This window comes from Heteronotia binoei, chromosome 14 (genome assembly GCF_032191835.1).
Source record: "Heteronotia binoei isolate CCM8104 ecotype False Entrance Well chromosome 14, APGP_CSIRO_Hbin_v1, whole genome shotgun sequence".
NCBI classification, from domain to species: domain Eukaryota; kingdom Metazoa; phylum Chordata; class Lepidosauria; order Squamata; family Gekkonidae; genus Heteronotia; species Heteronotia binoei.
This window is the reverse complement of record NC_083236.1, coordinates 46043977-46187305: the sequence shown is the minus strand read 5'-3', so window position 1 is coordinate 46187305 and position 143329 is coordinate 46043977. Positions and strand designations below refer to the sequence as shown.

The following is a 143329-nucleotide window of genomic DNA, read 5'->3' as shown; positions in this document are numbered from 1 at the left end:
TAGTGGGCACCAGAGAACATAAGAACGTAAGAGAAGCCATATTGGATCAGTCCAATGGCCCATCCAGTCCAACACTCTGTGTCACACAGTGGCCAAAGGGAGATTATCTGCATAAACCTAACTCCTAGAGGAGGGGAATCCAGCAGGAGAAATAGAAAAGGAAAGGAAGGTGTGATTTATGGAATAATGACTGGGCGATAAACTGGATCTGGGATTAGGCCAATAGTGTTGTCAATTCCAAGCTAGGAAATTCCTGGGAAGTTGGAAGGGTGCAACCTGGGGAAGGACCTCAGTGGGGCATAATGCCATGGAGTCTACCCTCCGAAGAAGCTACTTCCTTTGGGGGAAACTCGTCTCTCTCATCTGGAGAGCAGTTGTAATGTTGGGAGGTCTACAGGCCCTCCTGGAGGCTGGCATTCCTAATTAAGCAAAGGCTTGGGAGAGCTGTGTATCCTGAATGGTGACAGGCAGGGCTTTTTTTTGTAGGAAAAGCCCACCAGGAACTTATTTGCATATTTGACCAGACCCCCTGAGACCAAGCCAGCCAGAACTTCATTCCTGCTTAAAAAAAAACAAAGCAAACAAAACTTATGGTTACGGGTGAAATGGCTGGTGAAAGCATTGCTCCTCTTTAGCTCAGAAAAAAATGGGTTTATAAACCATCAAAGCTTCCACTGATGAATAATCAACACAATTACAGGGCTTCGCTGTAGTAGTAATAGTCGTAGAAGTAGTAGTAGAAGAAGAGGAGGAGGAGGAGGAGATTGGCCCCTTGCTTCACTACCCAAGGAGTCTCAGATCGGTTTACAATCTCTTTTCCTTCCCCTCCCCACAACAGACACCCTGTGAGGTAGGTTGGGCTGAAAGAGCTCTGACAGAAACTGCTGTTAAGAGGAACTCTGTGAGAACTTGTGACTGACTCAAGGTCACATCAGGTGCATGTGGAAAGTGGAGAATCAAACCTGGTTCTCCCAGATAAGTCCACACACTTAACCACTACACCAAACTGCACACAGGCAGAAGAACACTTTTGTGTCACAGTTCCTCATGCAGTGGAGTATTTTGACAGTGAAAATCCAAGTTGGTTTGGCTGGCTAAATATCTGGTCAGGCCAGACAGGAAGCGGTGAGGGAAACTCTCATGCAAATGACTTCCACATGGTGCTCTGCCCAGGCAGCTATTTTGCACCAAAGTTACACAAATTGGATCTATGAAGGAAGCGTCAAAAGCCTGGACATATCAAGCACTAACGTCTTTGTCTTTGGAGAATGAAGGAATTTTGCATTGGAAATAAAAGGGAAGGAAATCCTCAACTGGATGCATGTTGCAAAACCTATGCAAATGCTGGATGTGCTTTTGACAACAATATTTTCTTCAAGCCACAAGTTCTCTCAAGGCTGTTCCGCTCAAGAGCTGTTCTGGGAGAGCTCTCTCAGCCCCACCTACCTCACAGGGTGTCTTTTGTGGGGAGGGGAAGGGAAAGGAGATTATAAACTACTCTGAGACTCCTTTGGCTAGCGAAGGGTGGGGTATAACTCCAATCTCTTCTCTTCTAAATGGTTTGTCCTATGTGCTCTCTTTCAACAGAAGAATGCCAGAGGGGGTGTCATTTGGTAGTCCATTTGAAACAAATGGACAGAAACAGAAGCAAGATGTCTTTTTGGAACCAGTTAACACAGCAAGCTTTTGAGTTCAACAGGACTCTTCTCAAGGAAGTATGCTAAACCAAACCCAAACAAGTAAAATCGGGAAAGGATAAGAGAGAAAAAAGATGTAGCTGGGGATGATGAAACAGCCCCAATCTGTGTTTCGTTATTGGTTTAACAGTAGAAAAGTGAGACAAGCTTGTCATAGTTACTCTTTCATTCCATCTTAAGAGCCAGTGTGGTGTGGAATGTTGGATCTAGACAAGGGAGACCAGAGTTCAAATTCCTATTTAGGGCAGTCTCTGTCTCTTTGCCTTATTGGGGGGTGGGGAGGTCAGGTTGAGAATGCTGGCCTGAACTCTTTGGAGGAAGGGTAGCGTTACAATATTATAAATAAGACCACTGCAGACTGGAACATTGTCTTGTCCAGCAGTACCTTTTCCTCTTTCTTCCCCTTTCCCTTTTTGAACTTAAATGTTTTTTAAATTGCTTTTCAAAATGTAGCAAACTAATAATATAAAAAGGTAAGTCCCCTGTGCAAGTGCTGATCGTTTCCGACTCTGGGGTGATACCTCTTTCCTTTTTTGTTAGCTTGTTTGTGCCTAACATCTAGGAATCCTGATGTTGACAGCCCAGGCTATCCTGAGCCTGTCCAGTCTCAGAAGCTAAGCAGAGTTAGCCATAGTCAATATTTGGAAGGAAAGCTCCCAAGGAATACCAGGGTCATGATGTAGTGGCAGGCAACTGCAATCCATGTCTGAACATCTTCTTGCCTTGAAAACTCCATGGAGTTGCCATAAGTCAGCTGTTGACTTGATGGTTAAAAAAAAAAATCTAGCCAGAGGAAGAGCTCTATATGTTGCTCTATATTTTAAGAACATAAGAGAAGCCATGTTGGATCGGGCCAATGGCCCATTCAGTCCAACACTCTGTGTCACACAGTGACCATTCATATATTGGATTTATATCCTGCCCTATACTTTGAATCTCAGAGTAGCCTACAATTTCCTTTACCTTCCTCCCCCACAACAGACACCCTATGAGGTGGGTGGGGCTGAGAGGGCTCTCCCAGAAGCTGCCCTTTCAAGGACAACTCCTGCCAGAGCTATGGCTGACCCAAGGCCATTCCAGCAGCTGCAAGTGAAGGAGTGGGGAATCAAACCCGGTTCTCCCAGGTAAGAGTCCATGCACTTCATCACTACACCAAACTGGGCCTGTAAGCTCTTGGAAGACTGGCTACATCAGGAGTGTGTGGCCTAATATGCAAAGGAGCTTCTGCTACAAAAAAAAAAAGCCCTGAGTATAATACATTATACTGTTGTTGCTCTTTGCACCATTTGGATAGGGGTTCAGGTTCACCAAAGGAGTGTCTCTTTTGAAGCACGAAATCACACTGGAAGGTTCGAGCTCGTCCTTCACTCTTGGCTTGGCTGATGTCGCTGAATCCATTATGCAGTAACAGGATATTGTGCCTTTGGCACTGGAGAAGCTCTTAGCATGAGTACAGCGCTAAAAAAGCAAATGGCATTTTTCTTTTCATTTGGAAAGGCGAGGATGATAATGATATAATGAAGAACACACAGGAACAATCACAAACTGTTTACCGCTCACGTACTCACACAGACGGCACTGCAAAAAAGGAAAAAGGAGAGGAAGTTCAAAGCACCCAAGCTTCTAAAACCTTTATAGGGCAAATACAAGCCAAACAGATGTGAACATTAGAATGCACCAATGGCTGGTGAAAAATATGTGGTATACTTTATTTGCATGAGTAATAAACAAAAAACACAGTCAAGCAGAAGCACAATTATGGTGCATAGGAGCCGAGCGGTATTTAAAAAACTTTAATGGTAATGTACAAAACAGCAATAAGTCATGAACAAAGACGTTGTGATGCACAAAAAACACAAGAGATGTTGATTGTAGTGTACCAAATATACAGCAGTGCCAAAATGCCGAATAATGTCCCATTTTGAAATCTTCTTCCAACTGTGACCTCGTGTTTTGTAGCTTGCAGTCAAATTGAGAATATCCTGTGTGCAACTTCACCAGAGCTCGTCTAAGCTAAAGCAGGCATGGTTGTTTTCAAGTTCAAAGCGAGGAGAAATGACAAAAGGACTTCTACAGAGAATTGCAATCTGATTGGCCTGGATTAGTCAGGTTAATTAGGCTAGGCCATGGTCCGTACTTTGATGGGAAACCACCAGAGAAGACTGAGGCTCCTAGGCAGAGCAGAAGAAGGCAATGGCAAATCACTTCTGTTCCTCTCTTGCCTTGAACATCCTGGGGTTGGAATCGTCATGAGCTGGTTGTGGCTCAGCTCTGCATTATGGTTGCCAACCTCCAGAGGGGCCCTGGAGCTCTCCCAGAATTTCAACTGATTGCCATATGGAGATCAGTTTCCTTGTAGAAAACGGTAGATTCAGAAGGCAGAATGTATGGCATTGTAGCCCCACTGAACTCCCTTTCTTCCCCAAATGCCATCATCCCCAGGCCAGTCTTATAGGGTTGCCAGCCTCCAGGTGGGGCCTGGAGATCTCTCGCTTCTACAACTGATCTCCATCTGGCAGAGATCAGCTCCTCTAGAGAAAATGGCTGCTTTGGAAGGGTGGACTCTATGGCATTGTACCATGCTGAGGCCCCTCCCCTCCCCAAACCCCACCCTCTCCTGTATCCATTCCCAAAGTCTCTAGTTATTTCCCAAACACAGACCTGGCAACCCTAAATCTCCAAGAATTTCCTCAGCCAGAACTGGCAACCCTACTCCATCTTCTTCTACCTTTGGGCTAGCCCTTCTTATGGCAGTGATGTGTTCTTTCCCAGTGCCCCACAGTTTTTAGTTTCTTTTTGGCCACACTTCCTCCTGTTACAGGAAGTTGCCCATCTGAGAAGCTGTTCTCCAGCCATCATAAACATAATTTGTTTTCACGTCGAAGCTTTTCGTGCCAAAAACTGCTGGGCACCAACTTTGTTGAGCTCCGTCGCCTGGAAGCTGCCTGGCTCAGCGCATCACACATTCCGCCAGCAGTGAGTTCATTCCAGCTGGGCTCCCAAGTGCGCCAGGTGATGTGAGCCAAAGCAAGCCTGCGTTTGCGTCCCCCAAACTGACGTTGCATTTTGACTTTCTCTTTTACAAGGGAAAGGTTCTTGAATCGTTCAGGGCAGAGGCATGAACACCCATACGCAACAGTGATGTGCATGGACCCGCACGCTCGGAGACACCAAAAGCAACTACGGTGATGTCTCCGGATGCGCTACAGCAGAGTGTATTAACCACACCACATCCCACAAAAGACTTCATTCATGAATGAACTGGCTAGTACAGAGACTGCTGGCAAAGTGACCGGGCCCAGCTGTTTCCATCACTCATGCTGAGATGATGGTGAGAAAGAGGAACTGCTGGCAGCAAAAGAGCTTCCTGCAGTGAGAAAACTGATCAGCAAGGAACCTCTGGGTTCAGCTTCAGTCCCTGGCACCTCCAATCCAAGGAGCAGGCGATCTTCCCTTCCTGAGACCCTCACCCTGGAGAGGTGATAGACAGGACTGTCAAGTCACAGCCAACTTATGACGACCATGTAGGGTTTTCAAGGAAAGGGATGTTCAGAGGTGGTTTGCCATTGCCTGCCTCTGTGTAGCAACCCTGGACTTCCTTGGTGGTCACCCATCTAAGTGCTAATCAGGACTGCCTGCGATTAGCTTCCAGGATCTGACAAGATCGGGCTAGCCTGGGTCAAGGTGAGACCCTAGAGAGCTGTATCCAGGCAGAGCAGACCATATTGAGCGCCCTGGATTCATAATCTGGTTCAGCAAATGGGCACTACATATGCTAACTCAGGGGTGGGCAAACTTGCTTAATATAAGAGTCACACAGAATAAATGTCAGGTGTTTGAGTTTGAGAGCTGCAAGACAAGGAAGGAAGGAAGGAAGGAAGGAAGGAAGGAAGGAAGGAAGGAAGGAAGGAAGGAAGGAAGGAAGGAAGGAAGGAAGGAAGGAAGGAAGGAAGGAAGGAAGGAAGGAAGGAAAATAGATGGGGAGGGAGGAGGGAGAGGTGGAAAGACAGCAACTTTATATGTATTATCCAAGCCACCAGCTGGTTTGCAGAAGTGACATAAAGCGACAAATGCCTTTTCTAAGCTGGCCGACCGGGCAGTGGATGCCTTGAGAGCTATACAATATGTGTGAAAGAGCCACTTGTCTCTCGAGCCACAGTTTGGCCACCCCTGTGCTAACTTAACAGTTTTTTTTCTGCTATCTACTTGGAAGCAACTTGAGGGCACTTCACACACACACAGAGAGCAGTGCAGTGTGTGGCGGGAAATAAACCCAGCCAAAGGGGCTTCCCGCAAAGAGAAGATGAGCCAGCAACAGCAAGTGAATCCCGGAATGCTCAGAAAGAGGATATTCTCTTGGGAGAAATGGAGCTTTTGTTGTTCTGGAGCAGAAGACATGACGGCCCCTTTTCTGGCCAGGGCCTCTGTACTGATGGAGCATTTCTCTGCAGGGTCCTTACTCTAAAAGCTCCCTGCCCTCGGGAACAGCTGCAAGTCTTGTGCAATGGTTGCCAAGTGTTCATAACAAAGCTCAAAGAAGAGATGTTCCTGGAAGATTGACCTAACTGGGGCTTTTGGCAAAGATCCACAACATGTGTGACCTCCAGAACCCCCGACATGCTGGAAAAGGGCTTGTTTCTCTTCTTTTCTCCCAGATTTGGTTGTAGTTTGCCAGGGTTAGATATCACAAACAGGAAGGCCAACTCACCTGATCTCTGACCGCAGTAAAGGCATGAATGTGGAGTTCTTGTTGCTACAGTACAGAGTTGGATGAGGGAGAGATTTCCCATGTAGAAAATCTGTGAGTGAGACAATGGAAAAAGTGTATGGATTTAGTAGTTATTTACTGAAGTTATCTACCACTTTGGAACAGCTGTTTTGAAAAAAAAAAATTACAACATGAAGCATCCCACCTAATAGCACAACCTTATAAAAGAGCTGTGAGTGTGACCAGAACCGTATAGCAATTTTCAAGCCCTGGATTACTGTCAATTGTCTAGAGACAGCTCTAATACCAAGCTGGATAATTTGGTACAACTGATTTGTTTTAATTCAGGACTAAAGTAATTGGAGGTATTGCAGGATACAAAGAACTGTGGAATAACGAATACAATGCTGCTGCAATACACTTAATACAATGTTGCCACGTGCTGTGTCGAATACATATTGTCATCCAGATCATGTTGATGCAATACTCAGATCCTAAATGAGACATATTCATGATGTAATGTTGTGGATGGTGTAAATGTTATAAGATACAGAGAGAGTCATAAGGAAGGCAGAACGTTTCATCAGAAGAAGCCTTGCTGTTCCACAAAACCTTATTCAAGAGATGTTTACACCTTTCACCTCCTGGATGCCTTTTGGGAATATTAAAGCAGAGAGCAAGACAGCCAGTGTGATTCATCCTCTTGCAGGAATGGGAATGATAAAAAAAGCCTGTGGCCACAAAGAGGACGTCGCAACAGTGGCTGCGGCACGTGTTAGAGAGTGTGGGCAGAGAAAGTCCTCTCTGCCAAAGAAAAGGAATCTCTGTTTACTGGGAGGCGTGGTCACCAGCCCTGAGCCTCCACCCAACAGAATGGAAATAAAACCCAAGGCAAAACCAGGCTGCTTTTTCTTTTCTCTCTAATTAGGGCTGCCTGCCCTATTAATGAGCAGTCCTCAGTTGGGATGACCTGCCAAATGGCTTTTAAAAACTGATAGGCCTGTCAATGGTTATTAGTTATAATAGCCAAATGAAGCTTCGATTTTCGGAGGCAGTATACCTCCAAATGTCAGCTGTGAGACTGGATTGCAAGCAGTAGAGGTGGGGTGGCCATGATCATTCCTTCCTTATGAAATTCCAGCAGTATCTTGTTGAAAACAGAATACTGGACAAAGGGGACCTCGGTCCATTCTACATAGGAGAATGCCTGAGCTTTGACCCTTTCTCCTCTTTGGGCCCATGTTGGCCTATGTACACCTGTCAAACAATGTTTTTCCAACTGGCGGCAGCTTTCCAATTGAGGACAATCTGGGGGAAAATTGCAGTTGGCTTCCAAGGAGGATAAAATTCCTAACTGGGTTCACTCGGTCCATTGTATCCTTACAGCAACCCTGAGGTCGTAAGAAAGTGACTTAAGCAGAGCATCCTTTGCAGAGTGACTCCAGTGTAAGCCCACTGAAATGAATTGGTTTCGACTGAAGTAAATGCATGGGATTGCATTGCAAGTCATCCAGAAGCTTCACGCCAGATGGGTGATTTGAACGGCTCCTCTTTGAACCTCTCTACAACACAGAGTCATCTTCTCCCCAGATCAGTTCATTTCTCTGTGTGTTAAGTGGCATCAACCTGCTTCCAACTTATTGCAACCCTATGAATTAATAACCTTGCAAATTGAAGGTCATGGGTGGCTTCCTTGATTTAAGTCCACCCAGAGCCAGTTTAGTGTAGTGGTTAAGTGCATGGACTCTTATCTGGGGGAACCAGGTTTGATTCTCCACTGCTCCACTTGCAGGAGTGGTCTTGGGTTAGCCACAGCTCTTGTAGGAGTTGTACTTGAAAGGGCAGCTTCTGGGAGAGCTTTCTCAGTCCCACCCACCTCACAGAGTGTCTGTTGTGGTGGAGGGGAAGGTAAAGGAGATTGTGACCAATACTCCCTCTAAGCTGTGGAGTCTTGTGAGTAAAAAAATCTACTTTGTGAACTACTGGCATTAAAGTTGTGAGCTACCGATTTGGTTATTGCAATAAATTAAGTTTGCTGTAGGGCCATCCTTCCTGAGCTAAGACAAAAATGAGTGAGTTGGAAGCTAAAAAACTGTGAGCGAGTTCACACTAACTCAGCTTAGAGGGAACACTGATTGTGACCGCTCTGAGATTCAGAGCATAGGGCAGGATATTAATCCAATATCTTCTTCATGTTGAGTCTTCCGCTTTTTCTGCTGCCTTCAACTTTCCCTAGCATTATTGTCTTTTCCAGTGACTCTTTTTTTCTCATAATGTGGCCAAAGTATGATGGCACCAAACTAAATGGAAAAAATACCATTAAAGTCCCCAACGTAACTTTTTCTTGGAGTAGATTCAGGTGGGGAGCCATGTTGGTCTGAAGCTGCAGGACAAAGTTTGAGTCCGGCGGCACTTTTAAGACCAACAAAGTTTTATTCTGGGTATAAGCTTTCATGTGCATGCACACTTCTTCAGGTGTCCACGTGCATGAAAGTTTATAGAAGAAAAGTTGGTTTTTACACTCTGATCTTTACTACCCAAAGGAGTCTCACAGCAGCTTACAATCGCCTTCCCTTCTTCTTTCCACAACAAGCACCCTGTGAGGCTGGTGGGGCTGAGAGAGTTCTGAAAGAACTGTGACTGATCCAAGATGACTCAGCTGGCTTCATGTGCAGGAGTGGGAAATCAAACCTCGTTCTCTAGATTAGAGTCCACCGCTCTTAACCACACTACACCAGACTGGGTGTACCCAAAATAAATCTTCGTTGGTTTTAAAGCTGCCACCAGACTCAAACCTTCTTCCTTGGAGTATTTTACAATTTACCTCTCTGAATTTTGTTTGTATATACATTCTAATCATTGCTGGCTTGCAACTGACCTCTTTTTTTGGCAGGTAAAGTTCAGTCCGCATTTTGCAAAACTTATCCTGTTTCTGAACGGCAAAACAGCACTTCTTTGCAATGTGCTTTGATGAGCATCCCAAAGTGGCCTCTTGGTGGTTTGCAAGCCACTCCTGCCCGTTGGTTGCGCAGTGAAGTGAACCGCCTTCTGTCTTGAATGCAACCAGTTCAGCTATAAACTGCAACAACCTTTCTGGTTTACGAACTAGTAACACAACTACCGATTCAGCATCTGGGCAACTCTTGAGCGGTCTAAATCTGCAAGATCATTAATGGCTGAAGTGGGAGGCTGTAATCCTAAATCCATAATTGCTATTCTGTTCTCTTTCATCACTCAGTGGGCTTTATTAATTCATTGGCTTTATCTGTGGTCCTCCTTTCTCTCTGAGATTTCAAGGCAGATAGCAGAATTGGGGGGAATCAATGCAATAAAGAACAGCAATATAAGACATACCACAAACAAGGCAAGGACTGATTTATGAAAATTAGAAAACAGTACAGTAAAAACAAGATATACAACAGGGGTGGCCAAACTGTGGCTCAGGAGCCACATGTGGCACTTTCACACATATTGTGTGGCACTTTAAGCCCCCACCACCCCAATGGCCAGCTTGGAGAAGGCATATTTCTCTTTAAACCATTTCTGCAAGCCAAGCCAGCCAGTGGCTTGGAGAATGCATTTAAGGTTGCTTTCTTTCCACATCTCCCTCCTTCCTCTCTCCCCATCTATTTGCCTTCCTTCCTTCCTTACAGTTCTCAAACATCTGACCTTCATGTCTTGTGGCTCTCAAACACCTGACATTTATTCTCTGTGGCTCTTATGTGAAGCAAGTTTGGCCACCCTTGATATACAACAAGCAGTGTCACAATCCGCAATAGTATTCCCTTGATAAAAATATCCTCTTGAGCAATTCAGTGGAGTGGCCTGTGAGAATCTCCTTCAGCCAAGACACCAGAGAACGTAGCAGTGGTCACAGGCACAGACAGCTTTAAAGGGGGACTAGACAGCTTCAGGGAGGATAGGTCTATCAGCAGGTACTAGTTCTGGTAACTAAAGGGAACCTCCACATTCAGAGGCAGTCAACCTTTGAATTGCAGTACTAGAAGGCAACAACAGGAGAAGGCCTTGTCCTCTATCTCCTGTTCTTGTTGGACCTCCAGAGGAACTTGTTGTGAACCTGTGAGAGACAGGATGCTGGACTAGATGGACTACTGGTCTGATCCAGTTTGGTGTAGTGGTTAAGTGCATGGACTCCTATCTTGGAGAACTGGGTTTGATTCCCCACTCCTCCACTTGCAGCTGCTGGAATGGCCTTGGGTCAGCCATAGCTCTCACAGAGCTGTCCTTCAAAGGGCAGCTTTTGGCAGAGCTCTCTCAGCCCCACCCACCTCATGGGGTGTCTGTTGTGGGAGAGAAAGGTAAAAGAGATTGTGAGCCGCTCTGAGATTCAGAGTGGAGGGCGGGATATAAATCCAACTTCTTCTTCTTAAGAATATAAGAGAAGCCATGTTGGATCAGGCCAATTGCCCATCCAGTCCAACACTGTGTCACACAGTGGCCAAAAAACTCCAAGTGCCATCAGGAGGTCCACTAGTGGGGCCAGGACACTAGAAGCCCTCCCACTGTGCCCCAACTCCAAGAATACAGAGCATTACTGCCCCAGAGAGTTCCAACAATAAACTGTGGCTAATAGCCACTGATGGACCTCTGCTCCATATGTTTATCCAATCCCCTCTTGAAGCTGTCTATGATTCTTCTTTTTCTATACCCCTGGCTTATCTGGGCAAGAGTGTGCTAGACCAGGGTGGCCCTCCAGGGGTCCTGTGTTTCCCCCACCTCCCACAGAGAGAGGCATACACTTGACCTAGATCTCGGCAATGAATTGCATCGGAATGTCCAGCTCCGAGGCCAACAATACCCTTCTTTGTGTTCCCCGCGTCGGAACGACGCGCATTCCCAGTTGAGCATCTGCCGTCAGTCAGAAGGAATCACCCACCGCGCTCCCAGCCCTGAGAGTCCTCCTCCCCGGCTCACCAAGCCCAGCCCCTCTCGGGCCGCCGTCCAATGGGAGTCACCTTTTTCCCCTTGCCTGTGCGTGGGAGACCTGCGGATTGGCGGAGGGGTTGGCAACATGGAAACTGTGCCGCCGCCAGAACAACAAAAGCTCAACCCGGGGAGGCTGGCGCTATAAATATGAACACGAAGGAAGGAGGAGACATTTGTGTTTATCCGAAGGGAGGGAGGGAGGGAGGAGGAGGAGAAGGGAAGGTCTTGGCATGTCGCTAGAGCTCCACGAGGCCGCCTTTCCAAGCTGGACATTCCAGGCCTGCTGGCAGGGCACGTGGGAGCGACGGGGCGATTGCGCCCTGCAAAGGTTGCGAGTTCGAAGGCGGCGCGTGAAATTCGAAGGGAGGGCCGTTCACGTTACCCAGCTGAATGAACCCGTCGAGTTTCTACCGGCTCGAGTATCCCGGTTTGGGAAGCGCTTGCAACCAAACTTTCTATTTCTCTGCTGGTCTGTGGCCAGCACTCGCCACGATGGAGCCTTCACACCGCATTCTCCCCGCCCCGCCCAATCCCGCTGCGCATGTTGAACCATATATATGAACCTGCCTTATACTGAATCAGACCCTCGATCCATCAAAGTCAGTATTGTCTACTCAGACTGGCAGCGGCTTCCCAGTGGGCTCAAGCTGAATTTTTTCACGCCTACTTGCCTGGACCCTTTTTAGTTAAAGATGCCGGGGACTGAACCTGGGACCTCCTCCTGCTTGTCAAGCAGATGCTCTACCACGGAGCCGCGATCCCTTCCCCCAAAGTATCTAGTTTTAAGTAGTATCTAGTGTTCTAGTATCTAGGAGCTGGGAGGGCAAAAACAAAGACAACGGGCCACCTTTAACTCCTGCGCGCCTTTTGTGGACATGTGCGAATACATGTGCTAATGCAGGCAACAATAGAAGCCGGGTCTTTTTGGAAACCCAGCCAAACCTTCTAGACGTGGGAAAAGACAAGCCGTTGCAAACGGACATGTGCAGACTGATGCAATTGCCCATTTACTCTTCAGTAGGGGGAGTCTCGAGCAAGGGCGGCCGGAGTTGTCAACCCCGCGTAACTCGCGCTAAAAATGACTCTCTTCCCGCTCCGGATCTTTCCAAGAATGCTGGAATTCTCTCCCTGCCCCCCTTACCCCAGTTACTTGGGCAGAAGGCCGATCGACGGCTGGGGAGTCCGAGGGCGGGCGGGAAGGAGGGTCGGCCGGCCCCCCGTGCGAAGTTCCCGCCTCGGGCTCTTGGCCTTCGGGAGACGCTCCACCCCCCGCGCTCCGCCTTCCGCCTGGTGCCGCGCCGGCCGGCTCCTCCCCGTCTCGTTCCCGATCCGCGCCTCGGGTGAGCGGCTGGATCGGCTGGCGAGCGGCTGCGTCGGGAGCAGGACGGGGCGGACGAGATCCGAGAGCGTGGGCGGCAGCCATGTAAGTGCGGGCTGGGATGAGGCGGGCAGGGTCACTGGCCTGCGTTGCGCTGCGCCGTTCGCTCTTGGAGACGGCGCGGACCCGTCGCGGCGCGCCTCTGGCTTCTCGGGACCCCCTTCCTGAATGGGTTGGCATGGGAAGACATAGCCTCCCCTTGCTGCTCTCTCGGCTGGGGGAAGTGGCAGGCGGGCCCCGTCCAGCGCTCTCTTTTCGAGGGGAGAAGGACGGGCCGTTCGTTGCTAGTTCTGCGCCGTCTGCTTTCTTTTCCCAAAGTTGGACTGATGCGTATAAGATCCGCCTTCTAGCTCAGCTTGATCCCGGCAGTAAGATGATGCAAGGGACATCCGCCCCCAGAACATTTCTCTTTGACTCCCCTGTGATAGCATTTTCCCTCCCTCCCTCATTTATATCCCATGTTTCTCCCCAGTGGGAACTCAGAGTGTCTTATATTGTTTTCCTCTCCTCCATTTTATCCATACAGCAATCCTGTGAGGTAGGTTAGGTTGAGAGACAAAGAGGTGACCAGCCCAGGGTCACCTAGCAAGCTTCTGTGGCAGTGTGGGGATTCCATTCGAACCTGGTTCTCCTGACCTAGATCTGAAGTCTTAACCACTACACACTGGCTCTCAAGTTGTGACCACCTTAACAAAACTTCACATTACTAGTTCAGGATATTAGTTTTGAGCAGAGGTGGCCAAACTGCAGCTCAGGAGCCACATATGGCTCTTTCACACATATTGTGTGGCTCTTGAAGCCCACCCCACTGGCCAGGTTGGAGAAGCATTTGTCTCTTTAAATCACTTCTCCAAGCCAACCAGCCAGCTGCTTGGAGAATGTATTTAAAGTTAAAGTTGCTTTCTTTCCACCTCTCTCTTCCCCCAGTCTATCTGCCTTCCTTCCTTCCTGTCTTGTGGCTCTCAAACATCTGATGTTTATTCTGTGTGGCTCTTATATTAAGCAAGTTTGGCTACCCCTGGGTTTGACTACTAGAGGATGGCCTCTGTATTTTTCCTGATTAGATATGAATTTTACAGAATTTCATTTTACTGGTGTCCTGTATGCTGGGGCTCCTCTTGGCTGAGCTGGGTGAGCATGCACTTATTCCAAACTTTATGCACACAATGCAGAGTGTGTATCCACTTAGTGCTTTTGAAGAAGTGGAGTCTGGGCTGTGGAAGATTCTACTGGAATAAAATCTGTAATGTGTTGAGCAGGGACTTCTAAGTTGTTTTTGCTGGAGCAGATGACATGATCGGCCCTTCTTGCTGTAAACTTAACTGTTGTAAGATGCTGGAAATTAGTTTATATGGCGCAGACCTGTTCTTATTTACCCCTGCGAGTCACACTATTTGAATGAATTCTGACACCTGGTTATTATTGAGTAAACTTGGGGAGATATTGCCGTCTCATTGTTTTATTAATTATATATTGTTTGTATTCTGAATTTTATGCTTTCCTTGTGACATTGTATTATACTCATGTCTGTAACTTGCTCTGAGTCTGCCTTGGCGGGATGGGCAGATAGAAATTCCATAAAATACAATACAAATGATTAGGCCTTCCCTTATAGTTATTCCTATTCCCTATAAATATAGCTGTTCTTTATTAAACTGTATCCTTCAAGATGGATTTATGGCAGGGTCATGCTCCTTAAATTTTAAAAGGCTTTTAAAAAAAACCTTGTCCATTACCAGCGTTCTCCTTCTCTTTGCATATCCATTGTGTGTATGGAGAGTTGTTGTTACAGTGCTGTAGTTAAGAATCAGGGGAACCTCCATTTGGCTGTCGCCTCTGCTGTGAACTCACCAGGTGGCTTTAAGCAAGGGATGCTATTTCTCCTTCAGCCACACTTTCTGCAACATGGGAATGACTGTACTGCCCCTCCCCCTTTTACAGGACTGTTTTAAGGGTGACAAGATACACATAGTGTTTTGGATGCTGAAAAGCAATTACTAAGTCTTATTTTCAGCAACAGCGGCATAGCTCTTTCCTCTCCCTTTGCCTTCCTATAAAATCAGAAGATTATCACAGCAACTGCAGTTTGCTTCCATGCTTCCACTCACCTCCTGTGAATTGCATGTTCAGAGACTCTACCCTTATTGCTTCATGTGTGGCTGGGCTGAATTTTGGCATAGAAAACAGGTTCTGGACCTGAGCTGGAAACTGACTGATGCTTCTGAAGGATCTTTTTTCTATATGGGAAAACAGACAAGAGGCTCAGAATGCTCAGGGAGGGGGTTTAGGGGATTGTGGCAGGAAATGAAGGTATTTGGAGACCCCAAGACAGTGAGTGAAGATAGCTGGTGCGCCTGAATGGGACAGAGAAGAGGTTAGAGAGTTCAGCAGGCTTGTGAGCCCCTGGTGCGGAGGATTTTCTTCCTTTAATATCCTCTCTCCTGAGCCGTCTGGTGTCATGGGCAGCAGCCACGTTGGTAATACCAGGTAATCTTGGTTTTTCCATTTCATGGCTGAGTAGCCATCCTCTGCAAAGGCCTGATTAGATTTCCAGCTCCTGCAACGAAGGGCTGTCTCTTTGCCAGTTGGCGGTGATTTGCCTGCCGCCTGCCCATGTTGCATTATTTGTGTAATTTGCAGTGTGGGTTTCATAGCCTGAAAGTTTTCCTGAGGTTAGCAGGGTGTAATTTCCAGATGAAAGGGTTCTGCTCTCTCTGACACTGTAAGCTGGTGGGGCTGACTTTGATGCGCAGGACTGTGTTCTTTTTTCTGGGTTCTGTGCGAGAAAGCCGTGGGGGGAGCAAGCAGCTAACTGGAGCCCAACGGGGAACTTCTCCTGTGGCCTGTCTTTTCATTTGCAGTGGAGACACTTGTGTAAGAAGCAGAGAGTGGAGGCGGTGAACAGGAAGCCTGTTTTCAAAGAGAAAAGTGGTTTCCAAGATTTCAGGCCAGTCCGAAGAATGGGTGCAGCCTAGACGAGGCTTGCCATGAGATGAACAAGATGGGAAACGTGTAAGCCAGTCTCGTGATAGGTTGCATTAAAAAAAAATAATTGAGAAGCAGCCTGGGAGGCTGCAGTTGGAAGCAGTGAACTGGGGAGGAGGAGGGGAGAGCAAGAACTATTTAACTCAGGGGTATCGAACTCATTTGTTATGAGGGCTGTCTCTGATAACTGATGGAAGCAAGAGAGAGGAAGAAGGAAGCAGGCTTGCTTGTGGGCCTGATAAGAGCCCTCTGGGGGCCTGATTTGACCCCTGGGCTGCATGTTTGACACTCCAGGTTTAACCCTTCCCTGCCATTTGGACACACCAAACTCCCCTCTCAAATTATGATTGTTGTGGTTGGGAGAAAGGAAGAAAGTGGTGAGAAAAACCACTTGGGCCACATGAAATATAACCAACCACATTTTTATGCCGCTTTCCTTCCAGAGAGCTCAGAGTGGCTGATAATGGTTCTTTCCATTTTATCTACACAGTAACCCTGTAAAGCAGATCAGGCAGCTAGCCCAAAGTCACCCAGTGAATTTGGTGCTGGAGGGGGGATTTGAACATACGTTTCCCCAGTCCCTAATCTCCTGGTCTGACCAAAAGTTCCTTCCATCAGCGGAAAGGGGAAAAGGTTCAGTGCATCCATGTGGTGGTTTGTCTGCTTTTAATTTGCAGCCTTGGAGATGGCTTTCCATTTTTTTAAAAACACTCCCTACAAATGGTTGCTTCTGCAAGGAAGTTATTTTCTCTGTCTTTGTGTCCAAACTGGAACGCTGTCTTGGGAAGTATCTGCACTACATCTCTCCCTTTTTGTCCACTTTCCAAGTTCTCCCTGTCCTTGGAACTCTTGTTCTCAAATTTGATTTAGTACAGTTGTTTCTGAAAACAGTCCAGCCACGTCTGGACAGGAAAGTCTGCATTTTTAAGGCCTTCCCCATATCGGTTCTATTCTCTTTCCTTCAGTCCTTTGTAGCTGCCATTTTCCTCACCAAGCTAGCGGAGGAAGATGATGATGATACTGGATTTATATCCCACCCTTCACTCTGAATCTCAGAGTCTCAGAGCAGCTCACAATCTCCTTTACTTTCCTCCCTCACAACAGACACCCTGTGCGGTAGGTGGGGCTAAGGGAGCTCTCCCAGAAGCTGCCCTTTCAAGGACAACTCCTGCGAGAGCTATGGCTGACCCAAGGCCATTTCAGCAGCTGCAAGTGGAAGAGTGAGAACTCAAACCCGGTTCTCCCAGGTAAGGGTCCGCACACTTAACCACTACACCAAACTGGAGGGTTTTTTGAGGCATTTAAAAATAAAATTGGTAGTTGCTATAGCACATGAGCATTTGCTGATTTTTAAAAAATTGCATGGTGGAGGGGTAAAAGCAGGGCAAAGGGCAGCTGGTTCAGAAAAATGCACATAAGAGCTCACATGAGGCCTTGGCAATGAATGCAGAACAGTGAATCCTAATTGTGTGGATCAGTCACCGCTTTGTGTGTGTACACTGTGTGTACATTACTGGCATTTGTATCCTTGTTACAGTTTTGTCTGTGTTCATATGTATGTGCCAGATTGCTGGTATCTACGTGTTGTCCGTATGCTCTAATCAGGATAAACCTGTCCACAAGAAGGATTGTATTTAATTAGCAGACCAAGGTATCCTTTGGTTCACTTCTGCTTTCTAGAGAGGAAGAAGCCATGATTGGCTAAGGCATTCTGAGAAGGGGCATGGGGTGTGGTGTGGTGTGGTGGGGATTTTCATTTGTAACATTCTCAGGACCAAGCCAAAGAAAGACCCCACTGGGAAACTGTGGAGATAAAAGAGATCAGAAAGTTGAATTCTGTTGGTTTAGGGCTGAATTGAGACAGAGGGTTTTTCCCCGCCGCAGGTGTTGTTAGCACCCTTACCCTGTTGTTTTCAGCTGTGATTGTGAAAGGTTGCCTTGCTTGTTTGGATACTTTTTTGAGCTTTGCATAGAAGTGACGCTCTATCCTCCTTATGTTTCATGCCCTTTGACCTTGATATTTACATACAAATATGCACATACTTTTATTTTTCCAGTGGGGTAACTGCAAGTAAACCCTATTGAATAAAGTAGGACTTACTTCTGAGTAAATGTATGTAGTGTTTCACTACACATCTGTTGCTACAAAGCCAAAAAGGAGTCTTCTGGCAACTTAAAGATCAGCTGCTTTATTTGATGCAAAATCTTTGCACTGGAATGTCCTGAGATGTGCTTCCTCCCTTTAATTGCCTTTGAATGGTTGCTTACAATTTTCCTCTGCTGTATATATAATTCTGCTGACTGAGGTTTCGCTTCATGCATCTGCTGAAGTGGGGTGTAATTGATGATGGCTGATGCTGAGAAGGGGCCTTGAGATTCCAAAATGTTCAGGAATGGGCAGAGGCACAGTGCTCTTCAGCTAGGTGTGAGTACTCCCACATCCTCCTCAGTTTAACCCCATTTATTTATTTATATCAAGCTTTTCTCCCCGGACGGGACTTAAAGTGGCTTAGGACGTTCTCCACTCCTCTATTTTACTTTATTTACTTATTTTTGTAGGTTAATATTCCACCCTTTCCCATAGGCGGGCTCAGGGCAGATCACAACATAACTTAAACAATAATTAAAAAGGGACAGATTAAAAACCAGATATAATCATAGAATCATGGAGTTGGACAGGACCGCCAGGGTCATCTAGTCCAACCCCCTGCACAATGCAGGAAACTCACAAATCCCTCCCCCCAAATTCACAGGATCCTCATTGCTGTCAAATGGCCATCTAGCCTCTGTTTAAAAACCTCCAAAGAAGGAGAGCCCACCTTCCAATACAATTAATATACCAGGAAACAATAAAATAGAATACATCATAGGCAGCAAGGGCACATTATACTTTCTACATTCTAACGACAACAATCCTGTGAGATAGGCCAGGCTGATGGTCCTAAGGTCACCCAGCGAGATTCCATGGCAGAAGTAGGGATTCGAACCTGGGTCTCCCAGGATCCTTGTCTAACACTCCAAGAATTAAACTGTATTATACTTTATTAAATTATAGTTGCACGATGGGAGAGGTATGGTCAGTTTACAGCTGGGAGGAGGGAGGTGTGAGTGGATGTGTACATGTGCCAAAAAGATGTAAAGATCTGCCTGGTCTTTGAGATCTACATCATGGATCCTCACCCAGGATTCCTGCTTTCAAGGGTCAGGTTTGTGGTAGGCAGTGAGGGTGTCTTTTTGGTGGTGGCTCCTCATTTATGGAATCTCCTTCCTAGAAAGTGCCTACAGTATTTTAATTTTGGTTTTCCTAGACCCATATATTCTCCAACACTTTCAGAAGAGATTGAGCCATCAGCTTGGCACAAAGAATACTTGCCTATCTTTCCATCGCACACACACACACACATTAAATACTGATGTAACCTGTCCTCTGTTAACTGTTACAAAACAAAACTAAAAGCAATTCTGATGGGATGTTTGATCAGTCCTTTCCTGCATGCTCAGATTGTGTGTATATGTATACATTGGTTCAGAGCCAGAAAAGCATTCTGTCTCCCACGCTGGTTCAGTTAGAGTGTCTGAACCATCTTGGTGAGTTTACTAAACTTGTCTATTAGTTACAGGTTTTTGTATATAACACAGATTTAGAAAGCAAGCTCGATGTTGTGGTTAAGAGTGGTGAACTCTAATCTGGAGGATTGGGTTTGATTCCCTTACTCTTCCACATGAAGTCAGGTGGGTGACCTTGGGTCATTCACAGTTCTCTCATCCTAAAAAATCTAGCTTGAATGTCAGGCTACCAGACAATCTTTGGATCTCCTGGCTATAGTATACCCACTGCCATATAATAATTATTAATAATTAATTATTATTACAGATTTATAACTTGGATGGGTTGTGTCAGCCCCAGAGGATCTTTGTTTCGTGTTTTGATTGTACTCTGAATATTGGCTTTGTTTTATTTTAATTTATATCAATAAAGGTATTGACTGACTGTCTGTTTAGTGTGTGGGCTTTAACTTGATTGATCATCAGGTTTCTTATGACTCTGCGATATCTCTGTTGAAATATTGAGCAAGTTAACTTATTTTTAAAATCTATATGACACGTTCCCCTCCAACTGGACCCAACTTATTGTGTCATTCTCCTCTCCTCTGTTCTCCCCACAACAACAGCCCTGTGAGGTAGGTTAGGCTGAGAGTGTGACAAGCTCACAGTCAGCCAGTGAGCTTCCACGGCACAAGTCGGGATTCTAACTCAGTTCTCTCAAGTCTTAATCCAAGGGTGGCCAAACTTGCTAGACGTAAGAGCCACATAGAATAAGTGTCAGATGTTTGAGAGCCGCAAGATATGAATGTCAGACATTTGAGAGCCGCAAGAAAGGAGGGAAAGGTGGAAAGAAAGTAATAGATGGGGGAGGGAGGGGTGGAAAGAAAGCAACTTTAAATACATTCTCCCAAGCCCCCAGCTGGTTTGGCTTGGAGAAGTGATTTAAAGGGACAAATGCCTTCTCCAAGCCGACCAACAGAGTAGTAGGGGCTTCAAGAGCCACACAATATGTGTGAAAGAGCCACATGTGGCTCCTGAGCCACAGTTAGGCCACCCCTGTCCTAGTCCAACACTCCAGCCTTAACACTGTGTTGGCTCCCTGTGATAACTTGAAAGGCAACAAGAGATTGTAAGCTGCTCTGAGACTGTTTCAGGGTATAGGGCGGGGTATAAATCCAATATCATCTTCTTTTTCATCTGTTGTCCCCAAACTCTCAGGCTCAGGATAATTTATTTGCCCTTGTAGGTATAACCTGGAGCAAGATCCCTACATGTGTTTAAAATCAGGGCTTAATATTCTGCTGCAGTGGGAGTAATCTTCCTGCTAAGCCCAGGAATCCTTCCAACTTCTCTCCCCGAAAGACAGAGGAACGACATAATTCTAGGTTTCCTATTTTTAAAAGAAGTAACCAGTGTGTGCAGTGAACCAGATTCTTGTTCCTTACTAAATAATGTCTGACAGCCTAATTGTCTCTAAATGGCTGGATTGGTTCAACTCCTGGAGTTTAATGCTTTCCCTGGGGCATGCCCAGCTTTAAAAGGCATGGCTGACCTTAAACTATCCCAGGTGGCTGCCTAGGGCAGTGTATCCTGGGGGTAGGGGGTGGCTGGCAGGCAGGCTCATTCTTGGTGCTGTGGTAGATGGAATGGCTTTTCTGTTCGGGGAGCTGCTCTGTTGCTTGGAAACAGCAGTGAGTGAGTGATGCCTGATGCTATATAGGAAGGTAGGGGGGGGATTGGTAAAGAGGTAAGCAGCTTTTGAATGGCCCAGGTTAACCTGGTCTCATCAGATCTTGGACACTAAGCTGGGTCGGCCCTGGTTGGTATTTGGATGGGAGACCACCAAGGAAGTCCAGGGTTGCTATGTAGAGGCAGGCAAAGGCAAAGGACCTCTGAATGACTCTTTTGACACTCCTTACAGGGTCACTGTAAGTCATCTGCAACTTGATGGCACTTCCTGCCACTGCCAGGAAGGTGACAACTTGGGAGGAATCCATCAGGCCTGTCATGGAGTATGGTGCCTTTTAAATATTTGAACAAGGGTACTGCTATGTCAAGGGGTAAGGCCTGCTCTGTTAAGTGACTCAGAAGCAAACGAAAAATTTTCAGGCAATGAAGTAGCTTTGCCTAAGGAGAATAGATGGGCTCTGCAGGATATGTAAAATTGGATTGTCTAGGAGGTTGTCTTTATAACAGGAAATAAGGTTGCAGTTAATGTCTGAGGTTTTAGGACATTTTTGAGGCTTTGTTCCATATATGCATGGCACTTTTCTTATTGCACTGTTCTCTGATTTTGCAAATCAGCCCTTATTATTTGTCTGTATTTGTGTTGTTTTAGTGCAGGGGTGGCCAAACTGTGGCTCGGGAGCCACATGTGGCTCTTTCACACATATTCTGTGGCTTTCAAATCTCCCACTGCTGCATCAGCCAGCTTGGAGAAGGCATTGCTCTCTTTAAATCACTTTGCCAAGCCAGCCAGCAGCTTGGAGAATGCATTTCAAGTTAAAGTTGCTTTCTTTCCACCTCTCCTTCCCTCCTCCTTTCCCCATCTGTTTTCCTGCCTGCCTGTATCTAATGTTTATTCTGGGTGGCTGTTACGTTAAGCAGATTTGGCCACCCGTTTTAGTGCATTGTCATCTAATTTTGCAATTCCAGTGTTATGCGCTTCTGTTCTTCGTATGCTTTATACTGTTCCTGTTGCATTGTTGTTAATTGTGTAACCCACCTTGAGACTCATCCAGAAAGATGGACAATAAAGGAACTAAATAGAAACTGGGGAGCCCAGCAGGGTTGGGTTAGGGTGTTTCTCTCTCTCTCTTTCTTTCCTTTTCTCTTTGTCATATGCACAACAGATTTGTAAGCAGCACAGTAGTTCAGTGCTATAAGCTGAGTATTTTCCAGTGGCTTCCGAGGCATGTTTTCTGCATGGCGTTTGCAGTTGCACCAACTTTTCCCTCCCAGCTGTGCCTATCTTTGTGAGGAAGACTCAAGGAGTTGGATTTTGTTGTTGTTGTTGTTATCTAGTTCTCTGATGTGATCTCTGCTACCCTCCCATTAAAACTATTTCCGTTAAAACAGTGCTGCAGGCCTACTTCTGGGCTGCGTTTTAAGATGCCATGATAAATTGTGGGTTTTGTTTTTTGTTTTTGTTTTTTTTAAAAAAAGGTAGTTTGAGCAAGTTCCAGCAAAGTTGTGACATCGAACCAGAATTTCACTCTATGGAGTAGAGCTGGTTTTGTTCACAACAGTTTGTATTCATTGTGACTTGTTAAGGCATTTGAGTTCTCAAGCTTGTTGAGTTTGGCCACCCCTTGGCTTTAGATAAAATTCTGGAATTGGAATAGGAATAGGGGGTAAACTGAGGGTGCAGAAGACTCTCATCCAGTAGACTAGTCTAGATATTTTTGTTTTGTGCAAGTCACAGCTTCATACAGATGTCAGGACTCAGGACAAACTGATTACTGTGTTTGCCTACAAAGAAGATGACCCTGAATGTAAGATGACCCCCCACACACAGAAAGGTCATACACAAAGGCTTTAGTACTGTAAAGGTAAAAAAAGGTAGTCCCCTGTGCAAGTACTGAGTTGTTACCGACTCATGGTGTGACGTCACTTTTTACAGGGTGGTTTGCCATTGCCTTCCCCAGTCATCTACACTTTACCTCCAGCAAGCCGGGTACTCATTTTACTGACCTCAGAAGGATGGAAGGCAGAGTCAACCTTGAGCCAGCTACGTGAACTCAGTTTCTACTGGGATTGAACTCAGGTTGTGAGCAGAGCTTGGACTGCAGCACTGTAGCTTACCACTCTGCACCATGGGGCTACAAACCTCTAACTTATGTGGAACCCCTTCTCCATTTTCCTTGACAACATCTGGGGGAAAAACCCTTGTCTAGCATTTCTGTCTAAGGTAATTTTATTATTTATTTGTTAGATTTCATAAATCACTCATCCTGGTTTATGCCAGGCTCTGGGCGATTTACAACATAAATGCTCATACAATAAAATACAGCATAAAACACCATAAAACTTAGTTAAAATCATAAGCACAGATGGCACCCTATAGTTTTTTTTCTGTCTCTATGCTGGACTTCCAGGGCATCCTACTGTGGGGGAAGAAAACTCACAAAGCTTCTGGGGGCAGGGAAGGAGGTGGCACACAGATAACAAACTATTGCTGCCCTCAACTAAAAGCCTTGGTGGAACATCTCTGCCTTAAAGGCCCTGCAGAATGGCATAATGCATGATAAAACCATTAAATCACTTAAAAACTCCCCCTTCCTCCCCCAAAACACCCCTTGTCTGAAGCTCATGGAGAGCTGCATTTGCAATTGCTATCAATCGGAAGAGCTGTTTTTGCTTCTATCCCTGGCAAAAGGCACTGCATCCCAGTGAGACTCACAGCTTTCCTGTCCTTCTGGCAATGCCTGTGTTAAGGTAAGAACCACCTGTCAAGCACAAGCACTTTCCTGGAAGATGGGACAGGTGTCACGCTGGGCAGTAGTGTTCAGAAGAGCCACAGGTGGCATGTCCCACCTGTGGCTCCTGAACCATTGAATATCACTGCCCTGGTCTTCTTTTCAGGTTAACATGTTCTGGGCCCAATCCCAGCTCATTTACTGCGCTTACCATTTCCCTCTCTTTCTCCTCTCCCCTTGTCCTTAAGTTCACAAAGCTTTTGATCATAGTTTCCACATTGGCCTTCAGTAGAAAAGCAAGATTGGAGTCTACGAGCACCTTAAAGCCCAAAAAAATATCCGAAGGCTGGAACTCAGGCTCTCGAAAGTTTATACCCTGGAAAACTTGTTGGTTTTTAAAGTGCTATTGGACTTGGAGCTTATGCAAACACTTTCCTATCAGGAAGCCTTTGGTCTAATTCTTTGAACAAGAGGAGATGGGGAGACTAAAAGGGGCAGGCAGCCTGATTGTTTGGGCCCCAACTGAAGTTAAATGGTGACGTCTGAACTCAGCCAGCAAACTAAGAGCTCACTTGGCAGACCTTTTCTCAGCTGGGCTGTTATGAAGAGAGGTGCTTGAGACGGATGCACTTCAAAGGAGTCTGATGTCTCTGGGAGGACATCTGGTTGACCTGTGCTATCCTATTAGCATTTCTTGGTTAACATGCATACGGTTTCCTTGTTTGTGCAAGGCCACCTTGTCCCTCATCCTAAAGCATTTGCATGTGAGCTCATGAACTCCAGAAGTGACCATGAGAAGAAATCCCTGTGTAGTGATGATGGGAATCAGTGGACCAAGAAAGTACATCTCCAAGGCATACAGGAACTGGGTGAATCACGTTTGCCCAGATCCTTTTGGGGCGTTACCATTCTCAATCAGCCTTAAGCTGTCTGCTTCCGGTATAACATGCTGTGTTAGGCCTACTCATCAGCTGAAATCAAAATGCTAAAAATAAACAGAAGTCATTGCAGTCCTAGGTATGTTGACTCAGAAGCAATACTCCCTCTAAGCTGTGGAGTGTTGTGAACAAAATTTTTACTTCGTGAGCTACTAGCATTAAAGTTGTGAGCAAGCAATTTGGTTACTGCATAAATTAGTTTGCTCTGGGATCATTTTTCCTGAGCTAGGACAAAAATGTGTGAGCTGGAGGCTAAAAAAACTGTGAGCTAGCTCACACTCAACTTGGAGGGAACACTGCTCATAAGTAAGTCCCAGAGAGTTCAGGGGGACTTCTTTCCTAGGAAATGCACTTGGGGATTACAGTTTTTTGTCCTCTGGGAATGCATTTTCAGAGGGAACCTATTTGAATTTCAAGTGCATTGTGACAAAGGATTCTGCACGTTGGTGCAACCTGTTCTGGAATCTGGGAAGTAGGCAGATGCTGTATCATTCCTCTGAGTTGTGTTTATTTCTTCCCCTGGAATTCAGGTTCCTGGTGTGGTGGGGGTGGCGTAGGGTGGCTTTCACGAGCGGCAGCTGTAGCTGGATTTTCTCAAGTGCCTTCTGGTGTCTGGAGATGCAGGCTTCTTGGGGAGAGGCAGTTGCTGCTCTTAGCAAGGAAAGGGGACCGGGCGACCTTGCACACAGCAAAAAGCAAAGAAAGAAAATTCTTTGGAAATCCACTGCAACTGAACCGCTTTCCCCAGAGTGGCCAAGTGTGGGAATATTCATCTGAGCCCTAAGGGAACTGAACCTCTGTTTTCCCTTTGCATATTTAGGAACTTCTGCAAATTCTTTTGCCTTTTTTTGGGTTATTGTTCCATGACATGTCCCAGGGCACATGACTTCCTTCTGTGCTTGCAATTTGGACATCTGCCGTCCAGAAGGAGGAGGAGGATATTAAAAGCTGCTTCCTGTTGCAGGGCTGCTGCTGCCGCAACTGCTTCTGGATTGTACTTTGGCACTTATTTCATTTATCTAATAGTCTGTAAAAAGCACTCTTCCCCCACCCCCGTTCTGGGCTTTAAACATTATTTCTCTCTCTCCTTTCTCATGTCTCAGTGGGTGTGGTCAGAGCAGCAAGACTCAGCCATTCTTTTGTGGCCTGGGCAAAAGCTACCCTGTGCCCTGTGGGTGTGATCACCCTTCCCAGTGGATCTATGGGGATTTGGTGCTTAGTAATGGGAGCACTTCAGGTTAGTAAAGCAAGGGGCTTTTGTGACCTGGCCTTAGCTCTCGCCCACTGCGTGCTTAAGGCTTCCATGGAGATAATAGGATGAGAGTGTGTGTGTGTTATGTGTTCGAAAGTGATGATGGTGTTCTCAGCCTTTTAAATTTTGGGTCTTAACATGATTTTTCCCTGGACCAGGATTGGGGGTGTTGGCAACCCACTTTCTCTCAAAGAGCTGTCTGTATTACAAGACAGAGTTGCATCCAGATAACCAGTGTTCCCTGTAAGCTGAGTTAACGTGAGCTGGCTCACAAATTTTTAGCCTCCAGCTTACACATTTTTGTCATAGCTCAGGAAGGATGACCCCAGAGCGCACTAATTTATGCAGTAGCTCACAACTTTAAGGCCAGTAGCTCACAAAGTAGAATTTTTGCTCCCAAGATTCTGCAGCTTAGAGGGAACATTGCAGATAACCCAAATAATTTGTCCTGTATAAGTTGTGCAGATCCAACTGATTTAGGGTGTAATGTCAGGGCTTTTTTTGTAGAAAAAGTCCAGCAGGAACTCATGTGCATATTAGGCCACACACCTTTATTCCAAGCCAGCCGGAGGGAACTGCGTTCCTGTTCAAAAAAAGCCCTGGATAACGTTAAAGATTATAGGAGGGTCCGTGGCTCAGTAGTGTGTCTGGTTTGCATGCTGAATGTGGTTTAATCTCCAGCATCAGGGGGTCGATGATATGCGGCTTCTATCGGAGACTCTGGAGAGCAAAGTAAATGATACTGGCCTTGATGGAACAATTGCCTGGCTCTGTGGAAGGCAGTGTCTTCATAAAAGGGTTGTAGCTCAGTGACAGAGTCTTTGCATGCAGAAGGTCTAAAGTTCAGTACCAGGTATCTCCAATTAAAACACCACATGTGGCTTTTTCACACATACTGTGTGGCACCATCTCATTGGCCAACTTGAAGAAGGCATTTCTCTCTTTAAGTCACTTCTCCAAGCCAGTCAGCAGCTTGGAGAATGTTTTAGAAGTTAAACTTGCTTTCTTTCCACCTCTGTCTCCCTCCTCCCCATCTTCCTTCTTCCCTCCCTTTCTGATGTTCATGCCTTGCAGCTCTTAAACATCTGATGTTTGTTTGTACATTAAGCAAGTTTGGCCACCCCTGCCTTAGAGCCTGGAGAACAGCTGCCAGTCAGAGTAGACAATACTGGCTTTAGTAGATCAGTGGCATGACTCAGATGGCAGCTTCATGTACTCCACATCAGCAGTTTATGGGGAAGAAACAAGGAGAGTGCTGATGCCCTACCTATTGATCACAATTGATTCTTCAGCGCTTCTCCTACTATAGCAAAGACCTGTGAGGCATTTGCCACATGTTTTACCACATTTTTCTTGGCAGCCTTAGGACTAGGTACCTGTTCTTTTCGAATTTGGAAAGCTGCTGTTGTTGTGATGCCGAATTCTGTACTCAGAATACCAAAGTGTTCTTTGGCATTTGTAGAACATGCAATGTTATGTCCTGTCATTCTTTGTAGATTTGAATCCCCACCCTACCATGGAAACTCACTATATGCCTGCCGCTCTTCAACCTGTAAATAAACAGTGACCACAAATCAACCACAGGTTTCCTCTGGAGCAAGGGAAATCTTTCCTACAGAGGCTATAAATTAGTTGCTGCTGCTGGCATTATTCTTGGGCAAGAAACAATTTGCACTTTCTGTTTTTGCTGATGAGGGAAGAGAGAGAGAGCTGGAGACGCCTCCCAGTCTGCCTGTTGAGTTCACAGCTGCAAAAAAAGCAGGCCTCCGGGTTCCTGTATTAGTTCACTTTGAGGTCAGGTGACGGAGAAATGGGTTGGGCCGCTAGACCTAATGGTGGCCTGGGTGTAGCTGTCCCTTGCCTTAGTTTGGCACCACATTTCTGATTTAGTTGGTACCTACCAGCGCCTCTCAGAAACTGGGAGAGGTCTGGGCCACTTCCATTTTTTTGAGGCCCCAACAGCGGTGGGAGGGAGCAGAGAGCTTCTAGGGCTCAACATGGCTCTCATGCTGGCATCGTTTGCCACCGTTGAAACCCAACCATGATGTTGCCAGAGGAGGATATTAATTCATAGTGTGCATTACGGCATGGCCCAGTAAAAAGACACAAGTTTAAATTCGTATGTTGAATGTCTTCTTTCAATCTTTTCAGCATACTTCTGTGGCTGTATGTATAACCCAGGGGCGGCCAAACTTGCTTAATAGACTCATAGAATAAGTATCAGATGTTTGAGAGCTGCATGACAGGAAGGGAGGTAAGAAAGGTGAAAAGAAAGCAAACAGATGGGGGGAGAGGGAGGTGGAAAGAAAGCAACTTTAACTTTAAATGCATTCTCCAAGCCACTGAATGGCTTAGCTTGGAGAAGTGATTTAAAGAGACAAGTGCCTTCTCCAAGCCAGCTAACAGGAGAGTGGGGGCTTCAAGAGCCACATAATGTGTGTGATTGAGCCACGTGTGGCTCCTAAGCCACAGTTTGGCCACCCCTGGTAGAAACTCATTTGATGATAATGTCAAAAGTCTGACTTCAGGTCCTCCATGAATCCGAGCCAAATGTTCCTCTTGGCCTCTCCTGTGATATGCACCATTACCTGATGTTTTTCCCTTACCTGAGGTCAGCCTCATGGAAGCAGTGGGCTTAACTTGCTTCCAGAAAGGACACAAAGACTCTGGCGTTGAGATCATCCCATTGATGCCATCTGCCTTTCTTCTTTTGCTGAGCCTCTTCTCTGTAAATATTGTGCAAGCAGGCACATTGTGGCTTCGCTTGTATCTTGCATGCACATATCTCCCCACCCCCCACCCCCAATCAGATTGAGGGAGGAGGAATAGAAGCACTGTAGAGAAGGGATTGAGGCACCCACAGCAACGCTTTTGCTCCTTGTACCCGTGGGCGTGTCCGCTGTGTGTTGATCGTTGTGGAATTTTGTATTGCGGCCCTTTGGAATGCTGGGAGAATCTCATCCATTGCAAACCCCTGCATAACTCCCTAAGCGTTTGTCTGGGTGGGAGGTATTCCCTGCACGACGGATGGAGATGGGGGGGCAATGTTGGAGGATCCGAGTAGGCGTGGGGCTAAGATTATTTTTGGCCAAGGCAGCAGGGAACTTGTTTGGACATCGTAGCCCCTGAAATACTTTTCTCAAGGCCAGAGACAGCTGTTGGGGGAGAAAGAGGAATTTAAAAAAGAGGCAGAATGGAAACAGTGGCAGAGGAAACAGGGACCCTGCAGTTCTGGAATGAAAGCCCTTGGATATTCCCCCCCCTTCATTTTTAAACCATCCAGTTACATTCGGACATTTTATTTGTCTAAAAAGGCAGACAACTGTTGCTAGAGGCAAGGTGGATTGGGAAAGTATCGAATGGCAGGGTTAAGCGTCAGCATGCCCAGGCAAATCTCACAATTGTCTATCTGGTCCACACCAACCTTTCTTGTGGTTAACTTTTTTTTTTTTTTGAGCAGGTGGGTGTCTTGGGGCTTGTAGGAAATGGGTGAGAGAAGAGAGGGATCACGTTTCCATATGGTGCACCCTTATTAAAGAATTCTGTGTCCAGAGTTCCCATATTTGTTTGTGTGGCTGAGGACGTGATCAATTGTGCTGCTTTTAGCCATAGCAAGGGGGAAGCATTCAGGTGCAGATGTTCAAAAATGTGCCTTTTTGACCATGTGGAAGGCAACTCAAAACCCATTCATGGTATAATTTCTGAGAATTAACTTGTTATTGTCTATATGTTTTTACGCCTTTACCTTTTTGCACTCTAACGGCTAGAACAGGGGCGGCCAAATTGCAGTTCAGGATCCACATGTGGCTCTTTCACGCATATAGTGTGGCTCTCGAAGCCCCACCACCCCATTGAGAAGGCATTTGTCTCTTTAAATTGCTTCACCTTGCCAAGCCAGCTGGCAGCTTGGGAAATGGATTTAAAATTGCTTTCTTCCCACCTTTCCATTCTCCATATACCTTCCTTCCTTCCTTCCTTCCTTCCTTCCTTCCTTCCTTCCTTCCTTCCTTCCTTCCTTCCTTCCTTCCTTCCTTCCTTCCTTCCTTCCTTATCTTGTGGCTCTCAAACACCTGATGTTCATGTCTGGCAGGTTTCAGACATCTGACATCTATTCTAGTTTAAAGGTAATCTAGAAGTTTACCTTTCCAAAAAGAAATGAAAGCTGAGGTTGCCCTCTGTAATTGCTCAGGGCAGTGCAATATATTGGAGTTTGAGGCCGTCGTCTCCCAGTTCAGAGGCTAGGACTTAAATAAGGACAAAAGTTCCTTTTGTAGCTTCTACTGATAAAAGGATTGTCAGTATATTCCCTATAAATGTCAGTATATTCCCTATAAATACAACAGGTGTGCTGGAAAGCTTCCTTGTAATGGTGCCCAACAGAATATTTCTTTCTCAGACTCTTGGATTTTCCACTGTCTTAGTCATAAACTTGGCAGGACATTCACTCGTGGTCTGCTGTAGCCTGGCTTAAAGTCCTCTAAGTACCACCATTGCAGTTTGTGCTGGAAAGACATCAGTTTTGGATTGAGCACGCATGCCCCACCCCCGGTGTGCTTCTCACACGTGATGGCTGCTGAGCGTCTCAGCTGTCTTAATCTCCAGGCTTGCTTAATTTGGAAGGCTGGGTTGAGAGAGTTCCAGGAAGTTTGGAATGGGCTGTGCTTGGCTGCCTCGGGCCAACCAGAACAGAGGTGCCTCTGCTGAGTTAATGTTTATCCAGAGAGAATGATGACCGCTGTGGGTTTTGGGCATGTAGAACAATCAAGTTGTTGCACTCATCATATGAACAGGAGCTACTAGTGCTGCGACAGTGGCTAGTGAGGGTGCTCCTATAGCTGAGATCCTAGTCTCCAGTCAGCAGGAGGTTTCTACATAACAGGGTTCTCTTGGAACATGGTGGCTTCTGGGAGCTAGCCTAGTGGTTAGAATGTGTTGGACTAGGAGCTGGGAGATCCAAGTTCGAATTGCTACACCACCATGGAGGTTTGCTGTGCACCCTGAGTCGGCCATGCATTCTCAGCCTACCCTGCCTCGCAGGGTTGTTGTAAGCAGGGCTTTTTTGTAGGAGGAACTCCTTTGCATATTAGGCCACACCCCTTGATGTAGCCAATCTTCCAAGAGATTACAGGGCTCTTAGTACAGGGCCTACTGTAGACTCCAAGAGGATTGGCTACATCAGGAGTGTGTGGCCTAATATGCAAAGGAGTTCCTGCTACAAAAAAAATACTTGGTTGTAAGGATGACAGGGAGAATGCTTCAAGCCACTTTTGGGGTCCCCACTGGGAGGAAAAAGGTAAAGGTAGTCCCCTCTGCGAGCACCAAGTTGCTACCAACTCAAGAGGTGATATCATATCACAACGTTTTCTTGGCAGACTTTTTGTTATGGGGTGGTTTGCCATTGCCTTCCCCAGTTACTCCTAGCAAGCTGGGTACTATATTACCAACCTCGGAAGGATAGAAGGCTGAGTCAGCTTTGAGCCAGCTGCCTGAACCCAGCTTCTGCTGGGTTCGAACTCAGGTCATAAGCAGAGCTTGGACTGCAGTACTGCAGCTTATCACTCTGGGAAGAAAAGTAAGGTATCAGTGAAGGAAATAAAGTTGTTCTCTTCCTTTGTGTTTATCTTCTTGCCAAGTGTCTGTGTGTCTTGTCGATTCTAAGAGACTTTACTTGCTTCTCCATGTCTTTTTTAAAACTTAAGATTCACTGTTGTTTTGCAGCTTGAAAAGATCGGTCAGAAAAGGAAGTCTTTTTGCCCTAGTCCCTTTGGGGCAGGCTCCAGGGCCTGGTGTGGAATCCTGGGAAGTGTCAACTTGCTACACCAAGATTCTAGCCCTCATTGTTATGGAAACATTCCAGCCATGTTTACAAAAGACTTCAGTATTCAATAAGTAGCATTTGCATCCTGTATGGGGTCTCCAGTTACTCTTTTATACCTGTTGCCTGTTGCATAACAATCTAGATCTCTCTTCTTCCTGAGAAATTACTGCTGGGAGGTGTAGTTAACTTTTTGTTGCTCTGCAGCTAAAATATACTTCTGGATTTAAACAAAAAAAGTTGTCAGAAAGCCAGATTTAAAAAAAAAAATCCTCAAATGCCAGGATCTAGGAAAAGAAGCATAAATGAGTTATTTATGTGAACAGTACATATATTATATTGATTTGCAAAAGTAAAAATAGAATTTGTCCTGTTTTAAAATTGTGGGTTCTTTCTGCATGCTGTTTTCTCTTTTTCGGTGCATGGGATGTCTTATAATACATATTGTGGCTCTTGTAAAATGCTGTATAAAACTTCCCGATATAACTTTAGCCAAATGTTATTGCTTTTGCCAGCTATATGAGACTGTACAATTGGGGAATGAACACATTTGCTCTGCTTAGCCCTTTAATTTGCTTTTTAAAACAAAAATAGGTGGCTAGGCTGCTTAAGGTTAAGTTAAATTAACCATTGCCTTGTCTACAGAGGGATTTTATCAGAAGCTGAGTTGGCAGTTTCTAGCAGCTTGCATCCTCTCTCTCTCTCCTTGTTCTTATGTTCTCTGCCCGTGTGAGATTGGAAGAGAACTTTAAAGAACATCCTTTGCATAAAGTTAGGGATAAATGAGGACAAAAACATGCTATTTGGCTTACTCAGCTTCCCCCTTCAGCAAAGTTAGTAGTTTCCTCATGGTCAGGTAGGGAACTGAAATGCAGTTAGTACAGTCCTAAGCAGAATTGCAGACTTCTAAGAATGTTGGACCCAATAAGCATAGAAGGATGTAACTCCGTTTAGGATCGCACTGAGCGTCTCTGTTCCTGAGTCTCCCCGGACTTGAAGGGAGCTGTTAATTGTATGCAGGTTTGGCGATGCCCACAGATAGCAGCTGCTATCGTGTATAATTCAGGAACAGTAGATAGGCCTCCGCCTCCTCTAGCAATCTGTTCAGCAATTGCGTCCAAGGAATTGTCAGGCTGCTCAAGTTCTTTGGTAAACTTTGGTCGTGTTTCTAAGCAAGCAAGTGAACGATGATAATCCTTCTTGGACAGGGTGTGTGTGAGCGTTTGTGTTGTAACAGATTGGTCCTGCTGTCCTTTGTTCTAGATCTGATACTGAAATTGCCCCCCATTTCTATTTGTGCTTTCTCTGCAGCCCTTTTGGCCTGTGGTTCCAAATTGTTCATGTGCAGAAGAGGAGAGGAGAAGCATTTTGGGAGAGAGATGCAAAGTTCCCCTTCCCTCTCTCTTGTGTAAACTAGTAAAGGAGCCAGTGTGCTCATTGGCTGAGAACAGTTTAGTACAAGGTGTATTTAAATAAGCCAGGTGGCAGTCACTTGCAGGTAGCAATTTCTTGGAACCTGCATATGCCAAACTCTTTTTGTATCCGTAGCTGGAGAGTTGCTCCTGTGGGCTTTGATAGCTAGTCTGCACAATAGCAGAAGGAGGCAGGATCAAAGCAGTGGAGAGCAGGATGGATCATACCATTTCAGTCTTCTGTTCCTGGATTTTCCTGTAAAAGGAGAAAACTAGCCAGCTTCAAGAGGGGTTTAGATAAAAATATGGAGCAGAGGTCCATCAGTGGCTATTAGCCACAGTGTGTGTGTGTATATATAAAATTTTTTTGCCACTGTGTGACACAGAGTGTTGGACTGGATGGGCCATTGGCCTGATCTAACATGGCTTCTCTTATGTTCTTAACTAGGATAACTTGGATGGATTAGACCAGGGGTGGTCAAACTTGCTTAAGGTGAGAGCCACATAGAATAAACGTCAGATGTTTGAGAGCCACAAGGCTTGAACGTCAGATGTTGGAAGGAAGGAAAATAATGGGGAGAGAGATGGAAAGAAAGCAACTTTAAATGCATTATCCAGTTGCCAGGTGACTTGACTTGAAGAAGTGATTTAAAGAAAGAAATGCCTCCTCCAAGCCGGCCGATGGGGTGGTGAGGGCCATGAGAGCCACAAAATATGTGTGAAAGAGCCATGTTTGGCTCCCCGAGCCACAGTTTGGCCACCCCTGGACTAGACCCCGTCTCCTCGCCGTGCTACCTATTTTGCTTGAATATTTTGCCTGTAGGATGCACTCTTGTATTGCTTCAAGTTTTTCTCAATTTATTCAGCAGTTTGTGTGGATCAGCATTTCTGTGGGCATCCTTGGGAGTAAAATGAGTTCTGGTGTGATGCAGGGAAAAGCTGACTTTCTGCAACATTATCCCATCCTGGAATATATCCTGCTGGCATTAAGGGTTGGGTTTCCTCACTTGCGACCAGTAATGGGGGTCTGGTAGTGTGTGGGTGGATCTTGCATAGACTAGTGTTGCTAGGAGTCTACCCTGCGATCTCTTTTTGGTCAATACTGATTCCTGTTGGATGATACCCAAAACCCACTCATTTTTGGTTCTTAAAACTTGTGTGTGCTTGGGTTGCCTTCTCTTGGGCTTTGCAGCTTTGTTGTCACTGGTTATGTCTGTGGTGAGACTCTGCCTCAGTTTTGCATATCTCATTGTGGTTCAGTGGCCTACTCCAGCTGCGGTTCTTAAATTTATCAAGCGTATTCCAGCTTTGACCGTCAACAGCTACAAAGGCACAAAGAGAGATAACGCAGGGGCTGACTGTGTTGCAGAGGGAACCACAAATAATGCTTTTGTGGGAATTGCCAGGTCACAGTGACTCATGGTAAAGCTGGGGATGAGGTCTTGCTTCTTAGCCTTCCTGCCTCTCTTGGCGACTCCAGCGACTTTGCTAGGACAATCCAAGGATTACTCAGACTGGGGGCAGGGATACAGCAGACAGCCTAGCTGCTTTCTGCTCCTCCACCTTGGCTGCTCGGAGAGCATCTGCCAAGGCCTGCAGTTCAGCAGTTTCCGGTGGATGAGAAATGACCAGGCTCAGTGGAAGAAATGCTGGGCTTATTGTCGGAATGCAACAAATTCTGTTGCAGATCCAGACTTGGCAAGCAGAAACTTAAGTCCAGTTCAGTAATAAACTGCCCCTGTTTCTGAGCCGAGTGAGTAGTTGTAGGTTGCCCCTTAAGCTGACCCACGCTTTGCTCTCCCCCTCCCAGTTTTTATTTATTTAGATGTTTACTCCCTGCTTTTTTCTCCAGTGGGGGCTCAAAAACAACTTGTGTTCCCTCTAAGCTGAGTTAGTGTGAACTAGCTAACAGGTTTTTAGCCTCCATTTCACACATTTTTGTCTTAGCTCAGGAAAAATAGCCCCCAAGCAATCTAATTTATGCAGTAGCTCACAATTTTAATGCCAGTAGCTCACAAAAGTAGAATTTTTGCTCGCAAGACTCCACAGCTTAGAGGGAGTATTGCTTCCAACCTTGTTCTCTCCTCCTTCATTTTATCTTCACAACAGTTGTCCTATTTGGTGGAGAAAATGTGAGAAAGCGCAAGGTCACTCAGTGAGCTTCTGTGGCAGAGTGAAGATTCGAACCTGGGTCTCCTAGATCCTTTTCTAACTGCTATACCATGCTGGCTTGTTCAACATAGGCTTTGTACATTTAGCTATGTTGATGCCCATGCTCTTCTGTCTGACTTCGTCTGCCATTCACATCTTCATGGCTTCCCTCTCTCTTTGTCTCCTGTGGGGTACAAATTCCTTGACGCAGTCCAAAATACCAGCAAGTCTATGTGGATCATAGGTGGGTCTGTGGAACGGTATCGCTCAGGCTCTTCGCCTTTCCATGAGCAGTTTGGGAATAGAATCAGAGCATCTGGTTTGGATGATCCATTTTGTTCAGCCCCTTGCACAAAAGGGTGGGGGGGGGGAGGTGGCAGAATCGCCCTCTGTCTGCTCCTTTATCCTTCAACCCCTGCAATCCAGACTACATCCAGGGCAGGTGTGCCATGGAAAGATGCCCACAAAGCAAACACATCTGGACAACTTTAAGGAAAGGAGCCAAACCACACGCTGCTGCAGGAGTCTTAAAAAGAGAGAGGGAAAAGAGGAGCCAAACAAACCTCAGTGCAGGATTTACTAGCCAGGAGGAGGGAAAAAATTCTTCCCTGGCCACAAATGTGGCAATCAATCAGAGTAGGAACCTGGCCCATCCGCAGTGTCTTCTGAGAGGACACTTAGCTATCCTGGCACCGAGTGTACTTTTTGTGCTGCAGTATGTCAGACCTTCTCTGCGGTGTTGACCGATGTGGAGGGATTTGATCCCAGGACAAGGTCATAGAGTTGCCAGAGACCAAAGTAAGGCATGATGATTTTTCCTATCCCACGTTTGACAGTGGCTGGTTGGGAGCTCACGAAACAGTGGGGACCTGCCTTAATGGATCTTTCTCTCCTTCTACAAATTCCCAGTGTGGCAGCCGCCTCCTGTCTCCTTCCCCTGTGGGTGGGAAGGGGTGTGGGAAGGAGGTACTTCCCCCTCAGTTTCCTGTCTCAATCACATGGGCTTCGGCTGGTTTCCATGGCAAAAGCGAGAAGGGGGTGGGTGCTCCGGAGCCAAGCTCCTAAGTCTTCAGTGTTTTCGCTCTGCCCGTGAGAGTGGAACAAAGGAACCGCGACAAGCCAGACACATTTTCTCTCCCCTGCTTGTTCTGCCTGGGAATCTAGACATGTAAGTCCCTGTGGCATCATGTGTATATGACCCATGAAAGTTGGGGAGAGGCAGGCAATGGTGGGCTTGTGGGTACCCCCCCTCCTCATATTAAATGACCAGTATAGATTTAGCTGCCAAACAACCTGATTTGTGATGAAAGCTCTCACTCTGTGTTCTGCCTGCTTACAACAGAGGGGATGAAGGATGGTCTTTAGGTGGGCATTGTTGGGACTAGGTATCTGTAGCCTTTTGGAAGATGTTGAATGGATTGTCTTTGTGAGTCTCCCAGCTGGTACTGGGTGAGGAGCATTGTTATCCTTCAGAGCTGTGGTTTCTAGCAGTAGTTGACCAGCTTTTCCCTCTTCAATAAGAATATGTTTCCTTTCGTTTGCTGTGTTTTGGGCCGGGGTAAAAGGCACAGATTTAAGGGTGTCCATGGGGGAAAAGAATATTGAACATTGTTTAAAGTCTCTGTTCGCACCCATTGAATGTTTTAAAAATAACCAAATCACAGCAGTGTCTGCTTTCAGCTGATAATGTTGGTATGGTTTCTGTTTCTTCAAAAGCATGTCTTCAGGATCACTTAAAAAATAATCAGGTTGGTTGCATACTTTAGTCCCTTGTTTTTATGGGCTGTCATGAGGCATGACACTTTAACTGTTTGCTTTATTTATGCAAACGACCTGGCAGTGGTCTCTAACGCAGCTTACGTGCATAATAAACCAGTAGAGAATAAAATACAAAGCGCAATGGACTAAAACTGCCAGTATAAATCATGTTGCCTTTAAGAAAAGGAAACAAGCCAAAAACAGTCACATAAAAGCTGTGTGGTGTTGGGGAATATAGGATGGTTTTTATCCTGAAGGACTGCAGAGTTGGTGCCAGGCAAAATATGTTTGAGGATGGCATTCCGTAATTAAACTACCACAGTGAGGGAGTCTCTGGTTAGCCACCCATCTGTGAGTAAGGGGGGGCTGCTGTCTGACTGTCAGTCTATTTGAAAGTTCTGCTTTTGACCTGTCAGGTTCTGAGTGGCCTGGGGAAGAGAGTTCCTGAAAAATGAGCAGCACATTTCAGGCAAGTTACCAAAATGGCTAAGGCAAAACCTTCGGTTCCCAAATTCTCACAAGAGCTCCAGTTTGCATGATGTCTTTGGAGCTCTAATGAAACATGTGTGGCTTCCTGCACTTTATTTAACAATTGTCAAGAGATGACTAACAAGGATACTTGCTATGAGACAGGTTAGAAGAACAGAAGAGGGTAGCGGTGGCAGCGGCATGGGGTGAGGGAGTGAAGGACGGAAAAGTGAATGCTTGATCTTTCTGTCTTATTCTGTTTCATTCTAGCTATGATGTAGCCAGCCTTAATTAATGCTTTCTTGCCGTTTGATGGTATAATAGTTATGTTTAAGCATTGCCAGCATCCTAAGCTCTGAGACTCAAGGGATGGGGCCTGATATTAGGGGATGGGATCTGAGGACATCCTGTATATTCACAACAAAAGTTCCAGTCAGGGTTGATTCTGAGACATGTAACTGTTTTCACTGTGATTCCTGGTATAATAGGATACTTCTACCTATCTGAAGAACATGTTTATGGTTAATGTGTGGGTTGAAACTCTTTTAAAACCCGGCTTTGTTGAATATCTGTCTGTGTGTAACACATTCGTAATTCCTAAAATGGAAAAATATGTATATAATATCCTCTGAAGAAACTGGAACCGTGTGCACCTATCCTCTAGACAGATGGCAGACTGAGAAAGGGTCTTCTCAGTTGTGGCACCAAAACTGGAATTTTCACCTCAGAAAATATTCTCTCTCTCTCTCTCTCTGTATGTGTCTGAGAGAGATTTTAAAGTTCATGTCTTTTAAACTGTTCATTACTTTAAGGGCTGAAAAGTGGGCTCAAATATTTTAAATAAATATAAAAATCATAAGCATGTACTGACAAGCTTTAGGTAAGTAGACTAGAGCCCAGTTTCTGCCTGTGCAGTTGCTGGAACATTTCTCAGGCCGTTTTGAGTTGTATGCCAAAGTAACTATCTCATCAGCTGTCAGACAGCTGTCAATCTGCCAATAGCTGGACTTCTATCCCTACCACATGGTCTTTGTTTCTGAGATGAAGGCAAAGTCTTGTTTTTCTGCCAAAAATCTGTTATCAGGAAGGGGAGAAAAGCCTGCCTTTGAGAAGGAGATTTGCTGTGGGGATATTAGAGGAAAAATCCTGTGTCCAAATAACTTGGGACACATTGGATTTACAACCCCCTTTGAGTTTCTACCTTCCTCTTCTTGGTTTGAGGCCTGTAGACTGTGTAAGTCCTTGGCCACTCTGTGCTCAGTCCCTGACTACAGGCAGCTCAGAGCTCACCTTGACAATTCTAATCTGCTGCAGCTGGCAAAATAGACTGAGTTTCCAGCATCTTTCCCAGGCTTGCTGGACTTTGAAAAGGCTGATAGAAACAGATTGCTTGTTTGTATGTGTCAGGCATATTCAGCCATGCCAAAGCTAGAGAACTTTTCTTCAGCTCCAGTCAGATCCCAGGGGTGAGGTGGGGGCTTCTGTTGTAGTCCTGGTGCCTGGTAGGAGCTCCGAAAGTTGGCAGAATCAGTCATCATCTGAAGAAGCTGATAACTGGGCTGTGTGGGTCTGTAGTGAGGGAAGATTTTTGCCTCACTGTTGTGTTAGTATCAGAACAAAATTCAAACCCAGTAGCACCGTTAAGACCAACAAAGTTTTAATGAAGAGGTAACTTTTGTGTTCACAGACACGTTAGAAAATAAATATTGGTTCTTTGCTCTCATCCAATCTTTTCTTCAGGGCTTGAGGTGCTGTTCATTTTCTCCTTCATACCAACCCTGTAAGGTCAGTTAGGCTGAGGAAGTGGGATTGATCCAAAGTCACCCACTGAGCTGCAGGGCCTGAGTGGTGATTTGAACTAGGATCTCCACAGTCTGAGTTGAGTTCTTGAGTCACCACACTGGTTGTTGCTTTCATTCAGTGTTTTGTACACACATTGATGAGGCAGCAATGCATTAAATAATTTCTTCAGAGGTCTGCTGGCCTGTTGAAGCTTATCTTCACCTCAAATACTGGTCGTGTTGCTTTTGAATAGTTTAATAAACCAATTTAAAAGCCTATATCTAAGCTGAACTGATCGCTTTTAAGATAGTTCTAGCACAGCTTTCAGCTTCACTTTTCTTCTTGGCTGTTTTAGATTTGTGAAAGGAATTTAAAAGGATAGGCCCTGCTTTGTTGCTTGACTGGATTCTTCCTTGTCTCTCTGCCTGCCAAGAAGACTGCTGTGGGGGAAACTGGAGGGTTGGTTTGCCTGAACAAATGTCTATTTCCAGCTTATAATTAACCAATTCGGTCCTGAGTCATTGGGGAAGGGGGGAGTCTGTCTCATCCTTGCTGTGAAAGGAGGCCCTGATGGAAGAGTCTAGTCATGGAAAAGAATTCCTCACCTGAATGGTTTTTGGAAAAGGAGAAATTTCTTCTGTAGCAGCTAAGGTGCTTTTGTAGGGATGGTTATGGATTTCTCATGGGTGTGGACCTGAGAGTCCCCATTTGGATTTTGCCTCTCCCTTGTGCATAGTGAAATCTTTATTTTCATGTCATTTGGGGGTTTTTTATGGAAAAATGTACACATTTTTCAGTTTTGTGTGTAAGTAAATGAGCATTGTAGAGCCCCGTGGCACAGAGTGGTAAAGCTGCAGTCTGAACTCTCTGCTCATGACCTAAGTTCGATCCTGGCGGAGGCTGGTTTCAGGTAGCCAGCTCAGGTTGACTCAGCCTTCCATCTTTCCGAGGTCGGTAAAATGAGTACCCAGCTTGCTGGAGGGAAAGTGTAGATGGCTGGGGAAGGCAATGGCAAATCACCTCTTAAAAAGGTTGCCGTGAAAACGCCGTGAAAGCAATGTCACCCCAGAGTCAAAAACGACTGGTGCTTGCACAGGGGACCACCTTTACCTTTAAACGAGCATTGTATGCCACAGGTAACTATATGTATAAATCATTGTATTGGGTTAATACCATATTAGTACTGTATTTAAAAATCGTTAATGAATCCACAAAATCAACAATGAAAAGTGCACAGCCAAAACTGTAGACAAAAATGTTTTATTTATTTTGTATTGTTTATATGCCTGCCTTTCTCCTGAACATCTCTTCTGTTTATTTAGCACTTCTGTGTAACACCATTTGCTCAAACTCCCACTACCACCTGTGGCTAACAAAATAATAGAGCCAACATGGTGTAGTTGTTAGGGTGTTGATCTGGAGACCAAGGTCTGAAGCTCCACTCTGCCATGAGATTTTTTTTTTTTTGTATTTTGGTATTTATATGTGTATGTGTGAGTGTGTGTGCACCTGAAAGTCATGGTGACTTCTGGTGACTGACCTCTACTGGAAGCCTGGAGGATATTCAGAAAAGTGGCTGAATAAATCCTTCCTCTGCTTCCCGACTGCTGGTATTCCAAGGACATCTCCCACCGAAGTATTTGCCAGAGTTGGCACTGCTTAGCTTCTGAGGTCTGACAAAATCATGCTTACCTGGGCTGTTCAGGTCAGACTCTGACATGGGGAACTTGGGGCAGACACACACTCTCAGCCTAACACCTCACAGGATTGTTGTGAGGATAAACTGAGGTGAGGAGAACAAAGTGAGCTGCTTTGGCTCTTGTGGAGAAAGTCAGGAGTATAAATGATGTAAAATAAATAATACTATATCAGCATTGAAACAGAAATAATTTAATATGTTTAGCAGGGAAAAACCTTCAGGCACGCTAAAAAAGGTATTGTCCCACAATGAGTCTGTTGAATTGAAATATAGACAAGTAATGAAGAATAAAAGGGAGGGTTTTTTCTTAAATTTGTCCTTTGTAGAGGAACTTCTGAAAGGAACCAAGGGGAATATGCCCTGTAAACATCACCCTCCCACATACCTTCTGTGTGGGGAAAGATATTCTTACCGCTGTACCTAACAATAAGTGGGCTGTCCCCTGTGCTGATCTAGTTATTGAATGAGCCTAAGACATTTCTATCTAATCTTTCCTATTGAGTTTAAGGCCATGTAAACATACGGCTACAGGCCAAGCAACATAATTGAAAGCAACCTACAAAAACACAGTGCACAATATAACACAACCACAGAGATCAAATTTATTGCCTGCCAAAAGTTGTTATTCACATTTGATTTAAAAGTATATACTGTGTCAAGCAAAGACCTGCTGAAAAAGGGCAGGTTTCTATGCTTTATGAATGGCACCAGTGTTGGGGCTTTCTTGGTTGCCTCCGATAACCTGTTCCACAATACATGGGACAGCGATTAAAGCCCGGAAATGGACAGATATTGAACATGCCACACAAGGAGGAAACGTGAGGAGAAATTGCTGCAAAGAACACATTTGGCATGTGGGTTGATCAGGGAGATTATGAAAAGGGGGAAGACAGAGTCATCTGTAGATTAAGGAGTTCTCAAGAGACTTCCCCTGGTGTGCAAAAAAGGGTGACTTTGAAAATTAGCTGAGAGTGGGGGAATGAACATGAAAACTTTAAACAGTCTGCTGAGAATGAAATAGGCTTCAGGATCACAGAACATTGAGGGCCACTTGGTATCACTTAAACCAAAAAGTGGAGTGGATGGCGGGAGAACTCAGCCTCCTGAGGAAGTTTCCAAAACCCTCCCCCTCTTCCCTTGGCTATTCTTTTCAGACTTTCAGGTTGCAATTACTGCCTTTTTTGACATGGGGTGTGTGTGTGATAATAATAATCAAGTTTACAGTTAGAACTTTTTAAAAAATGCCACTGATCTGTTGTCAGGACATCACAACTTGGTTCTCTCAAATATTTTTCTTACCACACAGGGGAGTTATTTGTAAAATGGTAGCAGGAAGGTCCTGAATTGAATACTAAGGAAAACTTGTGGAGCCAGATATCCATAGATACATGCAGGATTTCAGCATGGAGGCATAGTTAAATTCAAACACACACACATGTCTAGGCTGTACCAATTGAAACTGTAGGTGAGACTTGTATGATGGTATGCTCTTCCATTTTGTAAAAATGTAAGCCACTGGGCTTTTGTGTCACGTTACATAAAAATGTAGCATGTCTAGCTACGCTAGAAAGGACAGAATGTTTCCTGACTTTAAACTGCTATGTGGAGGGCAATCATATGTATGGAGGAACATTCAGTTGTGCAGTTTGATACCTGCCAACCGAAGCATAGGTTTTTACCACCTCTGTGAGAGCCAGGCCTCTGTTGATGAAGAAGAGGATGAACCAAAGGGTGAACAAATTGTCATGGGAGTTGTGGCTAATTTTGGTTGGATGCCAGAGATTCTTTCCTAGGGTTTGTATAATCAGAAGTCAAAATGAATGAGAGCCATTTTTACACAGTGTTGGAGGGGTTGAAAATATAGATTTTGAAGATAATTTGCATAAGTGTGGACAACAGAGCTATAGTACAGAGTTTAGCGGCAAGCATCAAAGGGGTGTTTCCTGCAGTGTTTGGAAATCCAGACAACTGAGTAGATATAGATTAGAGACTATAACCATTGTATGTTTGATAGAGAATGCCATCTGTCCAGTGTCTCAGTTTCTAAAGCCCAGTTTCAAGATTCTGAGAGGGTTTTTTCCCCTCCGTAATAGGAGGTCTGTGTTTTAATTAGATTGCAATCAGTTTCTGAGCCCTTGACACAAACAATGCCGCTGCCGGCTGATTATTTCGAAAAGCCACGTGGAGTCTGCCAAATTGCAGCTTATTAGTTGACTGAGGCCAGTGGCTTGGACAGAAATTGGAGGAGGATATTTCTGACCAGACCTGACCTGGATTGCCCAAGCTAGTCTGATCTCATCAGATCTTGGAAGTTAAGCAGGGTCTGCCCTGGTTAGCAGTTAGATGAGAGACCACCAAGGAAGCTGAAGGTTGCTTGCAGATGCAGGCAATGGCAAACCTGTTCACCTCTTGCTCTGAAAACCCTATAAGGGATCACCATGACAGCACTTTCCCTCACGACTGCATTTCAGACTCAAGCGAGCTGTTTCGGTAGGGGTGTGTGTGTGTGTTGGGAGGAACTTGCCAAAAGAATACATTCAAATTAGGCCAGGTTTGCAGAGTTGCAAACACTCCAGAGCTCCATAGGTCAGAGCAGCTCTTTATTTTTATTTTTGCTCCATGTTTTGCAAGGTGGTTTGCAGTTCATGTTTGGTATGGTGGTTAAGTGCACAGACTCTTACCTGGGAGAACCAGGTTTGATTCCTCACTTCTCCACATACACTTGCTGATGTGACCTTAGCTCAGCCACAAGTTCTCTCAAGGCTGTTCTACTCAAGAGCAGTTCTGGGAGAGCTCTCTCAGCCCCACCTATAGAGTGTCTGTTGTGAGGGGAAGGGAAAGGAGATTGTGAGACTCTGAGACTCCTTTGGCTAGCGAAGGGTGGGGTATGAATCCAATCTCTCCCTCCTCCTCTTTTTCTCCTCCTCCTCCTTCTCCCCCCTCACCAGTAGGTTAAATGATTTTGCCATCATTGTTTTGAGGAGGTGATGAGTCTTTGTTACACATCCCACTTTGGTACAGCAGAGCAAGATATTCATGTTTCATACTGGATCAGACCATTGGCCCATCAAGGTCAATATTAGACTGGCAGCAGCTCTCCAAGGTCCCAGAAAGAGTCCTTTCACATCACCTACTACCTCATCCTTCTTTAACAGAGTGATGCTGGGGAAATGGAATTGATGATGCGTGTAGCGACTATATTAAAGTGTGATGGATTGGTTGCTTGCCGCAGTCATTTTGGGGATCTGTCTCTTGGGCTGCTGGCGGGGTCAGGTTGGCAGCCGCCGGTACTTCCAGCTCCAAGAGCCAGGCGGAAAAAAAGGTGTTTTGCATGGCAGCGCTTGATGGATGAAACCCAGGGTGGGCCAGAAATAGCTGCCCAGCAGTTTTTGACCTCTGAGTTAATTTCAGCACAAAACTAAAAATGTTCTCTTGGGATAACATGTGGAAGTTTCTGTGCTTGCTGCTGCAAAGCTTAAAACAGGCCAGCAGAGATGGGGTGAGCAGCATTATGGATTCCAACCATGAAATTTGCTAAGAGAAGGGAGGGGGGCAGGGAGGATTGAATCTCACATTCTAACCACTGAATGTGGAGCAAAATGGCATGAGGGGACGGGAGACCTCCTCAGGACTCCTTTCTAAGGCTTCGAGGCCAACTGTGTTCAAAGGAACTGAATGTCTGTGACCTTCATTTGATTGAAGCAGACAAGCCTTTAGTAACTGTTGTCATGGCCCCCTCTCCTGTTTTATTCTTTGTGAGGTAAATTATACTGAAAGATAGAGGTTGGCCCAATGAACTTCATCCCTGAACAGGGATTGGAACTTGGGGCTCTTTATCCAACACTACATTCACTAGGCCCAGTAAGATTGGCTGGTATCCCTTTTTGCAGATTGAGATGAGGAGAGGTCTGAGGTTGATGAAAAAACAGCTGGCCAGATGAGTGAGTTAAGTCTTGAACTGGACACATCCCGGAGTAAGGCTTTCAATTGTTTCCAAATTGTCCTGGCCCACCTCCAAAATTAACAACAGAGAACAAACCCCCTCCCCTTTTTCAAATACTTTTCGTCTCAGAACCTCTTCAGTAATCAGCTTCAGAACTGAAGCCAGCTGGATTACGATTTGTGCATCTTGATTTCTGTGTGTGTGTGTGTTCCTTCTGGGGGCAAAAATACTTTGCCCCATTGCTGAGAGAGAAGGTCAAATGACATTACTTTGTTACTGTCTTACCACCAGTAAAAGCTAAGGTGGTTTTTTTTCATTTCATAAGTGTTTGGATGATGATGATGAGTCATCATCCCTAAGGAGTCTCAAAGTGTCTTGCAATTGCCTTCCCTTCCTCTCCCCACAGGAGGCACATTTGTGAGGTAGGTGAACCTGAGAGTGTTCTGGCGTGAGGGGACCTTAGCTCAGCCACAAGACCCAAGGTCACCCAGTTGGCTGCATGTGTCTCAAACGGTTTATAGTTGCCTTTTCCTTTCCTCTCCCCACAATAGTCACCTGGTGAGAGGACTGCTACAAGGTTACCCAGCAGGCTTCATAGGGAGAAAAAGTGGGGAATCAAGTCCAGTTCTCCAGATTACACTCTATTGCTCTTAACCACAGCACCACTCAAACTGGAAAAAGGAATATTTCTTGATCATAGCATGAGAAGACTGTATGCCATGTGCTGTGATGGATGGATTTTAATTTGATTATTTTTCATGTCCCTTTCTGTGTGTTGGTGGTAATTTGGTTTGTGCCGTGCTCTTGTTCCCAACTCCTCTGCCAAGCATGTGTCTTTGGCAATGCTGGTGTTAGTTGATGCTTGGCAGTGTGCAAAGGCCAATGAACTTCCATGATTTGCTGTCTGTCTGCCGGCCCGCCCACAGTGCTATGATGTGAAGGCCAAATAGGGACTTGAAGCTTGCAAAGCAGGGCTTTAATTGCTGGTGGAAGCGATTGAAGCTGGGCATGGGGTGGGGTGGGGGGTTAGGTAGTGATCTGGGTCTCTCTTGTGCTTTGTGACATTAGAGGTGTTGCAAACTGGAGTGTGTGAAATACACAGCATAGGAGGCTTTGTGCATTTCTGTATACCCACATGCAAAAGAAGCATTCAAGATCTGTCAGCAGCCAGTAGCTGGTGCTAAATGGAATCCCCAGTATGTTGCTAAATACCCAGGGCTGGGGCAAAATGGGGAGGGCTATTGCCTTCCTGTCTCTTCCCATGTGCTTTCTAAGGATGCTTGCTTGGCCATGGTGGGAAACTGGATGCTAGACCTGAGGCATCTCTGATCTGCTCCAGCATAGCTCTTCCCGTGTTTCCTGGGCCATCGCTGCTGTAGAAAATTGGGATGACATTTCTTTGATTTGGGGATGCTATTAACTGTAAGCAGGCCTGCATACTGAAAGGTTATCTCTTTCCTCACCCACCTGTTGTTCTAGGGTTTCTATTAAGTCAGAGTTTAGTGGACTTCACTTTCATTGAAAGCAACCAATAAGAGTATGAAACCTCTGCATGGCTTTTTTTTTTGGCGGCGGCGGGGATATTTGTGTGTGTGTGCACAACTGTGTGCCCTGGGAAGTCATGGTGACCTCTGGTGACTAACCCCTACTGGGGCCCTGGAGGATATTCAGGGAGGTGGCTGAATAAAGCCTGCCTCCACCTCCCAACTGCTGGTATTCCAAGGACGTCTCCCATCCAAGTACTTGCCCTGCTTAGCTTTCGAGATCTGACAAGTTTGGGCTTGTCTGGGCTATCCAGGCCAGGGCAAATTTATGCTTGTTTTGAAAGGACCGGAAGCCTCTGTGTCTGCCATCCGCCTTATTTTGGAAAGAAAAAAGTTAGGAGAATTGGAGATCTGGGAGGGAAGGAAAAGATTGGTCTTGAAAACCAATCCATGGTGACCGGTGTTCCCTCTAAGTTGAGTTAGCGTGCGCTAGCACAGTTTTTTAGCCTCCAGATCACACATTTTTGTCTTAGCTCAGGAAAAATGGCCCTAGGGCAAACTGATTTTTTCAGTAGTTCACAACATAGCCAGTAGCTCATGAAGCAGAATTTTTGCTCACAAAACTCCATACCTTAGAGAGGGTATTGATGGTGACATGTTGGGATGGTGGCGTTGCTTCCTCATGGCTTCAGGAAACTGAAGTGTTTGTAGAAGGTAGTAGGAAAATGAGTAAGGTAGGCTCTGTGGTTTTAATTTACTACTACTTTTATGTGGCTGCCATGGTATGGTGGCATCAGCTGCTCATACTTCAGATCAAGGAGAGTTCCCAACACTTTGCAGCACACAAAGAAATGGTGGGTGAGGTTCTGGTGGCAATGTGCGGTGGGAATTCTCTCCCCCTCCCCCCCTTTCTTCTGCTTCTACCTGCCTCTAGCGTCCTGTTCGGATTAAAACTTAATGAGAACAAACGAGCTTGTGCCAAGTGAAGAAATCAAAACCTCAGCTGGCATGCACTGCGAGAAGGTTTGTGGAGCTGGCTTCTCCCATCTTGACCTAATTGAGGTCTAAATATCTGAGAACAAAGGTCATTTCCATTTTAATAGATGAAGTGTTACTGGTGTTTATGGAGTCTCTGTTCTGCTTTATAAATTAATGTTTACAGTTCTGTTGTCAGCTGCTTCAAGGGCTGTGGTAGCTAGAAAGCAGCCTTAAACATGTTCTAATCTAAACACATAAGTTTCTTCTTCTGATTTAACCCCATAGAACAGGTGTCCCCCCAACCCTTTTCAGCCCACGAGAACCTTTGGAAATCTGCCATGGGGTGGAGGACGCAATTACAGAAATGACTGTTGCAGGAGGTGGGGCCGACCACAAAATGTCAGAGAGTGAGGTCATGCGTAACTCTAATAGTAATTTGTCAACATTTCAGGAAGAAGCTCTGTTTAACAGGATGCCTTGTAAATAATTAACATATTATTTAAAAATACTGTCTTGCGTGCACGCAGCTTAACCGAGAGTCCTCATGGTGTAATGGTTAACAGTGGCAGACTCTGATCTAGAGAACCAGGTTTGATTCCTCACTCCTCCACATGCAGCTGTTGGTGTGACCTCAGGTCAGTCACAAGTTCTCTCAAAGCTGTTCTCTCAAGAGCAGTTCTCAAAAGAGCCCCACCTACTTCACAGGGTGTCTGTTGTAGGGAAAGGAAGGGAAGCAGATTGTAAGCCACTCTGAGACTCTGAGTAAGAGTGGGGTAAAAATCCAGTCTTCTCCTCCTCCGTCACACAGTGAGCATCCTTGTGCTGTGGTAGCAACTGATGCCAAAGCAACTTTTAAGAAATCTGTGCTACCCACCAGGTTTCCATTGGCCAATCAAAAGTCCTATTGGGCAGAAGTCCCACCTGGCCATACCTACTTTCTAAAAATAATTGGCAGGTGCCAGGAATGGTGTCAGTGGGCAGGATGGCACCCATGGGTACAGCATTGGGGATCCCTGCCCTAGATATGCCCTAGGCTGATAGTGAATTTGTGATTTGATATGTGAATCCCCATGGTGCAGATTGGTAAAGCTGCTGTACTGCAGTCCAAGCTCTGCTCATGACCTGAATTCAATCCCGTGGGAAGCTGGGTTCATGTAGCGAGCTCAAGGTTGACTCAGCCTTCCATCCTTCCGAGGTCAGTAAAATGAGTACCCAGCTTGCTAGAGGTAATGTGTATATGACTGGAGAAGACAATGGCAAACCACCCCGTAAAAGGTCTGCTGTGAAAACGTCATGATGCGATGTCACCCCAGAGTCAGAAATGACTGGTGCTTTTACAGGGGACTGCCTTTACCTTTATCCCAGGTTAGTTGGTTGTGAAGATGGACATGCTTTCGTCTTCTGCTTGGACCGAAGCCAGAAAGACCAGAAGAAAAGGATCCAGGGTTGGAAAGTTATAGAACCCACAGTATACTTTAAATTCAACGGACAGCTTCTAGAAAAGCAAAGAAGGGTTCCGTTTTTTAAATAAATCATAACTGAAGAGCCTCTTGTTACATAAGGAAAGTGATTTCATGGTTCATTGGCAGCACTTGGGTTTTAAAGTTTTGGGATCTTCAGAGAAAGTCAGTTGAAATGATGGTCACAAAGGCAGTCGAAGAAGTTCTGCCTCTGTTTGCAGTGGCAGATTGTGACATAGCTGTAGGCTGTCTCCTATCAATGCCCCAATGTAGTTAAATGCTGCTTCCAACTCAATGCGGCTGTTTGGATGGGTCTCAGTGCTTTGGTAAAGAGGTCTTGCCCCACAGATATGGTGCAGTAGAAGGTGATGCTGTATCTTCAACATGTTCTAGGGATCCTAATAGGTACGTTCAAACAGGAAAGGGAAGTAAAGGCTCTGTGCCCGTCAAGACTTATCCTTTCTTAGCTGTCTGGTTTGAATAGAATCTCCTCTCAGTGTGAGTCCTTTAGTTGGACTTAATTGTTTTCTAAAAAAGGACTCATGGCTTGTATTTGTTATTAATCATTTCATATTTACAATCACCACACAAGTCAAATATTATATGTCACACTCCCCCCCCCCCCTGCCTTTTCTCTCCCTTTGCTAATTATAAATTTGTTCCCAGATGGGTTTTTTCTTGGGGGAGGGATCTTATCCTTAGTATATTTTTCTGTCATTTAGGGAGGACTAATTTTTTTTAATCTGTTAGCACAGGATTGAGAGTGAATTTAACACCATGCTAGCATTGGAACGAGGAGTTTAGTTTAGGCCATCGATGTTTAGAGTTTCTACAAGCCAAAGAATCATTATTAAAGTGCTTATGCAACTGGGTACTCGACAGAATTTGCAAAAAGCCCACTACTGCCCTTACTGAAAGAAAACGGCATATAAATACTTACAAGAAAAAGGGGAACAGGAAAATAGAGCCTTGCCCACGCTGTTATCTGCCAGAGAGCCTCTGTGCATTGCAGAGAGTTCTTGAACATGGTCTAAAGGTGCCCCTTCAGTTTGCATTAGGTTGACCAGGTGTGTGATTCGCAGCTGTCCTGAAATGAATTGAGCGGAAATGTGCTCTGGTATGTACCCAAAGGTCTCTTATAGCTATGTGCTGTGGGGCTTTTCAAATTGTGCAGCCAGACTCAGAAATGTGCAGTTCCAACGGAACATTCATGCCGTTCGAAAGTTCAGGTTATGTTCGCTGATGTGAAGAGCTATTATGTTTGCTGAAGTAGGAAGTAAAGTGAACAGTCCAGGCTCATCTAGAACCCCCGACCCTGACTTATTTGCTTATTTCTGGAATATAAGCATATTCTGCATGAGTCAATTGACAATCCTGAGGATTTTCATCCACTTCATCGCAGGAGTTGAAATGTCTTGGAATGTGAGTATAAACATCCAAAGCTGATGTGCTTTACAAGGAAAGTACACAGTTGTTGTAATGGCACAGGCTGTGTTCCTGAATTGCAATCACATAGTGCTGCACAGATTTTCCTTAAAAGGGGTAGAGGAGACCCTGATGTGCTCAGGGGAAGACTGGCAGTATTGAGGAAGCTGTCTTGCAGAAAGCTGATTCATTTACACAGTACAAAGTCCATGAGTACTTTTGAAAAGTACAGGACTCTCAGTACAGGGCCTACTGTAAGCTCCAGGAGGATTGGCTACATCAGGGGTGTGTGGCCTAAATATGCAAAGGAGTTCCTGCAACAAAAAAAGCCCTTTCAATCGGATATGTTCCAAGAATTTTTTATGCACAGGACAGATTTGGAATGGGGGTGTGGCACATGCAGAGAATGGGCTTCAGAAATACGCCTGTAGCTATCAGTACAGTGGTGCAGATTGTAGTTTTTGATGGAAAATATCCTCGCATGACCACATGTGGCTGGGGAACGTGTGACTCCCAGAATATGTCTAATTGAAAGCTGTCAGGGTGACCATGAGGACTTTGTGAATTGACATTTGGAGAGACTCCATCCCCTCATATTTTGATTATTTGGGGGCCAAACTTAATGCTACTGTTTGGCTTGCAGTTTTGGACAGAGGTTCTTTCACCCCTTCTGCGCCTGTCAGTTTTTCTCAGCAGATGCCATAAGCAAAAGCCACATAATGTGTGTCTGTCTGTGTTGTTATCAACAGTGTTCCCTCTAAGCTGAGCTAGTGTGAGCTAGCTCACAATTTTTTAGCCTCCAGATCACACATTTTTGTCTCGCCTCAGGAAAAATGGCCCTAGAACAAACTAATTTATGCAGTAGCTCACAACCTTAATGCCAGTAGCTTACAAAGTAGAATTTTTGCTCACCAGCTTAAAAGGAACATTGGTTATCAAGTCTTAGTTGACTAAGGAGAACCCATGCGGTTCCACCTCATGGGGCTTTTAAGGCAAGAGAAAAGAAAAGGTGGTTTGCCCTTGCCTTCTACTAAAGGGATTGAATAAACACACATCACAGAGTCCGAGCTTTGGCGGTCTCCAGAACTCCTTATAAGGCTGGATGTTAAAAACAGTTTTGACACGTTGTGCATGAGGGATGGGGCGGGGAATTCACCTGCCAGGCCATGGCCTTGTCTGTTTCCCATTGAATGTCAGTAGAATGCTTAGCTGACTTCAGTGGACCAAGGTGTGACCAGCTGATATCAGAGAGCATTCTTGGCATACTGGGTGGAAGATAAAAGAAGCAGCTTCCTACTGAAAATACAAGAACCAGTGGATGGTAAGATGTCCCTTGCAAAAATGGTCCCCCCCCCCCCCCAAGGTTATGCTTTCCTCAGCTGGACTGACTTCCAGTTTTAGAGCCAGTGTAGTGTAGTGATTAAGAACAGTGCATTTTCATCTGGAGAACTGGGTTTGATTCTCCCTTCCTCCACATGAAGCCATCTGCAGGACCTTGGGCCAGTTACAGTTCTCTCAGAACTCTCTCAGCCTCACGTACCTCAGGAAGTGTCTTGTGGGGACAGGAAGGGAAAGTGATAGTAAGCCACTTTAAGACTCCTTAAGGTAGTGAAGTGGGATGTAAAAACCAACTCTTCTGTTTTTCTTGTGAAGCCTGGGGACAAAAAACCCTAAAAACTTTTGTTTGGGGGAGTGTTTTGAGGGGACACTAAAGCAAGCCTTGGAAGTCAAACACCTTTCTCTTACTAAGTTTCCCTCACACCCTACACCCCTCTATTTTCTATGGCAGGAAAATATGAGGGTTGAAAACCCAGTGTGTTCTTCATAATGATAGCTCTGCCCTCATAGTACAACCCAAATAAGCTTATGGAGAGTGCGAGCGAATCTCCAGAACACTTTCTTTGGAAACCAAAGTGTTCTAGGCGAGGCCCAAAGGACTGCAAAGGTTAGTCATGTTAGTCTTTTGCTGCAAAGTAGAACAAACAGTCCAGTGGGGCCTTAAAGACTAACAACATTTATTTCAAGATGAGCTTTTTGTGAGTCAGAGTTCACTTCTTCAGGTAACTTCTAAGTCACCAAAGCTAATCTTGAAATAAATGTTATTTAGTCTTTAGTAGGGTTCTACAGTTACAGCTGATCCCCAAATGACAGATGTAAGAATATAAGAGAAGCCATGCTGGATCAGGCGAGTGGTCCATCCAGTCCAACACTCTGTCACACAGTGGCCAAAAAACCAGGTGCCATCAGGAGGTCCATCAGTGGGGTCAGGATACTGGAAGCCCACCCACTCCCCCCCCCCCAAGCTTCAAGAATAGAAGTTCATCACTTGCCCCAGATAGAGAGTTCCATCTGTATTTTGTGGCTAATAGCCACTGATGGACCTCTGCTCCATATGTTTATCCAATCTCCTCTTGAAATCATCTATGCTTGTAGCTTGTGTGTGTGTGTTGCTGTGGAGACAATACCTGCTTTGGAGGGTAGATTCAATGGCATTACATACCTATGAGATCCCTGCCCACCTCACTTTCCCAAGCCCCACTCTCCAAATTTCCAAGTATTTCCCGACACAGAGTTGGCAGCCTTAGTCGTTAAGGTCCCAGTGGCCTTTTTTAAGGTACAAAGAGCTCACCATAAACACATCAGAGTAGATTTAAGCCTAGGAAAGGCTGTAAGTGGTTTCATTCTTCCTACGTTTTTTGGCCTTGTCTCCAGATCTTTCCCGACAGGGGTAGAACTGCAGTTTTTTCCCTACTCCCCCCCCCCCCTTTCAGCTGTTGCTTTATCTTGCAAAACAAAGCCAAATTGCAGCAGCACCTTGCGCACACCGTTGAGCACCAAAAGAAGATGCTTTGAAAAAGCTGTAAAGTGGAGTGGTGGTGGAGGAAAGATGAGTTTACCATGCCAGATTCTTTCATTCTGCCTCCCAATATTTTTTTCTTGTGCCGTTTCTAATTGGCGTTCCCAAATGAAACGAAAGCTTTTAGCATCAAAGAATGCTTCAGGGAGAAACCTTGGAGGATGGGAGGGAAGAGGAAAGAAGTGATGCAAAACAGCTCTCTGAAGTGTCAGTTCTCCAGTTTTAGGGAAAGAGGAGAGAGCTGGATGAGCCCATTAAACTTAGTTACACCTCAGTGCTCGTTGTCTCCGCATGTCTGTCCCTGTGTTCTCCTGAGAGAGATGCTGCTGCCTGCCTCATCCTTCTACAGAGGGATAACATGGGCAGGGTAAACGGATCCTGCGGAGGCACCACCTAAAGTGTTGTGGGGAATAAGTGGTTAATTAGCCGCTCGTCAACCACGGAAGCAGTCAGGCCCCAGACCTGCTCTTAGGATAAATTATTCAAATGCAAGCATACATTTGCATTATTAGTTCTGATTGGAATAGTTCCTCCTCTTTCCTGCCTCCTCCGGGGTTTTGTCCTAGCCAGAAAATGGCAATTTAATAATGAAGAAAATTCATCAGCTTTTTCTTCTTCTTAGTGCTTAATCTTTAAGGAAACCAAATATAAGCACCAGTGGGTAGGTCCAAGTTTTGTTCTGCAGGATCAATCAACATGGTTCAGTTATCCCTTAACTTAAGAGTATCAAATTCATTTGTTACGAGGGCCAAATCTGATATAAATGGGACTTTGTAGGGCTGGGCCATTGTTTCATAAAATGTAATGCCAGGTAGTGGAGATATAAACTTTATAAAGGATACAGACAAACATAAAGAGAGAGAGAGAGAGAGACAGACAGACAGACTTAAAATACAAATATACTTAAAACTCTTGTGGTATTTTAAAATGGAACAGTGGGGGAATAGTGGGATTTGGCAATGCAATTTTAAAAATAAAACATCAAGAACGAGCACATGGATCACAGCAGAAACTAAAAAATATATACTACTGAGCCTAGGAAAACATGAAATGGCTGGGCATTGCAAGTTTCTCCCCCATTCCACCCCCACATCTATTCAGATTGGCAATGGCTCTCCAGTGTAATAACCCCTTTGGTTGTGGGTTCCCAGGTTGGAGTACTCCTTAGGTACCAGTTCTCTGGTCCATTTAGCAGAGACAAACTGGCATAAAGCTTTAACTCTTTATTTGCAAGGAGACAACTCTAGCAAGCAACAGCTTCAGCGGGCCATACAAATGCTGGAAAGTGAAACTACCATTGAAATACACTGCAGTACAGACAGAGTTGCAAGGAAAATGCAGAATGGATTTTCATTAAGCTCTCTGGGCCCAGATGGACTACTCCCAGAGTGGTCTTATCTTGGTGCAGAGACCTTAATGGAAAACCCATTCCGCATTTTCCTTGCGACTCTGTCTGTACTGCAGTGTATTTCAGTGGTAGTTTCACTTTCCAGCATTTGTACAAGAACATGAGGAGGACGGGGAGAAAAGAGCCGCGGGCCTGATTAAAGCTCTGGGCAGGCCAGTTGCATCCCGCGGGCCATAAGTTTGACACCTGCCTTAACTCTTCAAGAGCTGGCATGGGGTAGTAGTTAAAATGGCAGACAGGGATCTGGGAATCCTACCTTCCAATCTGCACTTTGCTATGGAAGCTTGCTGGGAATCCCACCTCAGCCAAACCTGCCTAAGAAGGTAGTAGGTAGGTGTCATGTGGGTTAGGAACAATGAGCCTCAGATCTGGAGTCTTCTGGCTTATTGAGATACCTGCGCCTCGTCTCTTGCTTGGTTCTTGAAGCTTGGTGGTTTTCCCAACTGAGCCTCCCATCCAAACCAGCCCGCCTATCACAGTAGAGTTCCAGCCAGCGATGGATGGTGGTGGCGGAGACTTTCTCGGGGGGGGGGGGGATTGGTGACCCTGATGTAATGACATCACTTTCATGATCTGAAAGTATCATCATTGCAGCGGATGGTGCTGTAGCATTCGCCTCAAACTCTGGGCATTTTAAGCTTTGGGCAAATGGCAGAGTCATGCCAAAAGTGACATCATGCCAGGGATGCCAATTGCACACACACACACACACACCGTGTTGCACCCTGGGCATTTCTTCCCATCAGCAACTTACATTCAGGGAATGGATGCTGGTAAGCTTAGTGGTAGTGGTGCCAACAGGCCTGGAAGAAAACGGCTTGTTCGTTTAAGAGAGGCTTTAAAGGGATGTTATGTGCTTGGTGATATTATATAGTTTCGTGTCATGAACAAGTTGTAGCTGGCCATTTCCACAGTCTTCATTAAAGGCTCAGGACACCCCACCCCCACCCCCAGGCCTGCTGGCAACCATACAAGGTGGGAGTTGTAAGGAAGGAGAGAACAATGTTGCAAGCAATTCCCATAGCAATTGTTAGGGCTTAATGTCTGAATAGCCGTTCTCAGGGCTTTTGGGGGGGGTAGAAAAAGCCCAGCAGGAACTCATTTGCATATCAGGCCACACACCCCTGATGTCATCTGTGAGCTCTTGGAGGATTGGCTACATCAGGGGTGTGTGGCCTAATATGCGAAGGAGCTGCTGCTAGAATTCCACGCCTGAGGCCACACCTCCTGACACCTAGCCAGCCAGAGCTGCATTCCTGCTCAAAAAAAGACCTGGCCATTCTCACTAGTAGGCTCTTAAACATCATATTTGCCCTGCAGCAGGAGAAACACAAAGCCACAGGAGACAAACTGCTGTCTTTCAGGTGCTGGAAATGAGCACTTGGTGTACACAGAACAATTTTTCAGGCTTAGGTTTCTAGAGAAAAGGGAAAATTGCCTTGTGAATCTGTTGTTTACCTAACAAAGGAAAGGCTTTAATTAAAAGCAACACAGCTCTCGTTTCTCCCCCATCCGCCTCCCTAACCGCCCTCTGGATTTCATTGTCACTGGTCAGCTTTTGAACTTGACCTCTGAAAGCTGAACAGGATTGGTTCTGTGCATTGAGATGTGGGTGTGTGGCTCCTTGTGTCACCCCAGCGAAGCTCATTTTCATGAGGTTCAGGGAAGGCAGAAAGAAAGCTCTTCTTCACGCACTGCCTCATTAACTGACAGCATTTGCCTCTCTGAGATACTGCAACAGCCATTGGCTTTAGATAGCTTTTTAGAAAAAGGATTAGACACAGTCACGGCAGATGAGTCTATCAGGAGCTAATAGCTAAACGGAGTCGCCATGCTGAGAGACAGCAAACCTCTGAATATCTGAGGCTGCACACAAAACGGGTATGGCCCTCTGCGTTTTGTTCCCCAGAGGCATTTGGCTCTCTGGGAACAAAATGCCGGTTCCATGTAGATCTTTGTCTGAGCCTGCAAGGCAGTTCTGACATTAATGACATACCTCTCAGTTCAGATCTTGGATAGAGTTGGGAACCTGTTTCATGGAGGGGCCCCTTCCCGGACTTGCTGCTCAAGGGGGAAAGGCCTGTAAGTTTAGGCAGCATGTGGGCAACTCCAGGTATGTGTGCTTCGGGTAGTTGTCAGCCTTCAAGTGAAGCTGGAAGGTCTCCTGGAATTATAGCTGATCTCCAGACTACAGAGATCAGTTCCTTTAGGGCAGGGGTGGCCAAACTTGCTTAATGTAAGAGCCACGTAGAGTGAATGTCAGATGCTTGAGAGCCACAAGACATGAACAAAAATTATACATGTCTTTATTAAAATTTTTAATACTTTCTTTGCACAGAAAGATAAAATATTTATTTATGCGCTTTACAACACGACCATGCTAGAAGGAAACTTTAAAAAAAACAAAAGCTGGGAAGAAGAGTCCCCAAAAGACCAGCATAGGGAAAGGTTCAGGAATTATCTTTGGCACCAGTGAGAGAAGGGAACACATGTATCATATAAGTTGCCGACCACCATTTGCATCATTATGCATCTCTCTTTACCTTGACACCAAGGTTAGTAAATACAGCTCTTACAAGAACTGGTCCCACTGATGGACCTCCTGATGAATTTTTTGTCCACTGTGTGACAGAGTGTTGGACTGGATGGGGCATTGGCCTGATCCAACATGGCTTCTCTTACGCTCTTAAACAGGGGTCATTTTGTAGAAAAATAGGGGGTGGAGCTCATCCAGGGATTGTTATGCAGCTGCACATGCTATTCAATGGACAAGGAGGTGGAACTCTCAGAAGGAGGAGGTGGAACTCTCAGAAAGGTTCAGAAGCTGTGCTCCTGTGAGCTCCTGCTGAATCTGAGGCCTGCTCTTAACTATGAAACTAAGGGGGAACCCTGCACTGCCCTGTTTAATTCTGTCTCTCCTTCCAGTGACTCCCTCAGCTCTTGCACTCTCTTTTCTCTCTCTGAGTGACCTCTGTAATGGAGGAGAAGAGCTTGCAAGCCTGCCTATTTCCCCACTTCACACATGGTGGAAATAGTCCCCTACCTATGGGTCAGCTCTCACAGGCTGACTGAAGTTTCAGTGCTAAGCATGCTTACTTGAGAGTAAGCCTGCATTAAGTTCCTCCTTGACCTCTGCGAGCCACTCATTATGTGTGAAAGAGCCACATGTGGCTCCCGAGCCACAATTTGGCCACCTGTGCTCTAGGAGGGGTGGACTCCAGCATTACATCCATTCTGCACTCCCTTTCCTCCCTAGATTCCACCACCAAATCTCCTGGAATTTCTCATTGTGGAGCTGGCAACCTCAGCTTTGGGGCAGCTTCCTGAGGGGGTTTCCTTTGCTATGTAACCTGTAATATTTTGCTCTGGGTTAACCAGATTTGAGTGCTTAGTTTTGCACAGAGGGCTATATATCCTAGGCATATATCATCTGGCTGGCTGTATTTGCCTATACTAAACTTTGTTTACATCTCTTTATTTACGTAGTACATTTGTATCCTTCAAAGAGCTCAGGATAATGTACTCCCCATCTCCATTTTATCCTCATAATAAGCAAATGACTAGCCCTATGAACTTAAAGGCTGAGAGGAGATTTGAATCAGGGTCCTGGATCCTAGTCTCTAACCACTACACTTAGCTGGCTCTTTTTGTAAGCGCTGTCTGTACTAGACCGTTGTACTATAGTTTGGCGGGCCTGCGAAGACATTTCTGTCGTTTTTTTCTCGCTTGGGGGAATCCTTTTGTGTGTTTTTAATATATGAGCCTATAAATACTTTTGCCAAGGGAAAAAAAAACAAATTCTGACGTGAATCATGTGCTGCAGCATGAGGCGCTAATAAACACCTGCTGTTTGCCTTTTAATTTAACCTAAATATTTGCCCATCTAGACTTACCGTAGTTTTTAACTAACAATGGTTTGTGGGTGCCTCTAGGAATTCTGGGGAAAGATGACACGCCATCCTGTGTTTGCAGGAGTTAGCAATTTTTTGTATACTCCATGCTGCCCTCTGCTGCCATATTTTAGTTCAGCTGCTTTTCCGAAGCTTGTACAGTTAGAATAAGAACTGGGAAGGATACAAAATTCTTATTTCCCCTCTGTTCAATATTTTTAAATTCATAAATATTTTGTCCCCACACAGATTAAGGGCAGGTAACAGCCATAGAGAAACCAAACACGAGTAGTAAAACTATTTAAAGAATTTAAAACATACTAAAAACAAAGGCTATTCAAAATATGCTCTTGGACTCCTTATTGACCAGTGCAAAATTCTTGGCAAAAGAAAAGGCGTATTTCAGAACCTTTCAGACTGAAAGCTGGGAAAGGTCAGACAGCTTCAGAGGTGGCTCCAAAATCAGGCTGATGGGTGTTCCAGTTTACCATTCAGATGATGCCTGCACAGGCGCTGCCATTGTGGTGCTCGCCGTCATTTTTCCTGGTGCCTGCCACGTGTTTTTGTAGAAAGCGGGCAGGGCCATGTAGAGCTTGTGCCCAGTAACGCTACTGATTGACTGCAGTTTACAAGGTATCTTGTTAAACGGAGCCGAAGAGTTGCTATGAAAGTTATGTATAGCCTCACTCCCTGATATCTTGTGGTTGGTTCCACCCCCTTCAGCAGCCATTTTCTTGCACCCACCGCCTTGTGGCAGAATTCCAAATGTGCCCTCATGGTCAAAAAGGTTGAGGATGCCAGGTTTAGCATGTCAGACTAGAACTGAATCAACCAAAGTTCATATTCTCAGTAAAGGCCTAACTACACAATACATTTTCCTCAGGTATGCCCCTCGTTCAGGTTGACAGATGTGTTCTGGATGTCCTTGCCTCAGAAGTGTGTGAAGAGAAATGAGACTTAAGCCTTCCCTCCATTGTTTCCCTAACCTAAAATAGTTCTGATGAAATGTACTTGCCCTGTTGTGGAAATCTACGTGTACCCTCATCAGTACATGTGGGGCCCTTGACAGACAGGCAGGCAGACAGTTTATTGTATATGGCCATTGACTGTTACAATTAAAAGATGAAAGAAAAAATTGAGGAAAATTACATGCCTAATATTATAAAACCACATTCAATTATTAAATTAAGTTATACAAATTCTAAAATGTCTAAAATACCTCCATTTAAAAATGTAGTCATCATTGTAAAATTCCAGTTTCGATAGTTGCAATATTACTGTGTCAATGCATTACATCCAAACCATCTTAACAGAGCAAATAGCAACCCTGAGACCATTTCAGGTCAGGAGAAGGCTTAAGCTCCTTCCAATCCAAATCAGGCACATCTGGGAAGCACAGACTCCCAGAACACATCTGTCAGCCTTTGCTAGGGAAGTTCCAGGAAGAAAAGTATTGTGTGGTTAGGCTCTCATTAAGTGATCTTGGCCCAGTCACACACTCTCAGCCTAGCCTTGTTGTGCTATGAAGATAAAAGATGAGAAAACCACACATTGCCTTCCTGAGCTTTCTCTAGGAAGGGCAGGATATAAATACAAGCAAATAAAGATAGGGCCTTGAAGGATGAAACCAGCATCTGACTGCCCATTCCACCCTCATTAATGGAAGGCATTAGTAGACAGTTGGAATTCTTCCTACCACATTTTCTTTCCAATCTGGAAATTATCTGGGTTTGGTGTGTTCTCCTGCATCCTACCAAAAGACAGGTTTGTCCATACATTAATCATTCAGGAATTTATGTCCTGAACCAGGCTAAGCTTAGCATCCTTCCTGCATAGCTGGAGAACAGGAAATCAAGGTTTTGGCATCCGATCCCATGCAGAGAAGTCTCGTGTGCTCGCAATACCTGTCAGGCAGGTGTGTGTCATCACCTTGCCTGCGGCATCAGACAGTTACAGATTTTGAGATGCTCAAAAGGGCATGATGCTGTCTCGTGATCCGGTGCTGAACTGATATGCAAACGGAGATGAGACGTTAAACGAACTGGCTTGGTAATGTTTTCTGTAACTGATTGGTCTTCATACAGAGAAAGGTCTTTCCCAGTATCTGTCACTGAGATTCAGGTTTGAATCCCCACTCTGCCATGAAGGTTTGCTGGGTGGCCTTTGGCTAGTCACATAGTCTCAACATAACCTGCCCTGCAGGGTTGTTGTGAAGATAAAATGGAAAGTGATGTGAGCTGTTTTGGGTCTTCACTGAGGAGAAAGTCAGGATATAGATAATTCTTTAACAAAAACCTGCAAGGGTCTGGGATTAAACCTGGAACTTTCTGCATGCAGAATGGATGTTCCACCTGTTGGGCTCTACAGCCACTGTTCAGTGAACTGAGGGACCCAGAGCAGAGTCGTGCCTCATATCCATCCTGAATGTTGTGGGCAGGGCGGCAGAACCTCTAAATTCTATTGTGCTCTTTCTCCCCACCCCCACCGGCAAATACTTGCTTCTGGGCTCCATGGCCCACCCACCCCCCTGTGAGAATGTTGCTCAACTCTAAGATTTGACAAACTTTCTAATATTTCCCCCCCACAAAAAATGGGGAAATAAAACATATAAAGGAGACAGATTGAAATCTTCCTCAGGCCACTGTGGCCACATAGGAGAAAGGAATTTAAAAAGTATGATGGGAGTAAGGTTTTATTCTGACAGTGATAATTCAAGAAGCATTTTTGAGGTAGATGCTGAGCTGATATGATTTAGTACACCTTATGGTGATGTCAGAGGTGTGTGGCATATAAAAATTAGTTATGCAAATGAGTAGTGTTAATGAGCTCCAGCACCTCTTTTTCTATAAAATGACCTCTGGTTGTGGGACTAGATGGGACCTAAGGAAAGGAAGTGAGAGGGTTACATAAGGTAAATGCTTCTCGTAAAGGGCTTCTGCATCTCTCTTCTGGGTGTCCAAGTAAAGGCACTGGGATGGGCTCTTGCTGGAGCTAGATTCAAGGGGAACGCCTTTCCTTTTTGCTGAAATCTGATGAATGGAGGTATCCTCGCCCCGGATGCCTTCAGCAGGCAAGGCCCAGGCTGTGCGTGCTGGAAGTCTGGCTGGTAGAGGGAGGTTCCTGATTTCCTTCTCAGCGTTTCCTCCTGCCACAGAAGCAACAAAAGGGCTGGTTTGATTTGAAAAAACGCCTCTTATAGAGAGAGGCCTTGCACTGTGCTTGTTATTCCATCCAGTCCCCACAGGTGGCACCACACCTGGTAGAAATGGTGTTCTCTCTGGCTTCTTCATCAAAGAATTTCCTTTGGATCTGTTTGCATTTGTTCAAATTTAATCGCCTTGCCAGTTTGAGAGCCAGTTTGGTGTCGTGGTTAAGTGCGCAGACTCTAATCTAGTAGAACCAGGTTTGATTCCCCACTCCTCCACTTGCACTTGCTGGAATGGCCTTGGGTTAGCCATAGCTCTGGCAGGGGTTGTCTTTGAAAGAGCAGCTGCTGTGGGAGCACCCTCAGCCCCACCTACCTCACAGGGTGTCTGTTGTGGGGGGAGAAGATGTAGAAGACTGTAAGCCGCTCTGAGACTGATTCAGAGAGAAGGGTGGGGTATAAATCTGCAATCTTCTTCTGGACTGCGGCATGTTTTCTGCATGGCTTTCCATATGGTCTTGGGGAGGGCTGCATCAGTGACTTGCACAGCAAAGATGCATCATTTGCTTTTATCCTTGAAACTTGGAATGGATCTGCTTTGGTTGTTCTTTTCGTCAAAACCCAGACTCTTTTGGTCTGGGTTGTTCATTGAGATGTGAAGCTTTGGAGCCAAAATAAACAGAAGGCTTGTGGCATCACAAACACTAACAGAGTTTTATTCTAGTGTAAACTTTGGTGGACTAGAGCTAGAAATATTACTTTGTTTATCTTTTACATGCCACAAGACTTATGTTTGTTTGTTGCTGCCGCAGTTAATGTCATTAAGTGCCATAAAATAACAACTGGCCATGGCAGACTTTTAAGGCAAGAGATGAACGGAAGGGGTTATCAATGCCTTCCTCTGCTTAGCAACCCTGGTCTTCCTTAGTGATCTTTCAACCAAACACTAACCATGGCTGACCCTGCTTAGCTTTGAAGCTCTGATAAAGGTTCAAGCACAAAGTGTCCATGTACGATTAGCGTCAAACATCAAGAAGTCCACCTCTAGTATGAACCTAAGATCTGTTTTTATATAGAACACCCAGCTGGAACAGCAGAATAGTAAAACAATATAAAACAGAATAGGCAGCTATGCATCTTATCAAACAGATTAACGTCTAAAGATCCATATAGGACTTGAAATGTTTTGATATTTTTATGATTTTGTGTTTTTATGTCTTGATGTATTTTTATATTTCATGTATATACATGAACATGTAAGCCGCCCTGAGCCTGCTTTGGCGGGGAGGGCGGGATATAAATTGAACAAACAAACAAATAAAAGTAAGAAGATGAAGAAGAAGATATTGGATTTATATCCCGCCCTCCACTCCGAAGAGTCTCAGAGCGGCTCACAATCTCCTTTACCTTCCTCCCCCACAACAGACACCCTGTGAGGTGGGTGGGGCTGGAGAGGGCTCTCACAGCAGCTGCCCTTTCAAGGACAACCTCTGCCAGAGCTATGGCTGACCCGAGGCCATTCCAGCAGGTGCAAGTGGAGGAGTGGGGAATCAAACCCTGTTCTCCCAGATAAGAGTCCGCACACTTAACCACTACACCAAACTGGCTCTCCAGTAAAAGTAAGCACTACTGAGGAATTAAGGTTGATGATAAAGTGTGGATATGAAAGTTGGATAACGAAGAAAACTGACGGGAAGAAAGCTGATTCCTTTGAAATATGGTACTAGAGGAAAGTTTTATGGATACCATGGGCCGCCAAGAAGACAAGTAAGTGGGTTCTTGGTCAAATAAACTCAGCCTAGAAGCTAAAATGGCCCAACTGAGGCCATGGTACTTTGTTTGAAACAATTTTATTTAGTAACATATGGTAACAATATCTATTTCTTGCCTCATTAATAATTCCTTTTAATCTATCCCATATATTACTTTCTAACCACTCCTCCCCCCGTTACTTGACCCCCGCCGGTGTTATTTACTTAAAATACTAATATTTAAAGGTACCCTTAACTAATAAAAACAAAAATTAATATCCTTCTTTTTTCTAAGACTTAATCATTATCAAAAATTGTCCAATGTTATTTTATTTTCCACGTTTTTTCTACATATCTTCTGAACTTTTTCCACTCCATCTTAAAAACTTCTAAATCATAGTCTCTTAAAATTCTTGTTAATTTGTCCATTTCACTCCATGTCATAACTTTTACAATCCAGCCCCATTTCTCTGGTATTTTTTCTTGCTTCCACAACTACGCATACATTAAATTCATATCCCAAGATCCTAGAAATTTCTTGTTGAATCATCTGCCAATACTTTTTTGCTCTTTCACAAGTCCACCACATATGGTAGAAAGAACCTTCATGTTTTTTTATTTCCAACATCTATCTGGCATCTTATTGTTCATCTTTGCCAACTTTTTAGGAGTCATATACCATCTATACATCTTTGTGGATGCAGAGAAAGTATTTGATACTTTAAACCAGTTTAAATTATCAAATGCTTTCTCTGCATCCACAAAGAATAATGCAACTTTCTTTTCTGGATGTCTTTCATAATATTCTACAATATTTACAACAGTTCTAATATTGTCTCCTCCTTTATAAAATTTATCAGATGTTGTTTAAGCCGTTCTGCCAATATTCTTGTATATATTTTATAATCAATATTTAATAATGAAATTGGTCTATAATGTTTTACATTCGTGACGTCTCTATCTTCTTTTGGAATCAACGAGATAACAGCTTCCTTCCATGTATTTGGTATTTTCCCTTTTCTTATAATGTTCATCAATTTCTGAAGTTTCGGTATTAATTCCTCTTTGAAGGTTTTAAAAAATTTAGCTGTATATCTATCTGGCCCAGATGCCTTTCCATTTTTCATTGCATTAATCGCTGCTTCAATTTCTATTTTTTCAATTGGATCATTCAAAATTTTTTTCATATTTTCTGTTAAGAGTGCTATTTTAATATTTTGTAAATATGCTTCCATCTTTTCTTTCTTTAACACCCTTAAATAATTTGGCATAGTACTTAAAAATTCTCTTTTTATTCCTTCCTGGTTTACCAACTCTCTTCCATCAACCACAATTTTATTAATAATTTTACTTTATCTCTTTTTTTCAGTTGCCAGGCCAAATACTTTCCAGGTTTATTTGCTCCCTTGAAAGGTTTCTGCTGTAATCTTTCCAGGTTTATTTGCTCCCTTGAAAGATTTCTGCTGTAATCTTTTCAAATTCCATTCCAATTCTTTATTTAACAAATGTCTCATTTGTGTTTGTAATATTGTAATCTCCCTCATAATTTTCTTTTTCCCTGGCCTTTTTCTCAATTCACCTTCTTTTTTCTTTATTCATTTTGAATATCCAGCATCTGTTTTTCTTTTGTTCTCTTGTCTTTATTGTTCAGTGTAATCAATATTCCTCTCATTAGTGCTTTATAAGCATCCCATACCGTCTGAAATTCTGTATCTTCTTTATCGTTTATTTGGAAGAAAGCTTTAGTTTCTTTTTCTAGAGATGTCACTATTTCTTTATTCTGTAGTAAATCTTCGTTTAATCTCCATCTTCTCGACTTTTTAGACAATTTTGTAATCCACATTATTGGGTTATGATCAGCTCCTATTTTAGGTAGGATCTCTATTTTCTTTGTTATAAGGCCTAAATCCTTAGTGCCCCACAACGTGTCGATTCTAGAAAAAGTATTATGTCCTGCTGAAAAAAAGGTATAGTCCCGCACTTCAGGGTTAAATTTTCTCCATATATCTTCCAGGTTTTCTTGCTTAACCAGTTCAAAAAAAGACTTTGGCAATTTCCCTTCCTTTTTATTTTTTCCCCCAGACCTATCCAGTGTATTTTTAATTGTTCCATTAAAATCCCCCATTATCAAAACTTGATCATATGTCACTTCATCAAATTGTTGTATAATGTCTTTGAAAAAAGCATCCTTTGCTCCATTTGGTGCATACAATCCCGATAACAATGGGGGTTTTTTTGCATTTAATATTATTTCTACCGCTACAAATCTTCCATCTTTATCTTTAAACATTAATTTCTGATCCAATTCTTGTTTAATATAAAAAAATCACTCCCCTTTTCTTCTGTTCAGCCAATGAATGAAATTCTAGTCCCAGTTGCTTGTTCCATAAAAATTTGTAATCCTTTTGTTTAATATGTACTTCTTGTAGACAAACTATATTACAATTTTGCTTTTTACTCCAATGAAATGTTGCCTTTCTTTTTTGTGGTGAATTTAGTCCGTTTACATTCCAAGATAATGAGGCCATGGTACTTTGGTCACGTTATGAGAGTCACCGGAAAAGACAATAATGCTAGGAAAAAGAAGGCAGCAGGAAAAGCGGAAGACCTCTCATGAGATGAATTGACTCTGTCAAGGAAGCCACCGGCCTCAGTTTGCAAGACCCGAGCAGGATTGTTAATCTTAGGATGTTTTGGAGGTCAATAATTCATAGGGTTGCCATAAATTGAAAGCAACTTGACAGTACCGCTCTCTCTCTCTCTCTCACGCACGTGCGTGCAGCTGTTCAGGCTGCTACGGAACAGCTGCCCTTCTGGGATTATTACCATGTGAAGTTTTGGAGCTCAGCCAGACCTCACCTGCAGCATCACTGTAAAATTCAAGGCTTAAATTAAATTAAATCAGTTTTGTGATGATGATCTGAACCAGCACATTAGGAGATGGGGTGGGAGACAAGGTTATGTGTCTGTCTCCTGTTTGGGATGACATGGTGCTGTGTTGTATTCTTGGTGAGCATGCTGGAAGTTGTTCTGTATTTCAAGAGAAGTTTCCAAACTAGCAAAGGGGACTGCGGGGGTGGGGGTGGGGACTGTGTTGTGCCAGTGAGTAACTTTGCTGGCTGGAGACAGATGGACCCTGTGCTTCTCTAGAACTGAACCCTTGCCTTAAACGACACACAAGTAGGAGCCAGATGAAGCCAGCTGGGTGACCTTGGGCCAGTCACAGTTATTTCAAGAGCAGTTCTCAAAGAGTTCTCTCAGCCCCACCTGCCTCACAGGGTGTCTGTTGTGGGGAGAGGAAGGGAAGGAGACTGTAAGCTGTTTGGAGACTCCGAGTGAAGGGTGGGGTAGAAATCCAATCTTTTCTTCTTAAGTAGGCTTCTGCATTGAGGCATAAAGGAAGGCAGCTTGCCCGGGGAAGGGACTTTTCCCTTTACAGGAAATAGAAGCTTCTGGAGAATAAAGCTGGTGGCTTGCCAGATGGGGTTCTACATTTCTGGGTCATCTTCTGTTTGGTGTAGTGGTTAAATGCACAGATTGTTATCTGGGAGAACCAGGTTTGATTCCCCACTCTTGCACCTGCTGGAATGGCCTTGGGTCAGCCATGGCTCTTGCAGAGTTCATCCTTGAAAAGGGCAGCTTCTGTGAGAGCTCTCTCAACCCCACCTACCTCACAGGGTATCTATTGTGGGGGAAGAAGATAAAGGAGATTGTGAGCCGCTCTGAGATTCCTTTGGGACTGAGATGCAGAGTGAAGGGCGGGATATAAATCCAATATCGTCTTCTTGTTATGGGTGTGAGCGTGCAGGTCTTTGGCATTGCCATCTCTCAGTGGAAAAAAAGTAATTCTTTTTTTAAAAAAACCCTACCAATGTCCTTTCCCTCACACCTAAAAAAAATACATCTCCAGAAGGGCCATAGCTGTATCCTGCCTTCATCTTTAAACTCAGTCTTAGCAAATCTATCTGTGTCACGTCATAGAGGTAGTCCACCTAATTTATTTAGAGATTTATACACTGCTTTGCTCCCTGATTTAGGGGGGGGGGCCCTGAGTAGTTTACAACATCAGCCTTGCCTCATCCATTTTATCCTTGAAACAACAACTCTGTGAGGTAGGTGAAGAAGAAGAAGAAATTGGATTTATATCCCGCCCTCCACTCCAAATTTTAGAGTCTCAGAGCGGTCACAATCTCCTTCTTCTTCCTCCCCACAACAGACACCCTGTGAGGTGGGTGGGGCTGAGAGGGCTCTCATAGCAGCTGCCCTTTCAAGGACAATCTCTGCCAGAGCTATGGCTGACCCAAGGCCATTCCAGCAGGTGCAAGTGGAGGAGTGGGGAATCACACCCGGTTCTCCCAGATAAAAGCCTGCACACTTAACCACTACATCAAACTGGCTGAGAAAGAATGACTGACCCTTTTCTTTGGCATATGTTTAACCAGTACAGTAGAACCACTGCTCAGCAGTTCATTTTCTGAATTGCATGTTCTGGGGCTCAAGCTACAGATCTCAAGAAGAGAAAGCAGCTCAAAAGAGTTTCTTGTAGCCCCTTGGACAGACTTTGTCTCCCCCTCCCCTCCCCACACGCTTCTTTCCAAGGCAGGGCTTCCTCCTCTTCCTCCTTGTGCCTGTGTGGCTTTGACTCACTCTGAAAACAGCAGGAACTGTGTGGTGATGTCAGGCTTCAGGCAGGGAAGAGTGGGAGGAGACACGGCGCTCTGCTTGGCTGGCTTGAAACTCTCCCTGTACTAGGGCTGAAAGGTGCAGCGGCCAACCGGCATTCCAGACTTGCGCTTCAGACCAGGGGATGCTCTGAGCTCAGCTTCAGGATGAAAAGGAAACGCAAAGGTAAAGCTGGTTCCTGGGAACTTCTCTTCTGCCAGTGTTAACAGGGGCTCTGAGAATGTAGGGGCCAGAGTTTTTTGACCCTGTAGACCTGATTGGCTTTGTTTTCACCCTGTCCTGAAATCAGGGGAGGGGGACAATGGATACAGAGCAGTCTTTCTGCTCATGAGAGCCAGTGTGGTGTAGTGGTTAGACTGTTGGACTAGAATGGAGATGCCCAGGTTTTCAGATCCTCGCTTTGCCATGTGAATTTGCCACTCGCACATTGTCTGCCTAACCTACCTTACAGGGTCGTGAGGATGAAGAGGGGAATAGTTTAAAATACTTTGGGTCACCATTGCGGAGAAAGGCAGCATATAAATTTAATTTAAAAAAAAAAGAACCTGAAGCATGGAGAGGTAATACTGCACCCTTGTAAGGTGATTGTAAGAATTGCTAAGATCCTGTACATAAAAAGGTTTTGAGCATTCTGATTTCTGAAGTGCTCTCAGAATGCCAGGAATTGTAATTTGGGAGGCAAATGAGCTTTTCGTGGTGTTCGGCACGAGAGTAAGGAACTCACACGGTGAGAGAAGGGTTTCTCGTATGTGTCCTAAGCTGCTTATATCACAGTGGCTAGTTAGTTTTGAAGACACTAAGAGAGGTTCAAGTTAGGGTCTTGGAGGGGTTCTAGGCAATGTTCCCTCTAAGCTGCAGAGTCTTGTGAGCAAAAATTCTACTTTGTGAGCTACTGGCATTAAAGTTGTGAGCTACTGACATTGAAATTGTGAGCTCCTGCATAAATTAGTGTGCTCTGGGGTCATCCTTCCTGAGCTAAGACAAAAATGTGTGAGCTGGAGGCTAAAAATATGTGAGCTTGCTCACACTAACTCAGCTTAGAGAGAACACTGATTCCATGCAGTCCTTGTTCATTCATTTGTCCCTCTGGATTTGAGCGCATGGTGAGAGGTTTTTAACTGCGCTAAAAAGTTGTGCCTTCTTATGAACTGCTCTTCTTCTGCCCTGGCACTTCCTAAGGAACTAATTGACAGTTGCAAAGCATTACAGACGTTGGCTGTGTTATAATCATTTGTCTTGACCTTGCTCTTCTGTGCTTTTTATGTGGTTGTTTACAATAATGCCCGTGTCTCTCTTGCCATTCCTTCTCTATTTTTGTATGATTTTATTAGATTCATTTAAAAAAGACAACACAAGGCTGTGTTGCAAAAACTGCTGCAGAGAATGAGAACTCTCCTGTGCATTGGAATGCCTCTGATGACCACTCCTGTGCCATTGTCTTCCCTCCCATCCCATTTCTTGCCCTGTGTCCTTGTGCAGCATCTAGTTAAGCTGCTTTTAAAGTATCGTGGGGGTGCCGGTGAGACTCGTCGGGCCCCATTCCTGTTGCTGTCAAGAGCTGGGCGGGACAGTTGGGTGTTTTGCTGGCGGTGTTTGCAACTAGGCACGTGGTAGGCAGGAGGTGTGACTGTCCAGAGATATGCTAACTGGGGAGGATGCAGGGAAGTGCAATGACAATAGACTAAATGGGAGTCTGCAGTTTCACGCAAATAAGATTCTCACTGGGTTGTCTCAGTGGCTGCTGCATGTTAACGGAGGCAAGGCAATAGAGCTGATCAGGATGCCAGTGAGGCTAAGCCTGTTGCCTTGTTCTCATGTTACAGGGAATGCACGTACATCCTGCATTTATATTTTTAAGAGAGAACCAATCCACATTCACTGTACCAGGGACCAGTACCTGGATAAACTCAGGGTTTCTGTTGATCACTGGGCTATGCATGCGGTGAGCATACAATGAGAATTACTCAGTGCACATCTTAAGAGGAATGTTTGCAGATTGTGCATATGTTTACTGTAACTTGTGCAACGTAAATCCTGAGTTTATCTGCCTTGTCTATTGAATAGTAGGTGCAGCTGCATAACTATCCTCAGATTAGGAGAGCGGGCAGCCAGCCAGCCACCCACCAGGGGCTTTGCCACACCCCCAGCAGCTCTCATTAACCCCTGGAGAAGTCCACGCCACCCTTCTTAGGTGACTTTGGGTGGGAGGTGGCTTGTTGGCCTTTTGACTTGCAGTGGGGGGGCTGGCCCAGGAAAGCAAGGCCTGCTTGGGCTGGCTGGATCTCTAGCCAGCCCAAGCAGGCCTCGCTCACCCAGGGCCCTCTTTTCTTGCACCGGGTTGCTTTTGGCTGGGGGAGGGGCAGCATATGCTAATGAGTTATGCTATTGAGCTCTGCTACTTTTTTTTTACAAAACGACCCCTGTATATGTGCATTCATTGTAACATGTGAACAGGGCTACAGGCAACAGGTTTAGCCTCACTGGCATTCTATTAAGCTGTATTGCCTTCCCTTGTTACTATGCAGCAGCCACTGTTTGCAACAAATGGTGTCTGGCTTATGACCAGTAGGATTTTTAAAAAATCATTAGCTGTCTTCAAGGATGTGAGTTCTATACAAGCATAGACACTGATGTTAATGTAGAAAATTCTGCTGTGAATTTCAGCTCATCATTTGTGCCGGTATTACAGAAACCAAGCTTCTAGTCCTTAAGAAATCTGAGCAGTAATTCCTGGCTGCATTACATATACTGGGGAAAGGGAAGGGGGAACCAGTATCCTTGACTCTCCCGATCACTGCAAAACAAACTGTGAAGTTGGAGAATAACTTTAGATGAGGTTCTAGTAGCAAGTCTACAGAAACCCATTTGAGTGGCATTACTTAGTAGTTGGAGGCATGTGATCAGCTTTGTGACTGTAAGGGATTGCACATACTTCTGCAGCTCTAAACCCTGTTGGAACCTGTGTGTTTCCAAGAGTGTTGAAGTGTTGGTTTCTGTGTTACCAAAATGGGAGAGCTGTCTTCTGCCCTCTTTCACTTCTCCATCCCAAGAGCAATGTCTCCTGGTCTTCATTTTAAGAAATCTCCAAATTGTAGACATTGGGATTTTCCAAAATGACCTAAATTAAGGAGGTAAAGCACACAGCTATATGGATTAATTTATATTTTATATCTTGCTCTAAACATTTTCCAAAGCATGGGAAAACAGCATAGAGTTTTCCTGTGTACTCCTGGATTGGAACATAGAATCATAGAATCACAGAGTTGAAAGGGGCCAAACAGGCCATTTAGTCCAACCCCCTGCTCAGTGCAGATCAGCCTAGAGCAGGGGTGGCCAAACTGCGGCTCAAGAGCCACATGTGGCTTTTTCACCCATATTGTGTGGCTCTTGAAGCTCCCATCACCCTGTTGGCTGGCTTGGAGAAGGCACATGTCTCTTTAAATCACTTCGCCAAGCCAAGCCAGCTGGCAGCTTGGACAATGCATTTAAAGTTATAGTTGCTTTCTTTCCACCTCTCCATTCCCTCTCTGTTTGCCTTCCTTCCTTCCTTCCTTCCTTCCTTCCTTCCTTGTGGCTCTCGAACATCTGATGTTCCTGTCTTGTGGCTCTTGAACATCTGATACTTATTTTATGCAGCTCTTATGTTAAGCAAGTTTGGCCACCCCTAGCCTGGAGCAAAGTTGGGCAAACTTGCTTAACCTAAAGGCCACATAGAATAAACATCAGATGTTTGAGAGCCACAAGAAAGGGAGGGAGGGAGGGAGGTGGAAAGAAAGTTAATAGATGGGGGAGAGGAGAAGTGGAAAGAAAGCAACTTTAAATGTAAATGCATTCTCCAAACTGACTGATGAGGTGTTGAGGGCTTTTGAGAGCCACAGAATATATGTGAAAGAGCCACAGTTTGGCCACACCTGGCCTAGAGCATCCCTGACAAGTATTTGTCCAGCTGCTGCTTAAAGACTGGCAGTGAGAGGGAATTCACTACCTCCCTCCGTAGCTAATTCCACTGTTGAACAACTCTGTAAAAAAGTTTTTCCTAATATCTAGCCGATACCTTCCTGCCCATTCTTGCAAGTCCTATTCCTCTGCTGCCAACAGGAACATGTGTTTTCCCATCGTGGCCCAGCTGTTAATAATCTGTATGCAAGTAACAGTGAAGCAAATCAACATGTTAATTTTTTAACAATTGAAATCAACAGCAGAAGAGAGAATATTTAAGAATATGTATGTAGGCTAGATAGAGTGTGAGCTTTGTTAATGTTTGAACAATAACATCTTTGGCAGTCTCAGTGGATGCTTTAAACAAAATTTACACCCCTCTCTGATGCATCTTTTTCTCGCTCCTTCTCCCCTCCCTCCCCCACTTTTTGAAATACCGCAAATAAAAGCCTTGTGAAGAGTTCTGAGGAACTTGGAAGCACATTTTCATATTTTTGTCATCTTTTGGCTGAATGTAATAAAAAGTTATTACACTATTCTTGTGCATTCAGGTTTCTTCTGTGGACCAACGTAGCTGCTGACGATGTTTGTTTCTTGTGAGAAGTACTGCATTGTCTAGCAGGGGCAATGCAAGAGAATGCCTACAGTGATCTGTGCATGCAGGGGTGGCGCTAGGGTTTTTGCTGCTTCAGGCTGCTGCTCCAACTGCCCCCCCATGGGGAGGTCTTTAAAAGGGGGGGTGTTGCAGCATGGTCTCTTTCCTCCTTCAGGGAAGGAGGGGGTGTGGGGTCTTGTAGGGGAGGCAGCCCATGAGCGAGGCTGAGCCACCTCTTTTCTCCGCCTGAGTCTCGAGTGGGGGAAAGAGGTGGCGCAGGCCAGCTAGCGTGTAGGTAAGGGGTGCCCAGCGGTGCCCCTTAGGCCATGCAGCGCCCTAGGCAGCCGCCACATGACCTACTCCCACTTGTCAGCCCTGTGTGCATGTCTCATCCAGCTGCAAATTTCTGGGGTGCGTTTTTGTTTTGGGGTTTTTTTTGCTTCAGATCTGTATATGCAAATCTGATTGCGTAAAGTTTTATTGAACTGGGCTACATCGCTCACGTTTCTAGAAATCACTGGATTCAGATTGTCTTTGTGCAGAGTTCTGCTCTTTTTTTTTTTTTGTACGTTGGTTTGTTTAGGAGCCTACCTGTATCCCTTTTTAGTTTGTTTACCTGCCACCTGCTGTTCTCAAATAGCACCATCTCTCGCCCTCCTTCTGCCAGATGTTTATGCTGAACTTTAATGTGCATCTGCCTCCAGCGGTCTCTTTGTACCTTTCTCGGTTTGGCTTACTGCCTGCTTTTGGTGGTGAGGAGGGCTCCAGCAGGGTCAACAAAACCAGCAAGGTGGGAAAGTTGCCTTTTGCTCTCTAGTAGTCTCTCGCCTGCCTCCTGGGTGCTCTTCCTAGCATGCTTTTCTCTCTGCACTGCTCTCTGCCTGGTTTTGAAGTCGATCACTTTAAAGTTTCCTCCCACGGTTTTTCCATTTTAAATTGCTACTTACTGATAATGAGAGCCCAGAAATAAACACAGGCGGATGCGAGCGCATCTGGGCAGGCCTTGGCAGGGACTCACGCAAAGGCCAGCTGGCTTTCCTGCAGGGGCACCTCGTGCTGCCTCCCAGCCCCGCCTGGAAGAAAGCCCGGCCAGCTTCCCTGCTGCAGAATTGTGGGTTTGTTCCTTGCCAGTCACCACATGTGCGAAATTCTTTGCAAAAGTGGAGACGACAAGGCCCCAGCTCCCCATGTTGGCTGTATTATAGAGGTAAGGGAAAGCGGTTGCACACAGCAGTTGAACGCAGTTAATGTTTAGGTTTCTCCTGCTGCTAGGGTGGCTTCTGGGAACCCTGCATTAATGCCTGCATCTCAACAATCTGGGTAAAACTAGCTGATTGCCTTTCTGGAAGTGAGGAAGAGAACAGCAAACTGGGGAGGGCGGGAACAAAGTTAAAGTCCAGTGGCATTTTTAAGACCAACAGAGTTTTAATCAAGGTCGTATGAGCTTTTGTGTGCACACACGCTTCCTCAGATATGGTGCAATGGAAGAAAATCGTTCAAATTTATAGACAAAGGCTGAACAGCAGTTCCAGCTGGCTTTGTGTCAGGGGTGTGTGTCCTAATATGCAAATGAATTCCTGCTAGGCTTTTTCTACAAAAAGCCCTGTGACATCAGGGGGTGTTGCCTAATATGCACACGAGTTTCTACTAAAAAAGCCCTGATGATGATAATATCTTAAGATATATGGAGATGAAAAAGGAATAACAAGTTAAGTTTGTAGGGTCAACAGTTGTAGGGTTTAATTAATGGGGAACAAAAGTGAAGCAATAAACATGTCAAAATAGAAGATAAATGTGTAAGAGAATTGTTTCTGATTGTGGGAAGTTAACTGAGACTCTGTTGCGATGCCCCGTTCATCTCCTCTTAAGCATAAAGATAACAAACAGCATTTGTGCAGTGTTAAATAGGGAAATATATTTCATTTTTCATTGCATTACATTACAGTCGCTATTCATTGTTCAGAATTCTATACCAATATATTGTTTTTAAGAGGTGTTACGTCAGAAAAATACATTCCTGTGTATTGTTTTGCTTCAGGCCAACATGGCTACCCACTCGGCTCTAGGAAGGGAAGGAATGGGTTGTAGGGCGCTGTCAATTTGCAGCTACCTTATAGTGTTCCCATAGTGTTTTCAAAGCATAAGAACATAAGAGTAGCCATGTTGCATCAGGCCAATGGCCCATCCAGTCCAACACTCTGTGTCACGCAGTAGCCAGAAAAACCAGGTGCCATTAGGAGGTCCATCAGTGGGGCCAGGACACTAGAAGCCCTCCCACTGTGGCCCCCCTCAAGCACCAAGAATACAGAGTATCACTGCTCCAGACAGAGAGCTTTAACAATACACTGTGGCTAATAGCCACTGATGGACCTCTGCTCCGTATAACAAAGCAATAGACAAGTGCACCTTTAAGACCAACTAAGTTTTAAAACTTAGTTAGTCTTAAAGGTGCACTTGTCTGCTGCTTTGTTCTATTGCTTCAGACCAACACGGCTGCCTATTGGGATCTCTCTGCTCCATATGTTTATCCAATCCCCTCTTGAAGCTGTCTATACATGGAAGAGATGAATGGAGGTGGTTTGTCATTGTCTGCTTCTGCATAGCGACTCTGGACTTACTTGGTGGTCTCCCATCCGAGTACAAACCGGGGCTGATCCTGCTTATAGCTTCTGAATCTGATGAGATCATGCCAGCCTGGCCCATCCAGGTTGGAGCAGGTGGGGTTACAGCAACTCAGAGATATTTCTTACCCCAAAAGCTCAAGGTGCAGTAATTCTCCACATGGTAAATTGCCAAGCACCTGTCCAGGTGTGCTTTCGACTGTGGCTGCAGTTACATGTTGTTGGGTATTGCGCTACCATAATGCTATAGTCACCACGCACAACTGGCTTGTCTTGTAGTCACAGTATAATCCAGTTGCTAATAACATAGTGTGATGATAGCAGGTTATCCAACAAAGTATGGCTGCAGTATGTGTTGGCATTACTGAAAGAACAAATAGCAGAGTCCTTAACTTGCTGTTATAACCCAGGGTTTGTTCACAGGACACCTACTGTGGTGTTGCTGCTTGTTAAAGAAATGTTTTTGATTGTATTGGGTGGCCTTTTGCATCCTGTGGCTCATGGTTGTTTTGTAAGTATGTATTCTTGTTAGGGCATGTGGCTGATAGAATTCTGAAAAGTTTTCTTGCTTTATTTACCAGCTGGTAAAGTTAAGTAGAGGAAGCATATCATGATGCTTACAGTGGAATAAAGAAGCGACTTAGATGTTAACCCCAGCTCGGTGTAGTTTGCAGTTCCGTGCAATTATGGCTCAGGTGCGATATTTAGTGTTCAGATAATCAGAGCTCCTAATTTCGTTAAAGTTACTCTAGTCCAGGGGTGTTGAACTCATTTGTTATGAAGGCTGGATCTGACTTAAATGAGACCTTGTTGGGCCAGGCCGCATGTGTACCTATTTAAGATTAGGTTGCAGCGATATAAACTTTTTTAAGGACACAGACAAACATGACTAAAGATCTTTTAAAAAAAAAACTTAAAACAAAACATGCTTTAAAAAACATTAGTGCTTGTTGGTCTGAAAGGTGCTTTCTTTGTATTTCTCCCATGGGATCCAGGGAACTGGGCAAAGGAAGCTCTGGCTCTTTCCCTCCCTCCCCAGGGGACCAAGAGGGGAAGGAGCCTCAGCCAATTGAAGGAAGAGAGACTTGGCTCAGTAGCATGTTTGACACCCCTGTTCTAGTCCTTATGGTTACAAAACTAATAGTTTGAAAAGTGTGTGGGCAGTGTCTGTGAATTTCAGGGACCTGGATGGTGGGTAGAAATGGCCATAGATTGACAGCTGCTGCGTAGGATGTCTAGTGAAGAAGCTTGCAAAGTATAAACAAGAATAATAGGATTTACAATTTAGAGATGTTCTGTTTGTGCTTGAAGGAACTGGCAGTTTGTGGACGCTGCCCTAAGATCATATGACTTTAGTTTGTTCTGGAACAAGTTTTAGAGACTGCTATGCAAAAAAGTTTTTGTTGCCATTTAATATTAAAGTTGATTTAAGCCATTCCTTATTCTATTAGTCTCTCTGTGGACCCAGAAATATATTATGTGAATGTTTTGATATAGTACAGATGGTGACATGGTGTGATGGCTGTGGGTGTGAGCAGGACTTTTTGGGTAGAAAAAGCCCAGCAGGAACTCATTTGAATATTAGGCCACACACCCTGACACCAAGCCAGCCAGACCTGCATTCCTGTGCCTTCCTACTCAAAAAAAGCCCTGGGTGTGAGCTATGAGCCAGTAAGTCCCCAGTTTTAAACCTCACCTTAGCTGTGAACTCCCTAAAGGCTCCTTAACAACCATTTGTCTTGCACCCTATCTGAGGATCACATTGCCAGGCCCATTTTACAGACTTCTTGTGAGGAAGACTGAGCTGTTGGCTGCATTCAGACATAACAAACCATACTGGCTTCTCATGATGAGAATAAACCTTGAAGTTCCTTGGAATCACACATTCCCCCTTCTCTTCATGCAGGACTTGGGAACAGAAGACTTCCTGCTTCACAACAAACCACAGCCTGTTGTCGCAACCCAAATTGCAAACTGTGGTTTGTTTTCTACAAACCAGGATTCCAAAACTGCTTTCCAAGAACGGAGGGATACTTGCAAGCCTGAAAGCTTCCAAAGCTTGTTCTTGAAACATCAGACCTTGCTTGAATTCAGTGGAGGATTTCTCCAGTTAGAAGGGGATGGGATTTCTACAGATCCCCCCTCCTGCTGTGGGTTTCCAGTTCCCACTTCATGCTGTTCCTGCAGGTTCCACACTAACCAAGAGCAAAATTTGGGGGGCCTTTAGAACAGCAGTGAAGGGGGAAGCGCCCCTTGTGTGTCCATAGAAACCTTCTCTTGGATCTAAGCCTATTGTTCCCCATTGTGTCTGAAAGCAGCCAGTGTTTGTCAAAATGTATTTATTTCTGCCTTGTGGAGCTCACTATGTTCCCCAGTGAATTCCCAGAAGGTCTCCTATCCAGGCACTACCCGGACTCTGACCAAAGGCTTACCCTTTGTTGAGGTAATTGTGTCATGTGTCCTCCACCCATGTTCTTAGGATCCTCCATGATGCTCATGGGACATTCTAAAGCAGGGGTGTCAAACATGCAGCCCAGGGGTCAAATCAGGCCCCCAGAGGGCTTCTATCAGGCCTCCAAGCAACTGGCTCTTGTCTGCTTCCTTCTACCTCTCTCTTGCTTCCTTCTGCATCTCAGCTTGCTTTACAAGGCTTACTCAATCACACAGGAGCTACAGAGCAAAACCTCATTTTTTTCTCTCCATTGGTTGAGTCTCCTCCCCCTCCTGGTCCCCTGGGGAGGGAGGGAAAGAGCCAGAACTTCCTTAGCCCAGTTCCCTGGATCCCATGGGAGAAATACAAAGAAATCACCTTTAAGAGCAACAAGTGCTAATATTTTAAGCATGTTTTATTTTAAGGGGTTTTTTAGTTATGTTTGTCTGTGTCCTTAAAAAAGTTTATATCTCTGCTACCTAATCTTAAATAGGTACACACATGGCCCGGCCCGACAAGGTCTCATTTATGTCAGATCCATCCCTCATAAGAAATGAATTCGACACCGCTGTGTTACGAAATGTAAGGAGAGGGAATGACATTAGCACATCTTTATCTTGCTTCTCCTCCACATTTCTGAGGGTGCAGTATGTGATTTGTTCCTTCCACATTTTATCCTCTCAACAATCTGGAGACATTGTCTCCAGATTTTTGATGCAATAGTTCAAAGAGGTGTCAGTTATCAGAGACTGTTAAATAAACAAAACAAGAGTGCTAATCTTTTAAGCAAAGTACTTTAAGCTGAGAGAGAGTGAGTGGATCAAGGTCACCCAGCAAGCTTCCTATGGCAGAGGGAGGAGTTGAACAGGGACCCTTCCAGGTCCTAGTGTGCCTCATGATCACAGGGCTTTTTTGTAGCAGGAACTCCTTTGCATATTAGGCCACACACCCCTGATGTAGCCAATCCTCCTGGAGCTTACAGTAGGCTCTATACTAAGACCCCCTGTAAGCTCCAGGAAGATTGGCTACATCAGGGGTGTGTGGCCTAATATGCAAAGGAGTTCCTGCTACAAAAAAGGCCCTGATGAACTATAATGGCCAGAGAAGTGGGAGAGATGGATAACTTTGGTAGGTACCTTTTTTGCTCCCCGTTCTACAGCTGTTTCTAACAAAAGTCATATGGGCAGCATCCTCCAACTTGGGGGATGTTGGGTGAGCCAGCAGTGCATTTTGTCTGTACCAGCGACACCAAGTATCTTATGGTCTTTTATGTCTTGCTTCTGCCATCAGTGGTTTTACAGATGGGCATGGTAGCAAACAGAGAGCGACTTGCTGATGGTGGGGGTACCATTTGATGAACTTGTGGCTGAGGTCAGCGGTCTCTGAATTGAACACTCTGGGTCACCATATAGAAATAGAGGCTGGAAATCCCCAGTGCCTGGGGAGCAGCCAACAAAGTAGCTGGAAGAAGGTGGCGCGATTTTTGCACGGCGTGGCAGGAAGAGCCTTTCCCAGGCGACTTCAGAGCACACCCTTCTCAAAGACGCTGGAAGCAAACAGCAACCACTTCCTCCAATTGTTGCCGCTTTTCCTTTCTGGGTTGTCCCTTTGCATGTGTGCCTGTTTGACCTGTAAAGTGCTTGTCAAGGATATCTTTGAAACGGAGGCTTTCTGTTCTTTGTAAAAACCACTCTTCTTCCTCTTACTAAATGAAGAATTGCCAACTCAGCCTATTTCATTGCTTTTTGTAAAATAATCAGTGATGTCCTCATTCAAGTCCAGGGTGATATCATATCAAAGAAGCCAGGCTTTTCTTTTTTGAGGGGAGGGGTTGTATTTTGTATGTGTGTGTGTCTGTCTGCACCTGGAAGTCATGGTGATCACTGTTGACTGACCCCTACTAGGGGCTTGGAGGATATTCAGAGAGGTAGCTGAATAAAGCCTGCCCCTGCCTCCGGGCTCTGATATTCCAAGGAGGTCTCCCATCCAAGTACTTGCCAGAGTCGACCTTGCTTAGTTTCTGAGATCCAGGTCAAGGCAAGCCACGCTTTTCTTGTTGGGAATAAATCGTGGCAGTGAAGCATGTATCTCACTCAACCACCCTTCTCCCAAAATTGGATGTTATTTTGCTTCAAACTGGAGAGCCAGTTTGGTGTAGTGGTTAAGTGTGCGGACTCTTATCTGGGAGAACCAGGTTTGATTCCCCACTCCTCCACTTGCACCTGCTGGCATGGCCTTGGGTCAGCCATAGCTCTGGCAGAGGTTGTCCTTGAAAGGGCAGCTGCTGTGAGAGCCCTCTCCAGCCCCACCCACCTCACAGGGTGTCTGTTGTGGGGGAGGAAGATAAAGGAGATTGTGAGCCGCTCTGAGACTCTTCGGAGTGGAGGGCGGGATATAAATCCAATATCTTCTTCTTCTTCTTCTTCTTCTTCTTCTTCTTCTTCTTCTTCTTCTTCTTCTTCTTCTTCTTCTTCTTCTTCTTCTTCTTCTTCTTCTTCTTCTTCTTCTTCTTCTTCTTCTTCTTCTTCTTCTTCTTCTTCTTCTTCTTCTTCTCTCCCCTATAGAGGAGAGTGCCACAGCAGGCATAGATATCCAGTGGCCTTGGAGAAATCTCTGGTAGCGTGTGATAGGCGGTAGATTCCGCTGGGCAAATCCTGTCCGGCTCTTAGTATAATTGGAGCATGTGGGCAGGCAGGGAAAGACCAATACAAACTAGAGTTAATGAGGGGAACAGAGAATCTTTCCTCCAGGCTTTGTGGTAACTGCCTCCTGTTGCTTGAATGCGTTGCTGTGGCATCTCTAAGAATTAGTGGTTACTGAACCCTGCATATTCCTAGAGGAGCATATTCTTAGCGGCTCGTTGCCATGACAGCCAGCCTCAATATGTGGCTCTTGACTGGCTGTGAGGTAGCCAGAGTTCCCAGAATTTAAATCTGAGCCATTTCCAGGAGCCAAACAGCATGTGATATTCCATTATTTCGATGCCTGATGGATTCTTTGGACTCTAAAAATCTGCCATGAGGGGTACATGAGGATTAGAACTATGATTCTGGGGGAGAGGGCTTTTAACACCCTTTCCATTTAATTTCAGTTAAAACAAATGGCGATCCAAGCTAGCTGGTCCAAGCTATGACTGGGGAGATAACTGTTCAGCTCCTGTCTCCCTCCCCTACAGACACAGGTGAACCATTTTTGATCTGGGAAACATGATGGAGTTAGCTGTGTACATCTGCAGTAGAAGACCAAGATTTGAGTTGAGTAGCACCTTAAAGACCCATGAGATTTCCTAGGTATAAACTTTCAAGATTCATCATAGGAAGGAGAGTTAACCACCTGTTACCTAGCATTATGGATTCTAAAATGTTTGTTTGCCCCCCCCCCCTCACCTCATTACCCTCATAGGAGGTGCTGCGGCTCTGTGGTAAAGCACCTGTTTGGCACACAGAAAGGTCCCAGGTTCAATCCCGGGCGTCTCCTGTTAATCAAGTAGCAGGTGACATGACAGATCTCTTTCTGGGATCTTGGAGAGATGCTACTCATCTTGAGTACACAGTACTGACCTGATGGCCCAATAGTCTGTTATATATAAGGCAGCTTCATATGTTCATGGTGGCTGCTTCTTACATTCTAGGAATTCCTGGCAGAGAACTGCTGAATAGGATAGTTTGGCTGAGGAATATAAGTTTAAACAGGATTAATCACAGTCCCTTTCCACACTGCTCTTGTTCTGTGAGGGGGCAGGGTTTCTAACTCAATGTTCAGTGCTTTTAAGAAAAACACAGATCTCCAGATTCCTTTGGGGGACTTTGGATGTTTTAAAGTGGTGCAAGCTGGGTTCAGGTAGCCGGCTCAAGGTTTCATCCTTCCGAGGTCAGTAAAATGAGTACCCAGCTTGGGTCCAATCTGCTTTTTGTGTGTGACTTTGCCAGCCCTTTCTCCCCCAAAGCATTCATTTTTAAGGCCTCCTGTTTCTGCCTCTTGCAGCCCATTGAAGTTGTGGTACATTTTCTCAACTCCGTCTCTCCAGACACTGGCTGCTGCCTTCTCCATTTGCTTGTATGTTCACAGCCCCCCAAGAGGCTTCTAAGGGAAGTCCAGGGTGTGGGTGGGTGAAGGCATGCTTTGGGGCTTTCAGGCCAGTTTCTCATGGATTTGCTTAGGCTATGTTGTCATAGAAAGCTTGACTCACCAAAAACAGAAAATCCTGGGTGGCAGACTTGAATTACATCAAGATTTTTGACTCATCTCTTGATTTATCATCAAAAACTAACAAAAACTCCTCAATACTTTGGGAGCTACAGGACTATTCTAGAGTTTGGAGAATGGGCAGGTTGTTTTTGGAATGGGGCTTGATGCTTTTTGGGAGCCTTTTGGGATCTCTCCTGTTCTTGCTCTAACTTGGGCTTGACTGTCGCATGCACACAGCTTTAATGAGAAGGTACAGTCTTGTGGAATGGACTGTACCATTTCAGAGTATTGGTTTTGGAGGGGGGGTCACAAACATATTGAGAGAGCGATAACCTCTCTCTGATTTGTTAGACTTTTCCTTTTACTTCCAGGAACTTAATTTGCAAACAGCCGATACCTCTGCATATAATATGTATTATCTGTTTGCTGTGTTTATCATCTTGCTCTCACTTCACTGTTTTCTACTTACGTAATAATCATTTCCAGCATTGTTTAAGATTTCTGTAATCCTCATTCTTTTGCATTGCTTGTTAGGTGTCTCATCTGACTGATTGCCTTACATGTGTAATCTGCGATGAGTGTCACCGAGGAAGGCAGACTATAAATAATGCATATAAACAAAGAGAGCAGCCTTGCTACTCCAGTTTATTTGCATGGGTAGAAGTCTCCAATGCCTCAGCATTGGTAGCTCCATTTTCTAGAACTGCCCCCTTTCTTTAGACAAAAAGCAATGGGGAGAGGGGATGTGATATCTGCTTGTCCCTGCATGCCTGTCTCTATCTCTTCTCGTTCCGTAGGGCTGCCCTTTTTCTGCCTTGCCAAAGAGTTTTTACAGGCAAGCTAAGTATCAATGAATAAACATATTTTGCTGGTTTGTCTGCATTTATGATGAGTGAGGCTTGTTTGTTCCACCTTTCCAGTTTTGTTTGCACCTCCAAGGGACAGTTTTGTGTTGTGCTTTAATTGTGTTGTGCTTTAATTGTGCTTTAATAGGCTAGCGCTGACTTAATTAAAATGCTTTATAATAATAATAATAAAATTTTATTTATACCCCACCCTCCCCACCGGGGCAGGCTCAGGGCGGCTTACAGGGTGTGGCAAAAGCCATGTTGAACAATAAAACAATTATACATTTCTATACCATTTAAAATTTACCATTAAGTTTTACATAATATAAAAAGTCTAAAATCAATCTAAAATAATCTCACATTATTGCTATATCAGTTATATTGATGTTAGTGATGGCATGGTGTTTATTTCAGGTTCCATCTTGGAAGGCTAGCCGGAAGAGGGCGGTTTTGCACGCCCTACGGAATTGGCTAATGTCCCGTAGGGCCCACACCTCTTCCGGCAGCTGGTTCCACCATTGGGGTGCTTTTATTAGAGAAGGCCTGTTCTCTAGTTATTTTTTAGTTTGGCCTCCTTTGGCCCAGGTACTTCCAGAAGGTTTTGTGAGCTGGATCGCAGTGCTCTCTGGGGAACATATGGAGAGAGGCGGTCCCTAAGGTAAACAGGTCCTCGGCCATATAGGGCTTTAAAGGTAATAACCAGCACCTTGTAACGAACTCGGTAAACAACTGGCAGCCAATGCAGCTCCCACAGCCCAGCCCGCACATGTTCCCACTGAGGTAGGCCCAATAGCAGTCTGGCTGCTGCATTCTGCACTAGCTGCAGTTTCCGGGTTCGGCACAGGGGCAGCCCCATGTAGAGGGCATTACAGTAATCTAGCCTTGAGGTGACCGTTGCATGGATCACTGTTGCCAGGTCATTGCGCTCCAGGAAGGGAGCCAACTGCCTCACCCGCCTAAGGTGGAAAAAGGCGGATTTGGCAGTGGCTGCTATCTGGGCCTCCATTGTCAAGGAAGACTCCAGTAGCACTCCCAAGCTTCTGACCCTGCGCACTGGTATCAGTGATGCACCGTCAAAAGCTGGAAGGGAGATCCCTCCCTCCGTACCACCGCGCCCTAGACAAAGGACCTCTGTCTTCGCTGGGTTCAGTTTCAGCCCACTCGACCTGATCCAATCTGCCACGGCTTGCAGCGCCCGGTCCAGATTTATAGGAACATCGGCACCCCGGCCGTCCATCAATAGATAGAGCTGGATGTCATCCGCGTACTGGTGACAACCCAGCCCATATCTCGGGGCAATCTGGGCAAGGGGGCGCATGTAGATGTTAAATAACATCGGGGAGACAACTGCTCCCTGAGGCACCCCACAATTAAGTAGGTGCCTCTGGGACAGCTCCCCCTCAATTGCCACCCTTTGTCCCCGACCCTCCAGGAAAGAGGAAAGCCATTGCAAGGCTAGCCCCTGAATCCCTGCGTCGGCGAGGCAGCGGGCCAGCAGCCGGTGGTCGACCATATCGAACATGACCGAAAGGTCTAACAATAGCAATACTGCCACACCGCCTTGGTCCAGGTGTCGCCGGAGATCATCCATGAGGGCGACCAGAACCGTCTCTGTCCCATGGCCCGGGCGGAAGCCGGACTGGAATGGATCCAAAGTGGAAGCGTCATCCAGGAAGCTCTGTAACTGCAACGCCACAGCCCTTTCTATAACCTTGCCCAAAAAGGGCAAGTTTGAGACTGGCCGGTAATGAGCCGATTCGGCCAGGTCTGATGTAGCTTTTTTCAGGAGGGGGCGGACCACTGCCTCTTTCAGATGGGTTGGAAAAGAACCCTCCGAAAGAGATCTATTTATGATGTCCCGTATAGGACATCTCAGCTCCTCCTGGCAAGCTTTAATTAGCCAGGAGGCGCACGGGTCCAGATCGCAAGTTGTTGGGCATGCAGTAGAGAGGATCCTGTCAACCTCCTCTAGGTCTAGCAGGTCGAAACGGTCCAGGATCAAACCAGAAGACAGGCACGGAGCCTCAAGTTCACATACTGTATCTAATATGGCGGGGCAGTCACGGCGGAGCGACTGGACTTTGTCTGCAAAGAACTTCGCGAATGCCTCACAGCCTATTTCTAATTCCTTAACATTTGGTTTGCCTTGTGGCAATATAGTAAGGTTCCGAATTATCTTAAATAATTGTGCCGGGCGCGAATTTGCAGACGCAATCTTAGCCACAAAGTATGTTTTCTTTGTGGCTTTGATTGCCATCTCATAGGACCTCATAAACTCTCTATAAGATGCTCTAGCCGCTTCATCATGCATACACCGCCATTGCCTCTCTAGCCGTCTGAGGCCTTGTTTCAGCTGGCGTAGTTCCGGGGTATACCACGGCGCCAGCCTAGTCCGGGGTCGCAGAGGGCGTTGGGGTGCAATCTCGTCAATGGCTCTGGAAAGCCGGCTATGCCAGGTCTCAACCAGGTCATTGAGGGAATCGCCAGAGGGCCAGGGATCCCGCAGAGCCATTTGGAACCGTTCCGGGTCCATCTGGCTTCACGGGCGAGCCATAATGCGCTCGTCGCCTTGACAGGTTTGGCGTGGAGCGTCCACACGAGCCCTAAGGGCGAGGTGGTCTGACCATGGCACCGCTTTTGCGATTATATTGTCCACCATGACCCCGGCCGCAAAGATCAGGTCTAACGTGTGCCCGGCCTGATGCGTGGGAGATGTAACAAATTGAGAGAGCCCTAGCGTCGCCATGGATGACACTAGGTCCGTCGCCGAACTGGAGGCCGGGTCATCCGCATGGACGTTGAAGTCACCCAGGATCACCAGCCTTGGGTGCTCCAACGCCCAGCCTGCCACAGCCTCGAGCAGGGACGGTAAGGTGCCGGCTGGTGCGCTAGGTGAACGGTACACCAGCCAGATCGCCAACCCCCCTCCAACTTCCCATGCCAGACCGGCACATTCAATACTTTCGATCTTTGGGGCCGGAAGCGCCTTAAAGGAGTAAGCCTCTCGTATGAACAATGCCACTCCTCCCCCCCGCCCGCTAGTCCGCGATTGGTGAAAGACTGAGTAACCCGGGGGAGCTGTTTTTGAGAGGGCCACCGTATCTCCCTCTCGGACCCAGGTCTCAGTCACGCAAGCCAGGTCCACGTCCTGCTCGAGTAGAAACTCTCGGAGGACAGAGGTCTTATTGTTGATGGACCTGGCATTGCATAACACCAATGACGGAGGCAGGTCATCCAAACTGGCCCCACTACCTGTCACCGTCAGGATGGGACACAGACAGGAAGGTGGTCGAGCACTTTAAGAACTGATTGCAAGATGAATTGAGTGACGGGAAGGGGATTGTCTGCATCAAAGTCCAGCTAGTGCAAATCCCAATGTTTTTTTTCTTCTCTCATTTAACTTCATCTCAAACAGATGGGGAAACTGGTATGGTTTCAGAAGCACCCTGAATGGGGAGGTATCAGTACAGTTCCAAAACAGCAGGTTTTCGAACTCTGGTCTCCCAGATCCTATTCCAGCACTAAGCCCAGTGTTGCAGTGGCTAGGGAACAAGGAGCCCTTGCTAACAAATGGTTTCTAGATTACATTTAATAAAAGGGGAAAGCTTATGCACAATTGCATTCTTGGCTTCATGGAATTTTCAGCACTATTTAACCGAAGCTAAATAATAATTGACCAGCCGGTGGACAATATTTGACTTGTAATTCCCTGGCATTCCTCCTGTTTTCATCCTGTGAGACGGGAAGCCTCATACCTCTGTAAGTATTATGTCTAACAATACCTGTGTTCAGGTGGACAGTAGCCACGTTGGTCTGAAACAGCAGAACAAAGTTCGAGTCAGTGGCACCTTTAAGACCAACAAAGTTTTATTCAAGGGATAATCTTTCATGTTGATTTCAAAACACCTTACAGTTGGCTGAAAATGCTCATTTGTGAAAAATAGGAAGGGGACTCATAAAGGTGTGTCTTTATCCATCCTTCGTCCACTCCCTTGCAGTGTCTTTCAAACACAAAGAGGGGAATCTAATGAAACGGCCTGAAGTAACAGCACCATTCCTCCCTAATGTCCTTTTCCAGTGAGTTGGGAGCTGGCTCACCTGTCATAGCCTGCCAGCAGCACCTCCTGGACTCCCCGCCTCCACTGTTAGCAGTACCAGTTGCTGATTATCTTTGAAATGCTAGGAATGTGAGAGTGGAGCCCTGCCCCACAGGGAAAGGGAAACGCTTGCCTTACAGTGTATCCCTTCTGGATGCTGTGTAGTTTCGAAGCTCCGAAGACCTGGGTGGAGTTGTCGTATCCTCCAAGTGTGTCCCCTTGGTGAGTGTTTCCCGTCTCGTCCATTTTAAGCTGCTGGGTCTTGTGGCCCCAAGGATTTTGCTGATATTCTGCATGGGGCACTACATTTTCTGGATTGGGATTGGCCTAGTTCTTGCAAGGAATCTTGTGTTTATGTTTGTCTGCAAAGGCGGTGAATGAGACAACTGTTTTTGGTCTCCGTATCTGCTTTACCCTTGGCAGTGGTATCTTGGCACTCATCCTGGCCGGGTGAGTGTGGCATCATTGTCCCTGACTGGGACCAGCCAGCTGAATCGTGTTGACTTGGCAGAGGAGCGATCCGCCTTCTCACCCTCTCTTGCCATCTGTAAATACCCGCTGAGGTCATTGGGTGGAGGCAGCAGGGCACGGCTCCTTCGGCGATCCAATCCGATTAAAGAGCCCCAACAGAGGGCCATCTGCAGGGGCCCTGCTGGGATTATGGCTCCTTCATAATGAGTTTAATTGGACACCGTTTCCCTAGAAACAGGACCTGAACCAATCTTGAAGTCGTACTGTAGTCACAGGGCTGGCTTCTGAAATGCATGTTGTTTTGGTTTTCTGTTGTGGTGGACTGTGAGGCAACCTCAGTCCTAGGTCCCATGACGCGGTCCTGAGGAGACACTGTTCTGAAGTGGTTGCAGCTTCAGATCCACTGAGGGGTTGTTCAACATTGCTGCCTAGATCTTCTGCCAAGCAATGCTGCAGTTCCTGTTGGCTGGCACTGATAATTGTCTAACTTAGGTTGACCATTGTTCATATCTGTGTGGCTTTGAGCATACTCAAGAGGAGTTCAGGCCTCCATTTTTGTTTTCTCCTCCACTGGGCTGCAACATGTGAGCTGGAGGACAGTACTATTGACGGTGGGTATAACCAGCCTCAGCAAACATCTGCCATTTGTGTTCTGGAGTCCTTTTTCCCTTCTTGTGAGGGAAATGGTGCTCAACATGGCAAAAACAGAACACACGATGAGGGAAAGGAGTTGCAGCCTAGGATTGACATGGGGTAGTACATAAACATCTGGTTTCTTGAAATGAAACTTAAGTCCTCAGGGCCAGAAGAATTGCATCCAAGAGTACTAATTATGTCCATTGTGGACATAATTTCTGAGCCTCTGTCCATTATTTTTGAGAATTCTTGGGAAACAGGTAAGGTGCCTGAAGACTGGAGGCAGGCAAACGTTGTCCCCATCTTCAAGAAGGGGGAAAAGGAGGCTCTGGGTAAGCTTGATGTCTATACCTGGGCATGGAGCAGGGGTAACTGTGTGTGTGTGTGCATGGGGGGGAAGGTATTTGTGAGTTTCCTGCATTGTGCAGGGGGTTGGACTAGGTGGCCTAGATTACAGGGGTCCCCAACCCCCACGCCGCGAACCAGTACCGGTCCATGGCCTGTTAGCAACCAGGCTACACAGGAGGTGAGTGGCGGGCTGGGGCTTGCACAGCAGTGCTCCTGCCGGCCTCAATGTCCCCCGATGACATCCTGGCCCTCTGGCTCCATCTCCCAGCATGCGCCGCAGGTCGGCACAGGGTGGCGTCATGGGTGGGCTGAGGCTTGTAGCACCCCTGCAAGTCTCCCAGCAGTGCTCCTGCTGGCCACGGTGCCCCCCCCCATGACATCCTGGCCCTCTGGCTCCATTTTCCAGCGTGTACTGCAGGTCACCGCAGGGTAGTGGTGCCAGTGGGCTGGGGCTTATAGTGCCCCTATGACTCTCCTTCCCGGCAGCGCTCCTGCTGGCCAAGAAGCCCCCCCGATGACATCTTGGCATGCTGGTTCAGCTCTGGAGAGGGCTCATGCAGCAGCTGTTTACTGTGAGAAAGTGGCCCCAGGTTGCTCTGTTCAGCTCTAGCCAGTAGTAATGAAGACAATCACAACCTTCTGCACCACCAGCAGCCAAGTCTGAGCCCTTGGCTTGGATCTGGGTGCTGCTAGCAAGGAAGGAGATGCTAGATGAGCCTACACCCTTTGTTGTTTGTATGGGACCACTTAACCACCCAGTTTGCTTCTGCTTGCAGCAGTAGATAAAAGTGGGTCAGGCTATACCCATCCAGATAAAATTTCCTCAGTAGTCTTAACAATAATGAGTCTTGCACTTTCTGAATAGAGACTGCCTTTTCCCTTCACTGTATGTGAGCTAGGTCTATCATTAGGGCAGCATTCCCTAATCTAGTTGCAGGGAAACAAGCTCAGGGCTCCCACTGATTCTGCATTATGGTGAGTTGTATAATTATTCCATTATTTATTACATGGTAATCATAGAAATAAAGTGCGCAGTTGTATCATCCCAAAACCATCCCCCCTGCCTCGGTCCGTGGAAAAATTGTATTCCACGAAACCGGTCCCTGGTGCCAAAAAGGCTGGAGACCAATGGCCTAGAACAGGGGTAGGGAACGTTGGCTCTCTAGATGTTTTTTGCCTTTAACTCCCATCAGCCCCAGCCATTGGCCATGCTGGCTGGGGCTGATGGGAGTTGTAAGCAAAAAACATCTGGAGAGCCAACGTTCCCTACCCCTGGCCTAGAAGGCTCCTTCCAATTCCATGATTCTACTCTGCTCTTTCTCTTTTTTGGATGGCATACTTGGGGGGGATCTCCTCTTCCATTGCAGTGAGCACAGTAATATGATGATCTTTGTTTGACTTTGCTTGTCTATACTCTGTTGCATAGCATCATACTGGCATGCCTCTTCCATCCTGGCAAATGGGTGAGATTAGCAAATTCCCATTCCTGCCCATTCTCTGTGGTGACTCTCACCTTCCCGAGAAGGCCAGCAGGGACCTTTCTTGTTTGCTTGTTCTACTCTGCAGAATTCCATGTACGCTGATGGTGTGACATAAATTAGTACTAAATAAAAAGGCATCAGATAGAGAGATAGATGTATAGATGAGAGCTGCCAGTGTTAGATCATTCAGCAAAACATTTGGGAGGGCATTCTTATAATAGAATCAGACTTGCATTAGGATGGAAGAAGATGATGATGATACTGGATTTCTATCCCGCCCTCCACTCCAAATTTCAGAGTCTCAGAGTGGCTCACAATCTCTCTTATCTTCCTCCCCCACAACAGACACCCTGTGAGGTGTGTGGGGATGAGAGGGTGCTCACTGCAGCTGCCCTTTCAAGGACAACCTCTGCCAGAGCTATGGCTGACCCAAGGCCATTCCAGCAGGTGCAAGTGGAAGAGTGGGGAATCAAACCAGTTCTCCCAGATAAGAGTCTGCACACTTAACCACTATACCAAACTGGCTTCTCCTTTGGGAACAATCCCAAAAGACACATTCATATGGGAACAGGTATGTAGTCCACTGCAGTGATTATTATTGTTATCTGTTATTGTTATTTATCATCAGATTTTTACTGCCCTTGTCTTTATACCTTGTATTCCCACATTCTACATTGCTCGCTCAAAACCCTTTTCCTGAGGCACTTTGCTGCTGTCGTAACAGTTGCTCATATGGTTTTTTAGTTTTGAATTCTTAGACCTATGGCATGGTTTTTTGGATGCTGTGTGATTCCTTTTTCTTTTTCTTTCCTCTGTAATCTGCCTTGAGAGTCAGTGAGAAGGGTGGGTTGCAAATAAGCTAAGTAAATAAACAGGGCCTGTGAACAGGTTTCATCCATCCATCCATCCCTATCATCAGTTTCTAACCCGCCCTCCCTACAAGTTTGGTCAGGGCGGGTAACAACAAGATGACATTGAACAATCAAGAAGACATCAAAAAGCCATATAGCAATTTAAAGTTGCCCCTGGTTTTGCACCTGGCTGTATTGTGATTATTTGAAACACATAGAAAGCTGGGATATGTTATTGGACACATATCTTGATGGTGGAATACGTCACGGCTGCCATATAGCAACCCTGTAGGGTTTTCAACGCAAGAGACCAACAGAAGTGGCTTGCCATTGCCTGCCTCTGCATAGCAACCCTAGACTTCCTTGGTGGTCTCTCCAAGTACTAACCAGAACTAACCTTGCTTAGCTTCTGAGATCTAATAAGACCAGGTTAACTTGGGCCACCCAGGTCAGGGTGGCAAACAGCCACCTTCAAATCTCAGCTTTGAAAACCCCAAATGCCAACTTTTGTTGTTCCTTATAGTTCTGAAGAAGGTTAAAATTGTTGTGTGAAGCACAACTTCTGAAAACTCTGAGAGGGGAGGTCGAATAGGATTGCCACTGGCTAGGGCTTTTGTTCCTCGTTTGATCTTTTCCCACCTACCTCTGGAGTCCCAGAATGGATCATGCAGCTACACCGTGTAATTTATAGAAGTTGCAGAATTCAGCTTGTGGCAGTTTCATTCAATGAAATTGCTGAGCAGTCGGGTTAGAACTGATAAAAGGAAGTACTTCACCCAAAGGATGATTAGCATGTGGAATTCACTGCCACAGGAGGTGGCGGCAGCTACAAGCATAGACAGCTTCAAGAGGGGATTGGATAAGCATATGGAGCAGAGGTCCATCAGTGGCTATTAGCAACAGCCTATTGTTGGAACTCTCTGTCTGGGGCAGTGATGCTCTGTATTCTTGGTGCTTGTGGGGGGGCACAGTGGGAGGGCTTCTAGCCCTACTGGTGGACCTCCTGATGGCACTGTGTGACACAGAGTGTTGGACTGGATGGGCCATTGTCCTGATCCAACATGACTTCTCTTATGTTCTTATATAGTGCAGAATTAAGGGGCAAAAACTTGGTCACATGGAGCGCTTCAGCAAGGCAGTGTTGAGAGTGCTGGCATACTGAATACAATAATTACGGAGGTACCCGCCTGCTCTGTTTCCCGAGCGCTGCCTTTGGTCCCCACCTTATCCCTGCCCATCTGTTCAGTGCCGTCTGCTCCTCTTCTCTGGCAAGTGTTTGTCCAGCTCAGCAGGAAATCCAGTAGCAGGCTGGAGGAGCTGTGGTTTGAGGCGAGAGCTTTGGAGGCAGTCCTGGGGAAGAGGGTAGGTGTCCTTTCGCATCTTCTGCTTTACCCACAGATTGGTATCCATGAGGCGAGAGATCAAAGGGATGTCTCTAGGGCTGGTGGAGGGAGAGCCCATCCTGACTGGGCACAGCACACCGATTGCCTGCTATTGTTCAGAGAGAGCTCAGCATCCTTCTACTTCCATCTCTTCTCACCCCACCCCCCACCCCACCCCGTCTCCAGCCCTTAGATGAGCTTTGGCTTTCGAGGTTCAGAATCATGTTGGAAAGACTGCTCCGAGGTGAGCATGAGCAGTAATGCAGACTCTTGTCTTCAGTGAGCGTAGGTGTGTTTGTGTCTGGAGGGCACCCTGTGGACTGCCCTGTGGCTTGGAGCAGTGGGCCAGCCTGTCTGTGATGTGGGGTGAGGTTTAGTGATATAGTGGTTAGAGTGTTGGACTAGGATCTGGGAGACCCAGGTTCAAATTCATAGAAGTTTGCCAGGTGACCTTGGGCCGGTTGTACTGTCTTAGCCTAACCTACCTCACAGGGTTGTTGTGCGGGCAAAGCAAAGGAGGGAAGGATGTTGTAAGTCACTTTGGGTCTTCTATGGGGGGGGAAGTGGGGTGTCAAGGAAGGAAATAATAAATAAAGAATGTGTACTAGATGGACTTGGGTTTGCATCACCTGTCTGCATCTCTGTGGGTGACCTTGGGACCAAATCTGGATTTGTCAAGCACTCTCCTCCTGCAACATCAGTTTCTATTCTTCCTTGTTCTCTGTTTGTAGGAAGGTTTTTGGGATTTAATAGCAAGTTCCCTTTCTTTATGCAGTCTTAAATTCCTTGTTTGTGTTCTTTTACACTTTACCGTAGTTTTAAAGCAGAAGGACAAAATGAAAGATGAATGTTTACTGTGCCAAAGAAAATATTATACAAAAAAATCAGTACTAAAGAGGAAAGCCAGAAGTTACCTCCTAGGTAATCATCGCAAAAGTGTTTTTACATGGAGGAATATATAAAGACATGTAACCAGCTAAATAAGAATGTCATAAAAATGGACAGTGGTCAGTAAATACAAAATAAATGTTTTTCTTTTGTTTAGTTGTACCGCATCTCTCTTCTTAGGTTGAACATATGAAGCTGCCTTATACTGAATCAGACCCTTTGTCCATCAAAGTCAGTATTGTCTTCTCAGACTGGCAGCGGCTCTCCAGGGTCTCAAGCTGAGGTTTTTCACAGCTATTTGCCTGGACCCTTTTTTGGAGATGCAAGGGATTGAACCTGGGACCTTCTGCTTCCCAAGCAGATGCTCTACCACTGAGCCACTGTCCCTCCCCAGGTTGTATTTTTTTGCAGTATAAATTTTTAAGCTGCCTTATGAGCAGGTTTTTCTGTTTGATAAGTATTGTACATCAATGACCCGCTTCCCACCCAGTCTGACTTCCTCACCAGGTTATTGTAAGGAAGAAAGAGGGCGAGGGCGAACCCTGCTTAGGCCATTCTGAGCTGCTTGAGGGGAAGGGCAGGATACCAATCGGATTACATAAATTTTCCAGAAATCGACATCCTTTCCCAGGAGTTTGGTTCTCTGCATTCTGTCTCTGAGCTGTTCCTTTGATAGTTGGGGTTGTGCGGCCGGAAGTTAAACTGTGTATCACAAACTTGGACAGTTTATGGGGCCAGAATCTTCTGAGTGCATCTTGCATTGATGCAGGATCCAGTGTTTGAGCCTTCTCCTTTGGGGTGGTGTTGCACTTTGGGACGTCTTAAATCTGTCTGGCAGAGCTGTTTGGACAGGAGAGTGGTATCTGCCAAGGTACTGACTTCAGACTAGATGCAGGGTTGCCAGTCCCCAGTCCCCAACCCTCTAGTTCTGGAGGATTTGGAGGCCCTCCCCCACTCCCCAGAAAGCAGTTGCAGGGAATATTTGCTGAGTACTCCATTATACCCTATGGAGACTGCTCCCCATAGGGTATAATAGAGAATCAATCCATGAGTATCTGGGGCACTGGGAGAGCTGTTTTTTTGAAGTAGAGGCACCAGATTTTCAGCATAGCATCTGGTACCTCCCCTCAGAAAGCCCTCAAAGTTTCAAAAAGATTGGACCAAGCGGTCCGATTCTATGAGCCCCCAAAGAAGGTGTCCCCCTCCACCATTATTTCCAATGGAAGGAAGGCATTGAAAAGGAACACAGTCCCTTTAAATGTGATGGCCAGAACTCCCTTCAAAGTTCAATTGTGCTTGTCACAACCTGGCTCTTTGCGCCACCCCCAAAGTCTCCTGGCTCCACCTCCAAAGTCCCCAGATATTTCTTGAGTCGGACCTGGCAATGCTAGACTAGAGGTTGTTTCAGTCCCTTGCCTCTGAAGCGAGATAGCCAGGTATGCTTCCTGGTATAAAAAACAGCCTCTCCCTAGGCATCTGCCATCCTCAGAAGGAGGGTCTATAGGACAAGTGAGAGATCTCCAAACCACAACATGCTAATAGAGTGACCACCTTGCAAGCATAGAAGGAGAGGTAGGCCCAGTTTGTAACCAAGGAGTTGAGGGGCGTTCCAAGTAGGAATGACCTGGAAAGGGTTATCTTGACAGTTCATCTCCCAATTTGCAAAGAGAGCTCTGAGCTCCGGGCTAGGGCTTTGTCAGGTCTCTTCCGAGCAGATGGTCCTTAGGCATAGCTGAGACATAGCTCCGGGACATTCTTCCCAGAAAACCAGCTTGGCACCCCCAGTTTCCCCATGCACTTACCCGTTTCTCTCTGGGTAACTGCCCAGTCCCCAAGGCTTAGCACTACAAGCTTTTCTTTGTGAAAATGAAAACCTTCATAATGAAGCTGCAAGCAGTTCATTAACTTTTCCTTGTCAAAATGTCAGAACTAGAAGTATCTTGTTACAAGGATTCTTAGTGTGTTGACATCTAGTCTGCTTCACATGTACCGCAGAGTGAGGAGGTAGAATGGACATGCCGCTTCAGACATAAAGTACACAATAATGGCTCTCCTCTCCTCCATTTTATCCCACAGCAACAGCCCTGTGACCTGCATGCTCATGAGATTGTCTCATATTGTACCAGACCATTAGCCCATCAGTAGTGTCCACTCTGACAGGCAACAACTCACCAGGATCCTAGGCAGAGGTCTTTCACATTATTTCCCCTTTTAACTCAGGATGGTAGGGATTGGACATAGGACCTTCTGCATGTAAAGCAGATGTTCTGTCACTGAGCCAGAGCCCATCCTAGAGAGCCAGTTTAGTGGTTAAGTGCACAGACTCTTATCTGGGAGAACCAGGTTTGATTCCCCACTCCTCCACTTGCACCTGCTGGAATGGCCTTGGGTCAGTCATAGCTTTCATAGGAGTTGTCTAGGGTGGGATATAAATCCAATATCATCATCATCTTCTTCTAGAAGGCTGAAAGAGAATGACTGACCCAAAACCACCCAGTGAGCGCCCGTGGTATTAGTGGGGATTCGAACCTGGGAGACCCTAGTCTGATGTTCTACACACCTTAAGTCTATTCTATCACCATGGGTATTTGTCCCTCATTTTCCTTTCTTTGTGTGTGAACCAGGCCTGAGACGGGATCCAAATTTATCCAAGATCAGAATAATCTGAATTTATCTAAACTCAGAAATAAGTCCACAGATCCCCTCCCTCTAACTAGTTCTTTCTTAAAATGGCTAAATCAGTTGACTTAAATACATGATGTTCTCCCAAGTATCCATTCAGAGATCTGCAGTAGTTTCTTGAGGGTTAGGAGCAGTTCCCTCTGGCCCTTAGCCAAGCTCATGGCATTTGGATATCCATAATCTGAGTTGATCTTGGGTGATACGTTGCTTTGGGCACCAATCTTGGCTGAGTGTGCCATTCGTAAATATTGAATTAGTCATGCCCAGTAGGGGCATCCTCTGTGAAGAAAGGCAGGATTCTGGGAGTCGCTTGGTTAGTAAAGTTCTCACTTCCTTGGAGTTAGAAGTCACCTGTTGCTGAAGATATAAGAGGAAGGAGGAGAAGGGGGGGAAACATGATGGGAACTGCTTCTCAATTCAAGCCACCCTGGTCCTCTGTGCAAATTTGATCAGATAGTGAACTTCCAAGCTTTTTGTAGCAGGAACTCCTTTGCATAATTGGCCGCACACCCCTGATGTAGCCAATCCTCCAAGAGTTTACAGGGCCTGTTGTAAGCTCCAGAAGGATTGGCTACATCAGGGGATGTGGCCTAATATGCAAAGGAGTTCCTGCTACAAACCCCCCCTGAAATTTAAGAAATTGGAGGGGGGGATTACAAAAACTGTAAATTTGGGATTACCGAAATTGTAAATGAGAAGGAGGGTGCTTGGAGTGCGGTGTGTGTGCCACTGCCAATAAGTAAACAGCCTAGTAGATTGTTTTTAAAAGAATAAGCTATGAACTGCAAGCAACAGAGGAGGGGGGTTTGCTGTAAGATCAGCTTTGTGCATCTTTTTTTCTGCATCCAGTAGGCATAATGACTTCTGAACTTCCGTCCCACGTGCTAATAATGTTGTAGATACTGGTTTGAATCCCACTGCAACCTTTGTGAAGGAGATTGGGAGAAGGTGGTTGTGCTATTGGGGCCTGGGTTCAGTGTACAGCAGATGCTCGGTATGGGAGGTTTTAAAGCATTGCCACTTTGGTTAAGTGGTCCCGGGGAGGAAGAGCCCTTCTCTGTCTGAGTTTTTGGAGAGCTGCTGAGTAGACAATAAAGACTTCAGACAGACCACCAAGGGATCTTGTTTTGGTCAGCCCCTGGAAAGCTAGATTAAGCCTCTTCCACCGTATATCTTGAGGAGAATGGAGACATTTCATAATTGCTTGTCAGTGGGATGTTCCCTATATGCCTGCTTTTGGCCAGTCAGTGTCCCCATCTATTCTCACCTTCACCATTTCATTTCGAGGGAGGGGCATGGATTGAAGGACCAACATGGGGGAGGGAGACATCTGCTCATGAGAACAGGATACCTAGCTACCCAGATTACAACACACCTCCTCTGGACCACTCAAGATGGAGGATGCTCTTCACAAACAAGACTGTGAGGCACAAGGTTCACAGAAGCCCTGTGTAGTATATTTGCAGAATGTTCCTCTCTTGCTGGGCTATGTTTCATTTCTTTTTCCTCACGCTCACTTGCTGAGATCTTGTAGCTTCATTATGGGATAATACCGTATTGTTGTATATCCGTGTCCCAGACCTGTGACTCACTGATTGTGTCGGCATGTTGAGGCAGAGTGGTGCCTATTTATAAACTAGTTCCAGCCCTCGGGCATTGATTTTTCCTCTTTCACTTTTTCCTCTGTCCCTTCAGCTGTTCCGTTGCCTACCACCTTGTGCTCCTTCTGTGTTCTTCCACCTAACCAGGTTCTGCTTTCCTCTTTGCAGGGAGACCCTCCCGGTGGAACTCGACAATGTCGCTCTCGGCGCGGCCCCAGCGACGCAGCCTGGCCGTCAGGATCAATAGGAGCCAGTCGTTTGCAGGCGTCAATTCTACCCAGGACAAAGGCTACAGGTAGGCTCAGGAAAAGCTTCTTGGACGGGATAGGGTCAGGGCGTGCTTAGGATGAGGCTGGGAGTTGTGTGGTGCTCAGCTGACTGGTCCAACCGTGATCATAGGATCAGAGAGTTAGGAGGGGCCATACAGGCCATCAAGTCCAACTCCCTGCTCAGTTGCAGGATCAGCCTAGCCTGCAGGGGTGGCCAAACTTGCTTAATATAAGAGCCACATAGAATAAATGTCAGGTGTTTAAGAGCCGTAAGACGTGAATGTCAGATGTTTGAGAGCGGGAGGGACGGAGGCAAATAAATATGGAGGGGGAGCAAGAAGCGGAAAGAAAGCAACTTTAAATGCATTCTCCAATGAGCTTGGAGAAGTGATTTAAAGAGAGAAATGCCTTCTCCAAGAAAGCTGACAGGCCAGCGTAGGCTTCAAGAGCCACACAATATATGTGAAAGAGCCACAGTTTGGCTACCCTTGGCCTAGAGCATCCCTGACAAATGTTTGTCTGGCCGCTGCTTAAAGGCTGACTAATTTTCCATTTTCCTCCCCCAACGATTCAAAGTGGTACACACATTCATATATCTCCAATTTAGTTTGCATAATGACTTTTTGCTGGCATCCCGATGTTTTTTCCCCTCAGTTTAATTCAAAGAGGTGGTGTTGACCTGTAAATCCAAACCAAGGTGCAGGGCTCAAAGAGCTGAAGAGGTCCCCTTTTTCTTCATAGCCTCACATTTTTATTAAAGGTCATCACCTGAGGTTGTATTCTGAATGCCTTGGATTTCAGAGGCCGGGTCACAAGACAGGGTTCTCTCAGTGGTGGCACCCTTCACTGGAGACATTTCCAGGCACCCACGCATGTTTACCTTCGTGCCAAGTTAAAACTATTGTAAATGAAAGAGGTTTTAATGAGTGGATTGGCAGCCCTCCTGGTGTGGCTGATTGGTTCGCAGTATTGGGAGTAATTCTTTGGGAAGGGGGATATTTTCTCCGTTATCTATTTCTTAGCTGCCGTGAAGTCAGCGCTCTGGAAAGGCATAATACTGAAGGTGGCTGCAGGGACTTCAGGGCTCTTATTTGGATTTTACCAGCTCCCAGCCACCAACTGAAATCTATTTGTCTTGGTTCTCCTCATGATGGAAGAACTAGGATCTTGGCAGAGGAGATCCATCTGGCAATAAGAACCCCTTCCCATCATCCTTTCAGTATTCTGATATGTTATGGGGCTCTGACAGAATATCCTCTTAAGCTTCTGCAATCATAAGGAATAGCTGAAAGGGGTGTGTGTGGAATCTTTAGATGAAAAAGTGTTGACATGGGCTATGGCTGTTCACTTATTTTGCACTGACCTGTGTACTTCACTCATTGTGCTTTAGCTGTCTTTCTGGAGCTGTTTCTGCGCCAATAACAGTTGCCAGGGCTTTTTTTGTAGCAGGAAGTCCTTTGCATATTAGGACACATGCCCCTAATGTAGCCAATCCTCCTTGAGATTACAGTAGTCCCTGTATTAAGAGCCTTGTAAGCTCTTAGAGGATTGGCTACATCAGGGGGTGTGACCTAATGTGCAAAGAAGTTCCTGCTACAAAAAAAAAAACCCCTGATGGTTTCTACCAGCCTGGTATTTCCACGTCTTCTTGGACCCTTTCCCACAACACGAAACATGATTTGCAGCTATCTGAACAAGCCTGAGGGTCCCAGGAGCTCATGCACTTTGCACATGGCCAGCAGATTATTTCCTTCTGCTTTTGTGGAAATGCATCTGAACTGGCAAACTGTTCATCTGGTGTTTCCATGGCAGCCCAGATTTCAAACGGTGGTAAGGCTGTCGCTGCCAGAGAAAGTGCAAACTGTTGCCTTGCTGGTTCAGAAAGTGATGAGTTTGCTCCAAGGTAGGAAATAACTAATAATTTCTCTACATGAGGTAAAAGGGATATTGGGGAGCAGAGTTATTAGTTAAGGAAAGGCTGTCTGTTTATTGACTTAATTTATAGTCTGCCGTTTTCACTGAAACTCAAGATAGATTACGGCTGAAAAGCAACACAGTGACAACAGTATAATTATATGTACGTAAGTAATGTCAGGTCATTACTGATTGACAGTGACCCCAACCAGGGGTTTACAAGGCAGGTGAAAAGCAGAGGTAGTTTGCCATTGCCATCCTCTGCATCGTCTTTCTAGCCCGTCTCCCATCCAAGTACCGACCTTGCTTGGCTTCTGAAATCTAAACTAGATCTGGCCACACCACGCTGCTTTCCCTCCCCAGGCATAATTATACATACAACCCACTGATTTAGAGAACGCTGCACTGAAAATACTGTATAATCCAGACTGTAAAAACAGGAATTACAAGAGTCCGGAACAGTGGAATGAAACTTTATATAGCATGCAATCAGCAGTGTAATAAAAAATTAGAAAAGAATGCAATAAACATAGCACAGTAAATGTCTTTGAATTCCATGGGCAATTAACTATGTAGCCTTATTCACTTGGTGAAAATGCTCTCCTGAGCAATTCCATTTTATACATTTTATAGAATGCCAAGGATGTGAAATTCTTCCAGACCTTGTCAGTTAGGGCATGCCACATGGTAAGAACTAGAACAGAGCACAGTCAGGGACAGGGTGCTGTAGATGTTACTGTACCCCTTTGTAGAGTGGCAGCTTCAGAAAGCTTAGCTCCAGTGCTGGATTAAACCCTGTGGAGGATCCTAGGAAGTCAAACTCTCAACGGGCCTGTCACAAATTATCTCAGAGCTGGAGCACCTGCTCTGTCACCCACGGTCCCCACTGCAGCCTGCAGGCACCTTCTCAAAAGCCTCTTTGACAAAGCTGCAGGAGAGAGGCAGAGAGAGACAAACTTGGTGACAACGCCAGCAGCAGCCGCACCAGGCAAGTTGAGCAAAGAGCGGCTCAGTTGCTGGCTGTGTGTGCAGGCTCCGAGGGCTGCAAGCAGGGGAAAAACCGGGGAGGGGGGGGAGCCAACCAGGGCCCCTAAAGGCATGGGGGGCCCATAGGCCAGTGCCTACTTGGCCTAATTGTTAATCTGGCCCTGCTTAGCTCAGACGAGTAGAGTTGCTGCAGAAGAGCATATTGTGAGAGGCATTCCTGGAGATATGCAAGTCCTAGCCCATGAAGAACCTTGAATTGAATCCAGTAACTACTGAGTTACCTTTGGAGCAACTGGAGAATAATATGCATACTTACAAACTCCTAATAGTAATCAAGCTGCAGCATCCTGTGCTAGCTGGAGTTTTTAAGGGCAGACCCCTATAGAGTGTGTAGCAGTAGTCTAGGTTCAGTGTTAACATGGCGTGGATCCATGTAGCTGATCATTAGCAGTCTTCAGCTACTTCTCAAATCAACCATGCTAAGTGTGCAATGACTTCTTGAGGTTGGAGATATGTGTCTGGTGAGACATTAGTGCATTCCATGGTCAGTGCTATGATTCATTGTGAAACCAGATTGCTGTATACCAAGGGTGGCCGAACTTGCTTAACTTAAGAGCCATATAGAATAAATGTCAGATGTTTGAGAACCACAAAACATGAACAAATATTACACATAGTTCTTTATTAAAACTCTTAATATTTTCTCTGCACAAGAAGATAAAATACATATGTGTGCACTATACAACATGGCCATGCTAAGGGGACTTTTTAAAAAAACAAAAGCTGGGAATAACAGTCCCCATAAGACCAGCATAGGGAAAGGTTAGGGAATTGTTTTTTAGCACCAGTAGGAGAAGGAAACACACATGTACCATATAAATAAATCACTGACCACCATTTGCATCATTATGCATCTCTTTGCCCTGACACCAAAGTTAATAAATACAGCTCCTACAAGCAGGGCTGGCTCACCCGCTAGGCAAACTAGGTGGTTGCCTAGGGCACCGGGAGGGTGGGGGTACCACATTGGGCTCCCCCCCTCGGTGCCCCAGGCAAACACGTAGTTTGTCTGCCTCCCCCACCCACTGGCCGCTACTGCTGCCCACCGCCACTGATGCCACCACCCACCCCTCCATTCCCTTCCCTTCTCCTCCCCCCCCCGCGGCTCCACCCCGCCGCGGCTCCACGCCCCCGCGCCTCCCCCTCTTGTGGCTCTGGACCTCCTCCCTTCTGACCCTTCCCCACCCCATGTCAGTTTCAATGCCAGAAACAGTGTCCTGAAACGGCAACCCTGCTGCCGCTGACTCCTCTCCTCCCCACTTCTTGGATAGGAGAGGAGTCAGCGGCAGCGGGGTTGCCATTTCAGGATGCTGGTCCTGAAAGACTGTGAGCGTGGCCCAGTCCTGGCGCAGTTTTACCCGCGATTGAGTGATCGGCAGGGGGTGGGTTAGATAGCCAGAACGCAGCACTAGAGCTGGTTCCGGCATTGAAATTGACATGGGGGGGGGAAGGGTCAGAAGGGAGGGAGAAGGAAGAGGTGCGACGGGGAGGGAGAAGGCGCGGAGCCGTGGGGAGGAGGTGCTTGGGGGGCGCCAGGCAGCAAGTCTGCCTAGGGCACCATGGGGCGTCGGGCCACCCCTGCTTACAAGAGCTGTGCAACTAAGGAGGAACCCTGCAGCACCCTCTTTGATTCTCTCCCTCCTTCCAGTGGTCCCATCAGCTCTTGCTCTCCTTATCTCCCTTCTAAGTTTCTGGGCAACCTGTGTGGTAGAGGAGAAGAGCTTGCAAGCCTGCCTATTTCTCCCTCCTTCCCCACTTCACACATGGCATAAAATTTCTGGGGCGACCAAACTCGCTTAATGTAAGAGCCGCATAGAATAAATATCAGACGTCTGAGAGCCACAAGACATGAGTATCAGATGTTTGAGAGCCGCAAGATGTGAACATCAGATGTTTGAGAGCTGTGAAACAAGGGAGGGAGGGAGGCCAATAGATGGGAGTGGGAGGAGAGAGAAAGAGAGGTGAAAAGAAAGCAACTAACTCTAAATGCATTCTCCAAGCCAGCTGATAGGGCAGTGGGGGCTTCAAGAACCACACGGTATGTGTGAAAGAGCCACAGTTTGGCCACCCCTGGCATAAGTAGTTGCCTATCTATAGGTCACTGCTCAGAGGCTGACAGATCCCAACGCTAAGCATGCTTAAAAGGTAAAGGTAGTCCCCTGTGCAAACATCAGTCGTTTTCTACTCTGGGGTGATGTTGCTTTCACAACATTTTCACGGCAGACTTTTTACGGGGTGGTTTGCCATTGCCTTTCCCCAGTCATCTACACTTTCCCCGCAGCAAGCTGGGTATTCATTTTACCGACCTTGGAAGGCTGAGTCAACCTGGAGCTGGCTACCTGAAAACCCAGCTTCCACCGGGGATCGAACTCAGGTCGTGAGCAGAGCTTACTTGAAAGTAAATCTGCACTAAGTTCCTCGATCTCTGGGAGCTGTGCAATATGCGTGAAAGTGTCACACATGATGGCTTCCAAGCTGCAGTTTGCCCCCCCGCTCCGCTTTATACCATGGGTAAGAGAGGGTAAGAGGGGCAATGAGGCAGGAATGACCAGAAAGATACTGGGTAGACGGGAGGATGTCCCTTTCTTTATGCAGCAATTAAACAGAGAGGGACCATTGAACAAAGCTCATTACCCCGTTAATACCTTCTGCTGCATTGCCTGCGGCCAGCACCTGCTCACTTGGATTGAGGTCCAAGTAAGGCAGACAACAGAACAGGGGGCAGGATTTGCTTTAGAAAGTAGCACGGAAGAGTCTTGAAATTTCCCCCCTCCCCCTCTTGCCTCCAACTTATTCACAGTGTTCTGCAAATTGCTATTTTGATTTGTCAGATCTTTTTAGAACATCAGATTTACTTCCAAATATTTTATTGGGTTTCTGCATTCCATCTCGGAAGGTATGAGAGGGAACAGTAACCGTTGGCTTGGCAGCTGAGTGATGCCGTCTGAACAATCGACATTTGGAATCTGTCAGCTGCTGAAGATTCCAAACTGTCTTTCAGTTTCCAGCTGTTGGTGTAGCTACTGGTGGTTTCTTGCTCTTGAAAGGGAGTAGGATACAATCTCTAAAATTCAGTAAATTCTTCTGAAACCGGAAGACCTTTTCTTTTGCCCTTTTGAAGCAACTTCTAGCTCTTAAGATCCCAACACAATGAATTGCCCGGTGGGCTGTTTTTGTTGTCATTGCAGGAACTACCCTGCATTCACCCCGACTGTCTCCCGGAAAGCTAGCTCCAGAGTCAGTAGGATGTTTTCAATGTCTCACAAATCACCTCCACCCAAGGTGCCCCAGCCAGAGCGACTTGATGAGGTATACGAAGCTCTCAAGAAAGGAATAACGTAAGTTGTGTTGCGCCCATGGATCTCCCCCCACCCCAGTTTTTAGGTTTGAAGGATGGTGGAATGAAGGATGTTGTTAAAATTTGTTGTGGCTTTTGCTGTGCCCAGATCAGCATGTCTTCCCTTAGACTGCAGTATTACACAGCTGCATTTGCCCCCCCTTTTGGGGGAGGGCATGTGGACAACTACCAGAATACATTTTCCTGAAGTCCAGTCTGTACCGGTGGCTTCCTTAGAAAAGCTCACAACCAAAAAGGAGTGCTTGATATAGATAGTTTTGCTGCCAAGGCTAATTTCTTGCAAGGATTAGAGCAGTGGACCCCAATCTTTTTGGCACCAGGGACCGGTTTTGTGGAAGACAATTTTTCTGGGGGTGGGGGTGGGGGGGTGATGGTTTTGTGATGATACAATTGTGTACTTTATTAGTTTGGCATGGTGGTTAAGTGTGCAGACTCTTATCTGGGAAAACTAGGTTTGATTTCCCACTCCTCCACGTGCAGTGGCTGGAGTGGCCTTGGGTCAGCTCTTGCAGAGTTGTCCTTGAAAGGGCAGCTTCTGGGGAGAGCTTTCTCAGGCCCATCCACCTCACAGGGTGTCTGTTGTGGGAGAGGAAGGTAAAGGAGATTGTGAGCTGCTCTGAGACTCTGAAATTTGGAGTGGAGGGCAGGATATAAATCCAATGTCGTCTTCTTATTTTTATTATTACTACATTGTAATATATAATGAAATAATTATACAACTCAAAGCCCGGTTGCTAACAAGCCATGGACCGGGACCGGTCCACAGACCAGGGGTTGGGCACCCCTGGATTAGAGGTAGCTGAATGGGTGGCTTCCTTAAAAACCTCTGTAACCCAGAAGCTCTGCTGGGCATAGATGGCTGTGCCAGCACAGGCTGTTGGGAGTTTCATTCTGAGCTTTGTGGCCAAAGATAATTTCTTGCAAGGACTGGAGGTTGGTGATCTGGCAGCTTCCTCAGAAGATCCCATAACCCACAAGCTCTGTTCCACATAGATAGCTGTGTTAGCATAGCCTATTGGGAAGCCAAGACAAGGGAAGCTACTCCTGGACTTTGCTGCCCAGGATAATTTCTTGCAAGTGTTAGAAACAGCTGAATGGGTAGCTTGCTCAGAAAAGCTCAGAACCCAGAAAGCACTGCTGGCATAATTAGCTGTGCTTAGCATAGCCTATTGGGAAGCCAAGGGAAGGGGGTATGTCTCTCTTTCTAGACTTTTCTGCCAAGGATAATTTCTTGCAATGATCCAAGGCAGCTGAACGGGTGGCCAGGATGCTGGCTCCCCAATCTCTGAAGTCTGTGGGGCGTTCTTTGCTCCTTCTGCTCACCCAGCTTGTCCCTTACAGTGCTTACGTGGAGGTGCACCAGCTCGAGCTGGAAAAACTGAGCATCCAAATCCGTGAGTCCAAGAGGAATTCTCGCTTGGTAAGTGGAGGCTTGCTGCTAACCAAAAATGTTCCTCACCTACATAGAGTGCACCCCACGATTTAGAACTGGTGACAGCAGAGAAACAATCCGGGAGCCTTCTGATTTAACACATGGCTCGGGCTTGTGCCACGTATCTTTGCCATAGCCCCTGTTCAGTCCCTCATTCTTGCAACATCTCTGATCCTGCCGAAGCTTGGTTGGGACTTGTTCCATGTGCTGCGTATCCTCTCTCCCCTTCTCCAGAAGCTAGGTATCCTTTGCTGCTATGGGTATCAGTTGGCTTGACCATGTGGGGGGTGGATACACAGCAACAGGGGTTAGTTGTATGCTCAGTGGTCATTTCTTGTTTCTGAGCTTTGCCCTGAACTTTCTCCTCTTTTCTTCTCTAGGGCTTCCTCTACGACCTTGATAAGGTAAGGGAGTATTTCTCACTTGGGCCTATGTGTGGGGGAGTGCTAAACCCTGAAAGCCTATTAAATTATCTGTCCCGCAAATTCAAAATATCATGGCTTCTGGGCCCCTTCATATCCCTTCCTTCTCTAGCTAAGACCAGAGCATTTTTTGAGCAGGAATGCACAGCAATGCAGTTCTGGGTGGCTTGGTGTCAGGGGTGTGTGGCCTAATATGCAAATGAGTTCCCATTGGGATTTTCCCACAAAAGCCCCATGCGACACAATGGTGATGTCAGGGGGCATGGCCTAATATGCAAATGAGTCCCTGCTGGGCTTTTTCTACCAGAAAGGCCCTGGCTAAGACAGTGAAGTTGGTCAGGAAACTTCTTTCCTCTGCACTTGCATCCAGAATCTCTTGTTCCATTGCCCCTCCCCTCTAGCCATAGCTAAATGCCAAACTAGATGGGATGTGTCTTTCTTTAAATGGTTTGTAGGGTTTTGAAAAAATCTGAAAAATGCAATCAAAAGTGGAAGAGCACTGGACTACTTACTCCTGATCATCCCCTTGGTCATTTTCCAGCTCAGAATCACTGCCCCCCCCATCTGCTTTCACAGTTTCAGGGGGAAAGATATGGGATCTCCCTGTGTCTCTTCCTATAGAAAGGGAAACAAATGTGATCTGGTGCTGCAGAAGGATTGGAGGGGAAAGGGTGAAGCAGTTGTGCCCAGACTGGCAACTTCTCTTTCTATTATTGTATATTTAAGTAGAAAGAAATAATAAAATGTTCCATGAGTCAGTTAATTTGGCTGTAAGGAAAGAAATGGGTGATAGTTTTTTGAGAAGTTGAAGGTGGTTCAGCATATGTGTATCGCACTACTGTTTCTGGTAAACAGGTTTCGCAGGCTTTTCAAAAAACAAACTGCTTGACAAGAGACAACAGTAGAACAAAAGTACATGAATCCGGAGAGTAAAGCATCCTTCCCCCCCACCACTCACAACTCTTAAACACTTCCATCTACAGTCTGAAATCTGTCTTAGCTCCAGATAGGAGAAGCAAATACAGTCAATCAAGGAGAAAACTTTTTCTGTCAACACCGTGCGCTGTTTTCCTTTTACGGTTTTGGTTCAGCTGTGCCCAAGTAGAAGCCGAGAAGACTTCTTTCCGAGAAGGCTCTCTGGCGAACAGAAGGGAGCATAGGTGATTCCCTTGCCTGAGAGGTGCAAGAGAGGGTAACTAGATAAACAAAGGTGGGGCTGCACTTTCTCTCCTGTTAACTGAGAGACTCTGCCAGGTCGTTGATTCTTAACTGAACCAACACTTGGAATTTCCCGATCTCTGAATAGATATATTTGGTGGGAAATACCCCATTGTGTGGCTATTCATCATTACATTTTAGGTTCTCTCTCCCCCCCCCCCCTCCCAGATTCCCAAGAAAAGTCATGGTTTCTTCTGCCCATGAAAGAACAAGACAGGTGCTGGGAATCTGGCTTTCTTTTAGAGGGGGAATGGAGGAAATAGGGTATTGGCTGTGACTCCTAAATAAAGTCTCATGAGCACATGAAGTTGCCTTCTTGGTCCATCAGAGTCAGCTTTATCTGTTTCAACTGGCAGCAGCTGTCCAGGGTCTCAAACAGACATGATCCTTTTCTCTGGAGATGCCGGGGATTGAATCAGAGACTTGGCCAAGCAGATGTTCTTCTGTGGTGCCATCTCTCTCTCTCTCTCTCTCTCTCTCCCCCTCCCACCCTCTCCCCCTCTCTCCTGGAGGCAAAGGGCTGGCTGTTCCCTCCATGATATATCAGACATTGTTCTAAGTAAATAAAATAAACAGTGTGCAGGGCAATTCTTAGTCGGGGATTTCATTCATATTTTCCTCCCTGTCTGGACCATATCCTCCTCTTCCTTCTCTGTTTCCCTTTCAACTTCACAAAACTTTACAGCAAAGTGGAAGGGCTCTGGCCACTTTGATGAGAGGGAGTCACTCAATACCAGAGCATGTGCTTTCAAACTCAACTTCAAGCCTTAGCTGTCCCCATCAAAAAGGATCTTAAAGTGCCATATGTAGATTTTTTTCCACATTCTTTTTTTTAATTACACTTTTAAAAAACTATATACAACAAGTGCAGTCAAATAGTCACAAAATACTTAAACCTTTAAAAACCCCTCCCCCCAGACAAAAACCGGTAATAACACATCTATACCATTTTCCTAGGATCAGATTCAGGCAGGTGAAGTTCAAGAGGTAGATACAACAACAAGACAATATGATCAAAATAAAAAGCTGCATAGTAAACTCCCTACACAGAGAATACACGCTGACAGAGTTCAAAAGAGCTCAGCTTATAGAATGCACGGAATGCACAGGGTGAACTGACTTCCCAGAAAAGGAAGGTGAAGAGGAAAGGGAAAAAACAAACAAAAATATCCATATACACAATAAAGCCAAAATGCAATAGTAAAGGAGTGTCACTGCTTTTAGAAAAATATCAGATTATGATAAAATTTTGTTTTTGGGCAAAATATCAAGGTCAGAGAGGTATGTAACAATAGGAAACCATCACAAAGGCTTCCTGAGATTTGGGGGTGTTTGCTGGAGAACTGTAGGAGGATATTTTCCCAAGTATAAAATAGTCCCAGAGCCAGATTTTCCAATTATAGGAGATTTGACCAGAAACTCTCTGAAGAAGCTTTCAGTGTAGGTGATACTGGAACCTTTTCTGGATGTTACTGCAGCTTCACTTGTCCACTCACCCCAGAGATGCTCTATGATAATTTTAGACTGTCCTAAGCTAGACCTCCTTGGATTAAATCATGTATTTCCTTTACTCCGGACATGAGCAACATTCTGAATTGGTTATTCCACAATCAGCAGACAGCACCCATAAAACCACTGGTATTTCTCACAAATGCCGCTGGAGCCCCAATCCCTTTGAGTTGCAACCTGTGGGAGCAAGAAGGATTTCCATGGGCCCTGCATTCCTTGTCAATCATTACAAGAGGTTGTTTTTTTTTAATTCCACAGCAAGTCAAGTCAATTGAGCGGTTCCTGCGCCGACTGGAATTCCATGCTAGCAAGGTACCTGACATTTCTGAGTTGGGTGTTGTGGAAGAAAATTCCACATCAGGAAAAAAAAGAGCTGTGTATTTATGACCTTCTGTAAATGATGCAATTCAGGGAGATTTGTGTATATATTTCAAAATGCTCGGCTTTGCTCATCGGGGGCAACGGGCTGGGGGTGGGTGGGGCTAGAGCATTGATCTTAACTACTGGAAACCTGAAATTTCAGACTTCACTTCATCATCATGCAATAAGGACTAGATATTTGCTTTGAAGAGAGCTTAGAATGCCATGATGTGGTTTTTGTGCCTGCACCAGCACTGTGTATACACACAGCCCTGACTTTTCCATGCCTGCTGCAGCTTTACTCAGGGATTCCTGTCAGGATACAAATGTATATTTAAATGCCTCTCAGGTCTACCATTGTGTCCCCCTCCCCGGCTTGGGGGAAAGCCAGTGCATTAAAGTGGTTTTTAGGTTCACACCCCTACTCCACCACTCTGAATGTTACAAAAAGTTTTAATTTTGAGGGGGGTGGGAAATGTTTCAGGCCATAAATTCAAAGGCCTGTTCTCACCAGCAAGCAATTGGTGTCATCTTGCACTCTACTTCTTCTGTGCAGAGCTTTTTTTTAAAAAGGTGTCCCTTCATTAGAATTGCAGAGCCACCCAGCCAACTGCAGTAGCACAGTAGGAATCTGAACCTAAACTTTCAGTGACTGAGTCTGTATCATAAGCCAACATGAAAGCCTCTTGCCATGGCTGTACATCTGAAAAAAAACAAACAATTCCCAAAAAAATTAGTAAACAAATGCTATTATTATAATAATGAACAAATCACAAAGTCATGTAAGAGGTCACACAGTAAGTCAGTCCAAAGGAATTCAATACAGTCCACCTCATACAAGGTAAAAAAAAAATCTTCAAGGAACAGAACCCACACAAAGATGGTTGTTCTTTGAATATTTTTTTACCTTGTTTGGTTTTTTTCATTGGTTCTCTAACTTCCCTGCTCTGTTGATTTTTTTTTTATGGCTGTACATTTGGCAATGCTGCACAATCACAGCAAACATATGGATAAACATATGGAGCAGAGGTCCAACAGTGGCTATTGGCCACAGCGTATTGTTGGAACTCTCTGACTGGGGCAGTGATGTTCTGTATTTTTGGTGCTTGGTGGAGGGCAACAGTGGGAGGGCTTCTAGTGCCCTGGACCACTGATGGACCGCCTGATGGAACTTGGGTTTTTGACCACTGTGTGCCACAGAGTGTTGGACTAGATGAGTCATTGACCTAATCCAACATGGCTTCTCTTATGTTCAAAATACCAAAAATTTGCTAACTTTGTCTCAGTTGCCATCTGATATACAACCTTGTTGCTTTATTTTTATCTGACTTTATTTATGCCCCCACTTTTTCCCCCAAGGGGGCCCAAAGCAACTCAAAACTTGGTTCTCCTTTCTGCTTTATCCTCACAAACAACCCTGTGAGGAAGTTTAGGCTGAGAGTATTTGACAGACCCACAGTTACCCAGCAAGCTTCCATGGCAGAATGGGGAGTCTAACTTGGGTCTCTCAGATCTTAGTTGTATGCTCTAACCACTACACTGCTATGGTTTTGCTGGCTTTGTGATAGCCTCACAGTCTACCTAGCAGACCCTATGACCTTTCCCCTGACCTCTGTGGATTCTTTGGATTTTTAAAAACAGATAGATGAGCTCTACGAAGCCTATTGCATCCAACGACGGCTCCGGGATGGTGCCCATAACATGGTCAAGGCCTACACAGCTGCCTCACCTGGAAGCAAGGAAGCCCGTGAGAGTTTGGCTGAAGCCAGCAAAGGTTATAAAGAATATACAGAGGTGGGTCAAGATGGGAAGAGGAGGAGGGAAAGCACCATGGACTAAGTTTTCTCAGTTCGTGGCATTTAATGGGCCACTGTTTGATGTCTTTCCTTGATAGAACATGTGCCTGTTGGAGAGTGAACTGGAGGGTCACCTGGGAGAGTTCCATATCAAGATGAAAGGTACTGAGTCCAGGGAGTACTTTTATATCACACACAAACTTGCCAATATTTTGGCAGCCATTTTGTAATAAAAAAGCATTTTGGGTGTGATTTTGAGTGTGGGGAGGAGAGAGAGAGAAGGGAGGGCTCCTTAACACTTTCTTCACCAGTGGCTTTTCTCCTCCATAACCCCTGGTCCTCAAAAACCTGTTAGGATACTGGGGTGCCTGCTCTTAGTCTTTTTCCATTTCTCTTGCAGGACTGGCCGGCTTTGCTAGACTCTGCGCTGGGGACCAATATGAGGTTTGTGAAGAAGGGTTCAGATCACATAGCTGTGGAAAGGGCTTAGATGCTGGAGCAGCGATGTAACAGTGCTTGGCTGGTGCTTAAACAAACCGGTTTGAGAAGACGAGTCTGTCTCTCTCGCTGCTTGAAGTATGTATGGTTTGGTAACAGCCAGGGGGAGGAGCATTGGCCCCCTCTGGGGATGTTGTTGCAGGCCAGATCTCAACATTTTATTTTATTTTTCGGATTTTTATTCTGCTGTCCCCAAAGCAGGCTCAGGGTGGAGCGCAACAAAACAGAGCCAGAGATTCATTGCAGTAAATTATCTTACATTAAAATAATTAAAACAAAAATTCAAAAGATAGCAGCAATTACATAAAAAGACCTGTAAACTGGGAACTAGACTGGGAACATGGGCTTCTTTTAGCCACCACATCAAAATATTTCTTGTCATCTAGGCTTCAGTGAAGGGGTTGGTCTTTTAAATAATGTTTAAGGTCTGAGAACTACCAGCCTGAGAACTACTCAGGTTTATTCAGTGGGACATCCAGCTAAGTGTTAGTATTTAGCTGTACATGTTTTATATTGCTTCTTCTCTCATTGAGTTTTAATGCTTTTTTATGGGTTTTGTGCTGTGTTACGTTGTTATCTTTTTATTTATTGTAAGCCTCCTTGAGCAGGTTCTTGAGAGGAGGCAACACATGAACTCTGTGAATGAATTCATAATTCTGAGACAGCTGCCTGCTATTTAATCTACCCAGTTGATTCCCGTTTCCTGTCTCTCCCCACCCTTGTGGCAGATCTTCATGAGGTACGGACGCCAGCGATGGAAGTTGCGCGGACGTATTGAAGCCAACAACAAACAAGTGTGGGACAGCGAGGAGATGGTCTTCCTCCCCCTCATCACAGAATTCTTGTCCATCAAGGTAACCGGCATCTTCCTGATGAGGAGGTCCCTTTCTCACGGGATGCTAACAAGGCCCTTCCTGCACTCACAGGCTCCATCTTTTCCTTCCTCTTCCCAGGTGACAGAGCTCAAGAGCCTGGCCAGTCATGTTGTCGTGGGGAACGTCTCTTGTGAAACCAAGGATCTGTTTGCAGCTCTTCCCCAGGTGGTGGCTGTGGACATCAATGACTTGGGCACCATCAAGCTGAGCCTGGAGGTCAACTGGAAGTGAGTATCCAGTTTGGCATAGTGGTTAAGTGTGCAGACTCTTATCTGGGAGAACCTGGTTTGATTCCCCACTCCCCCACTTGCAGCTGCCTTGGGTCAGCCATAGCTCTCTTGAAAGGGCAGCTTCTGGGAGAGCTCTGTCAGCCCCACCTACCTCACAGGATGTCTGTTGTGGGGGAGGAAGGTAAAGGAGATTGTAAACCACTCTGAGATTCAGAGTAAAGGGCAGGATATAAATCAAATATCATATTCTTTTTCTTCTACCCAGAGGCACCTATTTATTTAAACCAGATATGCACTCTCTTCAGATACATCCTCATGGGATCTCACAGCACAAAATATGAAAGCATTAAAATTAACCATTACAACCAGCCAATAAGAAACCTAGATGCATAAAGGCACATTAAAAAAAACCCCTCAGCTGCACAAAAAACATTCAGCCTGCTGAGTTTCTTCATTGACAAGCCATGGAGATGTTGCTGTTGGGTGATTGCAAAGATCGTGGAGATGCTGTAGGCCCCAGTAATCAAAGGGTATTATTTCATATGGATGGATCTTGTCCCTTTCCCCAGCTCCACCGTGCTTGTGGAAAGCTGGCTGAGTGAGGTGACCAAGCTGCCCTGTGTAGATCTTCCTCTCATGTGCATCACCACTAGTCTGGGTAGCTTGAGCCTGGTCTACTCATACAAAAAGGTGGTGGTAGAGTCTTGCACTGGTAACAGACCGTACCACTTCTCCATACAAAGTAATGTTTTCAGATTTTCCCCGAGTGTGGATAAGGGGGAAACTCCTTCCTTGCATGTTTGGCACAACAGGCTGAGATAGAAGTTAGTTTTATTTATTTATGTTATTGGCATCATGTCAAACAGCAGTCTGTCTACCCAGAGCCATGGCTTCTTATTCTTGCCACACAGCCTCAAACCACAGCTGTCAACATCAGACCCAAATGCAACTTGCGTGACGTTCAATTTGAGTGGATTAAGGATTTCCCTGGATTGCTTCTGCACCACAAGGCAGTGGAAGCCGGCCATTCTCACTCTATTTTCTTTTGTTCAGCCCCTTCGACAAGGAAGACCAGCCATCTGCAAGCACCATGAACAAGACTTCCACGGTCAACAAGAGACTCTCCATGTACAACCAGAGCCCGCCTGACACGCCCTCAATGCGTGAACAGGCCTTTTATGTGAGTGCTGTCTTTGGGCAGGAGATTGTCAGGATGATGGGAAGGGGAGCAGGTGGGGTTCTCTGTCTCTTCCCTCCTCCCAAGAGCACAGAACGTATATAGCCCAATGCGATGCCTTCTTTCCATCTGTGCAGTTTACATTATGGCTCATAAGCAGTCTTGGGAAAGCTATATGATGCGCAACCAAACCTACTTGGCGTCTGTTCAGATGCATTGTGCACCTGCAGGAAGTTGTCTGGGCCTTTCTCAGGTGTACTTGTTAAATTAGCTGCTTTTATGTCCCTTTCTCTTTTTAAAATAGTATTTTATTAAGATTTTTTAAGCAAAACAAATTTAATACAAGAAAAAAAGGAAAGAAAGAAAGAAAAAGAAAAGAGGAAAAGTTGAAGAAACATAGCAGTGAAAGTTTCAAAATTTATCACTGACACAGACAAATGCAACAACTTTTAATATTGTCTAGAATTATGAGACAGTTACTGACACTAAACAACAAGATTATCTCAACACTTCTTACATTTCTGTTGCAAATGTTCTAACTGATATCACCTGCCCGAGCTTTTTGAAAAAAAATATGTCCAATTGGAAAACTGGGTAATTTCCCTCTTGGTAGCATAAATTTGGCACAGGACTAATTACTGTGACTTAGGTATGGACCAGTAAGTCACTCCAATTAAAAGACAAACTAGAAATTTATTTACAAAAAAGTAACATACATAAAAACATAAAAGTAGGGGAGAGAAGTGCGCAGTGGAACAAAAAACACAAAGCAACAAACCTAAATGACTATGCTCACCTGCTACTGCTCCCAACCAGCTTGTAGCTCCGGGGTCACAGCAGGAAAATAGAGTTTCAAAGTGGAAGTCCTAGAGAGTAGCTGTCTTCTCTCTCTCTCTGTACCTTCAGCTCTCGGCCCACAAGTCTTCTGAGCTCTTGTCAGGAAATCAATGGAGCCTTGTACCTGGGTTTCGGATATACCAGCCCAGCTGTCAACTTCCTAATTAGCTAACCAATCACTAAACTTAAACACCACATCTAGGGTAGATCCTTAGATCACTAACTGTCAAGTGACTTCTTGAGCTGTCATTCAATCTAGATGGCTGGCTGTCAAACGATTAACATGACAGTTCCCAGCTGCTATCTGTTGCAGTGCAAAAAACCACTCACAGTTGCCAATAAGTCACTATCTTAGATACTTTCAGTGCTAGTAATCCTAAAGGTATTTAAATGTGGGGTATTGACTTTTACAGAAAGAATGCTATAAGATTTACAAACATAAAAGCAAAAACTTAAATACAAATTTTGTCTTAAAAGGACCAGTTTTTTGCCATGTGTTGTTTAAAAAAATCTCCTTAAACATCCATTTTCTTTTATTTTTCATGCAAAAAGTCAACAAAAGGTTTCCAGTTAGCCATAAATGTGGATATCATCTTTTCTCTAATCAGAGTTTAGCCCTCTCAATGAACTCTAACATCTTTAACAACCGTTCTTTTACTGTGGGGATTTTCAAAGGTTTTCAATTCTGTTCCATTCCAAGCTGGAACAGCGTGGCCTTTTGGCTACCCAAGAGGAATAACTGTCACATCATAGTGGCTTCAGACAGCAGCCCACGAGACCACTCACCGCACCATATAAAGATGCACAGCATCTCTGTCCATTGTCCTCTGGGTTGCAGTTTCCATTTTCCCTTCTGCTGCCTAGTTTGGGGAGGGGCCATAGCTCAGGGGTAGAGCATCTGCTTGATGTGCAGAAGGTCCCAGGTTCAATCCCTGGCATCTCCAGCTAATTGAATAAGATGGAAGATTAAGTGAGAACAGGGCTTTTTTAGTAGAAAAAGCCCAGCAGGAACTCATTTACATATTAGGCCACACACCCCCTGACATCACCATTGTTTCACATGGTATTTTTGTAGAAAACCCCCCAGCAGGGACTCATTTGCATATTAGGCCACACCCCTGATGCCAAGCCAGCCAGAATTGTGTTCCTGTATGTTCCTGCTCAAAAAAGGCCCTGAGTGAAAGACATTCACTTGAGACCCTGGAGAGCTGCTGCCACCCAGAGTAGACAATCGTGACTGAGGTTCTGATTCAGTATAAGGCAGCTTCATGTGTGCATGCGTAATATAGAGGGTTAGCTCCCATAATTGGGGGGAGGGAGGAGGATTTTCTCCAGCCCCAGGAATGTTGATTTGCAGAGTAGTGGGCCCCTTCAGGACTTAACAGCTGTGAAAGTAAGGGGGCTGCACCAACAAGCAGAAAGAAGCCAAAGTGGCCTCCATCCGCAAGCCGAGCCATGTTGATGCAAGACAAGGGTGGGCAAACTTGCTTCACATAAGAACCACAGAGGATAAACCTCAGGTGTATAAGAGCCACAAGACATGAAGATCAGATGTTTGAGAGCTGCAAGGAAGGAAAGAAGGCAAATAGATGGGGAGAAGTGGAAAGAAAGCAACTTTAAATGCATTCTCCAAGCCGCTGGAGAAGTGGCTTGAAGAAGTGGTTTAAAGAAAAAAATGCCTTCTCCAAGCCAGCTGATGGGGTGGTGGGGGCTTAAAGAGCCACACAATATGCGTGAAAGAGCCACAAGTGGCTCCACAGTTTGGCCACCCCAATGCAAGAAGTCCTGGGGGTGATTCTGGCCTCTTCTCACTCCTCAGTATAGCCTCCTGATCCATCTGTCTTTCTGAATCCCTGTGAGCCCCTTGATTCCGCAGATTAGTTTCCTCTGGGTTGAGAAGAAGCGCTGGGGATTTGGAGAACAAGGCAAAGATCTGCATCTGTCAGCATCTTCTGCTGATGACTCTTTGAACCCAGCCCAGGGTTTTTGCAAATAAATGTCTCTTTCTGTCTTCTGAATCAACTTCCCTCTCACTCTGTGCCCACTTCTAATCAGAGGATGTGAGCCTGATGTTGTCATGGAATTTAAAAATGGGAGAAATTTTACGTGAGGGACGGTGGCTCAGTGATAGAGCATCTGCTTGGTAAGCAGAAGGTCCCAGGTTCGATCCCCGGCATCTCCAACTAAAAAGGGTCCAGGCAAGTAGGTGTGAAAAACCTCAGCTTGAGACCCTGGAGAGCCGCTGCCAGTCTGAGTAGACAATACTGACTTTGATGGACCCAGGGTCTGATTCAGTAGAAGACAGCTTCATATGTATATATGTTATCGGGTTCAAGTAAAGTGGATTGCGTCCTCCTTGGGAGGAAAGCTGCTGTTAGAACCACTGGAGTTTACGGAGTCCAACAGTGAGCCTGATTGTTAGGCATGGGGAGGGGTTGAACAGGGTAGGGGATATGAGTTACTTAATTCCAGTTGAGTAAGGTCACCAGTTTATAAAGACCTTGATGGTACCAACTCTTGGTACTGATGGCTGCCTCTTTCTCTAACCAAGAGCTTTCCACGAGCGGCGACACCCAAGCCAAGATGGGCCTTGCTGGATATTTTCCGGGAGACCCTCCTGGAGAGGCTCCCCCGGAGTTGCTCGTGCAGCGATGTCTCCTCTGTGCAGCTCGGCACAAGGGCAATGCAGGACTCTGTAAGTGGTGGCCCCATAGCATTAGCATAGTCTCCCTACTTAGAGGTACCTGCGCTCTGCCTCCTGTGCATTAGCCTGTGACACTCTTCCCACCATTTGAAGCCTGCTGCAGTAGGGCAAGAGAAGTGCTTATCCCTGCCAGAGGGAGGGCCTCCCTCTGTCATTTGGCTGTTCGACCTGCCCAACTTGCTTGTTTGTTATGTGCTTGCTTGCTGCTGCCCCCTCAGGCAGGATGGATGTAGTGCAGGCAATTCCATCTGCATTCTGTAGCTGTAGATTCCTTCCTCGTGTTGCTGGTACAGAAGAGAACCAGTCTTATCTCCTAACCCCATTTCTTAGTTTTGAGGTCACCGCAGTAAAAGTCCTAGGGGGGGAGGATATTAGGAAAGATGGTCCCTCAGATAGGTAGGTCATGGTCATCAAGGTTTTTATTGGTCAAAACCACGATCTCAGGCCCAGGGGTGGTTGAAGTAGGCAGGAGATATAGAAACTATGTAGGAGAGGGTTTAAAATGGGAAAAAATTGGGTGGAAGGCCACATATTAGGCCACACATGCCCTGATGTAGCCAATCCTCCAAGAGTTTACAGGGTTCTTAGTACAGGGCCTACTGTAAGCTCTTGGAGGATTGGCTACATCAGGAGTGTATGGCCTAATATGCAAAGGAGTTCCTGCTACAAAAAGGCGCTGTGCACCTGTATGGGAAGATGATTTGGCTGGTCATGAGTTGATGGGCTACATCCTCGAATAGGAAATACAGAGCAGCTCTCTCTTGTCTGCGAGACAGATACCATCTTCAGAGATCCTGAGCAAAGGGGCTTCTTCAAATTGCACACTTGCTGTAAAATCCGGAAAAAATCTTAGCAGCAGATGACCTTGGCTGGGAAAAGCTGGTAGACTCTAGTGGGAGAGGAGCAATTCTCTGTGTGCATATTGTTTTCCCCCCTTCAGAATGAGCCAACTTCAATGAGTTGGGCTGGAGCAAGGAGCAGCTCAGCTGAGGTCTGGTATAAAATTATAGTTAGTTGCAGCTTCTTGGGGCAGAGGTCAAAGAAGGGCTGTGTGGTGCTCATACACATGTACAGTTTTCCTTGCAGCCCTGCCCACTGACGCCCCGATGCTGTGTTTCCTACAGAATATGCTGCGGCAACAGGAGGAGTTGGAGAACGGGGCGGCCTGGTCCATATCTTCAGAGTCGTCCGACGATTCTTCCAGCCCGCAGCTGTCCGGAAGCTCCCGCCACATGTCTCCCCGACCTGTCGTGCAACCCGCGGTGCAAGCCGCCGCGCCCGCCATAGAAATTGCCTTTACGCAGCCCGAGGACAAAGAGCCATCAGCTCTGCAGGAGGAGGTGGCGATGGTAGCCAACGGCCACGTGCCCTACGCCCGGACTCTTAGCCAGATCAGCGAGGCCAGTGTGGACCTGCCGGTTGCAGAGGACAGAGAATGCGCTGTCCCTCAAGAGAGAAGTCCTGGGGTCTTCCCGGGAATGAACTTTTTGGCCCAAGGCACGGCCTCCATGCTCGACACCCGGATTGGCGAGTGTGAGGAGGAGGAGGAGGAGGAGACCGAGTTTGCCGGGGCAGCTAGTGTGGCAGTGGAGAAAAATGAGGACATTGTTAGTCAGAGCCAGGAAGCTCCAGAGCCTAAACCCTCATTGACTGAGCCCAAGCCTGACTCAATGGATCTGCAGCCAGTGGGAGTCTTGGAGATGCCAAGACCCAAAGCTGTAGATTGTGGACTCGAGGAGGCTATTGGCGTTCTGGCCTCAGCTCTGGATGACTACCGGGGACAGTTCCCTGAGCTACAGACCCTGGAGCAGGAGCTGAAGCATCTAGAAATGATTCTCTTGGTAAGAGTGGAGAGTAATTGGCACATATTGTGTGCGTTAAAAAAAAATTGCAGTCCAAGCTTCTCAGCTGGGTGATGCAAATGCTGTCGCTTGTATCGAAGTTCCGCCAATGGAAGCTGGATTCTGAAACCTGCAGAGGTCATGCAAATTATTTATTAATCTACATAATTTATTCCAATGCTGCAGTCCAGGAAGGGGCACGGAATAGCTGGCGTGGGCAACAAGTTCAGTTTGGTGTAGTGGTTAAGTGCGCGGACTCTTGTCTGGGAGAACTGGGTTTGATTCCCCACTCCTCCACTTGCAGCTGTTGGAATGGCCCTGGGTCAGCCATAGCACTCGCAGAGCTGTTCTTGAAAGGGCAGCTGCTGTAAGAGCTCTCAGCCCCACCTACCTCATAGGGTATTTGTTGTGGGGGAAGAAGATTGTAAACCGCTCTGAGACTTTGATTCAGAGAGAAGGGTGGGGTATAAATCTATGATCTTCTTCTTCTCTAGCCATGTTCAGATATCTCTGCCAGCTGTCCCCAATTCTGTCCTCTGGGGTTTTTAAGAGAAGCTTTGGATACTGCAGGAAGTGCAGGAAGCTTGCACTGTGATCACCCTGCACAGATATGTCTTTGAAAGCCAATGTGGCGTAGTGGGCAGGGTGGCAGACTAGGATGCTGGGTGACCTGGGTTTGAGTCCTTATTTCTACCATGAACGCTCATTGGGTGACCTTGAACACACCCAGCCTGGCCTACCTTGCAGGTGTGTTGTGAGAAAGTAGAGGAGGAGAGGTTCTGAGCTACTTTTAAGTCACAGCTGTGGGGAGAAGAGTGGGATATAAATAAATGAAGACAAATGCATCCTTCACATCAGAAGCCCAGAGGGGGCAGGGCAAAGCAGAGGGTGACACTTAAGCTCTGTGTTGAAGTATGATGCAGAAGTGCAGAGAACAGGAAAGTATTTTCCTTGCATTTCATATGCAGGGGTGAAATTCTAGCAGGAGCTTCTTTGCATATTAGGCCACACACCCCTGATGTAGCCAGTTCTCCAAGAGCTTACTAAAAAGAGCCTTGTAAGCTCTTAGAGGATTGGCTACATCAAAGGTGTGTGGCCTAATATGCAAAGGAGCTTCTGCTAGAATTCCACCCCGGTTCATATGTAAGACTTTGCTCACAGAACTTTTGGACTTGTCTTCCCAGGACTGAGGGAGCTCAAAGATTGGTTTTCTGATAGATGCTTTTGTTGGCTTACTTGAATGAAACCTGAAATTACTTAGGTGCTTTGACCCAATGCTAGTTCCCCGTTAAGATTCCGGTAGCTGGAATCTTAGAAAGACAGCGGGCATTTTTTTCTGCCCCCCACTGCATTATTATTAAGTTCTACTTAGTTGATGCCACAAAAGAGGGAAAGACCTCATTTAACCATGATAATAAAATAAAATCTATTGAAGAGTTTATATTCAGCATCAAGAATGCTACCCAATAAAATGGGTCTTTCAAAGCAGAAATATTAAATATATTTTGTTCTTGAGAAGTGCATATGCAGCTGACTTGCATGAATGGTAGATCTCTAACCCACCTTTTTTTAAAAAAAAAATTAAACTTGTTGCAAATGTTATTTTGTGGTTGGTTTTGCTGTCCCTCAAGAGAACTGTTTCACCTGCCCTGAGCTGGATAGCCCAGGCAAGCCCGATCTCATCAGATCTTGGAAGCTAAGCAGGGCCGAGACCCTGGCAAGTACTTGGAAGGGAGGCCACCAAAGAATACCAGGAGTGGGAGGCAGAGGCAGGCTGTATCAAGCCACTTCTCTGAACATCCTCCAAGGCCCAGTAGGGGTCACCATAAGTTCCAGGCATCCATGCACACACACAAACAAAAATACAATTTTGAAAGGTGGGCAATAGGCCAGCCTCTGTGGATCCACAATAATCAACTTTGTAGAGGTCTGTCAGTCTTCGTGGGGTCATTTTGTGGTAGTGAGTAAAGTTAGTACTGTTGTGATGTGCTGAGGAACAAAATGTGTCTATCAAAGGTGAGCCCTAGTCTACAACATATTTAGTCCTAGAATAAAAAAAACACACAAGTTTTTGTTGCAAGGCTCCTATTTTGTGTCTTCTCCAGTGGACCAACACATCTACCCTTCTGGAGCAACCTTTTAGCAAAGCCAGTAGGGTAGCATATTTCAATTATATATATATGGCTAGTTTGTGACCTGCTATTCTATAAACCTCTAAAATAAACTTCCTTCCAAATCTCTTAGGTGGTGAGATGGGCTCCCTGAGGAGGTGAAGGGGGAGGGGGAAAACCATCTCTAGATGTGTTTAGAAGGCCCTACAAGGCTTCTTTGTTTTCTGGGGCTATTGACAGCGTGTCAGCTGCAAGCACTTTGGGTGCAGGGGGAGGATTTCCCTCTGTGTATCTCAGATTTGGATTTGTAAGCCTCCTCGAGCCACAAAAAATGTAGAGTATACATACTTTAATAAAGTAAAAGAGCATAAATAAACACCACATACTCAAGAGGTATGCTGATACTTGGCCCCATCTCCTCTTGCTTTTGGAAATGGATCTGCTCTCTTCTTTTCATGTCCTCCCCCTCCTCTTCTCTTGCTCCCTTTTTCCTCTCTTTTCAACATCCGAGCTCAAGTGGTTGCAGTCACAGAGGCAGGAAATGGCAAGTGGATGGGGAAGGTGCACTTAGAGCTGCAACAGAGAAAAGCCCAAATAGATGAACAGATCTGTGCTATTTTCTTTCCTTTCTGTCTCCCCCACCCCTTCCCATCTCACAGCAAAAGCAAGGGAGATGCCTGAGCCGGGCTTCCAGCACCAGCCTGACGGTGGAACACGCGCTGGAAAGCTTCAGCTTCCTCAATGCTGCTGAGACAGATGATTCGGAGGGAGACGAAGAAGGGTGAGTTGGGATGGACCAGGCTGTGGTTGAGTTGCTAGGGAACACAGCCAGTGGACATTATGCAGAAGAAGTGCTTGGGGTGGGGGGGAGATCCTGACCCACAGTGGGTCTCGGGGGTGAGATTGGAAAGGTATCAGGTGCTGGAAAGGAAAGGCGTTGGAAAGGTATGCGACTATGGCAGCAACTGGAAAATACCTTGATACATGGGTAGTGAAGTTTGACTCAAAGGATCCTGCTATCCTTTGTTTCCTTGCTGGGCTTATTCACACAATCACGGTTCAGGACCTACAGTGTTAAGACTCTTAGCCAAAGATACTCACCACACTCTACAGGAACAAGGAATGCCCAGGGAAAGGCCCTTTTGCTGACCATCAAGAGTTGCTCTGTGAGCTGTGCATATTGCCCACCAGGTAAATGTTCTCCCCTGTGTTCCATTGGAGGATGAACCGTCTTCTGTGTTCTTAAGAGGCTGGTACACTCTCTATATAGTGATCCAGAAGTAGGTGCTATAATACACCTGACTCAAGGGCATAAATCCAGCACCATCTGAATAGAATGGGCTTCTGGCCTGGCAGGGGTAGAGAGAATGTGTGCATTATAAAGTGCCATAAAGTCTCAGCTGACTTTTGGCAACCCCAGCAAGGGGCTTTCAAGGGAAGTGAGGAGCAGAGGTGGTTTGCTAGTGCCTTCCTCTGGAGTCTTCCTTGGTGGTCTCCCACCTAAGAGCTGACCCCAGCAAGGGCAAGTGAGAAGCAGAGGGGGTTTGCCATTGCCTTCCTCTGCAGAGTCTTCCTTGGTGGTCTCCCATCTAAGAAATGACCCCAGTAAGGGGCTTTCAAGGCAAGTGAGAAGCAAAGGTGGTTTGCCGGTGCCTTCCTCTGCAGAGCCTTCCTTGGAGGTCTCTCATCTAAGAACTGACTCCAGTCTTCCTTGGTGATCTGCTTCCAAGCACCAACTGCCTAGCTTCCAAGATTGGGCTACACCATGCCAACTTTCTTCCTGGGATATAGTATACAGAACCCAAAAGAGAGAGAGTAACATTAATGGGTTATGTCCAGTTTGGTGTAGTAGTTAAGTGTGCGGACTCTTATCTGGAAGAACCGGGTTTGATTCCCCGCTCTGGTAGGAGTTGTCCTTGAAAGGGCAGCTGCTGTGAGAGCTCTCTCAGCCCCACTCACCTCACAGGGTGTTTGTTGTGGGGGAGGAAGATAAAGGAGATTGTAAGCCGCTCTGAGACTCTGATTCAGGGTGGAGGGCAGAATATATAAACCAATGTTGTCGTCGTTTTCTTCTTCCATAGAGAGAGAGAGGGTGGGAGGGAGATGCAATTAGTTTAAAACAGGAGCTCTGATCATAGATCTTCTTCATCTTGTTTGGCCCTCTTCAACTACCTAAAACCAGAAATCTGTGCAGCCTTGCCTGACAGGTGGTTCCCTGCAGGATGTGCTTCAACAGCGCCATCTTGTGACTAGTGCTTGATACTGTTTCAGCTTTCTGCATCTTATCACCCTGGGCTGTGACCCCTGACCGGAATAGCCCTAGCTGGTACTTGGATAGGAGACCACCAAGGAAATCAGAGGCATGCAATGGCAAATCACCACTGAACATCTCTTTCCTAGGAAACCCTATAGAATACCATAAGTTAGCAGCGACCGCACAGCAAGAAAAATTTTTTGCCAAGGGCAGAACTTCTGGGTTGTCTCTTGAAATCCTGGAGTCTCACCTATCTGGCTAAGATGTTAGATGTGTTCAGAGGCTTTCTTGGGTTGCGTATGTGCTGGATCATGGGAGCACAGAAATCTGCCTTCTATTGCATCTATACTGGGCAATCGGGCTGGCAGCAGCTTTCTAGGGTCTCAAGGCAGAGGTCTTTCCCATTACTTACTAGCTTTTAACAGAAGCTGCTGGGGATTGGACCTGGGACCTTCTGCGTGCCAAGCTGATGCTCTCCCTCTGAGTTACAACCCTTCTCCTCTCCCAGCCACGTCACTCTTGCTTGCACGTGCTGATTGGTGAAGCCTGCGTGAGCCAAGGCAACGGAACACTGGGCTCTGGAGATGTGCTTACCTCATCTGCATCTTTTCACAGGCGAGCCAGTAGTGCACAGCCTGTGCCTTTGAACAGGGTACCAGGATCTGGTGATGCTGCTGGCGAAGAAACAGCAGGGTGCTTTCCCTCAGAGAGCAGTCCGGAACCCATGAGCACGGGCAGCGAGTTCCTCGACAGGGCCGTGGTTCTGCATTTGAATTACTGCAATGGCCTGCTGCTGGTGAGGGCACAGTGAAAGGTCCTTTCCATTTGCAACCTTCCCCCTGTTCCAGCTGTGTTTCTTTTGCTTTTGGTGCTCTGCACATCTGTTGGCGAGGCTCCTGCTCTACTAACAGGAAAAGTGTTGGCAAAGGCTGCAGTTCAAGATAATGTCACAGGAGAAATTAGACCCGGTTTCCAGTGCGGTACCCTTAGGCACAACAGTGCCTTGCAATATGAACATATGAAGCTGCCTTATACTGAATCAGACCCTTGGTCCATCAGAGTCAATATTGTCTTCTCAGACTGGCAGTGGCTCTCCAGGGTCTCAAGCTGAGGTTTTTCACACCTATTTGCCTGGACCCATTTTTGGAGATGCCAGGGATTGAACCTGGGACCTTCTGCTTCCCAAGCAGATGCTCTACCACTGAGCCACTGTCCCTCCCTTTCTTGGTGCCCACCAACAGGGCCGTAGCCAGGATTTTAAAAGCCGGGGAGCTTTTTTAAAAAGTCAGGGAGCACCCTTTTCCATCCAGAGCTTGCTGCTTCTCAGAAGCTTTCTTGGGTAGGGGCAAAAGCTGGGGGCTCTGAATGTGGCTAAGTCAAGGCAGCCAAGCCTCAAACTTTGGAGTCAAGAAGGGACTGCACCTTGCATGCAAGCCGGGGGGTTTCCTTCCATCTCCCTCTCCCCCACCCTGGTGCTTTGCAGCCAGCAGCTCCATCCATCACCCCCTCCCTGGCACATTCCATGTGGCTTCCTCTACCTCCCTTCTCTCCGCCTGCTGCTTTTGCTGCTGCAGTGCACTGTGTCCTACTGAGCTCTCCTGGCACCAACTGCCACTTCGCTGGCTCAGCCATGGCAAAAAGCAAAAGAGAAAAAGCAGGCTGCACCCTGGAGGGCCGCCTGGGAGTCGAGGGGGCCTGCCTGGAAATCAAAGGGCAGTGCCCCCACGGCCCCCCTACTCACTTCCTGGAGGTGTAATTCCTGGAGAAGTGGGTATTTTTCCTGTGTGGCAAAGCCCTTTTTCCTTTGTGGGAAGGGTGGTGACAAGCAAAAATTATACCCAGGGCACCACACACTGTTGTATAACAGACATCACGGGCCTGCCCACCAAGTGTTTCCAGAATGTTGGGGACTCTTACCTGGCAGGGCTTCTGATCAGCCACTGAAGACCCCGTTGGCTATGCAGATGAAAATAATGTCGTTTCAGAGACAGCTGTCACCACACTGTTTTATTGTCTCTCATACCTCTTTCCCAGTGTATATTTTATTTAAATGATCCCTCTTTTTACCCCTGCATTTGGGCTTCCTCAATGTGTTTGGCTCCACCTTCTGTGGCAGCCATTTTGCCCGCAACTCTGTGTGAGAATTCCAGAGGTGACCCCAGGCTCTAGCCATGGAACTGAAAGAGTCACTTGCATGCACAGCTTGTGAGTTTCCGGTAGCACCTGGGTGATCACTAGTGGAGAAACAGGGCAAACCTAGGTGGGCACTTGGTCTGATCTACCAAGATATTTCTTACACTATCAGTAGAACCTTGGCTGTGGCATATCCCCCAGTCCCATTCACTCTGTGGAGCTGTTTAAAGCTGTCTTGACTTGCATCTGTTCTTTAGTCCTTACTGTGTTTTTGCAATGTGGTATTGCACAGTTTGCTTTCTCTGAGCCTTACAGCTGAGCTCTCCTTCTCGTGTTGTTCTGCACACAAAACATGAACCAGCTAGAAATGAGTTTTTGTGGTGCTTGTCATCTGATTTGTAGAAACTTGGCAATTTTGGACCACTGCGCTGCCGGGAAATGTATGCGCTCGACAGGCTGGCTAGGGAAGCTCAAGTCCTGGAGATGGTCTGCCGCCTGGTGGAAGAACGGTCAGGGACAGCCAATTCTGCTGAGGAAGGTAAGGAAGTGTACTATGAGCATGAATCCAAGACTACTCACTTCCTGGGGGTGTAGTTCCAGGAGAAGTGGGTGTTTTTCCTTTGTAGGAAGAAGAAGAAGATCACAGATTTATACCCCGCCCTTCTCTCTGAATCAGAGTCTCAGAGCAGCTTACAATCTCCTTTATCTCCTTCCCCCACAGCTTACAATCTCCTTTATCTCCTTCCCCCTGTGAGGTGGGTGGGGCTGAGGGGACTCTCACAGCAGCTGCCCTTTCAAGGACAACTCCTACAAGAGCTATGGCTAACCCAAGGCCATTCCAGCAGCCATAAGTGGAGGAGTGGGGAATCAAACCCAGTTCTCCCAGATAAGAGTCTGCATGCTTAACCACTACACCAGACTGGCTCTCTGGGAAGGCCCTTTTTCCTTTGTGGGAAGGATGGTGATGAGCAAAAGTTATACCCAGGGCACCGCACACTGTTGTATGACACACATCACCATAAACAGCGGTCACAGTTTTTTTTCTCAAGCAAGTGGATCCTACTTTCTCCCACAGTTGCTTTTTAAAGATGGACACATTTACTGGCAACTCTAATCGGAAGTCAAATTAGAAGTCTGTTGCAGCCAATCAGAACAGGAGTCCAACAGCACCTTAAATGCTTCATGCGTTCGATGAAATGAGCTGTGGCTCACAAATGCCTGGGCTGGAATAAATTCTTATTAGTTGTTAAGAGTAGATGAATAGAATTAGTCTGGAATTATAGAACTCAGCGGGAGTCCTGTTTCATTTGGTTGCCAGCACCAATTTAATCATCCATCCCACCCCCTTCCTATTTATTTTATCAAATTTATTTATTTATTTAATCAAATTTATATCCCGCCCTCTCCTAACAGGCTCACGGCAGCTCACAACAGTTAGAGTTTTAAGTGGGCTGCTTGCTTTTTGTTGAAGAATGCTCTATATACTTCCTTGCTCAGTTTAATTTCTTACTTGATTTAACATCAAGCAAGGCAAGATCTGTGTTTAAAAAGTTACAAAATTGATATGTCGGCAGGTGAAGATGATGTGACTTCACAGGCACCAACCAGTCAGGGCTGTGCATGGCTGGCTTCCATTGCAGACATTCAGAAGCAGTTTCCTTGTAGTCAGACACACCTTTCCTGTCCCCATTTGACAAGACTATTTCTGAGCACAGCAACTCCTGGTGTAATATGTACACTGTAGGGCACTTTTTGGACAGGTGGGAGGAAAGACAAAAGTTTGCAGGTAGTGGGCTTGATCTCAGATATATGTTCTACTAACAGAGATGCTTTTCTTTGGAGGGAGCAGCCTTCCCCTGAAGCGAGAGACTTTGTCCTCCAGAGAAAGCATCTCTGTCTGCTGGATCTGTCATGGCAGCTCTAGTTCCAAACTGATTTTGTGCTCTCTCTATTCTCAGTGGTTCAGTACTCCACACGGAAGGAGGGGGTGTTACCCTTCTGGGATAGCTGCGTGAGCATCCCTAATGTGTATACCTGCCCTGTGGAGCGGTTCCTAAAGACACTAAGCTCTCAATACATGGCACGAATCAACGAACGGCAGCAAGGCCTGGCAGATGCAGGTGAGTGTGCCTCAGGCTCAACACCCTCCATGCACCAGAGATCTAGAATCTGTATCAAATTGTATAATTGTATGTAGATTTGCAGCCTGAATTAATTGTTTAGTTTGGTCGCATGATTCTGCCTCTTCTCACATGACTAGCAAAATAATGACTGCCACTAATTCCCTTGGCTGTTAGAAGACCCTTCTCTGTTCCACTTTGGTCCCTGAAATTGTTCATGTTGCCAGCCTATAACAGCTACTTGCTTGAGGTTCCCCAAATCAGGATTTCAGTTGTCTGTCTCTGTCTGGTAATGCTCCCATGGCAGCCAGATAGGTGCTGCCTGAATGCCTGTTTCTTTCAGCTGGTTGCCCAGCCATTCTGAATGTGTGCAACCATCTGACATACTCCATGTAGAATCACAGAGTTGGAAGGGACCTCCAAGGTCGTCTAATCCAACTCCCTGCACAATGCAGGAAATTCACAAATACCTCCCTGCCACATCCCCAGTGACCCCTGCTCCTTACCCAGAAAATGGCAAAAAAAAAAAACCCAAAACCCTCCAAGATCCCTGGCCAAACTGGCTTGGAGAAAATTGCTTTCTAGCCCCAAAGTGGCAATCAGCATTTCCCTGGACATGTAAGAAGGGGCCATGAGAACTAAGCACTGATGCAGCCCTTCCTGCCCTCCCTCTCATGGTTGCCGATGAAATGAACAATCTTGATGAGTACCCATGCTTCCTATATGACAAAGGGAGCTTTGAGGGATGAACCTTATACCCTGAAAAAAGTGTTGTTCTTTAAGGTACTGCTGGGCTCCAGTTTTGCTCTACTGCTGTGGACTGACATGTTATCCCACCTGAAACTATTTTCATATCTGCCCAGCCCTCTTTTCCCGGAAGGAGAACACGGAAGATAGCTAACTGACTAGCTTCTTTTCAAAGGAAATGGGAACTGTTGCAATGTAGTGTCCTCTGAATCATGAAGAAGATGATAATGGATTTATATCCCACCCTATACTGTGAAACTCAAGAGTCTCAGAGCAGTCACAATCTCTCCCCCCACGCACACACAACAGACACCCTGTGAGGTGAGTGGGGCTGAGAGAGCTTTTGCAGCGGCTGCCCTTTCAAGGACAATTCCTATGAGAGCTATGGCTGACCCAAGGCCGTTCCAGCAGGTGCAAGTGGAGGAGTGGGGAATCAAACTGGGTTCTCCCAGATAAGCGCTTAACCGCTACACCAAACTGACTTGCAGTTTGAGTTTTTAAGCCAGAGGAATAAACTGGCATGCCTCATTGGATTGCTTTCTAAAGTATGGTGCAGTATAGCCTTGATGCTTCTGTGCCAGCAACCTTCTTATCAGTGCAGCCCTCAGTTGCTGACTATGTCCCCTCAGTCCCTCTGCAAACCTCATTGAAGTCAGTGGGCTTAGAACGGTATAGCCATGCTTAAGGTTTCACTATAAGACTTAGCTGAATTCCATACAAACTATCTGACTTATCTGCTTAGTCACTGCAAGACTTACCTGAATTCTGTGCCTAATGCCAGTTTCCATAAGTGTTTGTAGCAGCAGAAAAGAGTAAGGACCCAGTAGCACCTTAAAGACTAACAAAACGTGTGGCAGGGTTTGAGCTTTCATGAGCAGTGATGCTGGAAAGCTCCTGCCCTGCCACAAATTTTGTTAAGTCTTTAAGATGCTACTGGACTCTTGCTTTTCTGTGCTGCTAAAGACAGACTAACATGGCTGCCTGTCTCGATCTCTGAGTGTCTGGTGTGCTGATGAGGGCAGACCAGGAATGCAACAGAAGTCACTTCTATTGAAGGAATGGTTTCTAGGCTGGCATTGGGGTTGATGCACCCCTCTCGCCTTGAAGTGCTGCGCAAGACTGGCCGAGAGTCTGTGGGATCCACACCCGTACCCGCTTTTCTGTTGCCGTTGGGACCACTGAGCTGTGCTGTGTCTGCACACAAAATTTTGGTTGTTGTTGCCATGCCACTCTTACGTCTATCTTCCCTCACCACCACCCCTTCTTGGTCCTGTCCAGGACTTTTTCTGTAGAAAAAGTCCAGCAGGAACTCATTTGCATATTAGGCCACACCCCTAACGTGACCATTGCTTCGCACAGGGCTGGCTTTGTTTTAAAGAGCCCAGCTGGGACTCATTTGCATATTAGGCCACACCCCCTAATGCCAAAGGCTGCTGGAACTGTGCTCCTGTGCAGTCCTGCTCAAAAAAATCCCTGGTCCCATCCAAAACGGAAGATCCTCCAAGTGTCTGGATGCTATGCCAGTGCTTGCGATGTGAGAGTTCATGAATTGCTTGATGTTCCTTTTGGCTCTAGTGGGCGTGAAACTGGTGGAAGAGCTTCTGCAGCGCAGGCTGCCCAGGCGCCAGGGAGGCTGCCAAGCAGAGCAGGTGACCGTCTTCCAGTACTGGAGCCACTTCGAGACTCTGCCCACGTCAACGCTGGACTCCTACATCTTGGAGTTGGCAGAGGAAGGTATGCCATCTGAAGACTGTGGATCTGGGGTGGGGGAGGAGTTCTTGTGCACTTGTCACTTGGTGACTTCAACCTCAAGCAATGAATTGCATGTGCAAACAGACCTATTTGCTTCAAGCAGGCTGTCATGCCACAGCTTAACCTAGTTGCTATAAGAATCCCTGGATGCATAAATGCTTTGCATGATAAGAGTTACTTTTTTTCTGTGAAGCAGGAGAGCCGAAAGCTGCATTCAGACACCCTGCACAAACCTGTTTTGATGTGGACATTCCCTTCCTCCTGCCCTTGTGTGCCATGCCAGGGCCAGTTTGAGGTTTTGGAGAGGCCTGGGCAGAGGATCCATATCATCCTGTCCTTCCCTGCTTGCTTGCTTGGAGCTTTCCCACTGAACCTGGGACCTTCTGCATGCCAAGCAGATGAGCTACGGCCCCTCCCCCAAGCAAGGTGGCTCTGGTTCTGGATCCCCATACCTGGTCAGCATAATGCTTACCTGTGGTTCTTTGTCTGTTCTTTGCCTTTGTAGTGCTGCTAGCCCAGAACCTGAACTCTGACGACCAGGATGTGGTCCTGAAGGCTTTGAAGCGCATGCCTGAGAGCCGGCTCCGCAAGGATGGGCTGAAGGCATTGAGCCTCCTGCTTGTGGAAGGAAACAGCAAAGTCGTTGGGGCCGTGTCAGCGCAACTGCGTACCTTGTCGGAGAACCCTGGCTTCCGGGAGAGGGTAAGTATCCAGGGAAAGTTGCAGGGAGGCAGTCTGTAGGTCGAGAGAGGATCGTGCCTGCTTTTTCAAGGGTCACACCCACACTACACACTGTATTGCAGAGTTTCTCAATATACTCTTTGTCATAACAGACCTGCTAATTGAATCCCCCAGTTCCGAAGTAAACGACCGGGAGGACAAACAGTTTTAAGTCAAAAAGCTAGCAGCCAGCTCACAAAGATTTCTCACGTAAAAGATAAACAGTCTATTAACTGGTTACATATAAAATATGCTACAATCAGCTGCGTAAATATTAAGAAAAAATTAAAATACTGTCCTGAAAAGGCAGAGCTGCAGCTCAGATATCCTCCCTCGTCGACTGGAACCGGACGTTTTTACAAACTGTATTGCATTGTTCTGCAGTTTGGCTCTGCTGAATTGTTTGTAATTATTATTAGAGCCAGTTTGTTGTAGTGGTTAAGTGTGCGGACTCTTATCTGGGAGAACCAGGTTTGATTCCCCACTCCTCCACATGCATCTGCTGGCATGGCCTTGGGTCAGCCATAGCTCTGGCAGAGGTTGTCCTTGAAAGGGCAGCTGCTGTGAGAGTCCTCTCAGCCCCACCCACCTCACAGGGTGTCTGCTGTGGGAGAGGGAGATAAAGGAGATTGTGAGACTCTTGAGTGGAGGGCGGAATATAAATCCAATGTCGTCGTCTTCTTCATCATATAGATTATACAGATCTGTTGCATGTATTAAAGGATGCTGGCATTTCAGGCTGTAGCTGGAAATGGGCGGGGATGGGCAATGGGTTCCAATAGAAGTGCCAAGCCTTTTGCGAGAAGCAGTTCTCCTTGAGAGTAGGCAAGCAGTCCTGACTGGGCTGGTGCACACCTGGGGCCTCTGGATGGAGGCTCAGAGCAGGCAGTCCCTGTTGGGAAGCGCAACTGCACTGTGGCAAGCCAGCTGGTGGATGAAGCCCTGCTGACAGCCAGGCCGACACAGAAACTGGATAAACATATGGAGCAGAGGTCCATCAGTGGCTATTAGCCACAGGGTATAGATGGAACTCTCTGTCTGGAAAAGGGATGCTCTATATTCTTGGTGCTTGGGAGAGCAACAGTGTCCTAGCTCCACGGGTGTCCTGGCCCCATGGGTGGACCTCTTGATGGCGCCTGGGTTTTTTGGCCACTATGTGATCCAGAGTGTTGGACTTGATGGGCCATTGGCCTGATCCAACATGGCTTCTCTTATGATCTTAGAGTTGAGGGGGGACATGGCGACCCCTGGAGGAAGGCACAGGTGGAGCAAGGTGGAAACTTGCCCATGCTGGATGCATTCACGAGCCCCTTGTACTAACGAGCCCCAGGTCACAGCTTGGGAACTACATCTACAGTTTTTAGTGCATTGGTTTCTAAATGTTTTGAGCATATTTATTCAATGTTCATTGTATGGTTTATAATACTCTTATTGCATGGTTAGTAATTGTGCCCTGACCTTCATGGTGCAGGCTAGTCCGATCTCATTGGATATCAGAAGCTAAGCAGACTGGGCCCTGGTTAGTACTTGGTTGGGAAAACCACCAAGAAAGTAAAGGATTTTCTATGCAGAAGCAGGCAATGGCAAGCCGTCTGTTTGTCTCTTGCCTTGAAGATGCTGTGTAGTCAGTCATCTGTGATTTGACAGCACTCTCCGCCACCAGGAATTATGTGATCTGCCTTGAGGCTTTGTGAGAAAGGACTATAAATGAAGCAGATGATGATGAAGCAGATTGGAACCAGTTGCTTGTCAGTTTCCCCCAGAGAACTGTAGTTCTGCAAAAGAAGTGCAAACACGAATAGTCTTGGAGATGTCTTTGGTAACACATCTCTAGATGTGTCCCAGAACTACAGTTCCCCAAATGCTTTGGTTGGGTGCCATGTTGCTTAATCAGATTTAAACCAATTGTAAACAGATGTCTCATGGATGCCTTTACTGGGAAGGGGTTGTCTTGCATTGCAAAAAGCAGGCTGATGTATTGTTCTCCCTTAGGCCCTGGTGAGTTACCTTGAACAGCTGGAGGACGAAGAAGTGCAAACACGAATTGCTGCTTGTGCAGCTTTGGGCTGCCTTAAGGTAAAGGTTTGCATTAAACTGAGCTCAAAAGCTAGCATTTTCCCACCTTTGTCAACCTGGAGTCAAGGATTTTTCTGGAAATACTTTGCTTTCTGTATCTGAGCAGAGCACAGAAAAAAAAAATAAACTCACAAACAAGATGGGAAGGCTCCAGAATCAAAGCAGGACTTCCTGTCTTTTCCCACCTCTCTGGTAGCAAGCTCTTCTTCCCCGCTTTAGGCACAGAGTGGAAGGACAAAAGTAATAGAATCATAGAGTTTGAAGGTCCCTCCAGGGTCATCTAGTCCAACCCTCTGCACAATGCAGGAAATTCACAAGTACCTCCCCCATTGGCCAAGGGCTTCCACCTCTAGGACCATCCAGGCCTTTAAATACCTGTGAGAAGCGAAGGAGAAAAAGACTAAATGTGATGGTTACTCAGCTGCCACTAGCTTGCGGAATCTTCCTCGGTTCCTCCCTATCCAGAGGGGAGAAAGGCAGACTTGGTGTGGAAGAGCCCATGTTTCTATCGACCCAAAATGTCATATTTGCTTTAATGCTCTGTACTTTCTAATGCAGTCCTGAATTGTGGGTTGGCCTGAACCTGGGCAGCCCAGGCAAGCCTGATCTCTCCAGATCTTGGAAGTTAAGCAGGGCCCGCCCCTGTTAGTATATTTGGATGGGAGATCCCCAAGGAAGCGGGAGGTGGCTATGCGGAGGCAGGCAATGGCAAACCACCTCTCCTTGTCTCTTGCCTTGAAAACCCTACAGGCTTGGCATATGCTGGCTGTCACTTGGTGGCACTTCCCCCCACCACTACCACCACCATCGTCGTTGGAGAGAAAGAGTTAGAACCTGACGGCATCATCTTTCTTTTGTCTCCTCTCCCTCGATAGGCCAAGGAGAGTATTGAGCAGCTGGTGTACGTGTGCCAAACTGATAAGGAGACTGTGCGGGAAGCAGCCAAACAGAGCTTGATGCTGTGTGGTGAGTATCCTGCTGCCTGGACAAGAGTCTCTCTCTCTACCCACCCCCCACAACATAACCTTGGCAGGTGTCTTCCCTGGCAGATGGGGGTGGAGGGGAGGTATGGATCCATGCAGCACTACGCAATACCCACTCTGTCCTGGGAAGCTACATAGTGCTTTTGCTAGCCTAGAATGGGAGAGGATAAATTGGAAGCTTTGTTTCACTTCCCATGAAACTTCTTTCTCAGAGGTCCTGGAGTGGGCCAGTCCTTGCTAGTAGGACTGACCCACTCCAGGACCACCGGAGAATAGCTTACCAGAGCCAGTTCAGTGTAACGGTTAAGTGCATGGACTCTTATCTGGGAGAACCGGGTTTGAATCCACACTCCTCCACTTCCAGCTCCTGGAATGACCTTGGGTCTGCCATAGCTCTGGTAGTTGTCCTTGAAAGGGCAGCTGCTGTAAGAGCTCTCTTAGCCCCATCTACCTCATAGGGTGTCTGTTGTGGGGGTGGGAGAGAAGATAAAGGAAACTGTGACTGCTCTGAGTCTGAGATTCTTCTTCCCATGAAGCTTCTTTCTTGGCAGTGGTGGAGTGAGTCAGTCCTAATAGTAAGGACTGACCCACTACTAGGACCATCCGAGAAAGATTTAGGCTGAGTTTCTCCTGCCCCCTCTGAATCACATGAACTTGTCTTATACTGAATCAGACCCTCAGTCCATCAAGATCAGTATTATCTATTCAGACTGGCAGGAGCTCTCCACGGTCCCAGGTGAAAGTCTTTCACATGGCCTACTACCTGATCCTTTTAGCTGGAGATGCCAGGGATTGAACTTCGGGACTTTCTGCATGCCGAGAAGATGCCATAGCACAGAGCCAGAGCCCACCCCCCCTTCTGTCCTCTGCTCGATTTCATGGCTGAGGATAGAATCTCCTCTGAGCTCTTTGCCCTGTTTTGCTATTTACTTCGCAAGAGCTGGCATGGGGACCTCCAAGCGAAGAACGCTAAGCCGCTTTTGTTTGTCCTTTGTTAGATGGCACTGAGAGAACCATCAGATTGGCTAAGTAGACTTCCGGGTCACGACGAGCCGGCTGCACAGGTTGGGATGTCGTTGGCCAGTCTGTCTCCCCTTCCTTGCCCCACCTGCCTGTTGTGCCAGTGTCTCTGCCCTGGATCCCACCCCCCTCTACACCACCACCAGCTTTATCACATTTGTGTCTTTCCTGTGGCACACTTCCTTCCCCCCCACCCCCCACTACCAAGTGTGTAGGCATTCCTTAGAGCATTTGTGTTCCGGGTCCACGTGTGTGTGTGTGTGTCTGTATCACCGTTGGAGGAATGACTTTCCTGTTGAGGATCTGTGATGTTATGTTGGGAATTCTCAGGCCTTTTTTTTTCTGGAGCAGGAACTCCTTTGCATGTAAGGCCACACCCACCTGATGTAGCTAATCCTCCAAGAACTTACAGGGCCTACTGTAAGCTCCAGAAGGATTGGCTACATCAGGGGTTTGTGGCCTAATATGCAAAGGAGCTCCTGCTACAAAAAAAGCTCTGGGAATTCTCATCCAACTAGGGCTTTTCATTTATTTATTTAATAATCAACGTGTTGTATACCCCACTTCTCCTCACAGCGCAAGGCAGGCTTACAGCTGGTCTTTTTTTGGGGGGGGGGGTGTTTGCTACTAATTTATGGTGTAGAGTTTTCAAGGCAAGAGTCGAACAGAAGGAGTTGGCCATTGCCTGCCTCTGGGTAGCAACCGTGGACTTGTTTGGTTGTCTCTCATCCAAGTATTAAGCAGGGCTCACTGTGCTTGGCTTCCAAGATCTGACAAGATCAGGCCAGCCTTGGCTATCCAGTCAGGGCAGCTTTACAATATGTAACTTAAAAACATTCAAGTAATAATAAAGCCCCAGTTCAACTGCCCAAACTGATAAACTGCCTGCAGTTTACGTTCTCATTATAAGCTCTGGTGGACTGAACCATAGCTTTACAGTGCCCTTGAAAGTTTCAAAGGACCGGGACCCTCTCCAGTTTGGTGTAGTGGTTCAGTGCACGGACTCTTATCTGAGAGAACTGGGTTTGATTCCCCACTCCTCCTCTTGCACCTGCTGGAATAGGTCAGCCATAGCTCTGGTAGTTGTCCTGGAAAGGTCAGCTGCTGTAAAGCTCTCTCAGCCCCACCTATCTCACAGGATGTCTGTTGTGAGGGAGGAGGAAGGTAAAGGAGATTGTGATCGCTCTGAGACTCTGAGATTCAGAGTGGAAGGTGGGATATAAATCCAATATCATCTTCTCCTCCTCCTCTTCTTTATCTCTCTAGTGAGCTCCTTCCATAAAGTGGAAGTGACCAAAGAGCTCCTGCTGTAAAGTGGAAGCAACCGCAAAGAAAGCGCATTCTCTTGTTCATGCTAGGTAGCCTACCTACAAGGAGAGGTGATCTTTTCAGCACTGGATTCACATCGATCCATCCCCATGCTTTCCTGCATCCTGATCTCTGCATGAGCTTAGTTGATCTGTGGTCTGAATGACCATCTGTCCCGCAAACGAAAAGTGCCATTTCTGTTTGTATGAACACTGAAACATTTGGTAGCTCCAAGGATCTGCCAGGTACATTTTGCAGTGTAGTGGGTAAGCAACAGTGGCTGGGGACCTGGATTCAAATTCAGGCGTGAAGCTTGCTAGGTAGCCTCATTCTCTTTCAAATCTCGACTGGTTGTGAAGATTAAAAAATGGGGAGAGAATTGCCATTGAGCTCATTGGAGGAAGGGGAGGAATTTTAAAATGTAGCCCGGATGGTCCAGACATAAGAAAAGCCATATTGGATCAGGCCAGTGGCTCATCCAGGTGAGCCTGATCTCATCAGATCTCATCAGCTAAGCAGAGTTGGCCCTGGCTCATATTTGGATGGGAGACCACCAAGGAAGTCCAGGGCTGCTGTGCGGAGGCAGGCAATGGCAAAACCACCTTTATTCATCTCTTACCTTAGAAACCCTATGGGATCGCCGTAAACTGAATGAGACTTGATGGCTCTTTCCACTCCCAGACAGTTTCCAAGCTTCCTAAGCAATCATTCAGTCACAAGCAGTTAACTTTTTGAGAGCGAAAGAGAAGTCCCCAAAAGGAACTATAACCGCAGGACTATGATGCTGACCAAGTCACCTGTTACTTGACTACCATCAAGGATTGTGACGAACACCCTCACGTTCAGTGGGAGCCCTGCCTTTCTGCATTGCATGCTGGGAAGAGAGACAGAGTGGTGTAGTGGTTAGAGCGCTGGACTAGGAAATGGGAGACCCAAGTTCAGATCCCCACGCTGGGTGACGTCCAGCCAGCCACACATTCTAAACCTAACTTACGAAAAGTGAGGTATAAATGTTCCGAATTGACAAGATTCAGTTGCCCTTGTGTCTGAGCCCAGCAAGGGTTGCAATCCTACACATGCAGACACTCCTCCCTGAGGAACAAGGGGACCCTACATGCCCTCCCCTCCCAGTGAAGCCACATGGCGTAACTTTTCCTGCTGGCCTTACGCTACAGCTGCAGGCATCTCTGCACAGGAACTGGAAAACACCCAGCGCAAGAGGAAGGAAGTGCACAAGCAGCGTCGCAACCGCTGGAGTATTAGGACTACAGCAGAATTTGTTGTGCTTTCTGTGGCCGCTGTGTGATCTGGCCACGATACACTGCGAAGCTCGAGGGGAGGGACTGGAATCTTGAGTCTTCTAGGGCAAGGGTGGCCAACGGTAGCTCTCCAGAAGTTTTTTGCCTACAACTCCCATCAGCCCCAGCCATTGGCCATGCTGGCTGGGGCTGATGGGAGTTGTAGGCAAAAAACATCTGGAGAGCTACCGTTGACCACCCCTGCTCTAGGGCTTCCAACCACATAGGGTGGGGACCTTCAGCAGGCTGCAGAGCTTCTTCTGCTGGCTTATGAGCTCCTACGGGGCTTCCCCCCCCCCATTTTGCTGCTTTTAGGGAGGATCTTGAGCTAGTGCAAGTAGAGAGAGAAGGCACCATTGCTCCTGCATTTCCTCACCCATGTAAACACAGGGGATCAGCAGGGGGGCAAAGCAAAGTCAGTCTGCAGGAAAGAGGATTCTTTTTAGTACAGGTTCAAAGACACACACACACATGCAAAAGCTGTCCTTTGTCTCCTTTCCTTTTGCCTAGCCTCCTCTCCCCGTCAGCCCTCCAGTGTTCCATGCATGCTTGCAGCATGAAACCATGCCCCCCTTGGTGAAGTCACAACTATGGTTCTTCCCCTTCTTGTCACATGACTTCCTGAAACATGCTCGCAGCATGGTGGATTCCATGCAACTGCATGGGCATTAAAGGAAGGTCCTAGGTGGAATCCATTTATGTCATTAAGCATAACTCTGTTGCAGGTCTCAATTGGTATCTTAATTACTTCTGTAGTTTTAGCTGACCAATATTTGACCATTTGATATTTGACCATTCACCCTAACCCACTGTAGTAGCATGACATTGGGCGTGCCCAGTCACTAAGGCTGAAATCCTATGTATACTTTGCTAGGGAGAATTCAGGTGAATATATTTGTGAATGACCATGCATAGGAATTTAAGGATGCCAAACTGCCCCCTCACACAAACACACATACACTCTGTTGCTGCTGCTGGATGAAGCAGTAGGAGCAAAAATCAGAGGAAACCAGCATCACACAGTGCTGTGACATCACTTCCAGGTATGCAGCCAGAAGTGCCGTCACGACTCTCGGTGTGATGCCAGTTTTGCAGTGTCCCTGCTTCCCCTTCCAGTGCTTCCAGGGGTTGCCATCAGAAGGTTAGCAGAACTAGTAAGCAGTTTTGCACCCCTTCCCCCCCCCCTCCTATTAATTTATGACTTGCCACTTCTATGGTCAGCTGCTCACCAACACATGGTATCTTCACGTCTGGAACAAATTTGTATCTTGGGAATCGGCATCTGTTCACACACGTCTCTCCTCTATGGCTGCTTAGGCCGCTGCTAGATGGAGATGTCTGGGGGTGATGGACTTGTCAGCACCAGAAAGCTGTTCAGATGATGCTGATTCTTCACCAGTGCAAATGGGAGACGAGGAAAATTACTAGGGCTGGAATGGCTGGCACAGCAAGGTGCCCAAGTATGAGTGTGTGAAAACCCATGAAGCATTTATGTGTGTTTTCTTCCCCCTGGTGCTTCCTGTGCCTTCCAGCTAATTTCTGAACTGCACAATCAGCAAATTGAAAGGTTAAATAATAGCCTTGAGAGAATTGTCTGACAGCTGCCAAGAAGGCAGCCAAAAGAAGCTTTTCTAGCATGACCTTTCTGGTAATGGAGGACCAGCAGTGGAGTGCAGACATCCAGATATTGTCCAGATGATTTGAGGAAGAAAGAGGAGTTAATTTGCTGAGCAGTATACATTTCTTTATTTAGAAGGTGCAAATGCTCACATTCAAGGTAAATCTGGAGTGTAGATCTGCTACCTAGCTAGAACAGTCTCAAAAAGTAAAGTGATACAGATATAGTCTGTGAGGGGTTTTTTGTTCACAATAGGTTCCAGAGCAGACCTTATGTAGTGTTTTACCCTAGGCCAGGGATGGCCAAACTCAACGTAAAAGCCACATAGAATAAACATCAGATGGTTGAGAGAGCCACAGGACAGGAAGGAAGGAAGGCACATGTAGCTCCCGAGCACTAGGCTGTGACCATGACATAGGTTTCCCCTTTAGTTCCTCTCTGAAATTAAACACACACCAAATAGTAGATCGCATCCAGAGTCTACATAGTTGTTCCAAAGTCGGTTGTCTCCTTTACATCATCTGCTTAAAGTAGCCTGACAGACTACCTGCTCGTGAACACATTTAATTGCAAATTAGGATGAGGACAGACATACATGAGGGGTGAGCACACTAAGGATCCACACTCGCCCCTTTCTGAATAGACATATCAACTGAACCAAGCTGGGGTAACCACTTCCTGTTTTCAAGAGTGCTGATCGGCTGTTTTGACAGTCACTCAGCCATTTCCCTTTCTTCTCTCTACCTGGCTGCTGGGAATTATTAGGAAAGGAATTGAAAACAAATCAGTCAGTATCATAATGCCCCTGTATAAATCGATAGTGCGGTCTCATTTGGAATACTGTGTACAATTCTGGTCACCGCACCTCAAAAAGGATATTATAGCATTGGAAAAGGGCAACTAGAATGATTAAAGGTTTGGAACACTTTCCCTATGAAGAAAGGTTAAAACACTTGGGGCTCTTTAGCTTGGAGAAACGTCGACTGCAGAGTGACACAATAGAGGTTTACAAGATAATGCATGGGATGGCGAAAGTAGAGAAAGAAGTACTTTTCTCCCTTTCTCACAATACAAGAACTCGTGGGCATTCAATGAAATTGCTGAGCAGTCCGGTTAGAATGAATAAAAGGAAGTACTTCACCCAAAGGGTGATTAACATGTGGAATTCACTGCCACAGGAGGTGGTGGCGGCTACAAGCATAGCCAGCTTCAAGAGGGGTTTGAATAAAAATATAGAGCAGAGGTCCATCGGTGGCTATTAGCCACAGCATATTATTGGAACTGTCTGGGGCAGTGATGCTCTGTTTTCTTGGTGCTTGGGGGGGGGGCAAAGTGGAAGGGCTTCTAGCCCCACTTGTGAACCTCCTTTTTTTTGGCCACTGTGTGACACAGAGTGTTGGATTGGATGGGCCATTGGCCTGATCCAACATGGCTTCTCTTATGTTCTTATGCTGTGCAGATGGGCTGGCCTGTGAAGCTGTCTCTCCCTTTATCCTAAGGCAGTGTTTCAAGTTGTTTTTTTAAACATTTCTAGGAGGGAAAAGTCAGGTTTGGGGGAGATCTTGAAAAAATAATGCAGGTGTTGATGACGTATATGTTAGTAGAAAAACGAGGGCAGGAAGAAGCAGCGCTTGCCCCGTGGCTGAAAAAATCTATGCCCATTCCTGGGGGGGGGAGTAGTTAGATCAACTTCCGTATCTAAGATTCCCAACATGAACCAGAGCACTTGTCCTACACAGGACTTCTGTTTCCACAACTGTAAAGGTCGGTAAAATGAGTACCCAGCTTCCTGGGGGGAAAGTGTAGGTGACTGGGGAAGTCAGTGGCAAACCACCCCGTAACAAAAAGTCTGCCAAGAAAACGTCATGATGTGACATCACCCCTTGGGTTGGTAACGACTCAGTGCTTGCAGAGGCCACGGGTGCACCTTTCCCTTTTTATTGCAATGATCAGCACAGGGATGCAAGAGGAATTTTAAAAGTTTCAGCAGTCTGTTGCAGACAAAGCCCGGAAAAGCTTAAATGGAAAACTGTGGCCCTGGATAGGAGAAATCAACAGCCCAGCTTATCCATCCCAAAACTAAAGAATAAGCCTGTGACCATCTCCAGGCAGAAAAATTCCAGCTATCGATTGGACTGTCCTTGCTGTCTGTTGAGGAGCTCTGGGTCCAAATTTAAGGAAATCTTAGTAAAGCCATCACTGGCTTGAACCAAAATGGATTGGATTTTTAGAGAGGGTTGGAAACTGGATCTCTTTGTAGCCACTCACCTGTGGCTATGGAGAACTGGCTCCAAGCAACAGAACCTTTAAGTGGAGGTGGGGTTCCTTCTCCCTTTTCAGGCTGCTGTGTTTCGACAGCTAGGCTAGTAAACCTGTTTCGTGGTGTGTCTCTCTCTCAGTGACCTCTGCAGATCTTGCTTGTTAACAGTATCCTAATTGTCTGCTGACTGGAGTGTCTGTTTTTGCAGGGGAAGATGGAAAATCCGCTCACCGACGGCTGGAAGAATCCCTCGATAGCCTGCCACGGATCTTTGCCCCGGGCGGCATGGCCAGCACTGCGTTCTGAAGGACTGCTGCGCTTGACTACCTGTGGATCTGTTCAGGACTCAGAACCTTGCATGCCGTAACATCAATTGTGTCATGCAGGCTCGGGGCCAAGCCGGCGTGCCAATGGCTGGGCAGTTCCTTGCCCCTCCAGCATGCCTACACAGCCCCGCATGCTGCCTTATGCGGAGGATGCCTTTTGGGTAGGACCTCCCCCCCACTCCATTGGTTGCTGCAATCGCAGAGTTGACTTGAGCACAGGATGGTTGAAACAGTTCCTTGTGACCTGGATTTTCTATAGAGGCCTGCTGGGTTGGGAGGGAACGAGAATTTGGGTGCTGTGTTGTTAGCTGGGGGTCTGGCACCCTGCAGCTGCAGAGAAGCTATTGTGTGTATGTGTTGTTAGCTCTGCCATCTCCTTTTGAGCACATTCAGCTCCCACTTCGACAGGTGGGGGGCATTTTTCTGCTATCAGTGGCTTGCCCCCCCCCCCCCCCCGAACAGCAAGTTCCTCTGTTCTGAAGTGGGCTGGGAGAGTACTAAAGTTATAGAAGGAGGAGTTATGGGAGGAGAGAAAAGGGAAAGGTTGTTTTTAATGAATGGTGCCATGGAAAACAAGACGTGGATAGGCCAATTCTGCCTCCTTTGAGGCTTTTATTATTTTTATTTACAATTTGGGGGGGAAGTGCAAACAAATGAAAGCGAAAGTCCCTTTTCTATTAAAAAAGAATCCTCTATAAATTAATCTATATATCTACACAGATATATAAATATATTAAATATATATATATGTATGTATGTAATGTAATTACTGAGAGTTCTTGGCTAATTTTTGATTTGAAGCCTGAAATAAAAAGTTTGAGAAAGTCGTTGAGTTTGGTTGTTCTTCTGAAAGCCTCCCAGGGACCTGATAAGTGGGAAGTTGCTTGTCGTGGGGTGATCAGAACCACCCTGGGACCACTCAAGTCAGCAGAGCGTGCAACCTCAAAACTTCAAAGATGTTTTCATTTCCACACCTGTCAAACAGGAAGAGAGGAGGGAAAGCAGAACTCCAAGTAGCTGTGGATGACACGTCAGTCCTGTCTTCCCGACAGTATTCTGTAGGTGTCTTGCAAAAATATTAACTCAGAAGATCTCCAGTGAGGCAAAGAGAATCGCTCAGGATTAACATTCACAAAATAGCCTGGAAGCACCTTTTACTTTAGCACAGAGCCGATACTTGTATGACATAAACTGGAGTGGCCAAACTTCTTTTAACGCAAGAGCCGCATAGAATAAACATCAGATGTTTGAGAGCAGGAAGGAAGGAAAATAGAATAGATGGGGGGAGGAGGCAAAAAGAAAGCAACCTTAATGTTAAAAACATTATTTAAGCCACCTGTTGGCTTGGCTTGGAGAAGTGATTTAAAGAGACAGATGCCTTCTTCAAGTTGGCCTTTGAGGTGGTGGGGGCTTTGACAGCCACACAATATGTATGAATGAGCCACAGTTTGGCCACCCCTGACATAAACACGGAGCCCTACAAAGAGCCGCTAAGAAGGAATATCATTTTGAAAAAGAATAGATTTAAGACTAGCAAAACATCCCTGTAAAACCTAGATGTCTGCCTATGCCATGTGAACAGCCTCCCCCCTCCTCTGAATCTGGAACGTACCCTGATTGCCAGGTCTGGTTCACTGCCCGAGTGGCTACTTTGGGCACCAAATTGGCAGAGAACAGCCATGTCAGAGGAGCTGATGGGCATGGTTTGTTCTTACTGCTTTTCTAAAATTATAACTACTGCTGCTTAGGTCCATGGTAGCTGCAGAGATGCAGTCTCAGGAGATTACCCTTTGTTAAAACTCCCTTTGTTAGACTCTCGAACATCTTGTTGGTCTTTTTAAGATGCTACTGAATTTGGGTCCAGCTCTTCTATTGAAGACCAGCATGGCTATGCTCTGAAACAATCCTAAAAGACCAGTGTTCCCTCTAAGCTGAGTTAGTGTGAGCTAGCTCACATATTTTTAGCCTCCAGCTCACACATTTTTGTCTCAGCTCAAAACCCCAGAGCACACTAATTTATGCAAGAGCTCAACTTTAATGCCAGTAGTTTACAAAGTAGAATTTTTTGCTCACAAGACT

At 46.1% G+C, this 143329-nt stretch overlaps 1 protein-coding gene across 2 annotated transcripts; it reads left to right on the top strand.

Moving 5' to 3' along the window:
• The first annotated feature begins 68091 nt into the window (after positions 1-68091).
• RIPOR1 (RHO family interacting cell polarization regulator 1) lies at positions 68092-142077 on the top strand. 2 transcript variants are annotated; one of them, XM_060254435.1, is made up of 22 exons: positions 68092-68143; positions 97206-97332; positions 103456-103605; positions 104967-105045; positions 105438-105461; positions 108465-108518; positions 110208-110360; positions 110461-110524; positions 110763-110806; positions 111589-111714; positions 111814-111962; positions 113019-113145; positions 117808-118524; positions 121295-121416; positions 123505-123685; positions 125425-125560; positions 126981-127142; positions 129465-129623; positions 130147-130343; positions 132354-132437; positions 133313-133403; positions 141133-142077. In XM_060254435.1, the coding sequence occupies exons 1-22, from the start codon at positions 68125-68127 to the stop codon at positions 141228-141230; spliced, it is 3063 nt and encodes a 1020-aa protein (XP_060110418.1). In that variant the 5' UTR covers positions 68092-68124; the 3' UTR covers positions 141231-142077. The 2 variants fall into 2 exon arrangements, with proteins under 2 accessions (XP_060110418.1, XP_060110417.1); XM_060254434.1 differs by lacking the exons at positions 68092-68143; positions 97206-97332 and adding an exon at positions 134419-134484 and having other exon boundaries at positions 103477-103605; positions 141133-141270.
• The last annotated feature ends 1252 nt before the right edge of the window (positions 142078-143329 follow it).

Excerpts from the sequence above, each read along its gene's own strand:
- RIPOR1 (XM_060254435.1), top strand. Across the intron at positions 110,525-110,762 it reads GTTCCATATCAAGATGAAAG|GACTGGCCGGCTTTGCTAGA; the intron begins GTACTGAGTCCA and ends TTTCTCTTGCAG. Across the intron at positions 125,561-126,980 it reads AGCCAATTCTGCTGAGGAAG|TGGTTCAGTACTCCACACGG; the intron begins GTAAGGAAGTGT and ends CTCTATTCTCAG.